The sequence below is a fragment of the Oncorhynchus masou genome, chromosome 31 (assembly GCF_036934945.1).
Source record: "Oncorhynchus masou masou isolate Uvic2021 chromosome 31, UVic_Omas_1.1, whole genome shotgun sequence".
Classification (NCBI taxonomy): domain Eukaryota; kingdom Metazoa; phylum Chordata; class Actinopteri; order Salmoniformes; family Salmonidae; genus Oncorhynchus; species Oncorhynchus masou.
The window spans coordinates 5800342-5944520 of NC_088242.1; the positions used below are offsets into that span (position 1 = coordinate 5800342).

At 46.5% G+C, this 144179-nt stretch overlaps 1 protein-coding gene and 1 pseudogene across 1 annotated transcript; both read left to right on the top strand.

Moving 5' to 3' along the window:
• The first annotated feature begins 13952 nt into the window (after positions 1 to 13952).
• LOC135523365 (CSC1-like protein 2) lies at positions 13953 to 107227 on the top strand. The gene is made up of 24 exons (XM_064949988.1): positions 13953 to 14235; positions 14948 to 15027; positions 18227 to 18265; positions 22895 to 22985; positions 25170 to 25207; positions 28949 to 29091; positions 31574 to 31625; positions 32818 to 32926; positions 33544 to 33614; positions 39924 to 40004; positions 40501 to 40624; positions 42900 to 43033; positions 44561 to 44698; positions 56060 to 56213; positions 56771 to 56877; positions 58016 to 58102; positions 60591 to 60656; positions 88947 to 89109; positions 91002 to 91107; positions 93906 to 94073; positions 100947 to 101062; positions 102739 to 102810; positions 105775 to 105907; positions 106143 to 107227. Exons 1-23 carry the CDS (start codon positions 13993 to 13995, stop codon positions 105892 to 105894), a joined length of 2502 nt encoding a protein of 833 aa, XP_064806060.1. The 5' UTR covers positions 13953 to 13992; the 3' UTR covers positions 105895 to 105907; positions 106143 to 107227.
• Positions 107228 to 134654: 27427 nt separating this feature from the next.
• The window catches only part of LOC135524877 (zinc transporter ZIP9-like), a 10444-nt pseudogene continuing 919 nt past the window's right edge, over positions 134655 to 144179 (top strand).

The following is a 144179-nucleotide window of genomic DNA, read 5'->3' on the forward strand; positions in this document are numbered from 1 at the left end:
TTTCTGAAGGCTGAGAGAGGCTGAGGCTGTTTCTGAAGGCTGAGAGAGAGGCTGAGGCTGTTTCTGAAGGCTGAGAGAGAGGCTGAGGCTGTTTCTGAAGGCTGAGAGAGAGGCTGAGGCTGTTTCTGAAGGCAGAGAGAGGCTGTTTCTGAAGAGAGGCTGAGGCTGTTTCTGAAGGAAGGCTGTTTCTGAGGGAGGGCTGAGAGAGGCTGAGGCTGTTTCTGAAGGCTGAGAGAGGCTGAGGCTGTTTCTGAAGGCAGGAGGCTGTTTCTGAAGGCAGGAGGCTGTTTCTGAAGGCTGAGAGAGAGGCTGAGGCTGTTTCTGAAGGCTGAGAGAGAGGCTGAGGCTGTTTCTGAAGGCTGAGAGAGAGGCTGAGGCTGTTTCTGAAGGCAGAGAGAGAGGCTGAGGCTGTTTCTGGAGGCAGGAGGCTGTTTCTGAAGGCTGAGAGAGAGGCTGAGGCTGTTTCTGAAGGCAGGAGGCTGTTTCTGAAGGCAGGAGGCTGTTTCTGAAGGCTGAGAGAGAGGCTGAGGCTGTTTCTGAAGGCTGAGAGAGAGGCTGAGGCTGTTTCTGAAGGCAGGAGGCTGTTTCTGAAGGCAGGAGGCTGTTTCTGAAGGCAGGAGGCTGTTTCTGAAGGCTGAGAGAGAGGCTGAGGCTGTTTCTGAAGGCTGAGAGAGAGGCTGAGGCTGTTTCTGAAGGCTGAGAGAGAGGCTGAGGCTGTTTCTGAAGGCTGAGAGAGAGGCTGAGGCTGTTTCTGAAGGCAGGAGGCTGTTTCTGAAGGTAGGAGGCTGTTTCTGAAGGCTGAGAGAGAGGCAGGAGGCTGTTTCTGAAGGCTGAGAGAGAGGCTGAGGCTGAAGGCAGGAGATTATGTGATGTTGCGTTATCATATTATGTATTTTATCTGTCGTTTTTGTTTCCTGTTTGGACCCCAGGAAGAGTAGTGGGGATCCCAATAAATACTGCTAATGTTACTGATCCTCAATACAACAAAAAAATACTTAAATGTGTCCATTTTAATTGAAATGCTGTAGAATCCCTATGGAGCACTGCTTCTTCTGATTAGTGCCAGTATGGTCGACCTGTGGCCTCTCATTGGCCAATACATAGCATCATCAACCCAGGGTTCTATACATCTCTGACTGCAGCTGGTACTGTCACGTAGTCAGTTGCCCCTGTGTTCATTTAGCAGCAGGGGGGGGGGGGGGTAAATTTAAACGACTAAAACGAGATATAAAGTATGGAAAAAAGACAATGGAGATCCTTTGGATAACTGGGTCCATGTGGAAGTTGTGCATCTGATACTGTAGTGTATGTTGCACAGTTGGCTGATACTGCTGTGTTTTCTCTCTGACTTAGACACAGGTTGTTTTGAGTGTTTTTTTTTACTGTTTTGCGTCAAGGTTACCACACACTAAACCCTATGCACTCAGTACGCTCTGTGTGTGGACTAGAGTGACAGCCGTCCATTTGATGAGTCGAAGCGCAGACCGAAGGTTTGTTTGTTCTAAGAAGTCCCCTCTCTCTCCTTTGCTGATTCTGCATATTAGAGTCAATGAAATATGTTGACGGGAATATGGGAACATCCTAACCAATCCCAAATGGGACCCTATGTCCTACATAGTGCATTACTTCTGACCAGAACCTTATGGGCCCTAGTGCACTATGTAGGGAATAGGGTGCCATTTTGGAACATCCTAGACTGATAATGACTCATCAGTTCTGATAAGCATGTGTAAGTATTCTTGTTTTTCTTCTTGTGAGTCATTGATTTATTAGGAAAGTATGCTGTTGCTTGCGTTCAGTTCTGTAGATGGGTCTGGACTTGCATAGTTCAACTGTTCTATAGTTCATGAGGAAGATGTAGGCTAGATGACGTGTCAAACTCAAGACTGGCCCGTGAGCCCGTTTAGACTGGCCCGTGAGCCCGTTTAGACTGGCCCGTGAGCCCGTTTAGACTGGCCCGTGAGCCCGTTTAGACTGGCCCGTGAGCCCGTTCAGTATGGCCCGCGGGTGGTTTGAGTTGGTTTAAAAAAAAAAAAACCTCATTCAACATTGAAATTATTAAAATTAAATCTAACCTGTGTAGAAATGATAATGACCCTGCATCTATAGTCGGTTCACCCTGTCCAGTCATCTATAGTCGGTTCACCCTGTCCAGTCATCTATAGTCTGTTCACCCTGTCCAGTCATCTATAGTCGGTTCACCCTGTCCAGTCATCTGTAGTCTGTTCACCCTGTCCAGTCATCTATAGTCGGTTCACCCTGTCCAGTCATCTATAGTCTGTTCACCCTGTCCAGTCATCTATAGTCTGTTCACCCTGTCCAGTCATCTGTAGTCTGTTCACCCTGTCCAGTCATCTATAGTCGGTTCACCCTGTCCAGTCATCTATAGTCGGTTCACCCTGTCCAGTCATCTATAGTCGGTTCACCCTGTCCAGTCATCTGTAGTCTGTTCACCCTGTCCAGTCATCTATAGTCGGTTCACCCTGTCCAGTCATCTATAGTCTGTTCACCCTGTCCAGTCATCTATAGTCTGTTCACCCTGTCCAGTCATCTGTAGTCGGTTCACCCTGTCCAGTCATCTATAGTCGGTTCACCCTGTCCAGTCATCTATAGTCGGTTCACCCTGTCCAGTCATCTATAGTCGGTTCACCCTGTCCAGTCATCTGTAGTCGGTTCACCCTGTCCAGTCATCTGTAGTCTGTTCACCCTGTCCAGTCATCTGTAGTCGGTTCACCCTGTCCAGTCGTCTATAGTCTGTTCACCCTGTCCAGTCATCTATAGTCTGTTCACCCTGTCCAGACGTCTACGTCACCTAGCATGTTGTTGTAGTTGAAGCAGTCTGTTGGTTGACGTCACTGAGCATGTTGTTGTAGTTAAAGCAGTCTGTTGGTTGGCGTCACTGAGCATGTTGTTGTAGTTAAAGCAGTCTGTTGGTCAACGTCACTGAGCATGTTGTTGTAGTTAAAGCAGTCTGTTGGTTGGCGTCACTGAGCATGTTGTTGTAGTTAAAGCAGTCTGTTGGTTGGCGTCACTGAGCATGTTGTTGTAGTTGAAGCAGTCTGTTGGTTGGCGTCACTGAGCATGTTGTTGTAGTTAAAGCAGTCTGTTGCTCAACGTCACTGAGCATGTTGTTGTAGTTAAAACAGTCTGTTGGTTGGCGTCACTGAGCATGTTGTTGTAGTTAAAGCAGTCTGTTGGTTGACGTCACTGAGCATGTTGTTGTAGTTAAAGCAGTCTGTTGGTTGGCATCACTGAGCATGTTGTTGTAGTTAAAGCAGTCTGTTGGTTGGCATCACTGAGCATGTTGTTGTAGTTAAAGCAGTCTGTTGGTTGGCGTCACTGAGCATGTTGTTGTAGTTAAAGCAGTCTGTTGGTTGGCGTCACTGAGCATGTTGTTGTAGTTAAAGCAGTCTGTTGGTTGGCGTCACTGAGCATGTTGTTGTAGTTAAAGCAGTCTGTTGGTCAACGTCACTGAGCATGTTGTTGTAGTTAAAGCAGTCTGTTGGTTGGCGTCACTGAGCATGTTGTTGTAGTTAAAGCAGTCTGTTGCTCAACGTCACTTAGCATGTTGTTGTAGTTAAAGCAGTCTGTTGGTTGGCGTCACTGAGCATGTTGTTGTAGTTAAAGCAGTCTGTTGGTTGGCGTCACTGAGCATGTTGTTGTAGTTAAAGCAGTCTGTTGGTTGGCGTCACTGAGCATGTTGTTGTAGTTAAAGCAGTCTGTTGGTTGGCGTCACTGAGCATGTTGTTGTAGTTAAAGCAGTCTGTTGGTTGGCGTCACTGTGCATGTTGTTGTAGTTAAAGCAGTCTGTTGGTTGACGTCACTGAGCATGTTGTTGAAGTTAAAGCAGTCTGTTGGTCAACGTCACTGAGCATGTTGTTGTAGTTAAGGCAGTCTGTTGGTTGGCGTCACTGAGCATGTTGTTGTAGTTAAAGCAGTCTGTTGGTTGGCGTCACTGAGCATGTTGTTGTAGTTAAAGCAGTCTGTTGGTTGACGTCACTGAGCATGTTGTTGTAGTTAAAGCAGTCTGTTGGTTGGCGTCACTGAGCATGTTGTTGTAGTTAAAGCAGTCTGTTGGTCAACGTCACTGAGCATGTTGTTGTAGTTAAAGCAGTCGGTTGGTTGACGTCACTGAGCATGGGAAAAAAGGCTCAGACATGAGCATGAGACCCTTACTGAAATCTCAGTTATATCAATGTTAGGGTTACGTGCTGACCCACACCGCTCACATCACAAAATACATTTACACATACATGTTATTCAGTCATCAGTGCACCCACACGGCTCACATTCGTCAACGAGCATCTGCGTCGCCAGGCGCTGAAATAGAACTTGGTTCTATTTGTGACGCTTGACAAGCTGCAAGCCCCGCCTCTCCCATCTCCTCATTGTTTTTTTAGGAGCATATACCCACGTGGGTGATTGAAAGATGAACTGTCCACACTCCAGTCCAGTTGGTGGTGGTAATGCACCTTTCAGTTGGTTGCCAACCACCATATAAAGTCCAACGAAGAAGAAGAAGCCTGAAGGAGGAGAGATTACTAGAAACTAACTCTGTTAACTTTTTTTATCTGTGGATAAATTGTCGGAGTAGAGGACCTTGTGTCTTTCAGGTAAAATAACAATCTAATGTTTATATCCCAAGACAAATTAGCTAGCAATGTTAACTTGTTTAAAGTTGAAATGGATTCAACTTTGAATAGTAGGTTATACTGACAAATGATTAATTGACTTAACCATCTTTTATTTGTCAAAGTAAATTTGGTATCAGTTAGGATATCATGAAATCTAAAGTTGATAAAGAGTTTTTGATAAAGTCCATGCAACTTTGAGTTTTGGGAAGATTTGAAAATAGGACACTGCCCCTTTTTTTTAAGACAAATGTGCCAAACGAGATATGGACACTGCTACAGTAGGCTAGCTAAGCTGAATCAGTTGTAGCCACCATATTGGTAGTATGTTCATTATTAAAGGCTTACTTTTGTAAATCACTTTGCCTTAAATAAATAAGCTCAGCGAGTAGAGTTGCTTTGCCTTAAATAAATAAGCTCAGCGAGTAGTGTTGCTTTGCCTTAAATAAATAAGCTCAGCGAGTAGAGTTGCTTTGCCTTAAATAAATAAGCTCAGCGAGTAGTGTTGCTTTGCCTTAAATAAATAAGCTCAGCGAGTAGTGTTGCTTTGCCTTAAATAAATAAGCTCAGCGAGTAGTGTTGCTTTGCCTTAAATAAATAAGCTCAGCGAGTAGTGTTGCTTTGCCTTAAATAAATAAGCTCAGCGAGTAGTGTTGCTTTGCCATAAATAAATAAGCTCAGCGAGTAGTGTTGCTTTGCCTTAAATAAATAAGCTCAGCGAGTAGTGTTGCTTTGCCTTAAATAAATAAGCTCAGCGAGTAAAGTTGCTTTGCCATAAATAAATAAGCTCAGCGAGTAGTGTTGCTTTGCCTTAAATAAATAAGCTCAGCGAGTAGTGTTGCTTTGCCTTAAATAAATAAGCTCAGCGAGTAGAGTTGCTTTGCCTTAAATAAATAAGCTCAGCGAGTAGTGTTGCTTTGCCTTAAATAAATAAGCTCAGCGAGTAGAGTTTCTTTGCCTTAAATAAATAAGCTCAGCAAGTAGAGTTGCTTTGCCTTAAATAAATAAGCTCAGCGAGTAGAGTTGCTTTGCCTTAAATAAATAAGCTCAGCGAGTAGAGTTGCTTTGCCTTAAATAAATAAGCTCAGCGAGTAGTGTTGCTTTGCCTTAAATAAATAAGCTCAGCGAGTAGAGTTGTGTTGCTCTGGACAGCGTGTGTTTTTACACCCCCCCCAGCGGCCATTGTTAATGTCTTACCCTGCACACAAAAGAAAATACAGATAACAAGAGGCTGTGGATATCGACTCATCGTTACCACATTATATGGGACATTAGATTCATGCTCTCGGCCTTGGTGTAGAAATTCGACTGCAACACACCCGGCAGACTGTCAAACCAGCAGTGTTTTCCTGTCATCGCTCACTTTGTGACTGACAGGTCGCCTGTCCTATCGATAGATGGCTAGAAGATGCATATCGTCCATTGTAGCGGGAGGACCGTTATTCTGACTAGCACATTTTAATTGTAGCGAGAGGACCTTTATTCTGACTAGCACATTTTAATTGTAGCGGGAGAGGACCTTTATTCTGACTAGCACATTTTAATTGTAGCGAGAGGACCTTTATTCTGACTAGCACATTTTAATTGTAGCGGGAGAGGACCTTTATTCTGACTAGCACATTTTAATTGTAGCGAGAGGACCTTTATTCTGACTAGCACATTTTAATTGTAGCGAGAGGACCTTTATTCTGACTAGCACATTTTAATTGTAGCGAGAGGACCTTTATTCTGACTAGCACATTTTAATTGTAGCGGGAGGACCTTTATTCTGACTAGCACATTTTAATTGTAGCGGGAGAGGACCGTTATTCTGACTAGCACATTTTAATTGTAGCGAGAGGACCTTTATTCTGACTAGCACATTTTAATTGTAGCGAGAGGACCTTTATTCTGACTAGCACATTTTAATTGTAGCGGGAGAGGACCGTTATTCTGACTAGCACATTTTAATTGTAGCGGGAGAGGACCGTTATTCTGACTAGCACATTTTAATTGTAGCGGGAGAGGACCGTTATTCTGACTAGCACATTTTAATTGTAGCGAGAGAGGACCGTTATTCTGACTAGCACATTTTAATAGCAGCGGGAGAGGACCGTTATTCTGACTAGCACATTTTAATAGCAGCCTGATGGATCTAAGTGGGAAAAGTCCCAGGCTGAAAGTGGACTGACCGGCTGTACAGCAGACAGCGGAAAACACTGAATAATAAGGGTTAGGGGTTAGGGGTTAGGGGTTAGATGGTTAGGGTTAGGGGTTAGGGGTTAGGGGTTAGGGTTAGGGTTAGATGGTTAGGGTTAGGGTTAGGGGTTAGGGTTGGGGTTAGGGGTTAGGGGTTAGGGTTAGGGGTTAGGGTTAGGGTTAGATGGTTAGGGTTAGGGTTAGGGGTTAGGGTTAGGGGTTAGGGGTTAGGGTTAGGGGTTGGGGTTAGGGTTGGGGTTAGGGTTAGGGTTAGGGTTAGGGGTTAGGGGTTAGGGTTAGGGGTTGGGGTTAGGGTTAGGGGTTAGGGTTGGGGTTAGGGTTAGGGGTTAGGGGTTAGGGTTAGGGGTTAGGGTTAGGGGTTAGGGTTAGGGTTAGATGGTTAGGGTTAGGGGTTAGGGGTTAGGGTTAGGGGTTAGGGTTAGGGTTGGGGTTAGGGTTAGGAAAACACTGTAAATAATAAGGGTTAGGGTTAGGGGTTAGGGTTAGGGGTTAGGGGTTAGGGTTAGGGTTAGGGTTAGGGTTAGGTTAGGGGTTAGGGTTAAGGGTTAGGGTTGGGGTTAGGGTTTGGGGTTAGGGGTTAGGGTTAGGGGTTAGGGTTAGGGTTAGATGGTTAGGGTTAGGGGTTAGGGTTAGGGGTTAGGGGTTAGGGTTAGGGGTTAGGGTTAGGGTTGGGGTTAGGGTTAGGAAAACACTGTAAATAATAAGGGTTAGGGTTAGGGGTTAGGGTTAGGGGTTAGGGTTAGGGGTTAGGGTTAGGGGTTAGGGTTAGGGGTTAGGGTTAAGGGTTAGGGTTAGGGGTTAGGGTTAGATGGTTAGGGTTAGGGGTTAGGGTTAGGGGTTAGGGTTAGGGGTTAGATGGTTAGGGGTTAGGGTTAGGGGTTAGATGGTTAGGGGTTAGGGTTAGGGGTTAGGGTTAAGGGTTAGGGGTTAGGGGTTAGGGTTAGATGGTTAGGGGTTAGGGTTAGGGGTTAGGGTTAGGGGTTAGAGGGTTAGGGTTAGGAAAACACTGACTGTCTGGAAATAATAAGGGTTAGGGTTAGGGGTTAGGGTTAGGGTTAGAGGCTAATGGGCTACGAGGCGTTTCTCAGTCTAGGCTAATGGGCTAAGAGGCGTTTCTCAGACTAGGCTAATGGGCTAAGAGGTGTTTCTCAGACTAGGCTAATGGGCTAAAAGGCGTTTCTCAGACTAGGCTAATGGGCTAAGAGGTGTTTCTCAGACTAGGCTAATGGGCTAAGAGGCTAACCAATAATCTGATGTGTATACTGCAAAAAAACCTGTTATTTTTCCCTGCCTCTTTGCCCTTTGACCTACTAACACCAACATTACCCCACACACACACATTACCAGCGCTGTTCTGCTCATCTGTCCCAACACTAACCCATTAATACTCCTCCTGGAATGCTGTGACATCACGCTGACAGAGAAAAAAGAGAGTGGCCGGGAGTTGAGAGAGCAAGGAACGGAGAGGGAGGGAGAGAGGTGATAGGTCAAGGAATGGCGAGAGGGACAGAGGACAGAGGGAGGCTGCGAGAGAACAATAGATTAATAGAGGGTATAGACCCCACAGTCTCAACCCGGAGAGGAGACGAGACCCCACAGTCTCAACCAGGAGAGGAGACAAGACACCACAGTCTCAACCAGGAGAGGAGACAAGACACCACAGTCTCAACCCGGAGAGGAGACAAGACACCACAGTCTCAACCAGGAGAGGAGACAAGACACCACAGTCTCAACCAGGAGAGGAGACAAGACACCACAGTCTCAACCAGGAGAGGAGACGAGACACCACAGTCTCAACCAGGAGAAGAGACGAGACACCACAGTCTCAACCCGGAGAGGAGACGAGACACCACAGTCTCAACCCGGAGAGGAGACGAGACACCACAGTCTCAACCAGGAGAGGAGACGAGACACCACAGTCTCAACCAGGAGAGGAGACGAGACACCACAGTCTCAACCAGGAGAGGAGACGAGACACCACAGTCTCAACCAGGAGAGGAGACGAGACACCACAGTCTCAACCAGGAGAGGAGACGAGACACCACAGTCTCAACCAGGAGAGGAGACGAGACACCACAGTCTCAACCCGGAGAGGAGACGAGACACCACAGTCTCAACCCGGAGAGGAGACGAGACACCACAGTCTCAACCAGGAGAGGAGACGAGACACCACAGTCTCAACCAGGAGAGGAGACGAGACACCACAGTCTCAACCAGGAGAGGAGACGAGACACCACAGTCTCAACAAGATCAATCGGACCTCCCGGTCGTGGCCGGTTACGACAGAGCCTGGGAGCGAACCGAGGGTCTCTGGTGGCACAGCTGGCGCTGCGGTACAGCGCCACCCGGGAGGCCCCGTAATGCACTAGTTTTGACCAGAGCCCTATGGGTAACGTAGTGCACTAGTTTTGACCAGAGCCCTATGGGTAACGTAGTGCACTAGTTTTGACCAGAGCCCTATGGGTAACGTAGTGCACTAGTTTTGACCAGAGCCCTATGGGTAACGTAGTGCACTAGTTTTGACCAGAGCCCTATGGGTAACGTAGTGCACTAGTTTTGACCAGAGCCCTATGGGTAACGTAGTGCACTAGTTTTGACCAGATCCCTATGGGTAACGTAGTGCACTGGTTTTGACCAGAGCCCTATGGGTAACGTAGTGCACTAGTTTTGACCAGAGCCCTATGGGTAACGTAGTGCACTAGTTTTGACCAGAGCCCTATGGGTAACGTAGTGCACTGGTTTTGACCAGAGCCCTATGGGTAACGAGTGCACTAGTTTTGACCAGAGCCCTATGGGTAACGTAGTGCACTAGTTTTGACCAGAGCCCTATGGGTAACGTAGTGCACTAGTTTAGACCAGAGCCCTATGGGTAACGTAGTGCACTAGTTTTGACCAGAGCCCTATGGGTAACGTAGTGCACTAGTTTTGACCAGAGCCCTATGGGTAACGTAGTGCACTAGTTTTGACCAGAGCCCTATGGGTAACGTAGTGCACTAGTTTTGACCAGAGCCCTATGGGTAACGTAGTGCACTAGTTTAGACCACCATTGCCGGAGCCTTTGACCCATTCACCATGTATAAACTCCCTCAAACACTCTGCAAGACAGCTTGTTCAGCTCCTGTCGTCTTCTCTCTCATCTTTTAGACCCCTTCCCCAACGATAATACAAAGCCTTTTGTTTTGAGACGACCTGACCTGACTGTTCAGATGAGAAGCGTGACGTAGACATCAAAACCATGCTATTAATAGAGTAATAACATCTGACTGTTCAGATGAGAAGCGTGACGTAGACATCAAAACCATGCTATTAATAGAGTAACAACATCTGACTGTTCAGATGAGAAGCGTGACGTAGACATCAAAACCATGCTATTAATAGAGTAATAACATCTGACTGTTCAGATGAGAAGCGTGACGTAGACATCAAAACTATGCTATTAATAGAGTAATAACATCTGACTGTTCAGATGAGAAGCGTGACGTAGACATCAAAACCATGCTATTAATAGAGTAATAACATCTGACTGTTCAGATGAGAAGCGTGACGTAGACATCAAAACCATGCTATTAATAGAGTAATAACATCTGACTGTTCAGATGAGAAGCGTGACGTAGACATCAAAACCATGCTATTAATAGAGTAATAACATCTGACTTTAATAACAGGACACAATTACAGTTTAGTTCATCGTGTTCTGTAACAGATTAGATTATTCATATTTTTTGTTTAGTATTCATTATGTTACAACAGTTGTGTCCTCTGTTAAGAGTAGTTGAAAACAATATCTGGCCTTAATGGATACATGTCGGTCTGTTGAGATGCCCGTATTACCGCCACTTCTGCAGCCAATAAGATTTACGGTAATCTAATTTTATGCACCCTGGACATGTGTTGGTAGTATCCAACTAGCAAACGACCATCCAAGTCCTAATGGCCTGGTTCTCAGGGCTCTATTGTCCCTCCATCAGGTCCTAATGGCCTGGTACTCAGGGCTCTATTGTCCCTCCATCAGGTCCTAATGGCCTGGTTCTCAGGGCTCTATTGTCCCTCCATCAGGTCCTAATGGCCTGGTACTCAGGGCTCTATTGTCCCTCCATCGCGTCCTAATGGCCTGGTACTTAGGGCTCTATTGTCCCTCCATCAGGTTCTAATGGCCTGGTACTCAGGGCTCTATTGTCCCTCCATCAGGTCCTAATGGCCAGGTACTCAGGGCTCTATTGTCCCTCCATCAGGTCCTAATGGCCTGGTTCTCAGGGCTCTATTGTCCCTCCATCAGGTCCTAATGGCCTGGTATTCAGGGCTCTATTGTCCCTCCATCAGGTCCTAATGGCCTGGTTCTCAGGGCTCTATTGTCCCTCCATCAGGTCCTAATGGCCTGGTTCTCAGGGCTCTATTGTCCCTCCATCAGGTCCTAATGGCCTGGTACTCAGGGCTCTATTGTCCCTCCATCAGGTCCTAATGGCCAGGTACTCAGGGCTCTATTGTCCCTCCATCAGGTCCTAATGGCCTGGTTCTCAGGGCTCTATTGTCCCTCCATCAGGTCCTAATGGCCTGGTACTCAGGGCTCTATTTGCCCCTCCATCAGGTCCTAATGGCCTGGTACTCAGGGCTCTATTGTCCCTCCATCAGGTCCTAATGGCCTGGTTCTCAGGGCTCTATTGTCCCTCCATCAGGTCCTAATGGCCTGGTTCTCAGGGCTCTATTGTCCCTCCATCAGGTCCTAATGGCCTGGTACTCAGGGCTCTATTGTCCCTCCATCAGGTCCTAATGGCCTGGTACTCAGGGCTCTATTGTCCCTCCATCAGGTCCTAATGGCCTGGTTCTCAGGGCTCTATTGTCCCTCCATCAGGTCCTAATGGCCTGGTTCTCAGGGCTCCATTGTCCCTCCATCAGGTCCTAATGGCCTGGTACATCAGGGCTCTATTGTCCCTCCATCAGGTCCTAATGGCCTGGTACTCAGGGCACTATTGTCCCTCCATCAGGTCCTAATGGCCTGGTTCTCAGGGCTCTATTGTCCCTCCATCAGGTCCTAATGGCCTGGTACTCAGAGCTCTACTGTCCCTCCATCAGGTCCTAATGGCCTGGTACTCAGGGCTCTATCGTCCCTCCATCAGGTCCTAATGGCCTGGTTCTCAGGACTCTATTGTCCCTCCATCAGGTCCTAATAGCCTGGTACACAGGGCTCTATTGTCCCTCCATCAGGTCCTAATGGCCTGGTTCTCAGGGCTCCATTGTCCCTCCATCAGGTCCTAATGGCCTGGTACATCAGGGCTCTATTGTCCCTCCATCAGGTTCTAATGGCCTGGTACTCAGGGCTCTATTGTCCCTCCATCAGGTTCTAATGGCCTGGTACTCAGGGCTCTATTGTCCCTCCATCAGGTCACTAATGGCCTGGTACTCAGGGCTCTATTGTCCCTCAATGGTAAATAAAATTGGGGGTGGGGTCATTGTTACTGATTTGGTAACAGAATGACACATTTGAATCACTGAAACCAAGTAGATATCAGTAAACTTCTGAAATGTCATTATCCTCCTCATGAGGGAGAGACATTTTGAAAATATCTTACAGATGTGGGTTTTTGGTAACGGAATGAGAAGACAATGTTTCTTAAACTTACAGAATTAAAATGATTACTGCCAAACTAAATGTTGATGTTAGTTGGAGGCGGTTCAACATCATTCTGTTCTTCTGTATTTCTGGTCCCTTTTCAGACATCTATTACATAGAGCCAATCACGTCTGTTTATTGACATAGAGCCAATCACGTCTGTTTATTGACATAGAGCCAATCACGTCTGTTTATTGACATAGAGCCAGTCACGTCTGTTTATTGACATAGAGCAAGTAACGTCTGTTTATTGACATAGAGCCAATCACGTCTGTTTATTGACATAGAGCCAATCACGTCTGTTTATTGACATAGAGCCAGTCACGTCTGTTTATTGACATAGAGCAAGTAACGTCTGTTTATTGACATAGAGCCAATCACGTCTGTTTATTGACATAGAGCCAATCACGTCTGTTTATTGACATAGAGCCAATCACGTCTGTTTATTGACATAGAGCCAATCACGTCTGTTTATTGACATAGAGCCAGTCACGTCTGTTTATTGACATAGAGCCAGTCACGTCTGTTTATTGACATAGAGCCAATCACGTCTGTTTATTGACATAGAGCCAGTCACGTCTGTTTATTGACATAGAGCCAATCACGTCTGTTTATTGACATAGAGCCAATCACGTCTGTTTATTGACATAGGTGCACAATGGGTAAAACGGGAGCTTCTTGAGGTCAGTCATTCCTGCAGCGCGACTTTAGTGAGGTGGCCAAGTATGACATTCACTAATGTTTGACAGCTATATATCTTAACTATTAAGTTAACTATCTAAGCTGTGGCTAATTACATTTTCTTTAGCTGGGTTTTTGCTAATGTTAGCGACGTGGCTTTGCAAGATCTAGCTCAAATCAAATCAAATTTTATTTGTCAGATACACATGGTTAGCAGATGTTAATGCGAGTGTAGCGAAATCCTTGTGCTTCCGACAATGCAGTTATAACCAACAAGTAATCTAACTAACAATTCCAAAACTACTGTCTTATACACTGTAAGGGGATAAAGAATATGTACATAAAGATATATGAATGAGTGATGGTACAGAGCAGCATAGGCAAGATACAGTAGATGGTATCGAGATGGTATTCTTGGTAACAGCAGCAGACAAAATCCCCGGTCAGATCCCTGCTGCCTAATGTGTTTTTTTTGCGTGCTGCAAACTGTGTTTTGAGTTACTTGCATGTCCTAGTAATATATAATTCTCATGTGCTCCTTAGCATTTACCTAGCATTTACTATGGGAATTTCTTAGTACTTGTTAGCATTTTGTTAGCATTCTGTTAAGTAAACGTAATAAAAAATAATTGTCCCTGGATGACACGGGTACGGTATGGAAGTCTAGATACCACCCAACCATTGTATAACCGGTATTTCTGATACCCTCCTTAGCAGAGGTGTCCAATTATAAAAAGGCACACCTGTACAAGTGTGAAATTGGACAAATATAATCACCTACCTCTGAATTGCCTAAATTCCCCGGTCTTCTCTCCTCCAGGTGTTTAAGATGCTGCAGTGAGTTCGGAGCTGAATCTTAACTGAAGCCTCAGCATGTCCATACTGCTGATGGTGGGTGTGGTGATGTGGGGGGCCCAAGGGGGGATCGGGGTCCATGGGGCCATGTGTCCCGGGGGGGTCCTTGGTAACTGCCCCACCCAGCAGAGCAATACCTCCGGTGGGGGTGAGACCTCCAGGGACTACTGCTACACCGCCCGTATCCGATCCACCGTGCTCCAGGGCCTGCCCTTCGGAGGGGTGCCCACCGTCCTCGCACTCGACTTCATGTGCTTCCTGGTGAGTCAAACGCAAGAGTTCAAAGGTCAGAGATGAGTATACAGTGTAATACAACTTTATTTTTCACCTGATAATCAGAAAGGTTTCTTCAGCCCCCCCCCCCCAAACACACGCACACACAAACCACACACACAAACCGAGAGTCAGGGTTGTACAGCTGATGTTGTGACATGTCTAGATATGTTTTCCTTTATATAGACGGAGCTGTGATTTAAATGGTTAGATCTGTTCTGACATAAAACAGCTCCTCAAGGAATTTCACTTCCCTAAAGTAACTTGCTTGGGAAGGCAGCCTGCTTGCCTATTGTATGGTGAGGCTACTACCCCCCCCTCTCTGTGTACATTGGGACCTCTCCCTCCCTATTGAAGACGAAGGATGACCTTTTGACAAGTGGTCAGTTCTGTTTATTTTAACCTGTGTGGCCTTCCTAGTTATCCTGTTTTAACGTGTGTGTGTGTGTGGCCTTCCTAGTTATCCTGTTTTAATGTGTGTGTGTGTGTGGCCTTCCTAGTTATCCTGTTTTAACGTGTGTGTGTGTGTGTGTGTGTGTGTGTGTGTGTGTGTGTGTGTGTGTGTGTGTGTGGCCTTCCGAGTTATCCTGTTTTAATGTGTGTGTGTGTGTGGCCTTCCTAGTTATCTTGTTTTAACGTGTGTGTGTGGCCTTCCTAGTTATCCTGTTTTGACGTGTGTGTGTGTGTGTGTGTTTCCTAGGTACTCCTGTTTGTGTTCTCCATCTTGAGGAAGGTAGCGTGGGACTACGGCCGCTTGGCGCTGGTCACTGATGCAGACAGGTAAACCACTGCACTGTCATCTTTACCATGTGATCCCTGCAGGAATTGAACCCAACACCTTGGCGTCGAGGAGTTGCCAGGTGGCGCCACAATCTCTTACCAACTGAGTCACACAGGCTGAGACACACCGGTTAAAGAACACAGACCTGTTTAGTATGTGATCCCTGCAGGAATTGAACCCACAGCTTTGATGCCACACAGTACTCTTAGCGCCACCTAGGCTAAGGAGAGGAGGAGTGGAGAGGGGGAGGAGTGGAGAGGGGGAGGAGTGGAGAGGGGGAGGAGTGGAGAGGGGGAGGAGTGGAGAGGGAGAGGGGGAGGAGTGGAGAGGGGGAGGAGGAGGGGAGGAGAGAGGGGGAGGAGTGGAGAGGGGGAGGAGGAGTGGAGAGGGGGAGGAGGGGAGAGGGGGAGGAGGGGGGGAGGAGTGGAGGGGAGGGGAGAGGGCTTCTCTTGTAACAGAAGGAGATCAACACTGACAGAAGGATTGACATACAACCACAGTTCAGTACAGCCTCTGGAACAGTAGACTACCACAGTAATACGTAGGGGTGACTGAACAGTAGACTACCACAGTAATACGTAGGGGTGACTGAACAGTAGACTACCACAGTACTACGTAGGGGTGACTGAACAGTAGACTACCACAGTACTACGTAGGGGTGACTGAACAGTAGACTACCACAGTAATACGTAGGGGTGACTGAACAGTAGACTACCACAGTAATACGTAGGGGTGACTGAACAGTAGACTACCACAGTACTACGTAGGGGTGACTGAACAGTAGACTACCACAGTACTACGTAGGGGTGACTGAACAGTAGACTACCACAGTAATACGTAGGGGTGACTGAACAGTAGACTACCACAGTACTACGTAGGGGTGACTGAACAGTAGACTACCACAGTACTACGTAGGGGTGACTGAACAGTAGACTACCACAGTACTACGTAGGGGTGACTGAACAGTAGACTACCACAGTAATACGTAGGGGTGACTGAACAGTAGACTACCACAGTAATACGTAGGGGTGACTGAACAGTAGACTACCACAGTACTACGTAGGGGTGACTGAACAGTAGACTACCACAGTAATACGTAGGGGTGACTGAACAGTAGACTACCACAGTAATACGTAGGGGTGACTGAACAGTAGACCAGCCAGGGCATTACTGCTAGACCAGCCAGGGCATTACCTCTAGACCGGCCAGGGCATTACCGCTAGACCAGCCAGGGCATTACCTCTAGACCGGCCAGGGCATTACCGCTAGACCAGCCAGGGCATTACCGCTAGACCAGCCAGGGCATTACCGCTAGACCAGCCAGGGCATTACCACTAGACCAGCCAGGGCATTACCACTAGACCAGCCAGGGCATTACCGCTAGACCAGCCAGAGCATTACCGCTAGACCAACCAGGGCATTACCTCTAGACCAGCCAGGGCATTACCGCTAGACCAGCCAGGGCATTACCACTAGACCAGCCAGGGCATTACCTCTAGACCGGCCAGGGCATTACCGCTAGACCAGCCAGGGCATTACCGCTAGACCAGCCAGGGCATTACCGCTAGACCAGCCAGGGCATTACCGCTAGACCAGCCAGGGCATTACCGCTAGACCAGCCAGGGCATTACCTCTAGACCGGGCAGGGCATTACCGCTAGACCGGCCAGGGCATTACCGCTAGACCAGCCAGGGCATTACCGCTAGACCAGCCAGGGCATTACCGCTAGACCAGCCAGGGCATTACCGCTAGACCGGGCAGGGCATTACCGCTAGGACCGGGCAGGGCATTACCGCTAGACCGGGCAGGGCATTACCGCTAGACCGGGCAGGGCATTACCGCTAGACCGGCCAGGGCATTACCGCTAGACCGGCCAGGGCATTACCGCTAGACCAGCCAGGGCATTACCGCTAGACCAGCCAGGGCATTACCGCTAGACCAGCCAGGGCATTACCGCTAGACCAGCCAGGGCATTACCTCTAGACCGGGCAGGGCATTACCGCTAGACCGGCCAGGGCATTACCGCTAGACCGGCCAGGGCATTACCGCTAGACCAGCCAGGGCATTACCGCTAGACCAGCCAGGGCATTACCGCTAGACCGGCCAGGGCATTACCGCTAGACCGGCCAGGGCATTACCGCTAGACCAGCCAGGGCATTACCGCTAGACCAGCCAGGGCATTACCGCTAGACCAGCCAGGGCATTACCGCTAGACCAGCCAGGGCATTACAGCTAGACCGGCCAGGGCATTACAGCTAGACCGGCCAGGGCATTACCGCTAGACCGGCCAGGGCATTACCGCTAGACCGGCCAGGGCATTACAGCTAGACCAGCCAGGGCATTACCACTAGACCGGCCAGGGCATTACCGCTAGACCGGCCAGGGCATTACCGCTAGACCAGCCAGGGCATTACCGCTAGACCAGCCAGGGCATTACCACTCGACCAGCCAGGGCATTACCATTACCATTAGTCTACGGAAGGTGGCGAGAAGCACGAGCCTCCTTAGTTTTGTATTGAAGTCAATGTACCCAGAGGAGGATGGAAGCTATCTGTCCTCCGGCTAAACCATGGTGCTACCCTACAGAGTACTGTTGAGGCTACTGTAGAGCTTCTTTGCAAGACAGGTGTGTTTTTTTGTCAGGTGTTGTTTTGACGTGAATATATTTATAATAGTTTTATCTAAAAAATTATTACTTTTTATTTTTCTGGAATTGATTGAGTAGGATGGTCCTCCCCTTTTTCCTCTGAGGAGCCTCCACTGGTAGATGTAGTAGCTAAGATAACTGTTCTGTATTGAGTGGTGAGGACACAGCCAGGGTGATGGTCCATAGATAGCCACATTGTTTTCCCCTGCTGCATGCCTGCAATACTTGTAAGTCATCTCATATCCAGCTAGTGAATCACCTTTGACTTAACATCTAGGTCTACTGTATATCTGTGTTTGATGCTTTTTTAAATGCGTGTATGAGTTGAGTGGCTTTGGTTAAAGGAATTTGCTAATGGCCTGTATATGAATCTGTTTGGAAATGTTTGTAATATAGCTATTAAAACCCCAGCAGAGGCCCTCTGTCACTGTAGAGACAACTGAGCTGTGATTGGCCCTGATTAACTGCATCGATCACTAGTTTCTCCTCCAGGACTCTACCAAGCTGACCCCCTGCCGTATTGTTTTTCTGTTTTTGTTTTCTCTCTGAAGACGGAGTCAGCGATACAGCCGTCTGGACGAACAGGAATAGTATGTAATGTTACCGCGCCACCCTGCTTCTCTTCCTCTTCCGTACCCCTCTTCTAGGAGTAACTCTCTTCCTCTTTCGTACCCCTCTTCTAGGAGTAACTCTTCCTCTTTCGTACCCCTCTTCTAGGAGTAACTCTCTTCCTTTCCTACCTAGGCTGGGTTGGGTTGGCCTCTCTCTCCCTCCCTCTCTCTCTCTCTCTCGGTGTGGGTTGGCCTCTCTCTCTCTCTCTCTCTCGGTGTGGGTTGGCCTCTCTCTCTCTCTCTGTGTGGGTTGGCCTCTCTCTCTCTCTCTCTCTCTCTCTCTCTCTCTCTCTCTCTCTCTCTCTCTCTCTCTCTATCTCTCTGTGTGGGTTGGGCTCTCTCTCTCTCTCTCTCTCTCTCTCTCTCTCTCTCTCTGTGTGGGTTGGCCTCTCTCTCTCTCTCTCTCTCTCTTGGTGTGGGTTTTCTCTTTCCTTCTCTCCCTCCAGGCTTTCTTCTTCTCCTGTTCTCTCCACCTTTTTTCTTTCTCATCATTCCTCTGTTTTTTAAAACTTTGCTGCTGAGTCTCTCTGTCTGTTTCAACCCTGCTGTTGGATGTCCTCTCTCTCCCTAACTAATCAGCTCTGTATGCTAATCTGTTTCGTTGTTAAACTCTCTGACAAGCAGCATGCCTTTCCTGTCCTCCTGTATGAGCGCAGCCCATGAGGCGCCCAGCAGGCAGGATGTTTACAGGGTGGAGAGGTACGGTAACTAGTAACTACACACCTCACCTGACTGGTTATCCCTACCTACAGCTCCTGTATGTATCAGTCTGTGGTGGTCCTGTACTACCCACTAGCCACCTCTTCCTACCAATCAGCTGTGTGTCTGTGGTGGTTCTGTACTACCTACCTCTTCCTACCAATCAGCTGTGTGTCTGTGGTGGTTCTGTACTACCTACCTCTTCCTACCAATCAGCTGTGTGTCTGTGGTGGTCCTGTACTACCTACCTCTTCCTACCAATCAGCTGTGTGTCTGTGGTGGTTCTGTACTACCTACCTCTTCCTACCAATCAGCTGTGTGTCTGTGGTGGTCCTGTACTACCTACCTCTTCCTACCAATCAGCTGTGTGTCTGTGGTGGTTCTGTACTACCTACCTCTTCCTACAATCAATCAGCAATCAGTGTGTCTGTGGTGGTTCTGTACTACCTACCTCTTCCTACCAATCAGCTGTGTGTCTGTGGTGGTCCTGTACTACCTACCTCTTCCTACCAATCAGCTGTGTGTCTGTGGTGGTCCTGTATTCCTGTACTAGATATGACTCCCCCCCCCCCCCCCCCTGGAGTCCCTCTGGGTGAATTCATCCTTTAATGTTGTTGTACGCTTGGTGGCTGACATTTAGCAGAGCAGAGGTTACCCATTTCTTCCAGTACTCTAAATCATTAAAGGAGATAGCCTGGTCTCAGATCTGTTTGTGCGGACTTGTTTAACGCTTACGGTCTTTGGCAAGACTGTACAACCAGTTCTGTGACCAGGCTGTAATTGAGATGATTGATCCCAGTAGTAATTGAGATCCCAATGTTCATTGTGATCTGAAAGGCGAAACGTCATCCTGCGTTAACATCCCTCTGTCAGGGATTCTCTCAATCCCGGTCGTTGGGTCATTTTTGATTAGTTGCATCAGCTGGGGTTAGGGGTCAGGGGTCAGAAATAAAAAGGGACATCCCTTTGGGTGCCCAGGACCAGGATTGAAAAACACTGCTCTCAGTCTGTGTATTAATGAATACACCCCCCGGTGTTATGTTGTCTCTGTGAATACCCTTGTCTGTGAATAACCTTCTCTCTCTAGCTAGCATCTGTCATCTTAAAGGCCCATTTCAGTCAAAAATGAGATTTTCCTGTGTTTTCTATACATTTCCACACTGATGTTGGAATAATACTGTGAAATGGTGAACATTTTGACAATGTCCTTTTTAGTGTAAGAGCTGTTTGAAAAGACCGGGTGAAATTTCTGCCTGTCTTGGTGGGATGTTGTTCGGGCCTTCCATGGTGACATCACCATGCAGTCATTAAAAAATAGACCAGTAAGAAAGATGATTCCAAACCACTCTGCGGAACATTTTCACTTTTCCCCACCCCACTCTGACCACTCCCACGTCTGCATGGTATGTTTAAACTGGACTAAACATACCACGACTAAATACACCACGACTAAATACACCACGACTAAACTGGACTAAATATACCACGACTAAATACACCACGACTAAACATTCCACGGCTAAACAGGTCTAAACATTCCACGACTAAACATTCCACGACTAAACATACCACGACTAAACATACCACGACTAAATACACCACGACTAAATACACCACGACTAAACTGGACTAAATATATCACGACTAAATATACCACGACTAAACATTCCATGGCTAAACTGGACTAAACATTCCACGACTAAACATACCACGACTAAACATTCCACGGCTAAACTGGACTAAACATACCACGACTAAACATACCACGACTAAATACACCACGACTAAATACACCACGACTAAACTGGACTAAATATACCACGACTAAATACACCACGACTAAACATTCCACGGCTAAACTGGACTAAACATACCACGACTAAACATACCACGACTAAACATACCACAACTAAATATACCACGACTAAACATACCACGACTAAATACAACACGACTAAACTGGACTAAATATACCACGACTAAACATACCACGACTAAACATACCACGACTAAATATACCACGACTAAATATACCACGACTAAACATACCACGACTAAATACACCACGACTAAACTGGACTAAATATACCACGACTAAATATACCACGACGAAACATACCACGACTAAACATACCACGACTAAATATACCACGACTAAACATACCACGACTAAACATACCACGACTAAACATACCACGACTAAACATACCACGACTAAATACAACACGACTAAACATACCACGACTAAACTGGACTAAATATACCACGACTAAACATACCACGACTAAATACACCATGACTAAACTGGACTAAATACACCACGACTAAATACACCACAACTAAACTGGACTAAATATACCACGACTAAACATACCACGACTAAATATACCACGACTAAATATACCACGACTAAACATACCACGACTAAATACACCACGACTAAACTGGACTAAACATACCACGACTAAACATACCACGACTAAACATACCACGACTAAATATACCACGACTAAATACACCACGACTAAACTGGACTAAATATACCACGACTAAACTGGACTAAATACACCACGACTAAATACACCATGACTAAACTGGACTAAATATACCACGACTAAATACACCATGACTAAACTGGACTAAACGTACCACGACTAAACGTACCACGACTAAACGTACCACGACTAAACGTACCACGACTAAACGTACCACGACTAAACGTACCACGACTAAACGTACCACGACTAAACGTACCACGACTAAACTGGACTAAATATACCACGACTAAACATACCACGACTAAACATTCCACGACTAAACATACCACGACTAAACATACCACGACTAAATATACCACGACTAAATATACCACGACTAAACATACCACGACTAAATATACCACGACTAAATATACCACGACTAAATATACCACGACTAAACATTCCACGACTAAACATACCACGACTAAACATACCACGACTAAACATACCACGACTAAACATACCACGACTAAATATACCACGGTTAAACATACCACGACTAAATATACCAAAACATACCATTCTAAACATACCACGACTAAACATACCTGGACGACTAAACATACCACGACTAAATATACCACGACTAAACATTCCACGACTAAACATTCCACGACTAAACTACACTAAACATTCCACGACTAAACATACCACGACTAAACATACCAGGTGACTAAACATACCACGACTAAATATACCACGACTAAATACACCACGACTAAACGGGACTAAATACAAAAACCTGGGCAACAAAATACCAGCCAACCTTATGCAGCCGCCAGCATAGAACATAAATGACAAACACGCACACCAACATGGGGGAAACAGAGGGTTAAATAATGAACATGTAATTGGGGAATAGAAAACAAAAAGACTTACTTAAAAGAATACTTTTTGCACGCCCAATTTTTCAGTTTTTGATTTGTTAAAAAGTTTGAAATATCCAATAAATGTTGTTCCACTTCATGATTGTGTCCCACTTGTTGTTGATTCTTCACAAAAAAATACAGTTTTATATCTTTATGTTTGAAGCCTGAAATGTGGGAAAAGGTCGTAAAGTTCAAGGGGGCCGAATACTTTCGCAAGGCACTGTAAGTGGTACAACCGTGTGAACACAGTCCAGGACCAGCCTCTGCAGACCATTTCAGAGCCTAGTACATGTGTGGCCAGTGAACTAACTACTCTGTAAATAAATACACAATTGATACTGTACTACAATGGTGATATCAAAGCCTAACTTTTGGGTGTTGTGCTATGCTAATGCTTGGCTAAAGCGATCTCCATCAGGTTTGTTTTTGGGGAGCGCTAGGCTAATGCTAAGCTAATACTAATTGTATCCTTTTAACATTGTGTGTGTGTGTGTGCGCAGTGTGGCGTCTGCCATAACGTCAGAGCTTCCCCGATCGCTACGAACGCTGACCTCTGTCTCCAGCTCAGTGGACTTTGAGCAGAGAGACAACGTAAGTACCACTTCCTGTTTTTACTGGGGTCATGGGGTGTGGATCGTCTACGCTAGAGCATCGGTTTCCAACCTTGTCGGTTCCGGAGACCACCAAATCACTGTTAAAAGCTCTTGAGGAACACCATCGAAGAGTCACAAACCATTTGCATTGTGAAAAGTAACGTGACATTTCTTGTACCAGTAATACTGCCAACTGTTGATATTTTTTTTTAAGAAGAAAAAAGACATAATTTGAACGTAAATTTGTGGACCACCTGCAGTAGACAACCCCCCGCGAACCACATGTTGAAAACCACTGCACTTGGACTAAATTACAACACAAAAACATGTTTGAGAAAGAGCTTGTAATAAATGACTTCATATTGTCAGTAGAGCTAGTACAATTACCGTGTTAGGGATGGAGACTGTCATGAAAATTAAATAACCGTCATATATATAGTCAAACGAACAGCTGACTGATTGACCACAATGCGGCAGCTGCACACACAGAAATATAATGACTAGAACAGGCTTGGAAACCTCTAACCCTGGAAATTTAACTGGTAAACTCATGGGTACACTCGCAATGGCCGTATTGTGATGCAATAATTGCCATGGCAATGTAGAATGTTCATTCAAATTACATTAACGGATGTGGCTCACGCAATGGAATGTTGAGTTTAATCAACCAATCACAGCACGTGTTTTACTTAGATCTTTGCTCCTATAGGTTCACTTGCCATGGTGGCCAGTCCACCCATTATACCATCATTGACTTGAATGGGGACGCCTGTTCTATTCGTTCTATTTCTATGGCAGCACATGCAGTCAGGAGCAGAGGAGAATGTGTGTAAATGTGCATTTACATTTTTGTTTGTTTCACTATCTGGTATTTTATGAGGATCCTCATTAGTCGTTGCAGAAGTAGCGACTCCTCCTAGGGTCCACGTTATTCCAACGGTTGCTGTCATCCAAAATTCTATGACCGTCACAGCCCTAATCGTCAGCATAAACAAAAAATGACTTTGACTTTGAATTGCTGACCAAGTGTATTTTACCTCAGAACAAGATAGGATCTAGATCTAGAAACGCTCAAGGTTGGGTTGTGATTGGAGTTGTTTGCTGAGTCCACTACTGTCACCTGGCAGAAGAATTTCCCAGAGTGTATAACAAAGTCTATCTTTTAAAAATATATTTATTTCTTTATTTAACTAGGCAAGTCTGTTAAGGACAAATTCTTATTTTCAATGACAGGCCTAGGAACAGTGGGTTAACTACGATGTTCAGGGGCAGAACAAAATATTTTGACCTTGTCAGCTCGGGGATTTGAACTTGCAACCTTTTCGGTTGTTAATCCAACACTCTAACCACTAGGCTACCTGACTCCCCAGACCTACCCTAACCTACGGCAGATCTAACCTAACCTTCTGCAGATCTAACCTAACATACAGCAGATCTACTCTAACCTACGGCAGATCTAACCTAACCTTCTGCAGATCTAACCTAACCTTCTGCAGAGGAATACCTATGTAAGAATGCTGTTCATTGACATTGAAATTATGTAATACATGTATCACTAGACACTTTAAACAATGCCACATTTATATGTTTATACATATGAGATGAGTAATGTAGGATATGTATACTGTACTCTATACCATCTACTGCATCTTGCCTATGCCGTTCGGCCATCACTCGTTCATATATCTTTATGTACATATTCTTTCATTCCTTTACACTTGTGTGTATGAGGTAGTAGTTGTGGAATTGTTAGGTTAGATTACTTGTTGGTTATTACTGCATTGTCGGAACTAGAAGCACAAGCATTTCGCTACACTCGCATTAACATCTGCTAACCACGTGTATGTGACAAATACAATTGGATTTGATCTGATCCTAACCTACGATAGACCTGGTCTAACCTACGGCAGATCTAACCTAACCTTCTGCATATCTAACCTAACATACAGCAGATCTACTCTAACCTACGGCAGATCTAACCTAACCTTCTGCAGATCTAACCTAACATACGGCAGATCTACTCTAACCTAACCTACGGCAGATCTAACCTAACCTACAGCAGATCTAACCTAACCTACAGCAGATCTAACCTAACCTATGGCAGATTTAATAAATCTAATCTATGACACATCTAACCTCATCTAATCTACAGCAGGTCTAACCTAATCTCTTCTCTCTCTAGGGCTTCTGCTCCTGGTTAACAGCCATCTTCCGCATAAAGTGAGTCTCCCATACAGTGGGTTGTGTGTGAGTGTGTGTTAGAGAGAGAACGACTGATAATCAGCTGAGCCAATATATCGGGCTGATATTGGCCATCAGCCTTTGATAGTCCCTTTACTTAGCAAAACTGCTGCTCTGCCAGCCACCACTCACTGAAGAATGTCAAGCTGGGAAAATCCGCAGCAAACTAGCTCATTCTCCAACCCGAAAGATGCACTATTGAGAAACAGATTAATTGACACAGTGATCAAAATCGATCTCTTGTTGCAAATATTAGTTTAGTGTAATTAATTCACTACTAACACGGCTTGTTGTGGACGTGCTAAACAGACAGCTATGTGACCTGTTAGCAAAGATTACCATAACAAACTCTTTCATCTGTGATGTTAGGTAGCTAGCCATATTATCTACGATGCTAGCTAGCTGGCTAGATAAACATATCAGTTAGGAGCTAATGGCCAATGTAGCTAGCCATATTATCTACTATGCTAGTTAGCTGGCTAGATAAACATATCGGTTAGGAGCTAATGGCCAATGTAGCTAGCCATATTATCTACTATGCTAGCTAGCTGGCTAGATAAACATATCGGTTAGGAGCTAATGGCCAAAGTAACTAGCCATATTATCTACTATGCTAGTTAGCTGGCTAGATAAACATATCGGTTAGGAGCTAATGGCCAATGTAGCTAGCCATATTATCTACTATGCTAGTTAGCTGGCTAGATAAACATATCGGTTAGGAGCTAATGGCCAATGTAGCTAGCCATATTATCTACTATGCTAGCTAGCTGGCTAGATAAACATATCGGTTAGGAGCTAATGGCCAAAGTAACTAGCCATATTATCTACTATGCTAGTTAGCTGGCTAGATAAACATATCGGTTAGGAGCTAATGGCCAATGTAGCTAGCCATATTATCTACTATGCTAGTTAGCTGGCTAGATAAACATATCAGTTAGGAGCTAAGTGCCAATGTAGCTAGCTAACGTTAGCAGGTCATTATTTTGAACATGCCTGAGCCATCTGATTTGCGTGTTGTAACGTTAACTATTTACTGTTGTGCTGATCTGACCAGCCACAATCAAATCCGAAAAATTAACCGTTGATAGTCAGGTTAGACGATAGGTGAAATAGGGAGCGTTTTAAAAACGCAATAGGTTTAGCTACCTAAGATGAACCCAAGTAAGCTGTAGATCAGTGTGAGTATCACACTTCTTAAAACGCCTGAAAGATTTGAGTCATTCAGATGTTTAAAATTATTTCCTATCCTCACTCTCCATGTTCGATATTATTATGCACATTTAAAGATTGGTAGCAAATGTCTTTGCCATTTGAGCTAGTTATCATAGTAGCAGTAAACAGTAGCAAGTGATATGAGCGAAGTTGCAGCCTCGCACGATCCAATCGCAGTAGTAGGATACAAGTTACAACCCTCCCATTTCTTGACAGATAGCTGAACTAGCCAATTGAGTTGTTTGGAATTTCATCCTGACAGCGGAGTTGTTTAGAGATGCGTCCTGACAGCTGAACAGTTTTTTTTTTTCTCCCATCACGGAAAATGACATAATATACTGAACAAAAATATAATCACAACATGCAACAATTTGAAAAGATTTTAAGAGTTACAGTTAATCAATTAGGTCCTAATCTATGGATTACACATGACTGGGAATACAGATATACATCTATTGGTCACAGATACCTTTAATAAAAAGGTAGGGCCGTGGATCAGAAAACCAGTCAGTATCTGGTGTGACCACCATTTGCCTCATGCAGCACGACACATCTCTTTCGCATAGAATTGATCAGGCTGTTGATTGTGGTCTGTGCGAAGTTGCTGGTTATTGGCGGGAACTGGAACACGGTGTCGTGCACATCGATCCAGAGCATCCCAAACATGCTTAATGAGTGACATGTCTGGTGAGTATGGAGGCCATGGAAGAACTGGGACATGTTCAGCTTCCAGGAATTGTGTATAGATCCTTGCGACATGGTGCCGTGCATTATCATGCTGAAACATGAGGTGATGGTGGCGGATGAATGGCACGACAATGGGCCTCAGGATCTCGTAATTGTCTCTGCATTCAAATTTCCATTGCTAAAATCAATTGTGTTTATTGTCCGATACCTGCCCAAACCATACATAACCCCACCTCCACCATGGGGCCCTCTGTTTACAACTTTGACATCAGCAAACACCATACCATAACCCCACCTCCACCATGGGGCCCTCTGTTTACAACTTTGACATCAGCAAATCGCTCACCCACGCAACGCAATACACGTGGTCTGCTGTTGTGAGGCCGGTTGGACGTACAGCCAATTTATCTAATACAACCTTGGAGGTGGCTTATGGTAGAGAAATTAACATGTAATTCTCTGGCAACAGCTCTGGTGGACCTTCCTGCAGTCAGCATACCAATTGCTGCTCCCTCAACTTGAAACATCTGTGGTGTTGTTTGACAAAACTACACATTTTAGAGTGAGCTTTTATTGTCCCCAGGACAAGGTGCACCTGTGTAATGATCATGCTGTTTAATCAGCTTCTTGATATGCCACAACTGTTAGGTGGATGGATTATCTTGGCAAAGGTGAAATGCTCACTAACTGTGATGTAAACAAAGTTGTGCATCAAATTTGAGAGAAATCAGCTTTTTGTGCGTATGGAACATTTCTGGGATCTTTTATTTCAACTCATGAAACATGGGACCAACACTTTACATGTTGCGTTGTATATTTTGTTCAGTTTTGTTCCCTTGATCACTAAATCATGACGTTACGTTGAACCTATTTGCATTAAATAGATGTTATTTTATATTCTCTATATTCTCTTTACATATTGAATGATATTGAATATCGGCCTAAAATATCACCCATCGATCGGCCTCCTTGACCCCCAAAAATCATTATCGGCATCGGCCCTAAACAAATCCATATCAGTCGTTCTCAAGGTTGTGTGTGTGTGTGGTGTGGTGTGTGTGGTGTGTGGTGTGTGGTGTCTGGTGTGGGGGGGGCCAGCAAGAGTTAAAATGTGGTTGTAATTAGCCTTGTGAGTTTAACTGTCAGTGACTGTGTTCAGAGCTCTGCACGGCTGGACCCTGGTTAGTATCTCTCTGACTGTGTTCTTGTATAAAATACTCTGTCTCAGTGACTGGTTAAATAAAGATTCAATTTAAAAAAAATACATGCTCTGTCTGTCTGTCTGTCTCTCTCTCTCTCTCTCTCTGTCTCTCTCTGTCTCTGTCTTTCTCTGTCTTTCTCTGTCTGTCTCTCTCTGTCTCTCTGTCTCTCTCTGTCTCTCTCTGTCTCTCTCTGTCTCTCTCTGTCTCTCTCTTGTCTCTCTCTTGTCTCTCTCTTGTCTCTCTCTGTCTCTCTCTGTCTCTCTCTGTCTCTCTCTCTCTGTCTGTCTGTCTGTCTGTCTCTGTCTTTCTCTGTCTCTCTCTGTCTCTGTCTGTCTGTCTCTCTGTCTCTCTCTGTCTCTCTCTTGTCTCTCTCTTGTCTCTCTCTGTCTCTCTCTGTCTCTCTCTGTCTCTCTCTCTCTGTCTGTCTGTCTGTCTGTCTCTCTCTGTCTGTCTGTCTCTCTCTGTCTCTGTCTCTCTCTGTCTCTCTGTCTCTCTGTCTCTCTCTCTCTATCTGTCTGTCTGTCTGTCTGTCTGTCTGTCTGTCTGTCTGTCTGTCTGTCTGTCTGTCTGTCTGTCTGTCTGTCTCTCTCTCTCTCTCTCTCTCTGTCTCTCTCGCTAGGGATGAGGAGATCAGGGAGAAGTGTGGGGAGGATGCTGTGCACTACCTCTCCTTCCAGAGGCACATCATTGGTCTGCTGGTGGTGGTGGGCGTGCTCTCAGTGGCCATCGTCCTGCCCGTCAACTTCTCAGGAAACCTATTGGGTGAGCGGGGTTTAGGGGACGGGACTTCAGGAAACACCTGAGAGACAAACACTGGGATGGTGGCCATGACGACATCATAAATGGCGCCCCCCCCCCTCCCCACTCCCCTTCCATGTAGTGCACTTGTTTTGATCAGGGCCCTGTCGGTCTTGCCTCGTTAAATAAAATAAAACTTCAGAAGTTGTTTAGTTCAGATCTGTTGGGTGTATAGGACCTTTGAGGTTGTAGTTATAGTTTGAATTGCGCCTATTTTAACTTCGGTGGCTCGAGGGGTTATATCGTTGTATTTTCCATCTACAAGCGTTCCGCTGCACTCGCATTAACATCTGCTAACAGTGTGTATGTGACCAATAAAATTAGATTTGATTTGATCTCATCAAAGTGGAGGCTCAGACTCCTGTCCTGTGGGCTCATACATCTCCTGTTTCTGATGTACCAGGACACCCCCTGGACAGGACACTAGTCTATCTCCTGTTACTGTAGTGAGACAGCTTGATGTACCAGTACACCCCCTGGACAGGACACTAGTCTATCTCCTGTTTCTGTAGGGAGACAGCTTGATGTACCAGGACACCCCCTGGACAGGACGCTAGTCTATCTTAGGGCCGTACCCCCAATCCATCTCCTTTCATGCCAAGCAGAGGAGCATCGGGTCCCATTTTTCTTTTTTTTAGTCTTTGTTATGACTTGACCGGGGATTGAACCCCCAACCTTCCAATCTCAGGATGGACACTAACCACAAGGCCCTTGTGTTAATAAGATAAAGACCTAGAGGTAATTCTAGAAGTGGTGTTATTAGATTACAGACAAACCACCATTAATTACTATCAATGTTTTCCTGTGTAGAAAAAGCTGTGGTCATGCAGGGTGGATTGGACTGAAGCCATTTTAAATATATTCTGTGTATCACATGAATTGAATCAGCTCCTTGTGGATTCATTTCCTCACTTTCATATAAAAACCAGAAACCACCACAACCTCATCTGAAGACAAAGATGCTGAAACCCACCCATAGATATATAATGTTCTAGAACGTACAGTACATTCACATTCAATAACCCACCCATAGAAATATAATGAACTAGAATGTACAGTACATTCAATAACCCACCCATAGAAATATAATGAACTAGAACGTACAGTACATTCCCATTAAATAACCCACCCATAGAAATATAATGAACTAGAACGTACAGTACATTCACATTCAATAACCCACCCATAGAAATATAATGAACTAGAACGTACATTCGCATTCAATAACCCACCCATAGAAATATAATGAACTAGAACGTACAGTACATTCACATTCAATAACCCACCCATAGAAATATAATGAACTAGAACGTACAGTACATTCAATAACCCACCCATAGAAATATAATGAACTAGAATGTACAGTACATTCACATTCAATAACCCACCCATGGAAATATAATGAACTAGAACGTACAGTACATTCAATAACCCACCCATAGAAATATAATGAACTAGAACGTACAGTACATTCACATTCAATAACCCACCCATAGAAATATAATGAACTAGAACGTACAGTACATTCAATAACCCACCCATAGAAATATAATGAACTAGAATGTACAGTACATTCACATTCAATAACCCACCCATAGAAATATAATGAACTAGAACGTACATTCGCATTCAATAACCCACCCATAGAAATATAATGAACTAGAACGTACAGTACATTCACATTCAATAACCCACCCATAGAAATATAATGAACTAGAACGTACAGTACATTCAATAACCCACCCATAGAAATATAATGAACTAGAATGTACAGTACATTCACATTCAATAACCCACCCATGGAAATATAATGAACTAGAACGTACAGTACATTCAATAACCCACCCATAGAAATATAATGAACTAGAACGTACAGTACATTCACATTCAATAACCCACCCATAGAAATATAATGAACTAGAACATACAGTACATTCAATAACCCACCCATAGAAATATAATGAACTAGAATGTACAGTACATTCACATTCAATAACCCACCCATAGAAATATAATGAACTAGAACGTACAGTACATTCACATTCAATAACCCACCCATGGAAATATAATGAACTAAAATGTACATTCCCATTTAATAACCCACCCATAGAAATATAATGAACTAGAACGTACATTCCCATTCAATAACCCACCCATAGAAATATAATGAACTAGAACGTACATTCCCATTTAATAACCCACCCATAGAAATATATTGAACTAGAACGTACATTCCCATTAAATAACCCACCCATATAAATATAATGAACTAGAACGTACATTCCCATTTAATAACCCACCCATAGAAATATAATGAACTAGAACGTACATTCCCATTCAATAACACACCCATAGAAATATAATGAACTAGAACGTGCATTCAACAGCGTAATGTCCCGTTATTCTCCTGTTTCTATCCTCTGACCTAACCATTTTTCCCACACAGAAAATGATGCCTACAGTTTTGGACGCACCACTTTAGCCAATCTGGATGCCAAGTGAGTGATTCTACATTAGTGCTTTATTTAGGTTTCAATTACAGAAGGAATGGTTGGTGTCTGCCTGTCTGTCTGACTGCCTGTCTGTCTAACTGTCTGTCTGACTAACTGTCTAACTGTCTGTCTGACTAACTGTCTAACTGTCTGTCTGACTAACTGTCTGTCTGTCTGACTAACTGTCTGTCTGACTAACTGTCTGTCTGTCTGACTAACTGTCTGTCTGTCTGACTAACTGTCTGTCTGTCTGTCTGTCTGACTAACTGTCTGTCTGTCTGTCTGTCTGTCTGTCTGTCTGTCTGTCTGTCTGTCTGTCTGACTAACTGTCTGTCTGTCTGTCTGTCTGTCTGACTAACTGTCTTGTCTGTCTGACTAACTGTCTGTCTGTCTGTCTGACTAACTGTATGTCTGTCTGTCTGACTAACTGTCTAACTGTCTGTCTCTCTAACTGTCTGTCTGTCTGACTAACTGTCTAACTGTCTGACTAACTAACTCTGTTTGCCTGTCTGTCTAACTGTCTGTCTGACTAACTGTCTAACTGTCTGTCTGACTAACTGTCTAACTGTCTGTCTGACTAACTGTCTGTCTGACTAACTGTCTGTCTGTCTGACTAACTGTCTGTCTGACTAACTGTCTGTCTGTCTGTCTGTCTGTCTGTCTGACTAACTGTCTGTCTGTCTGACTAACTGTATGTCTGTCTGTCTGACTAACTGTCTAACTGTCTGTCTCTCTAACTGTCTGTCTGTCTGACTAACTGTCTAACTGTCTGACTAACTAACTCTGTTTGCCTGTCTGACTAACTGCCTGTCTGACTGACTGTCTAACTGTCTGCCTGTCTGACTGTCTGTCTTGTCTTTCTGCCTGCCTGTCTGACTAATTGCCTGTATGTCTGCCTGTCTTTCTGCCTGCCTGTCTTTCTGCCTGCCTGTCTGTCTGACTAACTGTCTGCCTGTCTGACTAACTGTCTATCTGTCTAATTGTCTGTCTTGTCTTTCTGCCTGCCTGTCTGACTAATTGCCTGTATGCCTGCCTGTCTTTCTGCCTGCCTGTCTGTCTGACTAACTGTCTGCCTGTCTGACTAACTGTCTATCTGTCTAATTGTCTGTCTTGTCTTTCTGCCTGCCTGTCTGTCTGTCTGCTTGCCTGTCTGTCTGACTAACTGTCTGTGTGTCTGTTTCTGCCCCCCCCCTCTCAGTAACATGTTGCTGTGGCTCCACACCACCTTTGCGTTCCTCTACCTGTTGCTGACCGTGTACAGCATGAGACGGCACACCTCCAAGATGCACTACAGAGAGGACGATCTGGTGGGTGGTATGAACACACACACACACACACACACACCTCCAAGATGCACTACAGAGAGGACGATCTGGTGGGTGGTATGAACACACACACACACACACACACACACACACACACACACACACACACACACACACACACACACACACACACACACACACACACACACACACACACACACACACACCTCCAAGATGCACTACAGAGAGGACGATCTGGTGGGTGGTATGAACACACACACACACACACACACACACACACACACACACACACACACCTCCAAGATGCACTACAGAGAGGACGATCCGGTGGGTGGTATGAGCACACACACACACACACACACACACACACACACACCTCCAAGATGCACTACAGAGAGGACGATCTGGTGGGTGGTATGAACACACACACACACACACACACACACACACACACACACACACACACACACACCTCCAAGATGCACTACAGAGAGGACGATCTGGTGGGTGGTATGAACACACACACACCACCCATGTCCTAAATGTCCCTCCACTACCTGGAGGCAGGCTGTAGATATACCAGGTCAATGTGAAAACGACACTGTATCTTCATCTTTTTGCTCTTTGTTTATTCTTAGGTGAAGCGCACTTTATTTGTCAACGGGATCTCCAAGTATGCAGAGGAGAAGCACATCAAGCAACACTTTGAGTAAGTCCTGTCTGTTCCCTGTATCTGGCAACACTGAGTAAGTCCTGTCTGTTCCCTGTATCTGGCAACACTGAGTAAGTCCTGTCTGTTTCCTGTATCTGGCAACACTGAGTAAGTCCTGTCTGTTCCCTGTATCTGGCAACACTGAGTAAGTCCTGTCTGTTCCCTGTATCTGGCAACACTGATTCACGTCACAAGTGTCAATGGTTTCTTTCAGAATTTATCCCTTGGGGAAAAAACTATACTAATCACATTAATGGAGTCTCTCTACAGGGTTACATTAATGGAGTCTCTCTGAGAGTAGTCTCTCTACAGGGTTACATTAATGGAGTCTCTCTACAGGGTTACATTAATGGAGTCTCTACAGGGTTACATTAATGGAGTCTCTCTACAGGGTTACATTAATGGAGTCTCTCTACAGGGTTACATTAATGGAGTCTCTCTACAGGGTTACATTAATGGAGTCTCTCTACAGGGTTACATTAATGGAGTCTCTCTACAGGGTTACATTAATGGAGTCTCTCTGAGAGTAGTCTCTCTACAGGGTTACATTAATGGAGTCTCTACAGGGTTACATTAATGGAGTCTCTCTACAGGGTTATATTAATGTAGTCTCTACAGGGTTACATTAATGGAGTCTCTCTACAGGGTTACATTAATGGGGTCTCTACAGGGTTACATTAATGGAGTCTCTCTACAGGGTTACATTAATGGAGTCTCTCTATAGGGTTACATTAATGGAGTCTCTACAGGGTTACATTAATGGAGTCTCTCTACAGGGTTACATTAATGGAGTCTCTCTACAGGGTTACATTAATGGAGTCTCTCTACAGGGTTACATTAATGTAGTCTCTACAGGGTTACATTAATGTAGTCTCTACTGGGTGACATTAATGGAGTCTCTCTACAGGGTTACATTAACGGAGTCTCTCTACAGGGTTACATTAATGGAGTCTCTCTACAGGGTTACATTAATGGATTCTCTCTACAGGGTTACATTAATGGAGTCTCTCTACAGGGTTACATTAATGGAGTCTCTCTGAGAGTAGTCTCTACAGGGTTACATTAATGGAGTCTCTCTACAGGGTTACATTAATGTAGTCTACTGGGTGACATTAATGGAGTCTCTCTACAGGGTTACATTAACGGAGTCTCTCTACAGGGTTACATTAATGGAGTCTCTCTACAGGGTTACATTAATGGAGTCTCTCTACAGGGTTACATTAATGGAGTCTCTCTGAGAGTAGTCTCTCTACAGGGTTACATTAATGGAGTCTCTCTGAGAGTAGTCTCTCTACAGGGTTACATTAATGTAGTCTCTCTACAGGGTTACATTAATGGAGTCTCTCTCAGAGTAGTCTGTCAACAGGGCTATATTGACACCCATTCCCTCGTCAGTTGGGTAAGGCTTTACTTGTCCTGACCCTACCCCTGGTGTGTGTGTCTTTGTGTCCGTGAGTCCCGGCACTATACAGACAATAGCAGGCCTATCTGTGTGATTGCTCCTAACAAAAAAAGCCTATGAGCTGAATCATGTGAGTCGTGTGTTAGGCTGTAGGAGGGGCGGGGGGACACACACTGGGAGGGACCGGGTCGTGTCTAGATCACCAAATAGTATTACACTAAATCTAATGTTGTTCACCACCACACTTCCTGTGTTCCAGAAATACCTCTTTCTCCTGTCGCCTCGTCTGTCTCTTCACATGTAAAGGAGTGAAGACCCATACTTGTGAGACAGAGAAATGTCAGAGAGAGACGGACTTCAGCCAGTGCGAGAGAGAGAGAGAGAGACTTCAGCCAGTGCGAGAGAGAGAGAGAGAGACTTCAGCCAGTGGGAGAGAGAGAGAGAGAGAGAGAGAGACTTCAGCCAGTGGGAGAGAGAGAGAGAGACTTCAGCCAGTGGGAGAGAGAGAGAGAGAGACTTCAGCCAGTGGGAGAGAGAGAGAGAGAGAGAGAGAGACAGACTTCAGCCAGTGGGAGAGAGAGTGAGGGAGACTTCAGCCAGTGGGAGAGAGAGAGAGAGACTTCAGCCAGTGGGAGAGAGAGAGACAGACTTCAGCCAGTGGGAGAGAGAGAGACAGACTTCAGTCAGTGGGAGAGAGAGAGACAGACTTCAGCCAGTGGGAGAGAGAGTGAGGGAGACTTCAGCCAGTGGGAGAGAGAGAGAGACTTCAGCCAGTGGGAGAGAGATGGAGAGACTTCAGCCAGTGGGAGAGAGAGAGAGAGAGACAGACTCCAGCCAGTGGGAGAGAGCGACTCCAGCCAGTGGGAGAGAGCGACTCCAGCCAGTGGGAGAGAGCGACTTCGGCCAGTGGGAGAGAGAGTGAGGGAGACTTCAGCCAGTGGGAGAGAGAGAGAGAGACTTCAGCCAGTGGGAGAGAGATGGAGAGACTTCAGCCAGTGGGAGAGAGAGAGAGAGACTTCAGCCAGTGGGAGAGAGAGAGAGACAGACTCCAGCCAGTGGGAGAGAGAGAGAGAGACTTCAGCCAGTGGGAGAGAGAGAGACAGACTTCAGCCAGTGGGAGAGAGAGAGAGAGACTTCAGCCAGTGGGGAGAGAGAGAGAGACTTCAGCCAGTGGGAGAGAGAGAGAGAGACTTCAGCCAGTGGGAGAGAGAGAGAGAGAGAGACAGACTCCAGCCAGTGGGAGAGAGAGAGATAGACTCCAGCCAGTGGGAGAGAGAGAGAGAGAGACTCCAGCCAGTGGGAGAGATAGAGAGAGACTTCAGCCAGTGGGAGAGAGAGAGACAGACTTCAGCCAGTGGGAGAGAGAGAGAGAGACTTCAGCCAGTGGGAGAGAGAGAGAGAGACTTCAGCCAGTGGGAGAGAGAGAGAGAGAGAGAGACAGACTCCAGCCAGTGGGAGAGAGAGAGAGAGACTCCAGCCAGTGGGAGAGAGAGAGAGAGAGACTCCAGCCAGTGGGAGAGATAGAGAGAGACTCCAGCCAGTGGGAGAGAGAGAGAGAGACAGACTCCAGCCAGTGGGAGAGAGAGAGAGAGAGACAGACTACAGCCAGTGGGAGAGAGAGAGAGAGAGACTCCAGCCAGTGGGAGAGAGAGAGAGAGAGAGAGACAGACTCCAGCCAGTGGGAGAGAGCGACTCCAGCCAGTGGGAGAGAGAGAGACAGACTTCAGCCAGTGGGAGAGAGAGAGAGACAGACTTCAGCCAGTGGGAGAGAGAGAGAGACAGACTTCAGCCAGTGGGAGAGAGAGAGAGACAGACTTCAGCCAGTGGGAGAGAGAGACAGACTCCAGCCAGTGGGAGAGAGAGAGACAGACTTCAGCCAGTGGGAGAGAGAGAGAGACAGACTTCAGCCAGTGGGAGAGAGAGAGAGACAGACTTCAGCCAGTGGGAGAGAGAGAGAGACAGACTTCAGTCAGTGGGAGAGAGAGAGACAGACTTCAGTCAGTGGGAGAGAGAGAGACAGACTTCAGTCAGTGGGAGAGAGAGAGAGACTTCAGTCAGTGGGAGAGAGAGAGACAGACTTCAGCCAGTGGGAGAGAGAGTGAGGGAGACTTCAGCCAGTGGGAGAGAGAGAGAGAGACTTCAGCCAGTGGGAGAGAGAGAGACAGACTTCAGCCAGTGGGAGAGAGAGAGAGACAGACTTCAGTCAGTGGGAGAGAGAGAGACAGACTTCAGCCAGTGGGAGAGAGAGTGAGGGAGACTTCAGCCAGTGGGAGAGAGAGAGAGAGACTTCAGCCAGTGGGAGAGAGATGGAGAGACTTCAGCCAGTGGGAGAGAGAGAGAGAGAGACAGACTCCAGCCAGTGGGAGAGAGCGACTCCAGCCAGTGGGAGAGAGCGACTTCGGCCAGTGGGAGAGAGAGTGAGGGAGACTTCAGCCAGTGGGAGAGAGAGAGAGAGACTTCAGCCAGTGGGAGAGAGATGGAGAGACTTCAGCCAGTGGGAGAGAGAGAGAGAGACTTCAGCCAGTGGGAGAGAGAGAGAGAGACCCACGTGAGATTTGGCCGGTAGCCTAGAGAGAGACCCACGTGAGGTTTGGCCAGTAGCCTCAGAGAGAGACCCACGTGAGGTTTGGCCAGTAGCCTAGAGAGAGACCCACGTGAGGTTTGGCCAGTAGCCTAGAGAGAGACCCACGTGAGGTTTGACCGGTAGCCTAGAGAGAGAGACCCACGTGAGGTTTGGCCAGTAGCCTAGAGAGAGACCCACGTGAGGTTTGGCCAGTAGCCTAGAGAGAGACCCACGTGAGGTTTGGCCAGTAGCCTAGAGAGAGACCCACGTGAGGTTTGGCCAGTAGCCTAGAGAGAGACCCACGTGAGTTTTGGCCAGTAGCCTAGAGAGAGAGAGACCCACGTGAGGTTTGGCCAGTAGCCTAGAGAGAGACCCACGTGAGGTTTGGCCAGTAGCCTCAGAGAGAGACCCACGTGAGGTTTGGCCAGTAGCTGAGAGAGAGACCCACGTGAGGTTTGGCCAGTAGCCTAGAGAGAGAGACCCACGTGAGGTTTGGCCAGTAGCCTAGAGAGAGACCTACGTGAGGTTTGGCCAGTAGCCTAGAGAGAGACCCATGTGAGGTTTGGCCAGTAGCCTAGAGAGAGACCCACATGAGTTTTGGCCAGTAGCCTAGAGAGAGAGAGACCCACGTGAGGTTTGGCCAGTAGCCTAGAGAGAGACCCACGTGAGGTTTGGCCAGTAGCCTCAGAGAGAGACCCACGTGAGGTTTGGCCAGTAGCTGAGAGAGAGACCCACGTGAGGTTTGGCCAGTAGCCTAGAGAGAGAGACCCACGTGAGGTTTGGCCAGTAGCCTAGAGAGAGAGAGAGACCCACGTGAGGTTTGGCCAGTAGCCTAGAGAGAGACCCACGTGAGGTTTGGCCAGTAGCCTAGAGAGAGAGACCCACGTGAGGTTTGGCCAGTAGCCTAGAGAGAGAGAGAGACCCACGTGAGGTTTGGCCAGTAGCCTCAGAGAGAGACCCACGTGAGGTTTGGCCAGTAGCCTAGAGAGAGACCCACGTGAGGTTTGGCCAGTAGCCTCAGAGAGAGACCCACGTGAGGTTCGGCCAGTAGCCTCAGAGAGAGACAGAGAGCCATGTGTGACACCTTAGGACAGGAAACCAATGTAATTCATCCTATTGAATGTTTTTGATGTAATAAAATGTCATTGGATTACAGTCCTGTCCTGTAATAAAATGTCATTAGATCACTAGAATGAGGAAGCTGCATCATGTCCTCAATTTGACAGGCTTTTGTATGTGAATCTAATCCACTTCTCTGTCATCGTGTTGTCGTCCTGTACAGTTTAGTGGCTGTGGTCACTGTGACCATAGAAACAGAATGACTAGAACAGACATCGCCTTTCACATTAAAGGGCAACTCCACCACTTCTCAACCTCCTGTTCATTATCTCAGCACCAAACCAGAGTCTATATATGAAAACAGCATCTCTCTGTTCATTATCTCAGCACCAAACCAGAGTCTATATATGAAAACAGCATCTCTCTGTTCATTATCTCAGCACCAAACCAGAGTCTATATATGCTTCTCTGTGACATCACAGGGTGGGGTTAAAAATAAAAAATAAACTGATTTTTCAAAAGCAGCAATGGATTTCTAGTCCAATTGAGGGTATTTCCTGTCTCCACAGTACTGCCAATCTCATGGTGTGTTTAACTACTAGTCCAAGGGAGGGTATTTCCTGTCTCCACAGTACTGCCAATCTCATGGTGTGTTTAACTTCTAGTCCAAGGGAGGGTATTTCCTGTCTCCAAAGTACTGCCAATCTCATGGTGTGTTTAACTTGTTGCCGATGTCATCAGGTAGAGATTTTGAACTTCATTTTTTTTTCCTACAAAACATATAAATGTTCTGTTTTTGTTGACGCTGTTGGAGATAATGAGGTTGGAAAGTGGTGGAGTTTAACCTTTAACCTCCCGTGCTGGGCGGCCCTGTGTCCGAGTTGAGTGTACCTATGCGCGTACTCTCTAAATTCAGTGGTCTGAGACCTCTGGGTTATGGGCTAGGGGTTGGACACCTCCCCCATTCTAGTCATTCTATTTCTACGTCTGTGATACATGTCGGTAGAGCATGGTGCTTGGAAACGTCAAGGGTCGCGGGTTCAATTCCCGCAGGCTCAAACCACATGGGGGGGGGGATTATTGACGTGTGATTAAGTTGTTTTGGGTAAAAGCGTCTGTTCAATAGCAATATATTATAGTACCGAGACATCAGAGAGACTTTCGCCAGCGAAGGGTTCGAAAGACCTGAGGGAGACTTCGACATACAGATTTCTCTGTTTCTATAACTTTAATCTTTCCCATCTCGTCTGTGTCTCTTCCACCTGTCTGTCTCTCCGTACAGACAGGCCTATGAAAACTGCTGTGTTCTCGAGGCTCGTATCTGCTACGATGTGGCGAAGCTGATGTCGCTCAACTCAGAAAGGTACGTCGTTTCTCTGCTTGACTGTGTCACTGTCTGTAGCAATACCATAGGACTCAACTAGGATATAACCTGTTTTTTTTTTTGCATGGACATTGCCATTTGAGGGATTCCACCATTTTAAAGTAGTCAACTTGGTGGGGATTCCTATAGGTTGGGAGCGGTCAGCCAATGATCAGCCAATGTTTTTCAAATTGGGTACTAGGGTTTGTAAATGGCTTTAAGCTATATCGCTGCCATCTAGTGGCCACAATATATAAATTACACAATATTTGTTTCAGCACTTCAGCACTGCAAGTGGCGGTAAATCATCAATATTAACGTTACACTTTTATCAACCAAAGAACAATACAAAAATGGACTATTTTAAAATGGAGATGGCCTAAACGTCGCTGCCCGTGCTGTGTCACAGATTCAAAGACGAGACCTCTTGTGTATTTGGTCATGTGATATGATCATGCGTGCTGTCATGTGACATGGTCATGTGTTCTGTAAACAGGAAGAAGACCGCGCGTAGCAAGAAGTTCTTTACAGACCTACAGTCCAAGGAGCACATCCCCACCATGATCAACCCCAAACCCTGTGGTCATCTCTGCTGTTGCATCATCAAGGGCTGTGAGCAGGTGGGACGTCTCAAATTATATCAGAGACATACCCCCGAGATCTGAGAGTCTATGATATGTGTCCAACCCCTAGCCCATACCCCCGAGATCTGAGAGTCTATGATGTGTCCAACCCCTAGCCCATAACCCAGAGATCTGAGAGTCTATGATGTGTCCAACCCCTAGCCCATAACCCAGAGATCTGAGAGTCTATGATATGTGTCCAACCCCTAGCCCATAACCCAGAGATCTGAGAGTCTATGATATGTCCAACCCCTAGCCCATAACCCAGAGATCTGAGAGTCTATGATATGTGTCCAACCCCTAGCCCATAACCCAGAGATCTGAGAGTCTATGATATGTCCAACCCCTAGCCCATAACCCAGAGATCTGAGAGTCTATGATATGTGTCCAACCCCTAGCCCATAACCCAGAGATCTGAGTCTATGATATGTGTCCAACCCCTAGCCCATACCCCCGAGATCTGAGAGTCTATGATATGTTTCCAACCCTTAGCCCATAACCCAGAGGTCGAGGTGTCCCACCCCTAGCCCATAACCCAGAGGTCGAGGTGTCCCACCCCTAGCCCATAACCCAGAGGTCGAGGTGTCCCACCCCTAGCCCATAACCCAGAGGTCGAGGTGTCCAACCCCTAGCCCATAACCCAGAGGTCGAGGTGTCCAACCCTAGCCCATAACCCAGAGGTCGAGGTGTCCCACCCCTAGCCCATAACCCAGAGGTCGAGGTGTCCCACCCCTAGCCCATAACCCAGAGGTCGAGGTGTCCCACCCCTAGCCCATAACCCAGAGGTCGAGGTGTCCCACCCCTAGCCCATAACCCAGAGGTCGAGGTGTCCCACCCCTAGCCCATAACCCAGAGGTCGAGGTGTCCCACCCCTAGCCCATAACCCAGAGGTCGAGGTGTCCCACCCCTAGCCCATAACCCAGAGGTCGAGGTGTCCAACCCCTAGCCCATAACCCAGAGGTCGAGGTGTCCAACCCCTAGCCCATAACCCAGAGGTCTAGGCTAGGTGTCCAACCCCTAGCCCATAACCCAGAGGTTTAGGCTAGGTGTCCAACCCCTAGCCCATAACCCAGAGGTCTAGGCTAGGTGTCCAACCCCTAGCCCATAACCCAGAAGTCTAGGCTAGGTGTCCAACCCCTAGCCCATAACCCAGAGGTCTAGGTGTCCAAGCCCTAGCCCATAACCCAGAGGTCTAGGCTAGGTGTCCAACCCCTAGCCCATAACCCAGAGGTCTAGGCTAGGTGTCCAACCCCTAGCCCATAACCCAAAGGTCTAGGCTAGGTGTCCAACCCCTAGCCCATAACCCAGAGGTCTAGGCTAGGTGTCCAACCCCTAGCCCATAACCCAAAGGTCTAGGTGTCCAACCCCTAGCCCATAACCCAAAGGTCTAGGTGTCCAACCCCTAGCCCATAACCCAAAGGTCTAGGTGTCCAACCCCTAGCCCATAACCCAGAGGTCGAGGTGTCCAACCCCTAGCCCATAACCCAGAGGTCGAGGTGTCCAACCCCTAGCCCATAACCCAGAGGTCGAGGTGTCCAACCCCTAGCCCATAACCCAGAGGTCGAGGTGTCCAACCCTAGCCCATAACCCAGAGGTCGAGGTGTCCAACCCCTAGCCCATAACCCAGAGGTCGAGGTGTCCAACCCCTAGCCCATAACCCAGAGGTCGAGGTGTCCAACCCCTAGCCCATAACCCAGAGGTCGAGGTGTCCAACCCCTAGCCCATAACCCAGAGGTCGAGGTGTCCAACCCCTAGCCCATAACCCAGAGGTCGAGGTGTCCAACCCCTAGCCCATAACCCAGAGGTCGAGGTGTCCAACCCCTAGCCCATAACCCAGAGGTCGAGGTGTCCAACCCCTAGCCCATAACCCAGAGGTCGAGGTGTCCAACCCCTAGCCCATAACCCAGAGGTCGAGGTGTCCAACCCCTAGCCCATAACCCAGAGGTCGAGGTGTCCAACCCCTAGCCCATAACCCAGAGGTCTAGGCTAGGTGTCCAACCCCTAGCCCATAACCCAAAGGTCTAGGTGTCCAACCCCTAGCCCATAACCCAGAGGTCTAGGCTAGGTGTCCAACCCCTAGCCCATAACCCAGAGGTCTAGGCTAGGTGTCCAACCCCTAGCCCATAACCCAAAGGTCTAGGTGTCCAACCCCTAGCCCATAACCCAAAGGTCTAGGTGTCCAACCCCTAGTCCATAACCCAGAGGTCTAGGCTAGGTGTCCAACCCCTACACCAAACTAGAAGCCACCTAACTAACCATCTCTATTCTACAGGAGGAGGCAGTTAGTTATTACACCAAGCTGGAGTCCAAGCTGAAGGAGGAGTACAGGAAGGAGAAAGAGAAGGTCAACAGTAAACCACTGGGAATGGCCTTCGTTACCTTCCAGAACGAAGCCATGACCGCTATGTAAGACAGAGTGTCTTTGTATCAGTGAGAGAGTGAGACAGTATATGTGTGGATTTGTGACGGAAATACAAGGAATGAGATGTTAAGTGGGAATGTTATTGGGAATGGTGGTGTTAGTGGGAATGGTGGTGTTATTGGGAATGGTGGTGTTAGTGGGAATGGTGGTGTTAGTGGGAATGGTGGTGTTAGTGGGAATGGTGGTGTTAGTGGGAATGGCGGTGGGAATGGTGGTAGTGTTAGTGGGAATGGTAGTGTTAGTGGGAATGGTAGTGTTAGTGGGAATGGTGGTGTTAGTGGGAATGGCGGTGTTAGTGGGAATGGCGGTGTTAGTGGGAATGGCGGTGTTAGTGGGAATGGCGGTGTTAGTGGGAATGGCGGTGTTAGTGGGAATGGCGGTGTTAGTGGGAATGGCGGTGTTAGTGGGAATGGTGGTGGGAATGGTGGTGGTAGTGTTAGTGGGAATGGTAGTGTTAGTGGTAATGGTAGTGGGAATGGTAGTGGGAATGGTGGTGGTAGTGGGAATGGTAGTGGGAATGGTGGTGGTAGTGGGAATGGTAGTGTTAGTGGGAATGGTGGTGTTAGTGGGAATGGTAGTGTTAGTGGGAATGGTGGTGGTAGTGGGAATGGTAGTGGGAATGGTGGTGGTAGTGGGAATGGTGGTGGTAGTGGGAATGGTAGTGTTAGTGGGAATGGTGGTGTTAGTGGGAATGGTGGTGGTAGTGGGAATGGTGGGGGTAGTGGGAATGGTAGTGTTAGTGGGAATGGTGGTGTTAGTGGGAATGGTAGTGGGAATGGTGGTGTTAGTGGGAATGGTAGTGTTAGTGGGAATGGTAGTGGGAATGGTGGTGGTAGTGGGAATGGTGGTGGTAGTGGGAATGGTAGTGTTAGTGGGAATGGTAGTGTTAGTGGGAATGGTGGTGTTAGTGGGAATGGTAGTGTTAGTGGGAATGGTAGTGGGAATGGTGGTGTTAGTGGGAATGGTAGTGTTAGTGGGAATGGTAGTGTTAGTGGGAATGGTAGTGTTAGTGGGAATGGTAGTGGGAATGGTAGTGTTAGTGGGAATGGTAGTGTTAGTGGGAATGGTAGTGGGAATGGTGGTGTTAGTGGGAATGGTAGTGTTAGTGGGAATGGTAGTGTTAGTGGGAATGGTAGTGTTAGTGGGAATGGTAGTGTTAGTGGGAATGGTAGTGGGAATGGTAGTGTTAGTGGGAATGGTAGTGTTAGTGGGAATGGTAGTGGGAATGGTGGTGTTAGTGGGAATGGTAGTGTTAGTGGGAATGGTAGTGGGAATGGTAGTGTTAGTGGGAATGGTGGTGGTAGTGGGAATGGTAGTGGGAATGGTGGTGGTAGTGGGAATGGTAGTGGGAATGGGTTGTTAGTTGGAATGTTAGGTGGGAATGGTTATATATTTGTAGTCCCTAATTCCCATTCTTCCAAGTCGCGTTCATCACTCTGCTATTGGAATTGTCTTGTTGTGCGTGTTGTAGCCATTAATCAAGGCATCTTTGTACATGTTCCCCTGTTCAGTATCCTGAAGGACTACAATGCGTGTAAGTGTCAGGGCTGCCACTGTCGGAGGGAACCCAGGTCTTCTTCCTTCAGCCAGCACCTTCACACCTATTCCTGGACGGTCGGCTACGCACCAGATCCACAGAACGTCTACTGGTGAGAACACACACACACACACACACACACAGAGGATGGGATCCTCCCGAATCCTTTGGGTTCCTGGATCCTTTCACAGCATTATAAGGCTGCGTTGAGACAATGACTTATCAATGACCCAGGTCCAGCTCAGTTAATCCCTACCGTCATCTTAATGCTTCAGTACATCTACATTATCCCAGGGGCGTTGGTAGACACAATGTAAGTAACCTAATTTATGGCCCTGATTGCCTCTGCTGATCCGACAGCTATTGTATGCAGTAATCATGTGCCTATAAACCAGAGTTATACTGTTAGCACTGAGGGGGTGTGTCCTAGTCGGAAGACCACTAGGGGGTGTGTCCTAGTAGGAAGACCACTGAGGGGGTGTGTCCTAGTAGGAAGACCACTGAGGGGGTGTGTCCTAGTAGGAAGACCACTGAGGGGGTGTGTCCTAGTCGGAAGACCACTGAGGGGGTGTGTCCTAGTCGGAAGACCACTGAGGGGGTGTGTCCTAGTCGGAAGACCACTGAGGGGGTGTGTCCTAGTAGGAAGACCACTGAGGTGGTGTGTCCTAGTCGGAAGACCACTGAGGGGGTGTGTCCTAGTCGGAAGACCACTGAGGGGGTGTGTCCTAGTCGGAAGACCACTGTGTGCAGCTCACCCTGCACTAACATAAACAACATGAGCATGTCTACCAATGAAAACAATCAAGCATCCCAGAAAAGTGCTAAAATTGGCCCACGTTAACATATGTAGCTTAAACAAGGTTCATGAAATCAATAACTCAATAACTTCAATAACAGATGACATTCATATCTGAAACTCACTGAGATAATTCCTTTGATACAGTGGGAGCAATACAAGGTTATAAAATCTACAAAAAAGACAGAAATGTCAAAGGTGGAGGTGTTGCCATTTATATTCCTGTGAAGCTTAGAGACGAACGCTCTAACCACTAGGCTACCTGCTGGTTACTAGTCCAACGCTCTAACCACTAGGCTACCTGCTGGTTACTAGTCCAACGCTCTTACCACTAGGCTACCTGCTGGTTACTAGTCCAACGCTCTAACCACTAGGCTACCTGCTGGTTACTAGTCCAACGCTCTAACCACTAGGCTACCTGCTGGTTACTAGTCCAACGCTCTAACCACTAGGCTACCTGCTGGTTACTAGTCCAACACTCTAACCACTAGGCTACCTGCTGGTTACTAGTCCAACGCTCTAACCACTAGGCTACCTGCTGGTTACTAGTCCAACGCTCTAACCACTAGGCTACCTGCTGGTTACTAGTCCAACGCTCTAACCACTAGGCTCCCTGCTGGTTACTAGTCCAACGCTCTAACCACTAGGCTACCTGCTGGTTACTGGTCCAACGCTCTAACCACTAGGCTACCTGCTGGTTACTAGTCCAACACTCTACCCACTAGGCTACCTGCTGGTTACTAGTCCAACGCTCTAACCACTAGGCTACCTACCCCCTCTACGCTCTAACCACTAGGCTGCCCTGCCCCTTCTACGCTCTAACCACTAGGCTCCCCTTCCCCCTCTACGCTCTAACCACTAGGCTGCCCTTCCCCCTCTACGCTCTAACCACTAGGCTGCCCTGCCACCTCTACACTCTAACCACTAGGCTACCTGCCGCCTCTACACTCTAACCACTAGGCTACCCTGCCACCTCTACACTCTAACCACTAGGCTACCCTGCCACCTCTACACTCTAACCACTAGGCTGCCCTGCCCCTTCTACGCTCTAACCACTAGGCTCCCCTTCCCCCTCTACGCTCTAACCACTAGGCTGCCCTTCCCCCTCTACGCTCGAACCACTAGGCTGCCCTGCCACCTCTACACTCTAACCACTAGGCTACCTGCCGCCTCTACACTCTACGCACTAGGCTACCTGCTGGTTACTAGTCCAACGCTCTAACCACTAGGCTACCTACCCCCTCTACGCTCTAACCACTAGGCTGCCCTGCCCCTTCTACGCTCTAACCACTAGGCTCCCCTTCCCCTCTACGCTCTAACCACTAGGCTGCCCTTCCCCCTCTACGCTCTAACCACTAGGCTGCCCTGCCACCTCTACACTCTAACCACTAGGCTACCTGCCGCCTCTACACTCTAACCACTAGGCTACCCTGCCACCTCTACACTCTAACCACTAGGCTACCCTGCCACCTCTACTCTCTAACCACTAGGCTACCCTGCCACCTCTACACTCTAACCACTAGGCTACCTGCCGCCTCTACACTCTAACCACTAGGCTACCCTGCCACCTCTACACTCTAACCACTAGGCTACCCTGCCACCTCTACACTCTAACCACTAGGCTACCCTGCCACCTCTACACTCTAACCACTAGGCTACCTGCCGCCTCTACACTCTAACCACTAGGCTACCCTGCCACCTCTACACTCTAACCACTAGGCTACCCTGCCACCTCTACACTCTAACCACTAGGCTACCTGCCGCCTCTACACTCTAACCACTAGGCTACCTGCCGCCTCTACACTCTAACCACTAGGCTACCCTGCCACCTCTACACTCTAACCACTAGGCTACCTGCCGCCTCTACACTCTAACCACTAGGCTACCCTGCCACCTCTACACTCTAACCACTAGGCTACCCTGCCACCTCTACACTCTAACCACTAGGCTACCTGCCACCTCTACACTCTAACCACTAGGCTACCCTGCCACCTCTACACTCTAACCACTAGACTACCCTGCCACCTCTACACTCTAACCACTAGACTACCCTGCCACCTCTAAACTCTAACCACTAGGCTACCCTGCCACCTCTACACTCTAACCACTAGGCTACCCTGCCACCTCTACACTCTAACCACTAGGCTACCCTGCCACCTCTACACTCTAACCACTAGGCTACCCTGCCACCTCTACACTCTAACCACTAGGCTACCCTGCCACCTCTACACTCTAACCACTAGGCTACCCCACTGCCCCAAATGGGTAATATATGTGGTGTCAACAGAAAGGCATATTTTCTGGGTGATTGAATTATTCATCAAGCTGCCCACTCAAGAGAAGCTTCAAACTGCAACCAGTGCCTGTAACCTGGTTCAGGTTATCAGTCAACCTACCAGGGTATTTACAAACAACACAGGAATGAAGTCATCAACATGTATTGATCACATCTTTACCAATGCTGCAGAAATGTGCTCTAAAGCAGTATCCAGATCCATCAGATGTAGTGATCACAATATAGTAGCCATGTCTAGGAAAACCACAGTTCCAAAGGCTGGGCCTCATATAGTGTATAAGAGGTCAGGCTGGGCCTAATGTAATGTATAGGAGGTCAGGCTGGGCCTAATATAGTGTATAAGAGGTCAGGCTGGGCCTAATATAGTGTATAAGAGGTCAGGCTGGGCCTAATATAGTGTATAAGAGGACAGGCTGGGCCTAATATAGTGTATGAGGTCAGGCTGGGCCTAATATAGTGTATAAGAGGTCAGGCTGGGCCTAATATAGTGTATAAGAGGTCAGGCTGGGCCTAATATAGTGTATAAGAGGTCAGGCTGGGCCTAATATAGTGTATAAGAGGACAGGCTGGGCCTAATATAGTGTATGAGGTCAGGCTGGGCCTAATATAGTGTATAAGAGGTCAGGCTGGGCCTAATATAGTGTATAAGAGGTCAGGCTGGGCCTCATATAGTGTATAAGAGGTCAGGCTGGGCCTCATATAGTGTATAAGAGGTCAGGCTGGGCCTCATATAGTGTATAAGAGGTCAGGCTGGGCCTAATATAGTGTATAAGAGGACAGGCTGGGCCTAATATAGTGTATAAGAGGTCAGGCTGGGCCTCATATAGTGTATAAGAGGTCAGGCTGGGCCTAATATAGTGTATAAGAGGTCAGGCTGGGCCTAATATAGTGTATGAGGTCAGGCTGGGCCTAATATAGTGTATAAGAGGTCAGGCTGGGCCTCATATAGTGTATAAGAGGTCAGGCTGGGCCTCATATAGTGTATAAGAGGTCAGGCTGGGCCTCATATAGTGTATAAGAGGTCAGGCTGGGCCTCATATAGTGTATAAGAGGTCAGGCTGGGCCTAATATAGTGTATAAGAGGTCATACAAGAAGTTTAGTAGTGATTCATATGTTGATGATGTAAAGAATATCTGCTGGTCTGTGGTGTGTAATGAGGAGCAACCAGACACTGCTGGTCTGTGGTGTTTAATGAGGAGCAACCAGACGCTGCTGGTCTGTGGTGTGTAATGAGGAGCAACCAGACACTGCTGGTCTGTGGTGTGTAACGAGGAGCAACCAGACGCTGCTGGTCTGTGGTATGTAATGAGGAGCAACCAGACGCTGCTGGTCTGTGGTGTTTAATGAGGAGCAACCAGACGCTGCTGGTCTGTGGTGTGTAATGAGGAGCAACCAGACGCTGCTGGTCTGTGGTGTGTAATGAGGAGCAACCAGGCGCTGCTGGTCTGTGGTGTTTAATGAGGAGCAACCAGACGCTGCTGGTCTGTGGTGTGTAACGAGGAGCAACCAGGCGCTGCTGGTCTGTGGTGTGTAACGAGGAGCAACCAGACCCTGCTGGTCTGTGGTGTGTAATGAGGAGCAACCAGACGCTGCTGGTCTGGTGTGTGTAATGAGGAGCAACCAGACGCTGCACTTCACACATTTATGAAACTACTTATTCCAGTTACTAATAAGCACCCATTAATAAAATGACTGTAATAACTGTTAAATCCCCTTGAGGAATTAAAACATGGTATGGTTGAAGGGATGAGACAGAAGGACTGGAAAAAAAGTCTGGCTGCACAACCGATTGGCAAACGTACTGCAAACTGAGAAATCATGTGACTAAACTGAATAAAAAGAAGAAACTAAACTATGAAACAAAGATAAAATACATAAAGAATGATAGTAAAAAGCTTTGGAGCACCTTAAATGACATTTTGGGCAAAAGGGCAAACTCAGCGCCATCATTCATTGAATCAGATGGCTCATTTACCACAAAACCTACTGATATTGGAAACGATTTAATTATTTTTTAATTGGCGAGATTAGCAAAGTTAGGTATCACATGATAGCAACGAACGCTGACACAACACATCCAAGTATATCTGACCAAATTATAAAAGACAAGCATTGTAATTTTGAATTCCGTAAAAGTAAGTGTAGAAGAGGTTGTCTATCGTTAATGACAAGCCACCGGGGTCTGACAATCTGGATGGAAAATTACTGAGGATCATATTGGACGATATTCCCACTCCTATTTGCCACATCTTCAATTTAAGCCTACTAGAGAGTGTGTGCCCTCAGGCCTGGAGGAAAGTTAAAGTCATTCCGCTACCCAAGAATAGTAAAGCCCCCTTTACTGGCTCAAATAGCCGACCAATCAGCCTGCTACCAATTCTTAATTAATAAAAATGAAAAAAATGGTGTTTGACCAGATATGTTTATTTTACAGTAAACACATTGACAACAGACTTTCAGCTTATAGGGAAGGACATTCAACAAGCACAGCACTTACACAAATGACCGATGATTGGCTGAGAGAAATGTATGAGAGAAATATTTTCACGCCTACTTTATTAGACTTCAATGTGGCTTTAGACATTATCGCTTATAGTCTGCTGCTGGAAAAATGTATGTGTTATGGCTTTACACCCCCTGCTATAATGTGGATAAAGAGTTACCTGTCTAACAGAACACAGAGGGTGTTCTTTAATGGAAGCCTCTCCAACATAATCCAGTTAGAATCAGGAATTCCCCAGGGCAGCTGTCTAGGCCCCTTACTTTTTTCAATCTTTACTAACGACATGCTACTGGCTTTGAGTAAAGCCAGTGTGTCTATGCATGAGGATGACTCAACACTATACACGTCAGCTACTACAGCGACTGAAATGACTGCAACACTTAACAAAGAGCTGCAGTTGGTTTCATAATGGGTAGCAAGGAATAAGTTAGTCCTAAATATTTAAAAAGCTTTTTTGGGACAAATCATTAACTAAACCCTAAACCGCAACAAATGTTGTAATGAATAATGTGCAAGTTGAGGTGACTAAACTGCTTGGAGTAACCCTGGATTGTAAACTGTCATGGTCAAAACATATTGATACAACAGTAGCTAAGATGGGGAGAAGTCTGTCCATAATAAAGCGCTGCTCTGGCTTCTTAACAGTACTATCAACACGGCAGGTTCGACAGGTCCTAGTTTTGTTGCACCTGGACTACTGTTCAGTCGTGTGGTCAGGTGCCACAGAGGGACTTAGGAAAATTGCAATAGGCTCAGAACAGGGCAGCACGGTTGGCCCTTGGATGTACACAGGTCCCATGACTGGAACTCAGGCACGCAGTAAAATTTGATTCAAAAAACAGATAAAAATACACCCTATTGAACACCGGGGACTGTGTAGAGACACAAACACAGGCACAGATGCATGCATACACACACACGATACCATACACACTATAGACACACGTACACATGGATTCTGTATTGTAGGTCAGTGTTGGAGTGGCCTGTATTGTAATGTTTTAAAATTCTATAACTGCCTTCATTTTGCTGCACCCCAGGAAGAGTAGCTGCTGCCTTGGCAGGAACTAATGGGGATCCACAATAAACCCCAGGAAGAGTAGCTGCTGCCTTGGCAGGAACTAATGGGGATCCATAATAAACCCCAGGAAGAGTAGCTGCTGCCTTGGCAGGAACTAATGGGGATCCATAATAAACCCCAGGAAGAGTAGCTGCTGCCTTGGCAGGAACTAATGGGGATCCATAATAAACCCCAGGAAGAGTAGCTGCTGCCTTGGCAGGAACTAATGGGGATCCACAATAAACCCCAGGAAGAGTAGCTGCTGCCTTGGCAGGAACTAATGGGGATCCATAAAAAAAAAAGCAGGAAGAGTAGCTGCTGCCTTGACAGGAACTAATTGAGATCCATAATAAACCCCAGGAAGAGTAGCTGCTGCCTTGGCAGGAACTAATGGGGATCCTTAATAAACCCCAGGAAGAGTAGCTGCTGCCTTGGCAGGAACTAATGGGGATCCATAATAAACCCCAGGAAGAGTAGCTGCTGCCTTGGCAGGAACTAATGGGGATCCATAATAAACCCCAGGAAGAGTAGCTGCTGCCTTGGCAGGAACTAATGGGGATCCATAATAAACCCCAGGAAGAGTAGCTGCTGCCTTGGCAGGAACTACTGGGGATCCATAATAAACCCCAGGAAGAGTAGCTGCTGCCTTGGCAGGAACTACTGGGGATCCATAATAAACCCCAGGAAGAGTAGCTGCTGCCTTGGCAGGAACTATAGGGGATCCATAATAAACCCCAGGAAGAGTAGCTGCTGTCTTGGCAGGAACTAATGAGGATCCATAATAAACCCCAGGAAGAGTAGCTGCTGCCTTGGCAGGAACTACTGGGGATCCATAATAAACCCCAGGAAGAGTAGCTGCTGCCTTGGCAGGAACTAATGGGGATCCATAATAAACCCCAGGAAGAGTAGCTGCTGCCTTGGCAGGAACTACTGGGGATCCATAATAAACCCCAGGAAGAGTAGCTGCTGCCTTGGCAGGAACTATAGGGGATCCATAATAAACCCCAGGAAGAGTAGCTGCTGTCTTGGCAGGAACTAATGGGGATCCATAACAAATACAGATCACAGCATAGATTAATGTACTCAGTTTCCTCTCTGGGGAGTTCAGTGGGTTATGATGTCACCACCAGACTGTGGACTGTGTAATGATGTCACCACCAGACTGTGGACTGTGTAATGATGTCACCACCAGACTGTGGACTGTGTAATGATGTCACCACCAGACAGTGGACTGTGTAATGATGTCACCACCAGACTGTGGACTGTGTAATGATGTCACCACCAGACTGTGGACTGTGTAATGATGTCACCACCAGACAGTGGACTGTGTAATGATGTCACCACCAGACTGTGGACTGTGTAATGATGTCACCACCAGACTGTGGACTGTGTAATGATGTCACCACCAGACTGTGGACTGTGTAATGATGTCACCACCAGACTGTGGACTGTGTAATGATGTCACCACCAGACTGTGGACTGTGTAATGATGTCACCACCAGACTGTGGACTGTGTAATGATGTCACCACCAGACTGTGGACTGTGTAATGATGTCACCGCCAGACTGTGGACTGTGTAATGATGTCACCGCCAGACTGTGGACTGTGTAATGATGTCACCGCCAGACTGTGGACTGTGTAATGATGTCACCACCAGACTGTGGACTGTGTAATGATGTCACCACCAGACTGTGGACTGTGTTCTAAGTATCTAAGAGCTACGGGGTAATTCAATTTCCATCCACTTTAGAGCAACCGTCTCTCTCTCCCCTCTAGATGATTATCCAACTGCTGAGTGCCAGTATCAAATGACCTCACAGGCTGAGGCGGTAATCTGGCACCATCACTAGGTGTCAGTTGCAATCCTGTATGTATGTGAATTATTGTTGGGCGATATATCAAATTTAATAGGATTTTCCAAAGGCCTTTATTGCAAGAATGGTTGTAGTTTTTTTTTTAGGTTTTTATGTCCGTTTGTTCTCATGTTGTCGTTTTGGTCTCGTCTCCTTTTGTCTTTATGTGCTGTGTGCATCTTCCCATTTACACCAGAGATCTGTTTATTACAGCGCATTCAGAGGGTATTCAGACCCCTTGATTCTTTCCACATTTTGTTACGTTATACAGCCTTATTCTAAGATTTATTAAATAAAAGCAATTTCTCGTCAATCTACACACAATATCCCTTAATGTCAAAGGGAAAACAGGTTTAGACATTTTTGCAAATGTATACAAAAATTCAATACAGATATACATTATTTACATAAGTATTCAGACTCTTTGCAATGAGACTCGATATTGAGGTCAGGTGTTTTCATTGATCATCCTTGAGATGTTTCTACAACTTGATTAGAGTCCACCCGTGGTCAATTCAATTGATTGGACATGATTTGGAAAGGCACACACCTGTCTGTATAAGGTCCCACAGTTGACAGTGCATGTCAGAGCAAAAACCAAGTCATGAATTCGAAGGAATTGTCCATAGAGCTCAGAGACAGGATTGTGTCGAGGCATATTTCTGCAGCATTGAAGGTCCCCAAGAACACCGTGGCTTCCATCATTTTTAAATGTAAGAAGTTTAGAACCACCAAGACTCTTCCTCGTGCTGGCCAGCCTGCCAAACTGAGCAATCGGGGGAGAAGGGCCTTGGTCAGAGAGGTGACCAAGAACCCGATGGTCACTCTGACAGAGCTGCAGAATTCCTCTGTGGAGATAGACGAACCCTCCAGAAGGAAACTCCACCAATCAGGCCTTCATGGTAGAGTGGCCACTCCTCAGTAAAAGGCGCATGACAACCCAATATAACGTCTCTGGAGAGACCTGAAAATGACTGTGCAGCAACGATTCCCATCCAACCTGACAGAGGATCTGCAGAGAAGAATGGGAGAAACTCCCCAAATACAGGTGTGCCAAACTTGTAGCGTCATACCCAACAAGACTCGAGGCTCTAATCGCTGCCAAAGGCGCGTCAACAAAGTACAGAGTAAAGGTTCTGAATACTTATGTAAAATGTGATTTTTTTTTTTTTAATATAACTTTGCAGCATACCTATATAACTTGTTATGTGTTGATTGATGAGAAAAAAAACGATATAATACAATTTAGAATAAGGCTGTAACGTAACAAAATGTGGAAAAAGTCAAGTGGTCTGAATAGTTTCCGAAATGCACTGTATGACGAGATGCTCATGTGTCCGCCATGGGAGTTGTTGGAAAACCATTCCAGGTGACTACGTCACGAAGCTGGTTGGGAGAATGCCAAGAGTGTGCAAAGCTGTCATCAAGGCAAAGGGTGGCTACTTTGAAGAATCTCAAATATAAAATATTTGTTTTTTACATGTATTTCTATCGTGAAATGAAAATAGCTACTTTGTTTTGTTCGGAGATAAACTACATTTTCGTAGATAAAATGCCTATTATTCCCATATAATGTTGATAAAAGACCATGAATAAGTTAAAGGTTTATGTTGATAATGTCCCCGGCTAATAATTTGATGCATTAGGCTGAAGCGTCTGTTGATGAGCGTAAGTGTTGGCAAACATTTTAATTTTAAGTTGGTCCACATGGTTGGGAATTTATTTGAGACTAATTGGATAATTCAGTTAGATGGGCAACTGGAGGCCTTGCAGCCCCTCCTTTTGTAGACCTGTGGTCCAATCACAGCTGGAGGCCCCTCCTTTTGTAGACCTGGGGACCAATCACAGCTGGAGGCCTGCAGCCCCTCCTTTTGTAGACCTGGGGACCAATTACATGATAATAGTGATTATGCATCAGCAATCACTCATCGGTTATCTTATTAAAAACAGCAAACATTTCCCTCAAATCAATCAAATCAAATCACTCTATGGTAAAATGTGTATAATTGCAGGAAATGAACATCATTTTTTAAATCTTTGCTGTCATGACGGAGGACACTTAAATGTTTTCTCGCTGGGGGGGTAATGGATGTGGTTAGGTGATCATGGTATTAATTGACAGAAGGTGCTGAGAAGGTGCTTTTTCAGTCTCTTGAGGTCGAATGATGGAAATGCAGGGTAGCAAAACCAACCAAAACACCTGGCCCAACCAAAACACCTTGCCCAACCAAAACACCTTGCCCAACCAAAACACCTTGCCCAACCAAACACCTTGCCCAACCAAAACACCTTGCCCAACCAAAACACCTTGCCCAACCAAAACACCTTGCCCAACCAAAACATCTGGCCCAACCAAAACACCTGGCCCAACCAAACCCCCTGGCCCAACCAAAACACCTGGCCCAACCAAAACGCCTGGCCCAACCAAACCCAACCAAAACACCTGGCCCAACCAAGCCCAACCAAAACATCTGGCCCAACAAAACCCAACCAAATCCCTGGCCCAACCAAACCCAACCAAAACGCCTGGCCCAACCAAACCTAACCAAAACATCTGGCCCAACAAAACCCAACCAAATTACCTGGCCCAACCAAACACCTGGCCCAACCAAACCCAACCAAAACACCTGGCCCAACCAAACCCAACCAAAACACCTGGCCCAACCAAACCCAACCAAAACACCTGGCCCAACCAAACCCAACCAAAACACCTGGCCCAACCAAACCCAAACAAAACACATGGCCCAACCAAACCCAACCAAAACACCTGGCCCAACCAAACCCAAACAAAACACCTGGCCCAACCAAACCCAAACAAAACACCTGGCCCAACATACAGACAGCAATGTTCTATTCTATTCTTGAATTGATTGATTGACCTGTCCTCTTCATGTTTCTCCCAGGGAGCATCTGGGTTCCCCTGGTGATTGATTGATTGACCTGTCCTCTCCTGTTTTCTCCCAGGGAGCATCTGTCAGTAGGAGGGTTCCCCTGGTGGCTGAGATGCTTCATCATCAACTGTATCCTCTTCCTCCTCCTCTTCTTCCTCACAACCCCCGCCATCATCATCTCCACCATGGACAAGTTCAATGTCACCAAGCCTGTCGAGTACCTCAACGTGAGTCACCTTTGACCTCTCTTAGTGAAGCTCAGGAGGTCGCCCATAAGACGGCGTTCCAAATGGCACCCTATTCCCTATTATGGCACCCTATTCCCTATGATGGCACCCTATTCCCTATGATGGCACCCTATTCCCTATGATGGCACCCTATTCCCTATGATGGCACCCTATTCCCTATTATGCACCCTATTCCCTATTATGGCGCCCTATTCCCTATGATGGCACCCTATTCCCGATTTAGTGCACTATATAAAGAAATAATGTCCTATTTGGGAGGCAGCCTCAGTTTGACCCTTTTCAAGCCAAGCTGCACTGCACTGGACTGGTTACACAACCACTGTGCTGGAACTATCAGAGCCAGCAGAGTACGGTTTGGTTGACACTATAGTGGGAAAAGGGCATTCATCTGTGTACTATTCCTAACCTTAACCTCACCTTGATCTGCAAATTTTCCCTTCTACCTCTCCTTCTCTTCTCATCCTCCTCCTCCTCTTACTTCCTCTCCATCTTCTTCCTCCTCCCTCTTCCTCCTCCCTCTTCCTCTCCTCCTCCAGAACCCCATCGTGACTCAGTTCTTCCCCACCCTGCTGCTGTGGGCCTTCTCCGCCCTGCTACCGACCATCGTGTACTACTCTGCCTTCTTCGAGGCCCACTGGACACGGTACCACTCACACTCACACTGGACACGGTGCCACTCACACTGGACACGGTACCACTCACACTGGACACGGTACCACTCACACTGGACACGGTACCACTCACACACACACTGGACACGGTACCACTCACACTCACACTGGACACGGTACCACTCACACTCACACTGGACACGGTACCACTCACACACACACTGGACACGGTACCACTCACACACACACTGGACACGGTACCACTCACACACATACTGGACACGGTACCACTCACACTGGACACGGTACCACTCACACTGAACACGGTACCACTCACACACACACTGGACACGGTACCACTCACACTGGACACGGTACCACTCACACTCACACTGGACACGGTACCACTCACACTGGACACGGTACCACTCACACTGGACACGGTACCACTCACACACACTGGACACGGTACCACTCACACTGGACACGGTACCACTCACACTGGACACGGTACCACTCACACTCACACTGGACACGGTACCACTCACACTGGACACAGTACCACTCACACTGGACACGGTACCACTCACACTGGACACGGTACCACTCACACTGCACCACTCACACTCACACTGGACACGGTACCACTCACACTCACACTGGACACGGTACCACTCACACTGGACACGGTACCACTCACACTGGACACGGTACCACTCACACTGGACACGGTACCACTCACACACACACTGGACACGGTACCACTCACACACATACTGGACACGGTACCACTCACACTGGACACGGTACCACTCACACTGGACACGGTACCACTCACACACATACTGGACATGGTACCACTCACACTGGACACGGTACCACTCACACACACACTGGACACGGTACCACTCACACACACACTGGACACGGTACCACTCACACTCACACTGGACACGGTACCACTCACACACACACAGTAAATGTTGATCTTTTCTACTGTGTATCTAACACGTCTGGTCCCAGATCTGTTTGTCACTATGTAGGAGATGGCAAAACCAGCACAAACTGATCTGGGACCTGGCTAACCTACTTACACCGGATAGCTCTTGTATTCTGTATTTGTCAATGTGTAATGCTGATCATTTTGATTTGTCCGTGTATTCTAATTAGGTCTGGAGAGAACAGGACCACCATGCATAAATGTTACACCTTCCTCATCTTCATGGTCTTACTGCTGCCCTCTCTAGGACTCAGCAGGTACTACACGTCTTCAACATGTTTCAATTGGGAATCAATTTGATTTGAGATTACACAACACACTCCCCCGCATCTCGTCATGATCCAGCCGTTACCGAGAACCACTATAACGGATTTTTGGACAGGGTCGTTGGCATTAGGTTTGTCAGACGAAGTTGTTTGCCCTAACCGTGCTTAAGTTCTAGACGTCGTATTAAAACGAGGCTGCAGAGTCCGTAACGTGACATTGAGATCTATTTGGACGGAATAAGTTTGTAGGTGCAACAGGTTTTATTAAGTGTATAATCAATCATCACAGACACATTTCCCTCCATTAAGTACCAATCCTGTGCTACCTTTTTATACTGTATGTACAGTGGGGCAAAACAAGTATTTAGTCAGCCACCAATTGTGCAAGTTCTCCCACTTAAAAAGATGAGAGGCCTGTTATTTTCATCATAGGTACACTTCAACTATGACAGAAAAATGAGAAAAATAATCCAGATTTTCAATGAATTTATTTGCCAATTATGGTGGAAAATAAGTATTTGGTCAATAACAAAAGTTTATCTCAATACTTTGTTATATACCCTTTGCTGGCAATGACAGAGGTCAAATGTTTTCTGTAAGTCTTCACAAGGTTTTCACACACTGTTGCTGGTATTTTGGCCCATTCCTCCATGCAGATCTCCTCTAGAGCAGTGATGCTTTGGGGCTGTTGCAGGGCAACACGGACTTTCAACTCCCTCCAAAGATTTCCTATGGGGTTGAGATCTGGAGACTGGCCAGGCCACTCCAGGACCTTGAAATGCTTCTTACGAAGCCACTCCTTCGTTGCCCGGGCGGTGTGTTTGGGATCAGTGTCATGCTGAAAGACCCAGCGACGTTTCATCTTCAATGCCCTTGCTGATGGAAGGAGGTTTTCACTCAAAATCTCACGATACATGGCCCCATTCATTCTTTCCTTTACACGGTCCCTTTGCAGACAAACAGCCCCAAAGCATGATGTTTCCACCCCCATGCTTCACAGTAGGTATGGTGTTCTTTGGATGCAACTCAGCATTCTTTGTCCTTTGGCGAGTTGAGTTTTTACCAAAAAGTTCTATTTTGTTCTATTTTGGTTTCATCTGACCATATGGCATTCTCCCAATCTTCTTCTGGATCATCCAAATGCTCTCTAGCAAACCTCAGACGGGCCTGGACATGTACTGGCTTAAGCAGGGGGACACGTCTGGCACTGCAGGATTTGAGTCTCTGGTGGCGTAGTGTGTTACAGATGGTAGGCTTTTGTTACTTTGGTACCAGCTCTCTGCAGGTCATTCACTAGGTCCCCCAGTGTGGTTCTGGGATTTTTGCTCACCGTTCTTGTGATCATTTTGACCCCATGGGGTGAGATCTTGCGTGGAGCCCCAGATCGAGGGAGATTATCAGTGGTCTTGTATGTCTTCCATTTCCAAATAATTGCTCCCACAGTTGATTTGTTCAAACTAAGCTGCTTACCTATTGCAGATTCAGTCTTCCCAGCCTGGTGCATGTCTACAATTTTGTTTCTGGTGTCCTTTGACAGCTATTTGGTCTTGGCCATAGTGGAGTTTGGAGTGTGAATGTTTGAGGTTGTGTCTTTTATACTGATAACAAGTTCAAACAGGTGCCATTAATACAGGTAACGAGTGGAGGACAGAGGAGCCTCTTAAAGAAGAAGTTACAGGTCTGTGAGAGCCAGAAATCTTGCTTGTTTGTAGGTGACCAAATACTTATTTTCCACCATAATTTGCAAATAAATTCATTAAAAATCCTACAATGTGATTTTCTGGATTTTTTAAAACTTATTTGGCTAAGGTGTATGTAAACTTCTGACTTCAACTGTATACATATATTTTTAAATTGTCTTTGGTATGACTCTGCCAGGGATCGAACTCCCAACCTTCCATTCTGAGGGCGGACACCCCACTGAATGCAGACACTCTCAATGGAGCACATCACTAGCCTTAATCTGAGTTCACTAGCCTTAGTCTGGGTTCACTAGCCTTAATCTGGGTACACTAGCCTTAATCTGGGTTCACTCGCCTTAATCTGGGTTCACTCGCCTTAATCTGGGTTCACTCGCCTTAATCTGGGTTCACTCACCTTAATCTGGGTTCACTAGCCTTAAAATGGGTTCACTAGCCTTAATCTGGGTTCACTGGGTGGTTAGAGCGTTGGACTAGTAACCGGAAGGTTGCAAATTCAAACCCCCGAGCCGACAAGGTACAAATCTGTCATTCTGCCCCTGAACAGGCAGTTAACCCACTGTTCCTAGGCCGTCATTGAAAATAAGAATTTGTTCTTAACTGACTTGCCTGGTTAAATAAAGGTCAATTAATTAACTAGCCTTAATCTGGGTTCACTCGCCTTAATCTGGGTGCAGGAAACTGTCCCTTTATGATCCTATTCTCAGTCATGGAGTCTCTAATCCAATCGTCAACCACCTCTTCTATCACTCTGAGAACTGTTTCCTCCTTCCTTCCAGTCTGGACGTTTTCTTCCGATGGCTGTTTGACAAGCGTTTCCTGGCTGACGCTGCCGTGAGGTTTGAGTAAGTAGCAGTTCCTAGTTCCTCACCAAATTTCCTGGCGTGTAGAGAGTTTTTTTTTTTATACCTAGCCACCATACCCTCTACATCTGCATTGTTTGCTGTTTGGCATTTTAGGCTGTCTGTCTGTACAAGCACATTGTGACATCGTCTGATGTGTATTTAAAAAAGGACCTTAAATACAAATACAGTTGATGGATTTGCCCACACTGTCAGTCACAAGACATTACTTTGGATGAAATTACCTATCAGCATTAGAATGATATTTTCAAAATCGTATGTAATTGTTGTTGAACTACAATTACAATTGAACAGCAGCAGTAACTCTTTATGGTACGTCTGGTTGTCTGCTCTCAACCATAGAACCTTTCCTTTGTGCGCCGTGGTCTCTGCTGGCCTTGTGTCTGGCCCATGATGTGAACGTTGTCAGTCATATCTTAGTGCTGCTTTGTAACAATGATCTGTCTTTCAATTTACGTACAATCTGAACAGCTTCCATATTCTCTGATGTGTCCCTAGGAAGGGCTGACCCCCTAGCAGCCTAGCCAGGGGTATGTTAATCTGTTTAGTGTCGTCTTTAGGAAGGGCTGACCCCCTAGCAGTCTAGCCAGGGGTATTTTAATCTGTTAGTTTAGTGTCGTCTTTAGGAAGGGCTGACCCCCTAGCAGCCTGGCCAGGGGTATTTTAATCTGTTAGTTTAGTGTCGTCTTTAGGAAGGGCTGACCCCCTAGCAGCCTAGCCAGGGGTATTTTAATCTGTTAGTTTAGTGTCGTCTTTAGGAAGGGCTGACCCCCTAGCAGCCTAGCCAGGGGTATGTTAATCTGTTTAGTGTCGTCTTTAGGAAGGGCTGACCCCCTAGCAGTCTAGCCAGGGGTATTTTAATCTGTTAGTTTAGTGTCGTCTTTAGGAAGGGCTGACCCCCTAGCAGCCTAGCCAGGGGTATTTTAATCTGTTTAGTGTCGTCTTTAGGAAGGGCTGACCCCCTAGCAGCCTAGCCAGGGGTATTTTAATCTGTTAGTTTAGTGTCGTCTTTAGGAAGGGCTGACCCCCTAGCAGCCTAGCCAGGGGTATTTTAATCTGTTTAGTGTCGTCTTTAGGAAGGGCTGACCCCTAGCAGCCTAGCCAGGGGTATTTTAATCTGTTAGTTTAGTGTCGTCTTTAGGAAGGGCTGACCCCCTAGCAGCCTAGCCAGGGGTATTTTAATCTGTTTAGTGTCGTCTTTAGGAAGGGCTGACCCCCTAGCAGCCTAGCCAGGGGTATTTTAATCTGTTTAGTGTCGTCTTTAGGAAGGGCTGACCCCCTAGCAGCCTAGCCAGGGGTATTTTAATCTGTTTAGTGTCGTCTTTAGGAAGGGCTGACCCCCTAGCAGCCTAGCCAGGGGTATTTTAATCTGTTTAGTGTCGTCTTTAGGAAGGGCTGACCCCCTAGCAGCCTAGCCAGGGGTATTTTAATCTGTTTAGTGTCGTCTTTAGGAAGGGCTGACCCCTAGCAGTCTAGCCAGGGGTATTTTAATCTGTTTAGTGTCGTCTTTAGGAAGGGCTGACCCCTAGCAGCCTAGCCAGGGGTATTTTAATCTGTTAGTGTCGTCTTTAGGAAGGGCTGACCCCCTAGCAGTCTAGCCAGGGGTATTTTAATCTGTTAGTTTAGTGTCGTCTTTAGGAAGGGCTGACCCCCTAGCAGCCTAGCCAGGGGTATTTTAATCTGTTTAGTGTCATCTTTTAGGAAGGGCTGACCCCCTAGCAGCCTAGCCAGGGGTATTTTAATCTGTTTAGTGTCGTCTTTAGGAAGGGCTGACCCCCTAGCAGCCTAGCCAGGGGTATGTTAATCTGTTAGTTTAGTGTCGTCTTTAGGAAGGGCTGACCCCCTAGCAGCCTAGCCAGGGGTATTTTAATCTGTTTAGTGTCGTCTTTAGGAAGGGCTGACCCCCTAGCAGTCTAGCCAGGGGTATTTTAATCTGTTTAGTGTCGTCTTTAGGAAGGGCTGACCCCCTAGCAGCCTAGCCAGGGGTATTTTAATCTGTTTAGTGTCGTCTTTAGGAAGGGCTGACCCCCTAGCAGCCTAGCCAGGGGTATGTTAATCTGTTAGTTTAGTGTCGTCTTTAGGAAGGGCTGACCCCCTAGCAGCCTAGCCAGGGGTATTTTAATCTGTTTAGTGTCGTCTTTAGGAAGGGCTGACCCCCTAGCAGTCTAGCCATGGGGATTTTAATCTGTTTAGTGTCGTCTTTAGGAAGGGCTGACCCCCTAGCAGCCTAGCCAGGGGTATTTTAATCTGTTAGTTTAGTGTCGTCTTTAGGAAGGGCTGACCCCCTAGCAGCCTAGCCAGGGGTATTTTAATCTGTTAGTTTAGTGTCGTCTTTAGGAAGGGCTGACCCCCTAGCAGCCTAGCCAGGGGTATTTTAATCTGTTAGTTTAGTGTCGTCTTTAGGAAGGGCTGACCCCCTAGCAGCCTAGCCAGGGGTATTTTAATCTGTTAGTTTAGTGTCGTCTTTAGGAAGGGCTGACCCCCTAGCAGCCTAGCCAGGGGTATGTTAATCTGTTAGTTTAGTGTCGTCTTTAGGAAGGGCTGACCCCCTAGCAGCCTAGCCAGGGGTATGTTAATCTGTTTAGTGTCGTCTTTAGGAAGGGCTGACCCCCTAGCAGCCTAGCCAGGGGTATGTTAATCTGTTTAGTGTCGTCTTTAGGAAGGGCTGACCCCTAGCAGCCTAGCCAGGGGTATTTTAATCTGTTTAGTGTCGTCTTTAGGAAGGGCTGACCCCCTAGCAACCTAGCCAGGGGTATTTTAATCTGTTTAGTGTCGTCTTTAGGAAGGGCTGACCCCCTAGCAGCCTAGCCAGGGGTATTTTAATCTGTTTAGTGTCGTCTTTAGGAAGGGCTGACCCCCTAGCAGCCTAGCCAGGGGTATGTTAATCTGTTAGTTTAGTGTCGTCTTTAGGAAGGGCTGACCCCCTAGCAGCCTAGCCAGGGGTATTTTAATCTGTTTAGTGTCGTCTTTAGGAAGGGCTGACCCCCTAGCAGTCTAGCCAGGGGTATTTTAATCTGTTTAGTGTCGTCTTTAGGAAGGGCTGACCCCCTAGCAGCCTAGCCAGGGGTATTTTAATCTGTTAGTTTAGTGTCGTCTTTAGGAAGGGCTGACCCCCTAGCAGCCTAGCCAGGGGTATGTTAATCTGTTTGTTTAGTGTCGTCTTTAGGAAGGGCTGACCCCTAGCAGCCTAGCCAGGGGTATTTTAATCTGTTTAGTGTCGTCTTTAGGAAGGGCTGACCCCCTAGCAGCCTAGCCAGGGGTATTTTAATCTGTTAGTTTAGTGTCGTCTTTAGGAAGGGCTGACCCCTAGCAGCCTAGCCAGGGGTATTTTAATCTGTTTAGTGTCATCTTTAGGAAGGGCTGACCCCCTAGCAGTCTAGCCAGGGGTATTTTAATCTGTTAGTTTAGTGTCATCTTTAGGAAGGGCTGACCCCCTAGCAGCCCAGTCAGGGGTATTTTAATCTGTTAGTTTAGTGTCGTCTTTAGGAAGGGCTGACCCCCTAGCAGCCTAGCCAGGGGTATGTTAATCTGTTTAGTGTCGTCTTTAGGAAGGGCTGACCCCCCAGCAGCCTAGCCAGGGGTATGTTAATCTGTTTAGTGTCGTCTTTAGGAAGGGCTGACCCCCCAGCAGCCTAGCCAGGGGTATTTTAATCTGTTTAGTGTCGTCTTTAGGAAGGGCTGACCCCTAGCAGCCTAGCCAGGGGTATTTTAATCTGTTTAGTGTCGTCTTTAGGAAGGGCTGACCCCCTAGCAGTCTAGCCAGGGGTATTTTAATCTGTTAGTTTAGTGTCGTCTTTAGGAAGGGCTGACCCCCTAGCAGCCTAGCCAGGGGTATTTTAATCTGTTTAGTGTCGTCTTTAGGAAGGGCTGACCCCTAGCAGTCTAGCCAGGGGTATTTTAATCTGTTAGTTTAGTGTCGTCTTTAGGAAGGGCTGACCCCCTAGCAGCCTAGCCAGGGTATTTTAATCTGTTAGTTTAGTGTCGTCTTTAGGAAGGGCTGACCCCTAGCAGCCTAGCCAGGGGTATGTTAATCTGTTAGTTTAGTGTCGTCTTTAGGAAGGGCTGACCCCCTAGCAGCCTGGCCAGGGGTATTTTAATCTGTTTAGTGTCGTCTTTAGGAAGGGCTGACCCCCTAGCAGCCTAGCCAGGGGTATTTTAATCTGTTTAGTGTCGTCTTTAGGAAGGGCTGACCCCCTAGCAGCCTGGCCAGGGGTATTTTAATCTGTTTAGTGTCGTCTTTAGGAAGGGCTGACCCCCTAGCAGCCTAGCCAGGGGTATTTTAATCTGTTTAGTGTCGTCTTTAGGAAGGGCTGACCCCCTAGCAGCCTAGCCAGGGGTATTTTAATCTGTTAGTTTAGTGTCGTCTTTAGGAAGGGCTGACCCCCTAGCAGCCTAGCCAGGGGTATTTTAATCTGTTAGTTTAGTGTCGTCTTTAGAAGGGCTGACCCCCTAGCAGCCTAGCCAGGGGTATTTTAATCTGTTTAGTGTCGTCTTTAGGAAGGGCTGACCCCCTAGCAGCCTAGTCAGGGGTATGTTAATCTGTTTAGTGTCGTCTTTAGGAAGGGCTGACCCCCTAGCAGCCTGGCCAGGGGTATTTTAATCTGTTAGTTTAGTGTCGTCTTTAGGAAGGGCTGACCCCCTAGCAGCCTAGCCAGGGGTATTTTAATCTGTTTAGTGTCGTCTTTAGGAAGGGCTGACCCCCTAGCAGCCTAGCCAGGGGTATTTTAATCTGTTAGTTTAGTGTCGTCTTTAGGAAGGGCTGACCCCTAGCAGCCTAGCCAGGGGTATGTTAATCTGTTAGTTTAGTGTCGTCTTTAGGAAGGGCTGACCCCCTAGCAGCCTAGCCAGGGGTATTTTAATCTGTTTAGTGTCGTCTTTAGGAAGGGCTGACCCCCTAGCAGCCTAGCCAGGGGTATTTTAATCTGTTTAGTGTCGTCTTTAGGAAGGGCTGACCCCCTAGCAGTCTAGCCAGGGGTATTTTAATCTGTTTAGTGTCGTCTTTAGGAAGGGCTGACCCCTAGCAGCCTAGCCAGGGGTATTTTAATCTGTTAGTTTAGTGTCGTCTTTAGGAAGGGCTGACCCCCTAGCAGCCTAGCCAGGGGTATTTTAATCTGTTTAGTGTCGTCTTTAGGAAGGGCTGACCCCCTAGCAGGCTAGCCAGGGGTATTTTAATCTGTTTAGTGTCGTCTTTTAGGAAGGGCTGACCCCCTAGCAGCCTAGCCAGGGGTATTTTAATCTGTTAGTTTAGTGTCGTCTTTAGGAAGGGCTGACCCCCTAGCAGCCTAGCCAGGGGTATTTTAATCTGTTTAGTGTCGTCTTTAGGAAGGGCTGACCCCCTAGCAGCCTAGCCAGGGGTATTTTAATCTGTTAGTTTAGTGTCGTCTTTAGGAAGGGCTGACCCCCTAGCAGTCTAGCCAGGGGTATTTTAATCTGTTAGTTTAGTGTCGTCTTTAGGAAGGGCTGACCCCCTAGCAGCCTAGCTAGGGGTATTTTAATCTGTTTAGTGTCGTCTTTAGGAAGGGCTGACCCCCTAGCAGCCTAGCCAGGGGTATTTTAATCTGTTTAGTGTCGTCTTTAGGAAGGGCTGACCCCCTAGCAGCCTAGCCAGGGGTATTTTAATCTGTTAGTTTAGTGTCGTCTTTAGGAAGGGCTGACCCCCTAGCAGCCTAGCCAGGGTATGTTAATCTGTTAGTTTAGTGTCGTCTTTAGGAAGGGCTGACCCCCTAGCAGCCTAGCCAGGGGTATGTTAATCTGTTAGTTTAGTGTCGTCTTTAGGAAGGGCTGACCCCCTAGCAGCCTAGCCAGGGGTATTTTAATCTGTTAGTTTAGTGTCGTCTTTAGGAAGGGCTGACCCCCTAGCAGCCTAGCCAGGGGTATTTTAATCTGTTTAGTGTCGTCTTTAGGAAGGGCTGACCCCCTAGCAGCCTAGCCAGGGGTATTTTAATCTGTTAGTTTAGTGTCGTCTTTAGGAAGGGCTGACCCCCTAGCAGCCTAGCCAGGGGTATGTTAATCTGTTAGTTTAGTGTCGTCTTTAGGAAGGGCTGACCCCCTAGCAGCCTAGCCAGGGGTATTTTAATCTGTTTAGTGTCGTCTTTAGGAAGGGCTGACCCCCTAGCAGCCTAGCCAGGGGTATTTTAATCTGTTAGTTTAGTGTCGTCTTTAGGAAGGGCTGACCCCCTAGCAGCCTAGCCAGGGGTATTTTAATCTGTTAGTTTAGTGTCGTCTTTAGGAAGGGCTGACCCCCTAGCAGCCTAGCCAGGGGTATGTTAATCTGTTAGTTTAGTGTCGTCTTTAGGAAGGGCTGACCCCCTAGCAGCCTAGCCAGGGGTATTTTAATCTGTTAGTTTAGTGTCGTCTTTAGGAAGGGCTGACCCCCTAGCAGTCTAGCCAGGGGTATTTTAATCTGTTAGTTTAGTGTCGTCTTTAGGAAGGGCTGACCCCCTAGCAGCCTAGCCAGGGGTATTTTAATCTGTTTAGTGTCGTCTTTAGGAAGGGCTGACCCCCTAGCAGCCTAGCCAGGGGTATTTTAATCTGTTAGTTTAGTGTCGTCTTTAGGAAGGGCTGACCCCTAGCAGCCTAGCCAGGGGTATTTTAATCTGTTTAGTGTCGTCTTTAGGAAGGGCTGACCCCTAGCAGCCTAGCCAGGGGTATTTTAATCTGTTAGTTTAGTGTCATCTTTAGGAAGGGCTGACCCCCTAGCAGTCTAGCCAGGGGTATTTTAATCTGTTAGTTTAGTGTCGTCTTTAGGAAGGGCTGACCCCCTAGCAGCCTAGCCAGGGGTATTTTAATCTGTTAGTTTAGTGTCGTCTTTAGGAAGGGCTGACCCCCTAGCAGCCTAGCCAGGGGTATGTTAATCTGTTAGTTTAGTGTCATCTTTAGGAAGGGCTGACCCCCTAGCAGGCTAGCCAGGGGTATTTTAATCTGTTTAGTGTCGTCTTTAGGAAGGGCTGACCCCCTAGCAGCCTAGCCAGGGGTATTTTAATCTGTTTAGTGTCGTCTTTAGGAAGGGCTGACCCCCTAGCAGCCTAGCCAGGGGTATGTTAATCTGTTAGTTTAGTGTCGTCTTTAGGAAGGGCTGACCCCTAGCAGCCTAGCCAGGGGTATGTTAATCTGTTAGTTTAGTGTCGTCTTTAGGAAGGGCTGACCCCCTAGCAGCCTAGCCAGGGGTATTTTAATCTGTTAGTTTAGTGTCGTCTTTAGGAAGGGCTGACCCCCTAGCAGCCTAGCCAGGGGTATTTTAATCTGTTTAGTGTCGTCTTTAGGAAGGGCTGACCCCCTAGCAGCCTAGCCAGGGGTATTTTAATCTGTTAGTTTAGTGTCGTCTTTAGGAAGGGCTGACCCCCTAGCAGCCTAGCCAGGGGTATGTTAATCTGTTAGTTTAGTGTCGTCTTTAGGAAGGGCTGACCCCCTAGCAGCCTAGCCAGGGGTATTTTAATCTGTTTAGTGTCGTCTTTAGGAAGGGCTGACCCCCTAGCAGCCTAGCCAGGGGTATTTTAATCTGTTAGTTTAGTGTCGTCTTTAGGAAGGGCTGACCCCTAGCAGCCTAGCCAGGGGTATTTTAATCTGTTAGTTTAGTGTCGTCTTTAGGAAGGGCTGACCCCCTAGCAGCCTAGCCAGGGGGTATGTTAATCTGTTAGTTTAGTGTCGTCTTTAGGAAGGGCTGACCCCCTAGCAGCCTAGCCAGGGGTATTTTAATCTGTTAGTTTAGTGTCGTCTTTAGGAAGGGCTGACCCCCTAGCAGTCTAGCCAGGGGTATTTTAATCTGTTAGTTTAGTGTCGTCTTTAGGAAGGGCTGACCCCCTAGCAGCCTAGCCAGGGGTATTTTAATCTGTTTAGTGTCGTCTTTAGGAAGGGCTGACCCCCTAGCAGCCTAGCCAGGGGTATTTTAATCTGTTAGTTTAGTGTCGTCTTTAGGAAGGGCTGACCCCCTAGCAGCCTAGCCAGGGGTATTTTAATCTGTTTAGTGTCGTCTTTAGGAAGGGCTGACCCCCTAGCAGCCTAGCCAGGGGTATTTTAATCTGTTAGTTTAGTGTCATCTTTAGGAAGGGCTGACCCCTAGCAGTCTAGCCAGGGGTATTTTAATCTGTTAGTTTAGTGTCGTCTTTAGGAAGGGCTGACCCCCTAGCAGCCTAGCCAGGGGTATTTTAATCTGTTAGTTTAGTGTCGTCTTTAGGAAGGGCTGACCCCCTAGCAGCCTAGCCAGGGGTATGTTAATCTGTTAGTTTAGTGTCATCTTTAGGAAGGGCTGACCCCCTAGCAGGCTAGCCAGGGGTATTTTAATCTGTTTAGTGTCGTCTTTAGGAAGGGCTGACCCCCTAGCAGCCTAGCCAGGGGTATTTTAATCTGTTTAGTGTCGTCTTTAGGAAGGGCTGACCCCCTAGCAGCCTAGCCAGGGGTATTTTAATCTGTTAGTTTAGTGTCGTCTTTAGGAAGGGCTGACCCCCTAGCAGCCTAGCCAGGGGTATTTTAATCTGTTTAGTGTCGTCTTTAGGAAGGGCTGACCCCCTAGCAGCCTAGCCAGGGGTATGTTAATCTGTTTAGTGTCGTCTTTAGGAAGGGCTGACCCCCTAGCAGCCTAGCCAGGGGTATTTTAATCTGTTAGTTTAGTGTCGTCTTTAGGAAGGGCTGACCCCTAGCAGCCTAGCCAGGGGTATGTTAATCTGTTAGTTTAGTGTCGTCTTTAGGAAGGGCTGACCCCCTAGCAGCCTAGCCAGGGGTATTTTAATCTGTTTAGTGTCGTCTTTAGGAAGGGCTGACCCCCTAGCAGCCTAGCCAGGGGTATTTTAATCTGTTTAGTGTCGTCTTTAGGAAGGGCTGACCCCCTAGCAGTCTAGCCAGGGGTATTTTAATCTGTTTAGTGTCGTCTTTAGGAAGGGCTGACCCCCTAGCAGCCTAGCCAGGGTATTTTAATCTGTTAGTTTAGTGTCGTCTTTAGGAAGGGCTGACCCCCTAGCAGCCTAGCCAGGGGTATTTTAATCTGTTTAGTGTCGTCTTTAGGAAGGGCTGACCCTAGCAGGCTAGCCAGGGGTATTTTAATCTGTTTAGTGTCGTCTTTTAGGAAGGGCTGACCCCCTAGCAGCCTAGCCAGGGGTATTTTAATCTGTTAGTTTAGTGTCGTCTTTAGGAAGGGCTGACCCCTAGCAGCCTAGCCAGGGGTATTTTAATCTGTTTAGTGTCGTCTTTAGGAAGGGCTGACCCCCTAGCAGCCTAGCCAGGGGTATTTTAATCTGTTAGTTTAGTGTCGTCTTTAGGAAGGGCTGACCCCCTAGCAGTCTAGCCAGGGGTATTTTAATCTGTTAGTTTAGTGTCGTCTTTAGGAAGGGCTGACCCCCTAGCAGCCTAGCTAGGGGTATTTTAATCTGTTTAGTGTCGTCTTTAGGAAGGGCTGACCCCCTAGCAGCCTAGCCAGGGGTATTTTAATCTGTTTAGTGTCGTCTTTAGGAAGGGCTGACCCCTAGCAGCCTAGCCAGGGGTATTTTAATCTGTTAGTTTAGTGTCGTCTTTAGGAAGGGCTGACCCCCTAGCAGCCTAGCCAGGGGTATGTTAATCTGTTAGTTTAGTGTCGTCTTTAGGAAGGGCTGACCCCCTAGCAGCCTAGCCAGGGGTATTTTAATCTGTTTAGTGTCGTCTTTAGGAAGGGCTGACCCCCTAGCAGCCTAGCCAGGGGTATTTTAATCTGTTAGTTTAGTGTCGTCTTTAGGAAGGGCTGACCCCTAGCAGCCTAGCCAGGGGTATGTTAATCTGTTAGTTTAGTGTCGTCTTTAGGAAGGGCTGACCCCCTAGCAGCCTAGCCAGGGGTATTTTAATCTGTTTAGTGTCGTCTTTAGGAAGGGCTGACCCCCTAGCAGCCTAGCCAGGGGTATTTTAATCTGTTAGTTTAGTGTCGTCTTTAGGAAGGGCTGACCCCTAGCAGCCTAGCCAGGGGTATTTTAATCTGTTAGTTTAGTGTCGTCTTTAGGAAGGGCTGACCCCCTAGCAGCCTAGCCAGGGGTATGTTAATCTGTTAGTTTAGTGTCGTCTTTAGGAAGGGCTGACCCCCTAGCAGCCTAGCCAGGGGTATTTTAATCTGTTAGTTTAGTGTCGTCTTTAGGAAGGGCTGACCCCTAGCAGTCTAGCCAGGGGTATTTTAATCTGTTAGTTTAGTGTCGTCTTTAGGAAGGGCTGACCCCTAGCAGCCTAGCCAGGGGTATTTTAATCTGTTTAGTGTCGTCTTTAGGAAGGGCTGACCCCCTAGCAGCCTAGCCAGGGGTATTTTAATCTGTTAGTTTAGTGTCGTCTTTAGGAAGGGCTGACCCCCTAGCAGCCTAGCCAGGGTATTTTAATCTGTTTAGTGTCGTCTTTAGGAAGGGCTGACCCCTAGCAGCCTAGCCAGGGGTATTTTAATCTGTTAGTTTAGTGTCATCTTTAGGAAGGGCTGACCCCTAGCAGTCTAGCCAGGGGTATTTTAATCTGTTAGTTTAGTGTCGTCTTTAGGAAGGGCTGACCCCCTAGCAGCCTAGCCAGGGGTATTTTAATCTGTTAGTTTAGTGTCGTCTTTAGGAAGGGCTGACCCCCTAGCAGCCTAGCCAGGGGTATGTTAATCTGTTAGTTTAGTGTCATCTTTAGGAAGGGCTGACCCCTAGCAGGCTAGCCAGGGGTATTTTAATCTGTTTAGTGTCGTCTTTAGGAAGGGCTGACCCCCTAGCAGCCTAGCCAGGGGTATTTTTAATCTGTTTAGTGTCGTCTTTAGGAAGGGCTGACCCCTAGCAGCCTAGCCAGGGGTATGTTAATCTGTTAGTTTAGTGTCGTCTTTAGGAAGGGCTGACCCCCTAGCAGCCTAGCCAGGGGTATGTTAATCTGTTAGTTTAGTGTCGTCTTTAGGAAGGGCTGACCCCTAGCAGCCTAGCCAGGGTATTTTAATCTGTTAGTTTAGTGTCGTCTTTAGGAAGGGCTGACCCCTAGCAGCCTAGCCAGGGGTATTTTAATCTGTTTAGTGTCGTCTTTAGGAAGGGCTGACCCCCTAGCAGCCTAGCCAGGGGTATTTTAATCTGTTAGTTTAGTGTCGTCTTTAGGAAGGGCTGACCCCCTAGCAGCCTAGCCAGGGGTATGTTAATCTGTTAGTTTAGTGTCGTCTTTAGGAAGGGCTGACCCCCTAGCAGCCTAGCCAGGGGTATTTTAATCTGTTTAGTGTCGTCTTTAGGAAGGGCTGACCCCTAGCAGCCTAGCCAGGGGTATTTTAATCTGTTAGTTTAGTGTCGTCTTTAGGAAGGGCTGACCCCTAGCAGCCTAGCCAGGGGTATTTTAATCTGTTAGTTTAGTGTCGTCTTTAGGAAGGGCTGACCCCCTAGCAGCCTAGCCAGGGGTATGTTAATCTGTTAGTTTAGTGTCGTCTTTAGGAAGGGCTGACCCCCTAGCAGCCTAGCCAGGGGTATTTTAATCTGTTAGTTTAGTGTCGTCTTTAGGAAGGGCTGACCCCCTAGCAGTCTAGCCAGGGGTATTTTAATCTGTTAGTTTAGTGTCGTCTTTAGGAAGGGCTGACCCCCTAGCAGCCTAGCCAGGGGTATTTTAATCTGTTTAGTGTCGTCTTTAGGAAGGGCTGACCCCCTAGCAGCCTAGCCAGGGGTATTTTAATCTGTTAGTTTAGTGTCGTCTTTAGGAAGGGCTGACCCCCTAGCAGCCTAGCCAGGGGTATTTTAATCTGTTTAGTGTCGTCTTTAGGAAGGGCTGACCCCCTAGCAGCCTAGCCAGGGGTATTTTAATCTGTTAGTTTAGTGTCATCTTTAGGAAGGGCTGACCCCCTAGCAGTCTAGCCAGGGGTATTTTAATCTGTTAGTTTAGTGTCGTCTTTAGGAAGGGCTGACCCCCTAGCAGCCTAGCCAGGGGTATTTTAATCTGTTAGTTTAGTGTCGTCTTTAGGAAGGGCTGACCCCCTAGCAGCCTAGCCAGGGGTATGTTAATCTGTTAGTTTAGTGTCATCTTTAGGAAGGGCTGACCCCTAGCAGGCTAGCCAGGGGTATTTTAATCTGTTTAGTGTCGTCTTTAGGAAGGGCTGACCCCCTAGCAGCCTAGCCAGGGGTATTTTAATCTGTTTAGTGTCGTCTTTAGGAAGGGCTGACCCCCTAGCAGCCTAGCCAGGGGTATTTTAATCTGTTAGTTTAGTGTCGTCTTTAGGAAGGGCTGACCCCTAGCAGCCTAGCCAGGGGTATTTTAATCTGTTTAGTGTCGTCTTTAGGAAGGGCTGACCCCCTAGCAGCCTAGCCAGGGGTATGTTAATCTGTTTAGTGTCGTCTTTAGGAAAGGCTGACCCCCTAGCAGCCTAGCCAGGGGTATTTTAATCTGTTAGTTTAGTGTCGTCTTTAGGAAGGGCTGACCCCCTAGCAGCCTAGCCAGGGGTATTTTAATCTGTTTAGTGTCGTCTTTAGGAAGGGCTGACCCCCTAGCAGCCTAGCCAGGGGTATTTTAATCTGTTTAGTGTCGTCTTTAGGAAGGGCTGACCCCCTAGCAGCCTAGCCAGGGGTATTTTAATCTGTTTAGTGTCGTCTTTAGGAAGGGCTGACCCCCTAGCAGTCTAGCCAGGGGTATTTTAATCTGTTAGTTTAGTGTCGTCTTTAGGAAGGGCTGACCCCTAGCAGCCTAGCCAGGGGTATGTTAATCTGTTTAGTGTCGTCTTTAGGCAGGGCTGACCCCCTAGCAGCCTAGCCAGGGGTATGTTAATCTGTTTAGTGTCGTCTTTAGGAAGGGCTGACCCCTAGCAGCCTAGCCAGGGGTATTTTAATCTGTTAGTTTAGTGTCGTCTTTAGGAAGGGCTGACCCCCTAGCAGCCTAGCCAGGGGTATTTTAATCTGTTAGTTTAGTGTCGTCTTTAGGAAGGGCTGACCCCCTAGCAGCCTAGCCAGGGGTATTTTAATCTGTTAGTTTAGTGTCGTCTTTAGGAAGGGCTGACCCCTAGCAGCCTAGCCAGGGGTATTTTAATCTGTTTAGTGTCGTCTTTAGGAAGGGCTGACCCCCTAGCAGTCTAGCCAGGGGTATGTTAATCTGTTTAGTGTCGTCTTTAGGAAGGGCTGACCCCCTAGCAGCCTAGCCAGGGGTATTTTAATCTGTTTAGTGTCGTCTTTAGGAAGGGCTGACCCCCTAGCAGCCTAGCCAGGGGTATGTTAATCTGTTAGTTTAGTGTCGTCTTTAGGAAGGGCTGACCCCCTAGCAGCCTAGCCAGGGGTATTTTAATCTGTTAGTTTAGTGTCATCTTTAGGAAGGGCTGACCCCCTAGCAGCCTAGCTAGGGGTATTTTAATCTGTTAGTTTAGTGTCGTCTTTAGGAAGGGCTGACCCCTAGCAGCCTAGCCAGGGGTATTTTAATCTGTTAGTTTAGTGTCGTCTTTAGGAAGGGCTGACCCCCTAGCAGTCTAGCCAGGGGTATTTTAATCTGTTTAGTGTCGTCTTTAGGAAGGGCTGACCCCCTAGCAGCCTAGCCAGGGGTATTTTAATCTGTTAGTTTAGTGTCGTCTTTAGGAAGGGCTGACCCCTAGCAGTCTAGCCAGGGGTATTTTAATCTGTTAGTTTAGTGTCGTCTTTAGGAAGGGCTGACCCCTAGCAGCCTAGCCAGGGGTATTTTAATCTGTTAGTTTAGTGTCGTCTTTAGGAAGGGCTGACCCCCTAGCAGCCTAGCCAGGGGTATTTTAATCTGTTAGTTTAGTGTCGTCTTTAGGAAGGGCTGACCCCCTAGCAGCCTAGCCAGGGGTATTTTAATCTGTTTAGTGTCGTCTTTAGGAAGGGCTGACCCCTAGCAGCCTAGCCAGGGGTATTTTAATCTGTTAGTTTAGTGTCATCTTTAGGAAGGGCTGACCCCCTAGCAGCCTAGCCAGGGGTATTTTAATCTGTTTAGTGTCGTCTTTAGGAAGGGCTGACCCCCTAGCAGCCTGGCCAGGGGTATTTTAATCTGTTTAGTGTCGTCTTTAGGAAGGGCTGACCCCCTAGCAGCCTGGCCAGGGGTATTTTAATCTGTTAGTTTAGTGTCGTCTTTTAGGAAGGGCTGACCCCCTAGCAGCCTAGCCAGGGGTATTTTAATCTGTTTAGTGTCGTCTTTAGGAAGGGCTGACCCCTAGCAGCCTAGCCAGGGGTATTTTAATCTGTTTAGTGTCGTCTTTAGGAAGGGCTGACCCCTAGCAGCCTAGCCAGGGGTATTTTAATCTGTTTAGTGTCGTCTTTAGGAAGGGCTGACCCCTAGCAGGCTAGCCAGGGGTATTTTAATCTGTTTAGTGTCGTCTTTAGGAAGGGCTGACCCCCTAGCAGCCTAGCCAGGGGTATGTTAATCTGTTTAGTGTCGTCTTTAGGAAGGGCTGACCCCCTAGCAGCCTAGCCAGGGGTATTTTAATCTGTTTAGTGTCGTCTTTTAGGAAGGGCTGACCCCTAGCAGCCTAGCCAGGGGTATTTTAATCTGTTTAGTGTCGTCTTTAGGAAGGGCTGACCCCCTAGCAGCCTAGCCAGGGGTATTTTAATCTGTTTAGTGTCGTCTTTAGGAAGGGCTGACCCCTAGCAGCCTGGCCAGGGGTATTTTAATCTGTTAGTTTAGTGTCGTCTTTAGGAAGGGCTGACCCCCTAGCAGCCTAGCCAGGGGTATTTTAATCTGTTAGTTTAGTGTCATCTTTAGGAAGGGCTGACCCCCTAGCAGCCTAGCTAGGGGTATTTTAATCTGTTAGTTTAGTGTCGTCTTTAGGAAGGGCTGACCCCCTAGCAGCCTAGCCAGGGGTATTTTAATCTGTTAGTTTAGTGTCGTCTTTAGGAAGGGCTGACCCCCTAGCAGCCTAGCCAGGGTATTTTAATCTGTTAGTTTAGTGTCGTCTTTAGGAAGGGCTGACCCCCTAGCAGCCTAGCCAGGGGTATTTTAATCTGTTAGTTTAGTGTCGTCTTTAGGAAGGGCTGACCCCCTAGCAGCCTAGCCAGGGGTATTTTAATCTGTTTAGTGTCGTCTTTAGGAAGGGCTGACCCCCTAGCAGCCTAGCCAGGGGTATTTTAATCTGTTTAGTGTCGTCTTTAGGAAGGGCTGACCCCCTAGCAGCCTAGCCAGGGTATTTTAATCTGTTTAGTGTCGTCTTTAGGAAGGGCTGACCCCTAGCAGCCTAGCCAGGGGTATTTTAATCTGTTTAGTGTCGTCTTTAGGAAGGGCTGACCCCCTAGCAGCCTAGCCAGGGGTATTTTAATCTGTTAGTTTAGTGTCGTCTTTAGGAAGGGCTGACCCCTAGCAGCCTAGCCAGGGGTATTTTAATCTGTTTAGTGTCGTCTTTAGGAAGGGCTGACCCCCTAGCAGCCTAGCCAGGGGTATGTTAATCTGTTAGTTTAGTGTCGTCTTTAGGAAGGGCTGACCCCCTAGCAGCCTAGCCAGGGGTATGTTAATCTGTTTAGTATCGTCTTTAGGAAGGGCTGACCCCCTAGCAGCCTAGCCAGGGGTATTTTAATCTGTTTAGTGTCGTCTTTAGGAAGGGCTGACCCCCTAGCAGCCTAGCCAGGGGTATTTTAATCTGTTTAGTGTCGTTTTAGGAAGGGCTGACCCCCTAGCAGCCTAGCCAGGGGTATATTAATCTGTTTAGTGTCGTCTTTAGGAAGGGCTGACCCCCTAGCAGCCTAGCCAGGGGTATTTTAATCTGTTAGTTTAGTGTCGTCTTTAGGAAGGGCTGACCCCCTAGCAGCCTAGCCAGGGGTATTTTAATCTGTTAGTTTAGTGTCATCTTTAGGAAGGGCTGACCCCCTAGCAGCCTAGCCAGGGGTATTTTAATCTGTTAGTTTAGTGTCGTCTTTAGGAAGGGCTGACCCCCTAGCAGCCTAGCCAGGGGTATTTTAATCTGTTTAGTGTCGTCTTTAGGAAGGGCTGACCCCCTAGCAGCCTAGCCAGGGGTATGTTAATCTGTTAGTTTAGTGTCGTCTTTAGGAAGGGCTGACCCCCTAGCAGCCTAGCCAGGGGTATTTTAATCTGTTAGTTTAGTGTCGTCTTTAGGAAGGGCTGACCCCCTAGCAGCCTAGCCAGGGGTATTTTAATCTGTTAGTTTAGTGTCGTCTTTAGGAAGGGCTGACCCCCTAGCAGCCTAGCCAGGGGTATTTTAATCTGTTAGTTTAGTGTCGTCTTTAGGAAGGGCTGACCCCTAGCAGCCTAGCCAGGGGTATTTTAATCTGTTAGTTTAGTGTCGTCTTTAGGAAGGGCTGACCCCTAGCAGCCTAGCCAGGGGTATTTTAATCTGTTAGTTTAGTGTCGTCTTTAGGAAGGGCTGACCCCTAGCAGCCTAGCCAGGGGTATTTTAATCTGTTTAGTGTCGTCTTTAGGAAGGGCTGACCCCCTAGCAGCCTAGCCAGGGGTATGTTAATCTGTTTAGTGTCGTCTTTAGGAAGGGCTGACCCCCTAGCAGTCTAGCCAGGGTATTTTAATCTGTTTAGTGTCGTCTTTAGGAAGGGCTGACCCCCTAGCAGCCTAGCCAGGGGTATTTTAATCTGTTAGTTTAGTGTCGTCTTTAGGAAGGGCTGACCCCCTAGCAGCCTAGCCAGGGGTATTTTAATCTGTTTAGTGTCGTCTTTAGGAAGGGCTGACCCCCTAGCAGCCTAGCCAGGGGTATTTTAATTTGTTAGTTTAGTGTCGTCTTTAGGAAGGGCTGACCCCTAGCAGCCTAGCCAGGGGTATGTTAATCTGTTAGTTTAGTGTCGTCTTTAGGAAGGGCTGACCCCTAGCAGCCTAGCCAGGGGTATGTTAATCTGTTAGTTTAGTGTCGTCTTTAGGAAGGGCTGACCCCCTAGCAGCCTAGCCAGGGGTATGTTAATCTGTTAGTTTAGTGTCGTCTTTAGGAAGGGCTGACCCCCTAGCAGCCTAGCCAGGGTATTTTAATCTGTTTAGTGTCATCTATTAGGAAGGGCTGACCCCCTAGCAGCCTAGCCAGGGGTATTTTAATCTGTTAGTTTAGTGTCGTCTTTTAGGAAGGGCTGACCCCCTAGCAGCCTAGCCAGGGGTATTTTAATCTGTTTAGTGTCGTCTTTAGGAAGGGCTGACCCCCTAGCAACCTAGCCAGGGGTATTTTAATCTGTTTAGTGTCGTCTTTAGGAAGGGCTGACCCCTAGCAGCCTAGCCAGGGGTATTTTAATCTGTTTAGTGTCGTCTTTAGGAAGGGCTGACCCCCTAGCAGCCTAGCCAGGGGTATTTTAATCTGTTAGTTTAGTGTCGTCTTTAGGAAGGGCTGACCCCCTAGCAGCCTAGCCAGGGGTATTTTAATCTGTTAGTTTAGTGTCGTCTTTAGGAAGGGCTGACCCCCTAGCAGCCTAGCCAGGGGTATTTTAATCTGTTTAGTGTCGTCTTTAGGAAGGGCTGACCCCCTAGCAGCCTAGCCAGGGGTATTTTAATCTGTTAGTTTAGTGTCGTCTTTAGGAAGGGCTGACCCCCTAGCAGCCTAGCCAGGGGTATTTTAATCTGTTAGTTTAGTGTCGTCTTTAGGAAGGGCTGACCCCCTAGCAGCCTAGCCAGGGGTATTTTAATCTGTTTAGTGTCGTCTTTAGGAAGGGCTGACCCCTAGCAGCCTAGCCAGGGGTATTTTAATCTGTTTAGTGTCGTCTTTAGGGGCTGACCCCCTAGCAGCCTAGCCAGGGGTATTTTAATCTGTTAGTTTAGTGTCGTCTTTAGGAAGGGCTGACCCCTAGCAGCCTAGCCAGGGGTATTTTAATCTGTTTAGTGTTTAGAAGGGCTGACCCCCTAGCAGCCTAGCCAGGGGTATTTTAATCTGTTAGTTTAGGAAGGAAGGGCTGACCCCCTAGCAGCCTAGCCAGGGGTATTTTAATCTGTTAGTTTAGTGTCGTCTTTAGGAAGGGCTGACCCCTAGCAGCCTAGCCAGGGGTATTTTAATCTGTTAGTTTAGTGTCGTCTTTAGGAAGGGCTTAGCAGCCTAGGGGTATTTTAATCTGTTAGTTTAGTGTCGTCTTTAGGAAGGGCTGACCCCCTAGCAGCCTAGCCAGGGGTATTTTAATCTGTTGTTTAGTGTCGTCTTTAGGAAGGGCTGACCCCCTAGCAGCCTAGCCAGGGGTATTTTAATCTGTTAGTTTAGTGTCTTTAGGAAGGGCTCTTTAGGGGTATTTTAATCTGTTAGTTTAGGCGTCTTTGAGGGCCCCCTAGCAGCCTAGCCAGGGGTATTTTAATCTGTTAGTTTAGTGTCGTCTTTAGGAAGGGCTGACCCCCTAGCAGCCTAGCCAGGGGTATTTTAATCTGTTAGTTTAGTGTCGTCTTTAGGAAGGGCTGACCCCCTAGCAGCCTAGCCAGGGGTATTTTAATCTGTTAGTTTAGTGTCGTCTTTAGGAAGGGCTGACCCCCTAGCAGCCTAGCCAGGGGTATTTTAATCTGTTAGTTTAGTGTCGTCTTTAGGAAGGGCTGACCCCCTAGCAGCCTAGCCAGGGGTATTTTAATCTGTTAGTTTAGTGTCGTCTTTAGGAAGGGCTGACCCCCTAGCAGCCTAGCCAGGGGTATGTTAATCTGTTTAGTGTCGTCTTTTAGGAAGGGCTGACCCCCTAGCAACCTAGCCAGGGGTATTTTAATCTGTTTAGTGTCGTCTTTAGGAAGGGCTGACCCCCTAGCAGCCTAGCCAGGGGTATTTTAATCTGTTTAGTGTCGTCTTTAGGAAGGGCTGACCCCTAGCAGCCTAGCCAGGGGTATTTTAATCTGTTTAGTGTCGTCTTTAGGAAGGGCTGACCCCTAGCAGCCTAGTCAGGGGTATGTTAATCTGTTTAGTGTGTCTTTAGGAAGGGCTGACCCCTAGCAGCCTAGCCAGGGGTATTTTAATCTGTTTAGTGTCGTCTTTAGGAAGGGCTGACCCCTAGCAGTCTAGCCAGGGGTATTTTAATCTGTTAGTTTAGTGTCGTCTTTAGGAAGGGCTGACCCCTAGCAGCCTAGCCAGGGGTATTTTAATCTGTTAGTTTAGTGTCGTCTTTAGGAAGGGCTGACCCCCTAGCAGCCTAGCCAGGGGTATTTTAATCTGTTAGTTTAGTGTCATCTTTAGGAAGGGCTGACCCCCTAGCAGCCTAGCCAGGGGTATTTTAATCTGTTAGTTTAGTGTCGTCTTTAGGAAGGGCTGACCCCCTAGCAGCCTAGCCAGGGGTATTTTAATCTGTTTAGTGTCGTCTTTAGGAAGGGCTGACCCCTAGCAGCCTAGCCAGGGGTATTTTAATCTGTTTAGTGTCGTCTTTAGGAAGGGCTGACCCCCTAGCAGCCTAGTCAGGGGTATGTTAATCTGTTTAGTGTCGTCTTTAGGAAGGGCTGACCCCCTAGCAGCCTAGCCAGGGGTATTTTAATCTGTTTAGTGTCGTCTTTAGGAAGGGCTGACCCCCTAGCAGTCTAGCCAGGGGTATTTTAATCTGTTAGTTTAGTGTCGTCTTTAGGAAGGGCTGACCCCCTAGCAGCCTAGCCAGGGGTATTTTAATCTGTTAGTTTAGTGTCGTCTTTAGGAAGGGCTGACCCCCTAGCAGCCTAGCCAGGGGTATTTTAATCTGTTAGTTTAGTGTCATCTTTAGGAAGGGCTGACCCCCTAGCAGCCTAGCCAGGGGTATTTTAATCTGTTAGTTTAGTGTCGTCTTTAGGAAGGGCTGACCCCCTAGCAGCCTAGCCAGGGGTATTTTAATCTGTTTAGTGTCGTCTTTAGGAAGGGCTGACCCCCTAGCAGCCTAGCCAGGGGTATTTTAATCTGTTTAGTGTCGTCTTTAGGAAGGGCTGACCCCTAGCAGCCTAGCCAGGGGTATTTTAATCTGTTAGTTTAGTGTCGTCTTTAGGAAGGGCTGACCCCCTAGCAGGCTAGCCAGGGGTATTTTAATCTGTTTAGTGTCGTCTTTAGGAAGGGCTGACCCCCTAGCAGCCTAGCCAGGGGTATTTTAATCTGTTTAGTGTCGTCTTTAGGAAGGGCTGACCCCCTAGCAGCCTAGCCAGGGGTATTTTAATCTGTTAGTTTAGTGTCGTCTTTAGGAAGGGCTGACCCCCTAGCAGCCTAGCCAGGGGTATTTTAATCTGTTAGTTTAGTGTCGTCTTTAGGAAGGGCTGACCCCTAGCAGCCTAGCCAGGGGTATTTTAATCTGTTAGTTTAGTGTCGTCTTTAGGAAGGGCTGACCCCCTAGCAGCCTAGCCAGGGGTATTTTAATCTGTTAGTTTAGTGTCGTCTTTAGGAAGGGCTGACCCCCTAGCAGCCTAGCCAGGGGGTATTTTAATCTGTTAGTTTAGTGTCGTCTTTAGGAAGGGCTGACCCCCTAGCAGCCTAGCCAGGGGTATTTTAATCTGTTTAGTGTCGTCTTTAGGAAGGGCTGACCCCCTAGCAGCCTAGCCAGGGGTATTTTAATCTGTTTAGTGTCGTCTTTAGGAAGGGCTGACCCCCTAGCAGCCTAGCCAGGGGTATTTTAATCTGTTAGTTTAGTGTCGTCTTTAGGAAGGGCTGACCCCCTAGCAGTCTAGCCAGGGTATTTTAATCTGTTTAGTGTCGTCTTTAGGAAGGGCTGACCCCCTAGCAGCCTAGCCAGGGGTATTTTAATCTGTTAGTTTAGTGTCGTCTTTAGGAAGGGCTGACCCCCTAGCAGCCTAGCCAGGGGTATTTTAATCTGTTTAGTGTCGTCTTTAGGAAGGGCTGACCCCCTAGCAGCCTAGCCAGGGTATTTTAATCTGTTAGTTTAGTGTCGTCTTTAGGAAGGGCTGACCCCCTAGCAGCCTAGCCAGGGGTATGTTAATCTGTTAGTTTAGTGTCGTCTTTAGGAAGGGCTGACCCCCTAGCAGCCTAGCCAGGGGTATTTTAATCTGTTAGTTTAGTGTCGTCTTTAGGAAGGGCTGACCCCCTAGCAGCCTAGCCAGGGGTATTTTAATCTGTTTAGTGTCGTCTTTAGGAAGGGCTGACCCCCTAGCAGCCTAGCCAGGGGTATGTTAATCTGTTTAGTGTCGTCTTTAGGAAGGGCTGACCCCCTAGCAGCCTAGCCAGGGGTATGTTAATCTGTTAGTTTAGTGTCGTCTTTAGGAAGGGCTGACCCCCTAGCAGCCTAGCCAGGGGTATTTTAATCTGTTAGTTTAGTGTCGTCTTTAGGAAGGGCTGACCCCTAGCAGCCTAGCCAGGGGTATGTTAATCTGTTAGTTTAGTGTCGTCTTTAGGAAGGGCTGACCCCCTAGCAGCCTAGCCAGGGGTATTTTAATCTGTTTAGTGTCGTCTTTAGGAAGGGCTGACCCCCAGCAGCCTAGCCAGGGGTATTTTAATCTGTTTAGTGTCGTCTTTAGGAAGGGCTGACCCCTAGCAGTCTAGCCAGGGGTATGTTAATCTGTTAGTTTAGTGTCGTCTTTAGGAAGGGCTGACCCCTAGCAGCCTAGCCAGGGGTATGTTAATCTGTTAGTTTAGTGTCGTCTTTAGGAAGGGCTGACCCCCTAGCAGCCTAGCCAGGGGTATTTTAATCTGTTTAGTGTCGTCTTTAGGAAGGGCTGACCCCCCAGCAGCCTAGCCAGGGGTATTTTAATCTGTTTAGTGTCGTCTTTAGGAAGGGCTGACCCCCTAGCAGCCTAGCCAGGGGTATTTTAATCTGTTAGTTTAGTGTCGTCTTTAGGAAGGGCTGACCCCCTAGCAGTCTAGCCAGGGGTATTTTAATCTGTTTAGTGTCGTCTTTAGGAAGGGCTGACCCCTAGCAGCCTAGCCAGGGGTATTTTAATCTGTTTAGTGTCGTCTTTAGGAAGGGCTGACCCCTAGCAGCCTAGCCAGGGGTATGTTAATCTGTTTAGTGTCGTCTTTAGGAAGGGCTGACCCCCTAGCAGCCTAGCCAGGGTATTTTAATCTGTTTAGTGTCGTCTTTAGGAAGGGCTGACCCCTAGCAGCCTAGCCAGGGGTATTTTAATCTGTTTAGTGTCGTCTTTAGGAAGGGCTGACCCCCTAGCAGCCTAGCCAGGGGTATTTTAATCTGTTAGTTTAGTGTCATCTTTAGGAAGGGCTGACCCCCTAGCAGTCTAGCCAGGGGTATGTTAATCTGTTAGTTTAGTGTCGTCTTTAGGAAGGGCTGACCCCCTAGCAGCCTAGCCAGGGGTATTTTAATCTGTTTAGTGTCGTCTTTAGGAAGGGCTGACCCCCTAGCAGGCTAGCCAGGGGTATGTTAATCTGTTTAGTGTCGTCTTTAGGAAGGGCTGACCCCCTAGCAGCCTAGCCAGGGTATTTTAATCTGTTTAGTGTCGTCTTTAGGAAGGGCTGACCCCCAGCAGCCTAGCCAGGGGTATTTTAATCTGTTTAGTGTCGTCTTTAGGAAGGGCTGACGCCCCTAGCAGCCTAGCCAGGGGTATTTTAATCTGTTTAGTGTCGTCTTTAGGAAGGGCTGACCCCCTAGCAGTCTAGCCAGGGGTATTTTAATCTGTTAGTTTAGTGTCGTCTTTTAGGAAGGGCTGACCCCCTAGCAGCCTAGCCAGGGGTATGTTAATCTGTTTAGTGTCGTCTTTAGGAAGGGCTGACCCCCTAGCAGCCTAGCCAGGGGTATTTTAATCTGTTTAGTGTCGTCTTTAGGAAGGGCTGACCCCCTAGCAGCCTAGCCAGGGGTATTTTAATCTGTTAGTTTAGTGTCGTCTTTAGGAAGGGCTGACCCCCTAGCAGCCTAGCCAGGGGTATTTTAATCTGTTAGTTTAGTGTCGTCTTTAGGAAGGGCTGACCCCTAGCAGTCTAGCCAGGGGTATTTTAATCTGTTTAGTGTCGTCTTTAGGAAGGGCTGACCCCTAGCAGCCTAGCCAGGGGTATTTTAATCTGTTAGTTTAGTGTCGTCTTTAGGAAGGGCTGACCCCCTAGCAGCCTAGCCAGGGGTATTTTAATCTGTTAGTTTAGTGTCGTCTTTAGGAAGGGCTGACCCCCTAGCAGCCTAGCCAGGGGTATTTTAATCTGTTTAGTGTCGTCTTTAGGAAGGGCTGACCCCTAGCAGCCTAGCCAGGGGTATGTTAATCTGTTTAGTGTCGTCTTTAGGAAGGGCTGACCCCCTAGCAGCCTAGCCAGGGGTATTTTAATCTGTTAGTTTAGTGTCGTCTTTAGGAAGGGCTGACCCCCTAGCAGCCTAGCCAGGGGTATTTTAATCTGTTTAGTGTCGTCTTTAGGAAGGGCTGACCCCTAGCAGCCTAGCCAGGGATATTTTAATCTGTTATTTTAGTGTCGTCTTTAGGAAGGGCTGACCCCCTAGCAGCCTAGCCAGGGGTATTTTAATCTGTTTAGTGTCGTCTTTAGGAAGGGCTGACCCCTAGCAGCCTAGCCAGGGGTATTTTAATCTGTTAGTTTAGTGTCGTCTTTAGGAAGGGCTGACCCCCTAGCAGCTAGCCAGGGGTATTTTAATCTGTTTAGTGTCGTCTTTAGGAAGGGCTGACCCCTAGCAGCCTAGCCAGGGGTATTTTAATCTGTTTAGTGTCGTCTTTAGGAAGGGCTGACCCCCTAGCAGCCTAGCCAGGGGTATTTTGATCTGTTAGTTTAGTGTCGTCTTTAGGAAGGGCTGACCCCTAGCAGCCTAGCCAGGGGTATTTTAATCTGTTAGTTTAGTGTCGTCTTTAGGAAGGGGCTGACCCCCTAGCAGGCTAGCCAGGGGTATTTTAATCTGTTAGTTTAGTGTCGTCTTTAGGAAGGGCTGACCCCTAGCAGGCTAGCCAGGGGTATTTTAATCTGTTAGTTTAGTGTCGTCTTTAGGAAGGGCTGACCCCCTAGCAGCCTAGCCAGGGGTATTTTAATCTGTTTAGTGTCGTCTTTAGGAAGGGCTGACCCCTAGCAGCCTAGCCAGGGGTATTTTAATCTGTTTAGTGTCGTCTTTAGGAAGGGCTGACCCCCTAGCAGCCTAGCCAGGGGTATTTTAATCTGTTTAGTGTCGTCTTTAGGAAGGGCTGACCCCCTAGCAGCCTAGCCAGGGGTATTTTAATCTGTTTAGTGTCGTCTTTAGGAAGGGCTGACCCCCTAGCAGCCTAGCCAGGGGTATTTTAATCTGTTAGTTTAGTGTCGTCTTTAGGAAGGGCTGACCCCCTAGCAGCCTAGCCAGGGGTATTTTAATCTGTTAGTTTAGTGTCGTCTTTAGGAAGGGCTGACCCCCTAGCAGCCTAGCCAGGGGTATTTTAATCTGTTAGTTTAGTGTCGTCTTTAGGAAGGGCTGACCCCCTAGCAGCCTAGCCAGGGGTATTTTAATCTGTTAGTTTAGTGTCGTCTTTAGGAAGGGCTGACCCCTAGCAGCCTAGCCAGGGGGTATTTTAATCTGTTAGTTTAGTGTCGTCTTTAGGAAGGGCTGACCCCCTAGCAGCCTAGCCAGGGGTATTTTAATCTGTTTAGTGTCGTCTTTAGGAAGGGCTGACCCCCTAGCAGCCTAGCCAGGGGTATTTTAATCTGTTTAGTGTCGTCTTTAGGAAGGGCTGACCCCCTAGCAGCCTAGCCAGGGGTATTTTAATCTGTTTAGTGTCGTCTTTAGGAAGGGCTGACCCCCTAGCAGCCTAGCCAGGGGTATGTTAATCTGTTAGTTTAGTGTCGTCTTTAGGAAGGGCTGACCCCCTAGCAGCCTAGCCAGGGGTATTTTAATCTGTTTAGTGTCGTCTTTAGGAAGGGCTGACCCCCTAGCAGCCTAGCCAGGGGTATTTTAATCTGTTAGTTTAGTGTCGTCTTTAGGAAGGGCTGACCCCCTAGCAGTCTAGCCAGGGGTATTTTAATCTGTTTAGTGTCGTCTTTAGGAAGGGCTGACCCCCTAGCAGCCTAGCCAGGGGTATTTTAATCTGTTAGTTTAGTGTCGTCTTTAGGAAGGGCTGACCCCTAGCAGTCTAGCCAGGGGTATTTTAATCTGTTTAGTGTCATCTTTAGGAAGGGCTGACCCCCTAACAGTCTAGCCAGGGTATTTTAATCTGTTTAGTGTCGTCTTTAGGAAGGGCTGACCCCCTAGCAGCCTAGCCAGGGTATTTTAATCTGTTTAGTGTCGTCTTTAGGAAGGGCTGACCCCCTATCAGCCTAGCCAGGGGTATTTTAATCTGTTAGTTTAGTGTCATCTTTAGGAAGGGCTGACCCCCTAGCAGTCTAGCCAGGGGTATGTTAATCTGTTAGTTTAGTGTCGTCTTTAGGAAGGGCTGACCCCTAGCAGCCTAGCCAGGGGTATTTTAATCTGTTTAGTGTCGTCTTTAGGAAGGGCTGACCCCTAGCAGTCTAGCCAGGGGTATTTTAATCTGTTTAGTGTCGTCTTTAGGAAGGGCTGACCCCCAGCAGCCTAGCCAGGGGTATTTTAATCTGTTTAGTGTCGTCTTTAGGAAGGGCTGACCCCCTAGCAGCCTAGCCAGGGGTATTTTAATCTGTTTAGTGTCGTCTTTAGGAAGGGCTGACCCCCTAGCAGTCTAGCCAGGGGTATTTTAATCTGTTAGTTTAGTGTCGTCTTTTAGGAAGGGCTGACCCCCTAGCAGCCTAGCCAGGGGTATGTTAATCTGTTTAGTGTCGTCTTTAGGAAGGGCTGACCCCCTAGCAGCCTAGCCAGGGGTATTTTAATCTGTTTAGTGTCGTCTTTAGGAAGGGCTGACCCCCTAGCAGCCTAGCCAGGGGTATTTTAATCTGTTAGTTTAGTGTCGTCTTTAGGAAGGGCTGACCCCCTAGCAGCCTAGCCAGGGGTATTTTAATCTGTTAGTTTAGTGTCGTCTTTAGGAAGGGCTGACCCCCTAGCAGCCTAGCCAGGGGTATTTTAATCTGTTAGTTTAGTGTCGTCTTTAGGAAGGGCTGACCCCCTAGCAGCCTAGCCAGGGGTATGTTAATCTGTTAGTTTAGTGTCGTCTTTAGGAAGGGCTGACCCCTAGCAGCCTAGCCAGGGGTATTTTAAACTGTTAGTTTAGTGTCGTCTTTAGGAAGGGCTGACCCCTAGCAGCCTAGCCAGGGTATGTTAATCTGTTTAGTGTCGTCTTTAGGAAGGGCTGACCCCCTAGCAGCCTAGCCAGGGGTATTTTAATCTGTTAGTTTAGTGTCGTCTTTAGGAAGGGCTGACCCCCTAGCAGCCTAGCCAGGGGTATTTTAATCTGTTAGTTTAGTGTCGTCTTTAGGAAGGGCTGACCCCCTAGCAGCCTAGCCAGGGGTATGTTAATCTGTTAGTTTAGTGTCGTCTTTAGGAAGGGCTGACCCCCTAGCAGCCTAGCCAGGGGTATTTTAATCTGTTTAGTGTCGTCTTTAGGAAGGGCTGACCCCTAGCAGCCTAGCCAGGGGTATTTTAATCTGTTTAGTGTCGTCTTTAGGAAGGGCTGACCCCCTAGCAACCTAGCCAGGGGTATTTTAATCTGTTTAGTGTCGTCTTTAGGAAGGGCTGACCCCCTAGCAGCCTAGCCAGGGATATTTTAATCTGTTATTTTAGTGTCGTCTTTAGGAAGGGCTGACCCCCTAGCAGCCTAGCCAGGGGTATTTTAATCTGTTTAGTGTCGTCTTTAGGAAGGGCTGACCCCCTAGCAGCCTAGCCAGGGGTATTTTAATCTGTTTAGTGTCGTCTTTAGGAAGGGCTGACCCCCTAGCAACCTAGCCAGGGGTATGTTAATCTGTTTAGTGTCGTCTTTAGAAGGGCTGACCCCCTAGCAGCCTAGCCAGGGGTATTTTAATCTGTTAGTTTAGTGTCGTCTTTAGGAAGGGCTGACCCCTAGCAGCCTAGCCAGGGGTATTTTAATCTGTTAGTTTAGTGTCGTCTTTAGGAAGGGCTGACCCCCTAGCAGGCTAGCCAGGGGTATTTTAATCTGTTAGTTTAGTGTCGTCTTTAGGAAGGGCTGACCCCTAGCAGGCTAGCCAGGGGTATTTTAATCTGTTAGTTTAGTGTCGTCTTTAGGAAGGGCTGACCCCCTAGCAGCCTAGCCAGGGGTATGTTAATCTGTTTAGTGTCATCTTTAGGAAGGGCTGACCCCCTAGCAGCCTAGCCAGGGGTATTTTAATCTGTTTAGTGTCGTCTTTAGGAAGGGCTGACCCCCTAGCAGCCTAGCCAGGGGTATTTTAATCTGTTTAGTGTCGTCTTTAGGAAGGGCTGACCCCCTAGCAGCCTAGCCAGGGGTATGTTAATCTGTTTAGTGTCGTCTTTAGGAAGGGCTGACCCCCTAGCAGCCTAGCCAGGGGTATTTTAATCTGTTAGTTTAGTGTCGTCTTTAGGAAGGGCTGACCCCCTAGCAGCCTAGCCAGGGGTATTTTAATCTGTTAGTTTAGTGTCGTCTTTAGGAAGGGCTGACCCCCTAGCAGGCTAGCCAGGGGTATTTTAATCTGTTAGTTTAGTGTCGTCTTTAGGAAGGGCTGACCCCCTAGCAGGCTAGCCAGGGGTATTTTAATCTGTTAGTTTAGTGTCGTCTTTAGGAAGGGCTGACCCCCTAGCAGCCTAGCCAGGGGTATTTTAATCTGTTTAGTGTCGTCTTTAGGAAGGGCTGACCCCCTAGCAGCCTAGCCAGGGGTATTTTAATCTGTTTAGTGTCGTCTTTAGGAAGGGCTGACCCCCTAGCAGCCTAGCCAGGGGTATTTTAATCTGTTAGTTTAGTGTCGTCTTTAGGAAGGGCTGACCCCCTAGCAGCCTAGCCAGGGGTATTTTAATCTGTTAGTTTAGTGTCGTCTTTAGGAAGGGCTGACCCCCTAGCAGCCTAGCCAGGGGTATTTTAATCTGTTTAGTGTCGTCTTTAGGAAGGGCTGACCCCCTAGCAGTCTAGCCAGGGTATTTTAATCTGTTAGTTTAGTGTCGTCTTTAGGAAGGGGCTGACCCCCTAGCAGCCTAGCCAGGGGTATTTTAATCTGTTTAGTGTCGTCTTTAGGAAGGGCTGACCCCCTAGCAGCCTAGCCAGGGGTATTTTAATCTGTTAGTTTAGTGTCGTCTTTAGGAAGGGCTGACCCCCTAGCAGGCTAGCCAGGGGTATTTTAATCTGTTTAGTGTCGTCTTTAGGAAGGGCTGACCCCCTAGCAGCCTAGCCAGGGGTATTTTAATCTGTTAGTTTAGTGTCGTCTTTTAGGAAGATCTGACCCCCTAGCAGCCTAGCCAGGGGTATTTTAATCTTTTCTTAGTCCTACCTTGTCAGGTAACAATGATCTCCTCTGGACCAATCAGAACAGCTTCCTTGTTCTCTCATCATATTGTGTCCTTATGGAACTGGCTGTTTGATTTGATGTTAGGATAATCATTTAGGAGGGAGTAAGTCTGTCATATCCCCCTTTCACACTGTTGTCCCGACCCGTACTGGGCCGGGCCTGGTTACGTGTCCCACGTCGCTTCCGAAACCACGCTGCAATGAGAACAGAACAAATCCAGCGTAGTGTGGAAAAGGTATGTTATTGTTGCGATGTCATTTCCTGCCCCCCCCCCCCCCCAGGTGTGTGTTCCTGCCTGACAACGGGGCGTTCTTTGTGAACTATGTCATCGCGTCGGCGTTCATCGGTAACGCCATGGATCTGCTGAGGATCCCTGGTCTGCTCATGTATATGACCCGGCTGTGTCTGGCTCGCTCTGCTGCCGAGAGACGCAACGTCAAGAGGGTGAGTAGAGGAGCGCCACCTGGTGGTGAGGAAGACCTCAGTTATTCAATCTCATAAACTACATCACTTGTTGGATGAAAATAGTTATATCAAAGATTATCTATGGACTGACAAGATAGTCAACTGACCGCTCTAATATTGGGAATAAATGTCCGGCATAAAACACAAAATATTTTTGGTCAAAGTTGCCAGAATGCCACATTCGTCCACTTAAATCAGTACATTCGTAACAACCTAAACATCACACAACTTCTATTCGATCAAATAAGCCTCATGTTGCAAATTATCAATTACATTTTATGTTGACCAAATACGACACTCCATACATAAAATCCCCACTTCTACTGTTTAACGCTGTATTTTCATGTGGACAGATTTTGGGGCGGAGTCAATTCTCTCACTTCGCCTCTTCCTCTCTGGTTATATATTACTGCAGTGTTCCCCAACCCTGGTCCTCTGGGTTGTACTGTTGGGTCTCCTGGAGAACCAGGGTTGGGAACCACTGTGCTACTGGGTCAGGGTCGAATACATTTAAAACCAGTCAATTCAGGAAGAAAACGGAAATTTCAATGAGGAAATTTCCATTTCAATTTACTTCCTGAATTGACTGTGTTGAAATGGAATGAACCCCAGCCCAGACAAGCTATGCTTTTGTTGAACTTAAGCTTCCCTAAGGACATATAATAATATCCTCCTGTTAATGTGAGTTCCAGGTCTATAACTCTATTTCTATGCTCTGCAGCACCAGGCGTATGAGTTCCAGTTCTATAACTCTATTTCTATGCTCTGCAGCACCAGGCGTATCAGTTCCAGTTCTATAACTCTATTTCTATGCTCTGCAGCACCAGGCGTATCAGTTCCAGTTCTATAACTCTTTTTCTATGTTCTGCAGCACCAGGCGTATGAGTTCCAGTTCTATAACTCTATTTCTATGCTCTGCAGCACCAGGCGTATCAGTTCCAGTTCTATAACTCTATTTCTATGCTCTGCAGCACCAGGCGTATCAGTTCCAGTTCTATAACTCTTTTTCTATGTTCTGCAGCACCAGGCGTATGAGTTCCAGTTCTATAACTCTTTTTCTATGTTCTGCAGCACCAGGCGTATGAGTTCCAGTTCTATAACTCTATTTCTATGCTCTGCAGCACCAGGCGTATGAGTTCCAGTTCTATAACTCTTTTTCTATGTTCTGCAGCACCAGGCGTATGAGTTCCAGGTCTATAACTATATTTCTATGCTCTGCAGCACCAGGCGTATGAGTTCCAGTTCTATAACTCTATTTCTATGCTCTGCAGCACCAGGCGTATGACTTCCAGTTCTATAACTCTATTTCTATGCTCTGCAGCACCAGGCGTATGAGTTCCAGTTCTATAACTCTATTTCTATGCTCTGCAGCACCAGGCGTATGAGTTCCTGTTCTATAACTCTATTTCTATGTTCTGCAGCACCAGGCGTATGAGTTCCAGGTCTATAACTCTATTTCTATGCTCTGCAGCACCAGGCGTATGAGTTCCAGTTCTATAACTCTTTTTCTATGTTCTGCAGCACCAGGCGTATGAGTTCCAGGTCTATAACTCTATTTCTATGCTCTGCAGCACCAGGCGTATGAGTTCCAGTTCTATAACTCTATTTCTATGCTCTGCAGCACCAGGTGTATGAGTTCCAGTTCTATAACTCTATTTCTATGCTCTGCAGCACCAGGCGTATGAGTTCCAGTTCTATAACTCTATTTCTATGCTCTGCAGCACCAGGCGTATGAGTTCCAGTTCTATAACTCTATTTCTATGCTCTGCAGCACCAGGCGTATGAGTTCCAGTTCTATAACTCTATTTCTATGCTCTGCAGCACCAGGCGTATGAGTTCCAGTTCTATAACTCTATTTCTATGCTCTGCAGCACCAGGCGTATGAGTTCCAGTTCGGGGCGGCCTATGCCTGGATGATGTGTGTCTTCACTGTGGTCATGACATACAGCATCACCTGTCCAATCATCGTCCCCTTCGGTGAGCTGAGATTCACGGTTACTAACTGCACACTGCACACAGAGGGTTTAAATCAACCGGGAAGAAAATATCATGGATTTTTTTACCTTTATTTAACCATGCAAGTCAGTTAAGAACAAATTCTTATTTTCAATGACGGCCTAGGAACAGTGAGTTAACTGACTGTTCAGGGGCAGAACGACAGATTTGTACCTTGTCTGCTCGGGGGTTTGAACTTGCAACCTTTCGGTTACTAGTCCAACGCTCTAACCACTAGGCTACGCTGCCGCCCCGACTTTGCACAAAGTCATCAACTATTGTTTTGAAGATGAAATTTCAACCACGCGGTTAAGTCATCTTGTTCATCCATTTTCAACATAGACAAACCTTGTATAAAATATGTTGAATTTGTACCTTTGAAACAATATCAGATCTTCACCTTAATATCCACTATAAGAAGAACAAAACTCTAGGTTGTTCCCAATGTGCTATGTTGAGAATAATTGTTGAGGAATCTCCACTTAACATATTCACTGTTGCTATCAAAGTTATTCCTAAGGGTAGGTTCAACAGAGCACATTAAGTATACCCATACCTTATCAATTATATCATCAATAATGCTAATTAGGCCTATATATGCATTTTGGGAGTCATAAACAGCTGTTGTTAAAATTGGACCCAGGACTGATCTGAAATACACCATACATAAAGAATATGACTCAATCAAATCAAAATGGATTCAAACTGGATTTAAAGTTTGATTGAATTGAGTCCTATTCTTTAACTTGAAATGGCGAAGTGGATCCAACATATCAATTATTAATTTGTAGACAGACGTGAATTCAAGCCAGACTCAGTGGCACAGATGGAACTAGCCAATCAGTAGATGGGATCTCCTTTAAATGTTGATGTTTGGTTGCGTTGTCAATCAAACACTATTCAATATAACTTTTGTAACACAGCAGAGAGCCTAAACGTTAAGACTCTCTTACAAACTAATGTAACATTCAACCTTAGAATGTTGAGGTGACAATACATGTTCTCTTATGACATCACAGAGAGCGTACGTGATCAAAGGTCTCTTGTCTGTGGGGATCTTCTCCATTGATTTAATAATCTGTGCAGAATCTTGATCTTCACTTGCGCTTTAATTAAATCTCAGTTGCAATCCAGGTCATTGGGTTGTGCTATGAGAGGAAGCACAGTGATAACACATTACATTTCGTTGTATAAATATCTGACAATCCCATTTGATCTTGGTTATGCCCGTTTTAAACGGTTCAAAGCACAGTGATAACATATTTAGGTGACAACTAAACCACAAATCAGACATTCTTTTCCCCTTGGAATACATAGTAAACATAGTGGTAAGACATTGGGATATCTACCAACCTTTGGCTGTCTTTTTGAATGTTTGATAATAGGTTGTAATCTCATTCATCAATGTATCAACCAAATAAAACCCAATTATCCACATTGAAATGACAGTGTGCCCACTGGGTGGCTTTATGCTTTGGGCTGGCTTTCCCAAGGCTTTGGGAGCTAAAATATGTGTGTGTGTCCCGGGAATATTTCTTGCCATCACCTGGCTGTGGTAGGTTATTTATCACCTGACTAGTAGGTTATTTATCACCTGGCTAGTAGGTTATTTATCACCTGACTGGTAGGTTATTTATCACCTGACTAGTAGGTTATTTATCACCTGGCTAGTAGGTTATTTATCACCTAACTAGTAGGTTATTTATCACCTGGCTAGTAGGTTATTTATCACCTGACTAGCAGGTTATTTATCACCTGACTAGTAGGTTATTTATCACCTGACTAGTAGGTTATTTATCACCTGACTGGTAGGTTATTTATCACCTGACTGGTAGGTTATTTATCACCTGACTAGCAGGTTATTTATCACCTGACTAGTAGGTTATTTATCACCTGGCTAGTAGGTTATTTATCACCTAACTAGTAGGTTATTTATCACCTGGCTAGTAGGTTATTTATCACCTGACTAGCAGGTTATTTATCACCTGACTGGAGCAGGTTATTTATCACCTGACTAGTAGGTTATTTATCACCTGACTAGTAGGTTATTTATCACCTGACTAGCAGGTTATTTATCACCTGACTAGCAGGTTATTTATCACCTGGCTAGTAGGTTATTTATCACCTGACTAGTAGGTTATTTATCACCTGACTAGTAGGTTATTTATCACCTGACTAGTAGGTTATTTATCACCTGACTAGTAGGTTATTTATCACCTGACTAGTAGGTTATTTATCACCTGACTAGTAGGTTATTTATCACCTGACTAGCAGGTTATTTATCACCTGACTGGTAGGTTATTTATCACCTGACTAGCAGGTTATTTATCACCTGACTAGCAGGTTATTTATCACCTGACTAGTAGGTTATTTATCACCTGACTAGTAGGTTATTTATCACCTGACTAGTAGGTTATTTATCACCTGACTAGTAGGTTATTTATCACCTGACTAGTAGGTTATTTATCACCTGACTAGTAGGTTATTTATCACCTGACTAGTAGGTTATTTTTCACATAACAGAATAACTATGAGAAAGTAACAATGATAAGTCAATGTTTGACAGTCAATATTCCCGGGACACGTTTCATTTCTAAAATGAAGAGGGGAAGTGACCCCTGTAGTGGGGTTTAGGGACAAGCTAGTTTTTAGGCCCACTGACTGTCCCCCCTCCCTCCCTCTCTCCGCTCCCCCCTCCCTCCCTCTCTCCGCTCCCCCCTCCCTCCCTCTCTCCGCTCCCCCTCCCTCCTCTCCTCCGCTCCCCCCCTCACTCTCTCCAGGTCTGATGTACATGCTGTTGAAGCACCTGGCAGATCGCTACAACATGTACTATGCCTACCTTCCCTCCAAGCTGGACAAGAAGATCCACTCTGGGGCCGTCAACCAGGTGGTGGCAGCACCTATCCTCTGTCTCTTCTGGCTCCTGTTCTTCTCCACTCTCCGCACAGGTACGAGGTCGCCATCTAGTGGCCGTTCTGGGCCATAACAGTCTCATATACAGGGCCTTCAGAATGTGTTCACACCTTGACTTTATCCAACATTTTATTGTTACAACCTGAATTGAAAATGGATCAAATTTAGATTATTATTTTTTTGTAACTGGCCTACACACAATACCCCATAATGTCAATGTAGAAATATGTTTTTATTTTTACAAATGAATTAAAACATTAAAATCTGACATCTCCACTGTTAGCAACAAGGCACTAAAGTAATACTGCAAAAAAAATGGAGAAACCAGTTAACATGTTGCCCTGAATGCTGTTGGATTGGAGAAACCAGTTAACATGTTGCCTTGAATGCTGTTGGATTGGAGAAACCAGTTAACATGTTGCCTTGAATGCTGTTGGATTGGAGAAACCAGTTAACATGTTGCCCTGAATGCTGTTGGATTGGAGAAACCAGTTAACATGTTGCCTTGAATGCTGTTGGATTGGAGAAACCAGTTAACATGTTGCCCTGAATGCTGTTGGATTGGAGAAACCAGTTAACATGTTGCCCAGAATGCTGTTGGATTGGAGAAACCAGTTAACATGTTGCCCTGAATGCTGTTGGATTGGAGAAACCAGTTAACATGTTGCCCTGAATGCTGTTGGATTGGAGAAACCAGTTAACATGTTGCCTTGAATGCTGTTGGATTGGAGAAACCAGTTAACATGTTGCCCTGAATGCTGTTGGATTGGAGAAACCAGTTAACATGTTTCCTTGAATGCTGTTGGATTGGAGAAACCAGTTAACATGTTGCCCTGAATGCTGTTGGATTGGAGAAACCAGTTAACATGTTGCCCAGAATGCTGTTGGATTGGAGAAACCAGTTAACATGTTGCCCTGAATGCTGTTGGATTGGAGAAACCAGTTAACATGTTGCCCAGAATGCTGTTGGATTGGAGAAACCAGTTAACATGTTGCCTTGAATGCTGTTGGATTGGAGAAACCAGTTAACATGTTGCCTTGAATGCTGTTGGATTGGAGAAACCAGTTAACCTTTTGCCCAGAATGCTGTTGGATTGGAGAAACCAGTTAACATGTTGCCCAGAATGCTGTTGGATTGGAGGTTAAACTTGGAACATTGTTATACTCAGAAGTGTAGACACTTTAGTTACAAAAAGAGACATAATGAAGCTTGGGAAGGGCTGAGTGCAAAGAAAACACATGACAGTACTGATGAGGGGAAAGCTTGATCCCAAGAATGATACCATGTTTAGAGCGACGGAGGAGACCCCCCCACAGTGGGGTACGAATACCACCTAGGGGGACGCCATGTCAGTGTCTGAGTTACAGCCGTATCAGCCCTGTGGGTCTGAATACCACCTAGGGGGACGCCATGTCAGTGTCTGAGTTACAGCCGTATCGGCCCTGTGGGTCTGAATACCACCTCGGGGGACGCCATGTCAGTGTCTGAGTTACAGCTGTATCAGCCCTGTGGGTCTGAATACCACCTCGGGGGACGCCATGTCAGTGTCTGAGTTACAGCTGTATCGGCCCTGTGGGTCTGAATACCACCTCGGGGGACGCCATGTCAGTGTCTGAGTTACAGCTGTATCGGCCCTGTGGGTCTGAATACCACCTCGGGGGACGCCATGTCAGTGTCTGAGTTACAGCTGTATCGGCCCTGTGGGTCTGAAAACCACCTCGGGGGACGCCATGTCAGTGTCTGAGTTACAGCTGTATCGGCCCTGTGGGTCTGAATACCACCTAGGGGGACGCCATGTCAGTGTCTGAGTTACAGCCGTATCGGCCCTGTGGGTCTGAATACCACCTAGGGGGACGCCATATCAGTGTCTGAGTTACAGCTGTATCGGCCCTGTGGGTCTGAATACCACCTAGGGGGACGCCATGTCAGTGTCTGAGTTACAGCTGTATCGGCCCTGTGGGTACGAATACCACCTCGGGGGACGCCATGTCAGTGTCTGAGTTACAGCTGTATCGGCCCTGTGGGTCTGAATACCACCTCGGGGGACGCCATGTCAGTGTCTGAGTTACAGCTGTATCGGCCCTGTGGGTACGAATACCACCTCGGGGGACGCCATGTCAGTGTCTGAGTTACAGCTGTATCGGCCCTGTGGGTCTGAATACCACCTAGGGGGACGCCATGTCAGTGTCTTAGTTACAGCTGTATCGGCCCTGTGGGTCTGAATACCACCTCGGGGGACGCCATGTCAGTGTCTGAGTTACAGCTGTATCGGCCCTGTGGGTCTGAATACCACCTAGGGGGACGCCATGTCAGTGTCTAAGTTACAGCTGTATCGGCCCTGTGGGAACAATTCAACTTGATTAAGGTTCTCTAGCGTCCGTGAGTTATTTACTCAAAATTAGAGCCTAACCATACAAAATGTTATGTTTGGGGCAAATCCAATAGAATTGAGTACCACTCTCCATATTTTCAAGCATACAGTGCATTCAGAGAGTATTGAAACCCCTTCCCCTTTTCCACATTTTGTTACTTTACAGCCTTATTCTAACATGGATTAAATTACTTTTTTTGTTTTCCATCAGTCGACACACACCATAATGACAAGGCATTTTTGCAAATGTATGTAGTTGTGTAGTTTGTCAAAAGAAAAAAAAAACAGGCCGTGAGGTCGAAGGAATTATCCGTAGAGCTCCGAGACAGGATTGTGTCGAGTCACAGATCTGGGGAAGGGAACCAAAACAATTCTACAGCATTGAAGGTCCCCAGTAACACCGTGGCCTCCATCATTCTTAATTCAAAAGGCACATGACAGACCGCTTGGAGTTTGCCAAAAAAGCACCGAAGACTCTGACCATGAAAAACAGGATTCTCTGGTCTGATGAAACCAAGATTGATTTCTTTGGCCTAAATTCCAAGTGTCTGGAGGAAACCTGGCACCGTCCCTACGGTGAAGCATGGTGGTGGCACCATCCCTACGGTGAAGCATGGTGGTGGCAGTATCAGGCTGTGGGGATGTTTTTCAGCTGCAGGGAGACTAGTCAGGATCGAGGGAAAGATGAACAGAGCCAAGTACAGATGAAAACCTGCACCAGAGCGCTCAGGACCTCAGACTGGGGTGAAGGTTCACCTTCCAACAGGACAACTACCCTAAGCACACAACCAAGACAACGCAGGAGTGGCTTTGGGAAAAATCTCTGAATGTCCTTGAGTGGGCCAGCCAGAGCCCGGACTTGAACCCGATTGAACATCTCTGGAGAGACCTGAAAATAGCTGTACAGCAATGCTCCCCATCCAACCTGACAGAGCTTGAGAGGATCTGCAGAGAAGAATGGGAGAAACTCCCCAAATACAGGTGTACCAGGCTTTTCGTGTCATACCCAAGACTGAAGGCTGTAATCGCTGCCAAAGGTGCTTCAACAAAGTACTGAGTAAAGGGTCTGAATACTTAAGTAAATATGATGTTACCGGTTTTTATTTGTAATAAATAAACATGTAAAAACTGTTTTTGCTTTGTCCTTATGGGGTATTGTGTGTAGATTGAAGAGGGACATGTGTTTTCTTTCGAGTGTAATGTAACAAAAAGTAGGAAAAGTCGAGGGGTCTGAATACTTTACGAATGCGTTTAACCCTGAGTAAGGGTTTCAAATTTGGGGAAATTACAACTCTAATTGTTTTTTTAGTTTTTTTAAACATTTTGTCAGTTAATGCAGCTCCGTCTCAGGTTCTGCTGTGGTGCAGTGGTTGTACAGCCTTTCCTCTACAGGGAGCCAGGTTCTGCTGTGGTGCAGTGGTTACACAGCCTTTCCTCTACAGGGAGCCAGGTTCTGCTGTGGTGCAGTGGTTGTACAGCCTTTCCTCTACAGGGAGCCAGGTTCTGCTGTGGTGCAGTGGTTGCACAGCCTCTCCTCTACAGGGAGCCAGGTTCTGCTGTGGTGCAGTGGTTGTACAGCCTTTCCTCTACAGGGAGCCAGGTTCTGCTGTTGTACAGTGGTTGTACAGCCTTTCCTCTACAGGGAGCCAGGTTCCTCTGTGGTGTAGTGGTGCAGTGGTTACACAGCCTTTCCTCTACAGGGAGCCAGGTTCTGCTGTGGTGCAGTGGTTACACAGCCTTTCCTCTACAGGGAGCCAGGTTCTGCTGTGGTGCAGTGGTTGCACAGCCTTTCCTCTACAGGGAGCCAGGTTCTGCTGTGGTGCAGTGGTTGCACAGCCTGTCCTCTACAGGGAGCCAGGTTCTGCTGTGGTGCAGTGGTTGCACAGCCTTTCCTCTACAGGGAGCCAGGTTCTGCTGTGGTGCAGTGGTTGCACAGCCTGTCCTCTACAGGGAGCCAGGTTCTGCTGTGGTGCAGTGGTTGCACAGCCTCTCCTCTTTAGGGAGCCAGGTTTTCCTGTGTCTACCCTTCTCAATGGCAAGGCTGTGCTCACTGAGCCTGTACTTTGTCAAGGTTTTGACACACTCCTACTGGCTCTATAGCCACTCCTACTGACTCTATAGCCACTCCTACTGACTCTATAGCCACTCCTACTGGCTCTATAGCCACTCCTACTGACTCTATAGCCACTCCTACTGACTCTATAGCCACTCCTACTGACTCTATAGCCACTCCTACTGACTCTACTCCTAGCCACTCCTACTGACTCTATAGCCTCTCCTACTGACTCTATAGCCTCTCCTACTGACTCTATAGCCACTCCTACTGACTCTATAGCCACTCCTACTGACTCTATAGCCACTCCTACTGACTCTATAGCCACTCCTACTGACTCTATAGCCACTCCTACTGACTCTATAGCCACTCCTACTGACTCTATAGCCACTCCTACTGACTTATAGCCTCTCCTACTGACTCTATAGCCTCTCCTACTGACTCTATAGCCACTCCTACTGACTCTATAGCCACTCCTACTGACTCTATAGCCTCTCCTACTGACTCTATAGCCTCTCCTACTGACTCTATAGCCTCTCCTACTGACTCTATAGCCTCTCCTACTGACTCTATAGCCACTCCTACTGACTCTATAGCCACTCCTACTGACTCTATAGCCACTCCTACAGGTTCTGCTGTGGTGCAGTGGTTGCACAGCCTTTCCTCTACAGGGAGCCAGGTTTTCCTGTGTCTACCCTCGCTCTCAATTTAAGGGCTTTATTGGCATGGGAAACACATGTTAACATGAATTTAATTTAATTTGTCAAAGCAAATCAAATGGATAATGAATAGAAGTGAAATAAACAATAAAATGTAACAGTAAACATTACACATACAGAACAATAAAGACATTACAAATATCATATATATATATATATATATATATATATATATATATATATAATATTCACTCACAGAAATTCCAAAAGGATAGACATTTCTTATGTCATATTATGTCTATATAGTGTTTTAACGATGTGCAAATAGTTAAAGTACAAAAAATAAGCATAAATATGGGTTGTATTTACAATGGTGTGTGTTCTTCACTGGTTGCCCTTTTCTCGTGGCAACAGGTCACAAATCTTGCTGCTGTGATGCACACTGTGGAATTCCACCCAGTTGATATGGGAGTTTATCGAAATTGGGTTTGTTTTCAAATTATTTTGTGGGTCTGTGTAATCTGAGGGAAATATGTCTCTCTAATATGGTCATACATTGGGCAGGAGGTTAGGAAGTGCAGCTCAGTTTCCACCTCATTTTGTGGGCAGTGAGCACATAGCCTGTCTTCTCTTGAGAGCCATGTCTGCCTACGGCGGCCTTTCTCAATAGCAAGACTATGCTCGCTGAGTCTGTACATAGTCAAAGCTCTCCTTAAGTTTGGGTCAGTCACAGTGGTCAGGTATTCTGCCGCTGTGTACTCTCTGTGTAGGGCCAAATAGCATTCTAGTTTGCTCTGTGTTTTTGTTAATTCTTTCCAATGTATCAAGTAATTCTCTTTTTGTTTTCTCATGAATTTGTTGGGTCTAGTTGTGTTGCTGTCCTGGGGCTCTGTGGGGTGTGTTTGTGTTGCTGTCCTGGGGCTCTGTGGGGTGTGTTTGTGTTTGTGTTGCTGTCCTGGGGCTCTGTGGGGTGTGTTTGTGTTGCTGTCCAGGGGCTCTGTGGGGTGTGTTTGTGTTGCTGTCCTGGGGCTCTGTGGGGTCTAGTTGTGTTGCTGTCCTGGGGCTCTGTGGGGTCTAGTTGTGTTGCTGTCCTGGGGCTCTGTGGGGTCTAGTTGTGTTGCTGTCCTGGGGCTCTGTGGGGTCTAGTTGTGTTGCTGTCCTGGGGCTCTGTGGGGTGTGTTTGTGTTGCTGTCCTGGGGCTCTGTGGGGTGTGTTTGTGTTGCTGTCCTGGGGCTCTGTGGGGTATGTTTGTGTTGCTGTCCTGGGGCTCTGTGGGGTCTAGTTGTGTTGCTGTCCTGGGGCTCTGTGGGGGTGTGTTTGTGTTGCTGTCCTGGGGCTCTGTGGGGTGTGTTTGTGTTGCTGTGCTGGGGCTCTGTGGGGTGTGTTTGTGTTGCTGTCCTGGGGCTCTGTGGGGTGTGTTTGTGTTGCTGTCCTGGGGCTCTGTGGGGTGTGTTTGTGTTGCTGTCCTGGGGCTCTGTGGGGTGTGTTTGTGTTGCTGTCCTGGGGCTCTGTGGGGTGTGTTTGTGTTGCTGTGCTGGGGCTCTGTGGGGTGTGTTTGTGTTTGTGAACAGAGCCCCAGGACCAGCTTGCTTAGGGACTCTTCTCCAGGTGCATCTCTATGGAGTTGATGTTTTGGGAATCACTTCCTTTTTTGTGTTTGTAGAATTTAAATGTTATTTTCTGGATTTTGATAATTTGTGGGTTTCGCCTAATTCTGCTCTTTTGCTCTCCTCTCCTCTCCTGTCTCTCTCTCCTCTCCTGTCTCTCTCTCCTCTCCTGTCTCTCTCTCGCGGTCTCTCTCTTTCTCTTCTCTCATTCTCTCAGGTTTCTCAGCCCCTACCTCTATGTTTACCTTCAGCGTCCTGATCATCACCATCATCGTCTGCTTGTCCCATGTCTGCTTTGGACACTTCAAATATCTCAGCGCTCACAACTACAAGGTACAAAACAAACACACCCGCCAGAGAAACCTCTTATTTATAATGTTGAAGTGTTCAGTGGATTTAATTTAATTCTGTCTTTATTTAACCAGGAAAATCATTGAGAACACTATCTTGTGCCAAATCGATCCTGTATGCAATATGAGACACGTTAAGCAATAAGGCCTGAGTTGGTGTGGTATATGGCCAATATACCACGGCTAAGGGCTGTTCTTAGGCACGACGCAACGCGGAGTACATCGGCCATATACCACAAACTCCCGAGGTGCCTTATTGTTGTTATAAACTGGATACCAACGTAAAATTAGTGGAGTAAAAATGGGTGTTTTGTCGGGTCTGACATACCACGGCGGTCAGCCAATCAGCATTCAGGGCTCGAACCACCCAGTTTCTAATATACCATTTATAAACACGTCTACATTATTATCATCTTAGAGCAGTAGTACATCTCACGTGGAAAACTCTTAGGATGATATATCAGAAGTATTCAACTCTTACACAGCTAAGTCCTGAGCCCATAGGTTTTCTGTTAATTAACCTGAGAATTAATTGCACCCACCTGGTGTCCCAGGTCTAAACCAGTCCCTGATTAGAGGAGAATCACCCACCTGGTGTCCCAGGTCTAAACCAGTCCCTGATTAGAGGGGAATCACCCACCTGGTGTCCCAGGTCTAAACCAGTCCCTGATTAGAGGGGAATCACCCACCTGGTGTCCCAGGTCTAAACCAGTCCCTGATTAGAGGAGAATCACCCACCTGGTGTCCCAGGTCTAAATCAGTCCCTGATTAGAGGAGAATCACCCACCTGGTGTCCCAGGTCTAAATCAGTCCCTGATTAGAGGGGAATCACCCACCTGGTGTCCCAGGTCTAAATCAGTCCCTGATTAGAGGGGAGTCGCCCACCTGGTGTCCCAGGTCTAAACCAGTCCCTGATTAGAGGAGAATCACCCACCTGGTGTCCCAGGTCTAAATCAGTCCCTGATTAGAGGAGAATCACCCACCTGGTGTCCCAGGTCTAAATCAGTCCCTGATTAGAGGGGAATCACCCACCTGGTGTCCCAGGTCTAAACCAGTCCCTGATTAGAGGAGAATCACCCACCTGGTGTCCCAGGTCTAAATCAGTCCCTGATTAGAGGAGAATCACCCACCTGGTGTCCCAGGTCTAAATCAGTCCCTGATTAGAGAGGAATCACCCACCTGGTGTCCCAGGTCTAAATCAGTCCCTGATTAGAGGGGAATCACCCACCTGATATCCCAGGTCTAAATCAGTCCCTGATTAGAGGAGAATCACCCACCTGGTGTCCCAGGTCTAAATCAGTCCCTGATTAGAGGGGAATCACCCACCTGGTGTCCCAGGTCTAAACCAGTCCCTGATTAGAGAGGAATCACCCACCTGGTGTCCCAGGTCTAAATCAGTCCCTGATTAGAGGGAAATCACCCACCTGGTGTCCCAGGTCTAAATCAGTCCCTGATTAGAGGAGAATCACCCACCTGGTGTCCCAGGTCTAAATCAGACCCTGATTAGAATGGGACAAATAAAACAAGCAGTGGAACTGGCTTGGAGGTCCAGAGTTGAGTTTGAGGGTGATATAGTATAAAAGTCATCACTGTGAATTATGTGTTATATTGTTATTATTATTATGAGAATATTTTCTCCCATCTCTTTACCCCCCCCAGATTGACGTGGAGAATGTGGATGGGGTGGAGAACGGTCATCCAGCACGAACCTCTCCCTCCAATAAGTCAGCAGTAAGTACCACTGATCCGTTCCTATATTATCACCACATTTTGTGACGTTCTTATTCTTTTTGGACTTCGGTGAGGGTCTTTTCGGACACACAACATTTATTTTTCTCTGAACTGAAGTTTCGGAGCCTATGTCTGTGTCCCTTCGCCGGTGATTGGTCAACAGTTGGGATACCTGTAGTCATTCAACGAGTGACGACTTGTTTTCATGCACATTTTTTTCATTGTAAAATACTGCACCAAACATCTTAGTTAGATGTGAAATTCTGTGACTCTCTTTGGCAACAACTTTTAAATTAATGACAGTTATCTTACATTATTTCGGACTATTTTGAGGAAGTGGATACTGGCCATTGCGTCTCAAAATGGACAAACATTAGTATTGCTGCTTTTTTTCTCGTTTTTCAAGCCAAGGTCTTTTAACTTCTTGCGTCGAGCAATCCCTGATCCGGGATCCTATTTATAGCCTCAAGCTCATTAGCATAACGCAACGTTAACTATTCATGAAAATCGCAAATGAAATTAAATAAATATATTTGCTCTCAAGCTTAGACTTTTGTTAACAACACTGTCATCTCAGATTTTCAAAATATGCTTTTCAAGAGTATTCAAGAGTATTGATAGCTAGCATAGCTATAAGCCTAGAATTTAGCCAGCAACATTTTCACAAAAACAAGAAAATCATTCAAATAAAATAATTTACCTTTGAAGAACTTCAGATGTTTTCAATGAGGAGACTCAGTTAGATAGCAAATGTTCAGTTTTTCAAAAAATATTATTTGTGTCGGACAAATCGCTCCGTTTTGTTCACGTTTGGCGATGAAAAAAAACCTGTATCCAGTTATAGCCTCAAGCTCATTACATTACGTAACGTTAACTATTTATGAAAATCGCAAATGAAATGAAATAAATATGCTATCTCTCAAGCTTAGCCTTTTCTTAACAAAACTGTTATCTCAGATTTTCAAAATATGCTTTTCAACCATAGCAAACCAAGCATTTGTTGTAAGAGTATTGATAGCTAGTGTAGCATTTAGCGTAGCATTTAGCGGGCAACATTTTCACAAAAAACAGAAAAGCATTCAAATAAAATCATTTACCTTTGAAGAACTTCGGATGTTTTCAATGAGGAGACTCTCCAGTTACATAGCAAATGTTCAGTTTTTCCTGAAAGATTCTTTGTGTAGGAGAAATCGCTCCGTTTTGTACATCGCGTTTGGGTACCAAAAAAACCCGAAAATTCAGTCATCAAAATGGCAAACTTTTTTCCAAATTAACTCCATAATATCGACCGAAACATGGCAAACGTTGTTTGGAATCAATCCTCAAGGTGTTTTTTCACATATCTCGTCATTGATATATCGTTCGTGGAAGCCTGCTTTCTTCTCTGAATCCCATGGAAAAATACTTGCAGCTGAGGTTTGCGCACCAATTTCGGCGCAGAACACCGGGCGGACACCTGGTAAATGTGGTCTCTTATGGTCAATCTTCCAATGATAGGCCTACAAATACGTCACAATGCTGCAGACACCTTGGGGAAACGATAGATTGGGCAGGCTCATTCCTTGCGCATTTACAGCCATATAAGGAGACAATGAAAAACAGAGCCTCAAAAATCCTACTCATTTCCTGTTTGAAGTTTCATCTTGGTTTCGCCTGTAGCATCAGTTCTGGGGAACTCACAGAGAATATCTTTGCAGTTTTGGAAACTGGCAGAGTGTTTTCTTTCCAAAGCTGTCAATTATATGCATAGTCAAGCATCTTTTGTGACAAAATATTGCGCCTCCATTAAAACAGGCACGTTTTTTATCCAATAATGAAATACTCAGCCAGCCTCCATGCTACCTATAGATTCAAGAGGGGAGTATGCCAGCCTCCATTCTACCATTTACTCAGTGTTTAGTTAGCCAGCTGGGCGGCAGCCGAACTGAAGCATGCTGACACCTTTACTAGCCTCCATGCTACCATTTACTCAGCCAGCCTCCAATAAGTCAGCAGAAACTACCATTTACTCAGCCAGCCTCCATGCTACCATTTACTCAGCCAGCCTCCATGCTACCATTTACTTTATGCTGCCATTTCTGCCAGCCTCCATGCTACCATTTACTCAGCCAGCCTCCATGCTCCATTTATGCCTCCTACCATTTACTCAGCCAGCCTCCATGCTACCATTTACTCAGCCAGCCTCCATGCTACCATTTACTCCCCAGCATGTTACAATATCCACACTAGCACACCCAGTATGGATGTTAAAGTAGCTGTCCACTCATACCCAAATAATGCTGTTGGCTCGTATTTGTGGCCAAAGCATAAATGAAAGAAAAACGCTTCACTTTAATCTCAGACAGTTTCTAAAATGTTTGCTATTTCCATATCACACACTGACCTGTTTCCTTCTTCCATTCTTCTCTCCTCCACTCCTCCCTCATGTCGTCCCCTCTCTCCTCTCTACTCCTTCCTCATGTCGTCCCCTCTCTCCTCTCTCCTCCCTCATGTCGCCCCCTCTCTACTCTACTCCTCCCTCATGTCGTCTCCTCTCTACTCCTCCCTCATGTCGTCCCTCTCTCCTCTCTACTCCTCCCTCATGTCGTCCCCTCTCTCCTCTACTCCTCCCTCATGTCGTCCCTCTCTCCTCTACTCCTCCCTCATGTCGTCCCTCTCTCCTCTACTCCTCCCTCATGTCGTCCCCTCTCTCCTCTCTACTCCTCCCTCATGTCGTCCCTCTCTCCTCTACTCCTCCCTCATGTCGTCCCCTCTCTCCTCTACTCCTCCCTCATGTCGTCTCCTCTCTACTCCTCCTCATGTCGTCCCTCTCTCCTCTACTCCTCCCTCATGTCGTCCCTCTCTCCTCTACTCCTCCCTCATGTCGTCCCTCCTCTCTACTCCTCCCTCATGTCGTCCCCTCTCTCCTCTCTACTCCTCCCTCATGTCATCCCCTCTCATGTCTCTCTTCTTTCTCATCAACAGCAGATGTACATTGCCTCTGTGCTCCAGGATCCCAGCTTAGACGAGCTGGGTTCGGCTGGCAGCGGGGTCAGCGAGGGCTCGCAGGACGAGGAGATCATCCAAGGGGAACAGCCTCAATGAGGCCGACTTCCAGGTAGCCTAGTGGTTTTAAGAAGCGGGCCAGCAACTGGAGGGTTGCTGGTTCCGAATCCCAGCTCTGACTGGAAAAATCTGGTGCGGAGTGAGCCATGGGGCGATTGTAGTATAGATGCAGTAGCATTGCCTGCCGTTGTGCTCTTGAGTCCTGCAGCTTCTAACTCCTCGGTGTGTGTGTGTCCTCGAGCAGTTCTCTGCAAGTTAATGTATTCTGCTCCCTTTTGTCCGTCCAGAGTGGTGAGGACAGTCTTCTCGCTAACGAGGTGCGGCACTGACGTGAGGGGATGCCGGAGACCGAGGACGGGGAGAGAGAAGAAGAGACTAAGGTGTAATGTGACTGACGTGATGGATGCGCTGGTCTAGTGAATGAAGCTATGGAGCTGAAACGGACTGACAGACGGCTCTAGAAGACATGGAGAGAGACCACTAAACCTTAAACACCTTGAGTCAAGAGAGAGGGACTATTTCTCTGTCTACACTAACGAACAAAGCAACACAAATACCTTTCTCATGCCTTTCACTCCTCTTCAGCTTAGGCCATGGACCACAGTTCTCCAGCACATCTTTTCCCCCCCAGAGAGACTACACTAACACCAACATGCAAAGACGAGAGAGAGAGAGCGGTGGACTAGTCTACATTAACTAACAAAGGAAGACTACTTACTAAAGACCTCTATCAACAACTGCTTCTCTAGGATTCTCTTGCTAGGATGCTACTCTGACACTCAGACTCTACTGTAGGACTCTACCCCGGCGCTAGGACTCTACTGTAGGACTCTAGTCTGGCGCTAGGACTCTACTGTAGGACTCTAGTCTGGCGCTAGGACTCTACTGCAGGACTCTACCCTGGCGCTAGGACTCTACTGTAGGACTCTACCCTGGCGCTAGGACTCTACTGTAGGACTCTAGTCTGGCGCTAGGACTCTACTGCAGGACTCTACTCTGGCGCTACGACTTTACTGTAGGACTCTACCCTGACGCTAGGACTCTACTGTAGGACTCTACCCTGGCGCTACAACTCTACTGTAGGACTCTACCCTGGCGCTAGGACTCTACTGTAAAACTCTGGCGCTAGGACTTTACTGTAGGACTCTACCCTGGCGCTAGACTCTACTGTAGGACTCTACCCTGGCGTTAGGACTCTACTGCAAAACTCTGGCGCTAGGACTCTACTGTAGGACTCTACCCTGGCGCTAGGACTCTACTGTAGGACTCTACCCTGGCGCTAGGACTCTAGTCTGGCGCTAGGACTCTACTGTAGGACTCTAGTCTGACGCTAGGACTACTGTAGGACTCTAGTCTGGCGCTAGGACTCTACTGTAGGACTCCTAGTCTGGCGCTAGGACTCTACTGTAGGACTCTACTCTGCGCTAGGACTCTACTGTAGGACTCTAGTCTGGCGCTAGGACTCTATTGTAGGACTCTAGTCTGGCGCTAGGACTCTACTGTAGGACTCTACCCTGGCGCTAGGACTCTACTGGAACTCTACCCTGGCGCTAGGACTCTACTGTAGGACTCTACCCTGGCGCTAGGACTCTACTGTAGGACTCTAGTCTGGCGCTAGGACTCTGCTGTAGGAGTCTGGCGCTAGGACTAGCTAGGACTCTAATATAGGACTCTACTATAGGACTTTAGTGGCGCTAGGACTCTACTGTAGGACTCTACCCCGGCGCTAGGACTCTATTGTAGGACTCTACCCCGGCGCTAGGACTCTAGGACTCTACCCCGGCGCTAGGACTCTACTGTAGGACTCTGGCTAGGACTTTACTGTAGGACTACCCCGGCGCTAGGACTCTAATATAGGACTCTACTAGGACTCTAGTCTGGCGCTAGGACTTTACTTAGGTCCGGCACTAGGACTCTACTGTAGGACTCTACCCCGGCGCTAGGACTAGCTAGGACTCTACCCCCGGCGCTAGGAATAGCTAGGACTCTACCCCGGCGCTAGGACTACCCCGGCGCTAGGACTAGCTAGGACTCTACCCCGGCGCTAGGACTAGCTAGGACTCTACCCCGGCGCTAGGACTAGCTAGGACTCTACTGTAGGACTCTACCCCGGCGCTAGGACTAGCTAGGACTCTACCCTGGCGCTAGGACTAGCTAGACTCTACCCCGGCGCTAGGACTAGCTAGGACTCTACTCTCTCTGATATCTTCCTTCATGACGAATCTATCTTTTCTGATGGCAAAGTCACGCAGGGACACTTAGCAGTAGTTAACTCCCTCTTCCAACTGTTGATCTGAACTGAGGCTCGGGACTGTGAAGTGAGGACAGCCACTCTCTAAGAAAAACTGCACTGGGAGCCCCGCACACTCACAACTGAGATGGGAAGAAGATTCCTTTTTTTGGCCTTGTCATGCAGGGGGGACTAGCTTTCTGTCTAGATTTCCTTAAAACTACGACTATTGCACTTGAAAGAGAAGGATAGGTGTGTGTCTGTGCCCTACACTGGCTTGGCTTAGTGGGGTGATGTGGCTTTGGCTCGCATGTGTTTTCCTCCTCACAGAACCTTGAGTCTGGTTTTCTAGAGGTCTAGAACAGCCACTCGGGCCTCGGACTTTAGAGAGGGTTGGAGGGGTCTTTATTTCCCCTAATCCTTTGCCTGTTCTGCCTGCATCCTTAATAGTCTCTGCACGAGAGGCTGCTTCACAACAAGCAGCTTTATATGAAAAGACGGAGACGACATGTCTGTCAGCGTCACAATGTTAGCCTGCTCTGGTCTCCCCCTACTCTGTCCCGACCGTCTCCGGGAGTCTCTGGGTGGTTCCAGCCCTGTGTAAAAAGGAAGGTGGTCGCTATGACGATGACCACTCTGTAACAAACTGAACTAACACTCCCTCATTGCTGTTTACTTTTATGTTTAGCTTTTTTCGATGTTGTTCAGCAACAAAAACTCGGGATTTGTAAAATAGCCTCTTTTTATTTTATTTTGTATTTATTTTTTAGGCATGGTTATTTTAAGTTGGTCTGAGAACTTTAATTACTTAACTGCTGTTTCGACGTTAAAACGCCGTAACTGGATGAATGGATCATGTAACATGGATACTGTACCTCGTAAACAACACGGTTGCTCTGACTCCTGGCCGGTTCTGCCCAGAGAAGTGGGACTGCGGCTCAGACTGAGCCCTAATGGAGCCCTGACAGAACTGAAGGAGGAAGACAGCGGGGAACCCCCAGATGATGCCCCCGGGAAGCACATATGAAGTGGATATGACAGCCCACCCTGTACCCTGTTTTGTGTCCCACAACTATGGTTGCAAAATTCACAAAATTGTCCCAGAGTTCCTAGGTTTTTCACAACTTGGTTAGAAGTTTCTTGGAATAAGGGATTTCTGGAAAAACTGAGGAACTTTGAAAGTTTCCGTAATTTTGCAACCTCAGCCAGTCCTCCTCTCCCAGCCAGGACTCTGTGGGACAACGTTCCTCTGTAGAGGGAGAACTCGACCCTTGAACTCTTGGTCTGTGACCTGTACATGTAGTTCCCACAGGACTCCCTGGGGTCGCTTTCAGCAGGGGTCGGGGCACAACGTGGTTGAACGTTCAGATATATGTTATGTTGAACAAAATATGCCTCTGAAATGTACAATAAGGAAACATGGCAACTCTATTCATGACAATTCTATCTGCAACGTTCCACAACGTGTGCTTGAATGTGACCCTGACCTTTTGACTGGTCTGTGTTCACTAGTTCTATCTATCTCATCGAACTGCTCTCATATCATACAAGTTCCTATACAAGACAAGCCTCTTTATTTTGGTGTTTATGTCACTGTACTAAAGATTTATTTCAATGTTGGTTTGAACATTTTGTTTTTTTTGTGTGTGGGGGGGGGTAACGAGCTTTTAAAAGATAGTCTACCGAGTTCTGCCGACTCTAGATGGGCTCTGATTGGTTTAAGGATGCCTAGCGTCAACCAATGACAACATGAATTGTGACATCAGCGAGATACTCTTATCATGTTGTGGTCTATATTGTACAATAAAAAAAGTTAAAATGATCATTGAGCATTGATTGAAATGACAATGTCCCCAACTGCCATCGCTCAGCTACAGTGCTGTATCGTACGCGGTGTTGTTAATATGTAACGTTTTATAGAAAACATGGACAGGACTGACAGGCGCTATGAGGGACGCAGACAATGGGTCTTAATGCAGGAAGACCAGCGGGTTTTAGATGCCTGGTGTTTTGTTTATGTTGTTTCACTTCAACATCCCGATTTATCAGCGGAAAAACAAAATGGATGACACCAACTTTGTTGTTTTTATATTTTTCCTTCTCTGTACTCTGACCTTTTATCTTTCAAGTAATTCGGCCGCCATAACTCACGATGTCTCTCTTCAAGTCGTTACAATATTCCACTGACCGGCTTAGTTTTCCTTCCAAAGTGTTGCCTTGTGGCAGATCCTGGTTGAACCTCAGGGGTCTATCATAACCAAGCAGAATCAATGACTTAGCCAACTATTAGATATAATAATGATTTGATTGTTCTGAGGTAATTTAAGAAAGCTAAACTCAGAGATGTGCGTTTTGGTTGTTGAGTCATCGAGAACATTCCCATTTCAAGCTCATCTTTCTAAACGAAAAACAAAAAAGTTATTTCAGAATATTTAAGGCAAATTAGCTGGCTAACTCATTGATCTTGCTTTGTGGTATACCCTTCTGAGCATTGTCTGGTTTAGCCTGGCTATGTGCATATCTCCTATATAACTGTCATTTCTGAAACATTTCACCTGTCCTGTTTAAAGTCTTGGTTCCACATTGTGGAAACGCATCAATAAATATGAAACAAATGTCCTTTTGAAATGTTTTCGTAGCACTAATTTGAACAGTCAGTCAGTCAGTGGGCTGAACCATACATGCTGAGCAGCTTTTCTATTATATGCATAAACCAAGTAACAAATCTAGTGTCTAGTACACATTTAATGTACTCTGTAGTACCTCTATATAACTGGTCCAATGTCGTGTCTGATTCTGTACAGTAAAATGATGCACTCAGGATTTATCAAACGTGTTATTTTTTTAAGTGTAAGGTTTATCAGTTGGTCTCTGAGAAATAGTGTCATTATAAACTCAGCAAAAAATAAAAATAAACGTCCCTTTCTCAGGACCCTGTCTTTTCAAAGATAATTGAAAATAAATCCAAATAACTTCACAGATCTTCATTGTAAAGGGTTTAAACACTGTTTCCCCATGCTTGTTCAATGAACCATTAACAATTAATGAACATGCACCTGTGGAACTGTTTACAGACGGTAGGTCAATTAAGGTCACAGTAATGAAAACGTAGGACACTAAAGAGGCCTTTCTACTGACTCTGAAAAACACCAAAAGAAAGATGCCCTGGGTCCCTGTTCATCTGCGTGAACGTGCCTTAGACATGCTGCAAGGAGACATGAGGACTGTAGATGTGGCCAGGGCAATACATTGCAATGTCCGTACTGTGAGACGCCTAAGACAGCGCTACAGGGAGACAGGATGGACAGCTGATCATCCTCGCAGTGGCAGACCACGTGTAACAGCACCTGCACAGGATCGGTACATCCGAACATCAAATATGCGGGACAGGTACAGGATGGCATCAACAACTGTCCGAGTTACACCAGAAACGCACAATCCCTCCAGCAGTGCTCAGACTGTCTGCAATAGGCTGAGAGAGGCTAGACTGAGGGCTTGTAGGCCTGTTGTAGGTCCTCACCAGACATCACCGGCAACAACGTCGCCTATGGGCACAAACAAACCGTTGCTGGACCAGAGAGGACTGGCAAAAAGTGCTCTTCACTGATGAGTTGCAGTTTTGTCTCACCAGGGGTGATGGTCGGATTCACGTTTATCGTCGAAGGAATGAGCGTTACACCGAGGCCTGTACTCTGGAGCGAGATCGATTTGGAGGTGGATGGTCTGGGCGGGGTCCGCATCATCGGACTGAGCTTGTTGTCATTGCAGGCAATCTCAATGCTGCAGGGAAGACATCCTCCTCCTCATGTGGTACCCTTCCTGCAGGTGACATGACCCTCCAGCATGACAATGCCACCAGCCATACTGCTCATCCTGACCTGACCCTCCAGCTACAATGCCACCAGCCATACTGCTCATCCTGACCTGACCCTTGTTACAATGCCACCAGCCATACTGCTCATCCCACCTGATCCAGCGCAATGCCACCAGCCATACTGCTCAACCTGACCTGACCCTCCAGTTACAATGCCACCAGCCATACTGCTCATCCTGACCTGACCCTCCATGTTACAATGCCACCAGCCATACTGCTCATCCTGACCTGACCCTCCAGCGTTACAATGCCACCAGCCATACTGCTCATCCTGACCTGACCCTCCAGTTACAATGCCACCAGCCATACTGCTCATCCTGACCTGACCCTCCAGCGTTACAATGCCACCAGCCATACTGCTCATCCTGACCTGACCCTCCAGCGTTACAATGCCACCAGCCATACTGCTCGTTCTGTGAGTGATTTCCTGCAGACAGGAATGTCTGGGCCCTGTTGGATCGGAGGGTGAGGGCTAGGGCCATTCCCCCCAGAAATGTCCGGGACCTGTTGGATCGGAGGGTGAGGGCTAGGGCCATTCCCCCCAGAAATGTCCGGGACCTGTTGGATCGGAGGGTGAGGGCTAGGGCCATTCCCCCCAGAAATGTCCGGGGACCTGTTGATCGGAGGGTGAGGGCTAGGGCCATTCCCCCAGAAATGTCCGGGACCTGTTGGATCGGAGGGTGAGGGCTAGGGCCATTCCCCCCAGAAATGTCCGGGAACTTGCAAGTGCCTTGGTGGAAGAGTGGAGTAACATCGCACATCAAGAACTGTCAAATCTGGTGCAGTCCATGAGGAGGAGATGCACTGCAGTACTTAATGCAGCTGGTGGCTAGATATTCACTGTTACTTTTGATTTTGACCCCCCCTTTGTTCAGGGACACATTATTCCATTTCTGTTAGTCACGTCTGTGGAGCTTGTTCAGTTTATGTCTCAATTGTTGAATCTTGCTATTATGTTCATACAAATATTTCTACATGTTAAGTTTACTGAAAATAAACGCAGTTGACAGTGAGAGGATGTTTCTTTCTTTTGCTGAGTTTATAAACAATAAATGGAATATATTATCTTTTTGGCACAGACAGCCCTGTGACTACAATCAGACAGCCCTGTGACTACTAGAGCCATGTGACTACAATCAGACAGCCCTGTGACTACAATCAGACAGCCCTGTGACTACTAGAGCCCTGTGACTACAATCAGACAGCCCTGTGACTACTAGAGCCCTGTGACTACTAGAGCCCTGTGACTACAATCAGACAGCCCTGTGACTACTAGAGCCCATGTGACTACAATCAGACAGCCCTGTGACTACTAGAGCCCATGTGACTACAATCAGACAGCCCTGTGACTACTAGAGCCCATGTGACTACAATCAGACAGCCCTGTGACTACTAGAGCCCATGTGACTACAATCAGACAGCCCTGTGACTACTAGAGCCCATGTGACTACAATCAGACAGCCCTGTGACTACAATCAGACAGCCCTGTGACTACAATCAGACAGCCCTGTGACTACAATCAGACAGCCCTGTTACTAGGGCCCATGTGAACACAATCAGACAGCCCTGTGACTAGGGCCCATGTGAACACAATCACAGACATCCATATTGCAACACCATCAAGTACAATAATTTATATTTTCATTTGAGTCATTTAGCAGCTGCTCTCACCCAGAGCTACTTTCCCCTAGTGAGTGCATACATGTTCTACGTTCCAGTTATAACAGTCTATTGTATGAACATTTAGAATAACGATACATAATGTGAAGGATCAGTTTTTAAGCTGCTCTGAAAACCGTTGTGGGATATCCAGGTAACTGCCATAGTACACACTAACATAAAGTGTTTTAATAGGGCGTTGGGCAACCAATCAGAACAGCTTCAATGCACCTTGGCATGGATTCTACGCCAAGGTGTCCGGAACTCTATTGGAGGGATGCGACAATGTTCTTTTGCGAGAAATTACATAATTTGGTGTTTTGTTGATGGTGGTGGAAAACGCTGTCTCAGGCGCCGATCCAGAATGAGTGTTCAATGTGGTTGAGATCTGGAGACTGAGAGGCCATGGTATATTGGGTTGAGATCTGGAGATTGAGACAACCATGGTATATTGGGTTAAGATCTGGAGACTGAGACAACCATGGTATATTGGGTCGTGATCTGATGACTGAGACAACCATGGTATATTGGGTTGTGATCTGGTGACTGAGACAACCATGGTATATTGGGTTAAGATCTGGAGACTGAGAGGCCATGGTATATTGGGTCGTGATCTGATGACTGAGACAACCATGGTATATTGGGTTGTGATCTGGAGACTGAGACAACCATGGTATATTGGGTCGTGATCTGATGACTGAGACAACCATGGTATATTGGGTTGTGATCTGGTGACTGAGACAACCATGGTATATTGGGTTGAGATCTGGAGACTGAGACAACCATGGTATATTGGGTTGAGATCTGGTGACTGAGACAACCATGGTATATTGGGTTGAGATCTGGAGACTGAGACAACCATGGTATATTGGGTTGAGATCTGGAGACTGAGACAACCATGGTATATTGGGTTGAGATCTGGAGACTGAGACAACCATGGTATATTGGGTTGAGATCTGGAGACTGAGACAACCATGGTATATTGGGTTGAGATCTGGAGACTGAGAGGCCATGGTATATTGGGTTGAGATCTGGAGACTGGAGACAACCATGATATATTGGATCGTGATCTGGAGACTGAGACAACCATGGTATATTGGGTTGTGATCTGGAGACTGAGAGGCCATGGTATATTGGGTTGAGATCTGGAGACTGAGACAACCATGGTATATTGGGTGGTGATCTGGAGACTGAGACAACCATGATATATTGGGTCATGATCTGGAGACTGAGACAACCATGGTATATTGGGTCTAGATCTGGAGACTGAGACAACCATGGTATATTGGGTCGTGATCTGGAGACTGAGACAACCATGGTATATCGGGTCGTGATCTGGAGACTGAGACAACCATGGTATATTGGGTTGAGATCTGGAGACTGAGACAACCATGGTATATTGGGTCTAGATCTGGAGACTGAGACAACCATGGTATATTGGGTCGTGATCTGGAGACTGAGACAACCATGCTATATTGGGTTGAGATCTGGAGACTGAGACAACCATGGCATATTGGGTCGTGATCTGGTGACTGAGACAACCATGGCATATTGGGTCGTGATCTGATGACTGAGACAACCATGGTATATTGGGTCGTGATCTGATGACTGAGACAACCATGGTATATTGGGTCGTGATCTGATGACTGAGACAACCATGGTATATTGGGTTGAGATCTGGAGACTGAGACAACCATGGTATATTGGGTTGAGATCTGGAGACTGAGAGGCCATGGTATATTGGGTGAGATCTGGAGACTGAGACAACCATGGTATATTGGGTTGAGATCTGGAGACTGAGACAACCATGGTATATTGGGTTGAGATCTGGAGACTGAGAGGCCATGGTATATTGGGTTGAGATCTGAGACTGAGACAACCATGGCATATTGGGTCGTGATCTGGTGACTGAGACAACCATGGCATATTGGGTCGTGATCTGATGACTGAGACAACCATGGTATATTGGGTTGAGATCTGGAGACTGAGACAACCATGGTATATTGGGTTGAGATCTGGAGACTGAGACAACCATGGTATATTGGGTTGAGATCTGGAGACTGAGAGGCCATGGTATATTGGGTTGAGATCTGGAGACTGAGACAACCATGATATATTGGATCGTGATCTGAGACTGAGACAACCATGGTATATTGGGTTGTGATCTGGAGACTGAGAGGCCATGGTATATTGGGTTGAGATCTGGAGACTGAGACAACCATGGTATATTGGGTGGTGATCTGGAGACTGAGACAACCATGATATATTGGGTCATGATCTGGAGACTGAGACAACCATGGTATATTGGGTCTAGATCTGGAGACTGAGACAACCATGGTATATTGGGTCGTGATCTGGAGACTGAGACAACCATGGTATATCGGGTCGTGATCTGGAGACTGAGACAACCATGGTATATTGGGTTGAGATCTGGAGACTGAGACAACCATGGTATATTGGGTCTAGATCTGGAGACTGAGACACCCATGGTATATTGGGTCGTGATCTGGAGACTGAGACAACCATGCTATATTGGGTTGAGATCTGGAGACTGAGACAACCATGGTATATTGGGTCGTGATCTGGAGACTGAGACAACCATGGTATATTGGGTCTAGATCTGGAGACTGAGACACCCATGGTATATTGGGTCGTGATCTGGAGACTGAGACAACCATGCTATATTGGGTTGAGATCTGGAGACTGAGACAACCATGGTATATTGGGTTGAGATCTGATGACTGAGACAACCATGGTATATTGGGTTGAGATCTGGAGACTGAGACAACCATGGTATATTGGGTTGAGATCTGGAGACTGAGACAACCATGGTATATTGGGTTGAGATCTGGAGACTGAGACAACCATGCTATATTGGGTTGAGATCTGGAGACTGAGACAACCATGGTATATTGGGTCGTGATCTGGAGACTGAGACAACCATGCTATATTGGGTTGAGATCTGGAGACTGAGACAACCATGGTATATTGGGTTGAGATCTGATGACTGAGACAACCATGGTATATTGGGTTGAGATCTGGAGACTGAGACAACCATGGTATATTGGGTTGAGATCTGGAGACTGAGAGGCCATGGTATATTGGGTTGAGATCTGGAGACTGAGACAACCATGGCATATTGGGTCGGATTGGTGACTGAGACAACCATGGCATATTGGGTCGTGATCTGATGACTGAGACAACCATGGTATATTGGGTTGAGATCTGGAGACTGAGACAACCATGGTATATTGGGTTGAGATCTGGAGACTGAGACAACCATGGTATATTGGGTTGAGATCTGGAGACTGAGAGGCCATGGTATATTGGGTTGAGATCTGGAGACTGAGACAACCATGATATATTGGATCGTGATCTGAGACTGAGACAACCATGGTATATTGGGTTGTGATCTGGAGACTGAGAGGCCATGGTATATTGGGTTGAGATCTGGAGACTGAGACAACCATGGTATATTGGGTGGTGATCTGGAGACTGAGACAACCATGATATATTGGGTCATGATCTGGAGACTGAGACAACCATGGTATATTGGGTCTAGATCTGGAGACTGAGACAACCATGGTATATTGGGTCGTGATCTGGAGACTGAGACAACCATGGTATATCGGGTCGTGATCTGGAGACTGAGACAACCATGGTATATTGGGTTGAGATCTGGAGACTGAGACAACCATGGTATATTAGGTCTAGATCTGGAGACTGGAGACACCCATGGTATATTGGTCGTGGATCTGGAGACTGAGACAACCATGCTATATTGGGTTGAGATCTGGAGACTGAGACAACCATGGTATATTGGGTCGTGATCTGGAGACTGAGACAACCATGGTATATTGGGTCTAGATCTGGAGACTGGAGACACCCATGGTATATTGGGTCGTGATCTGGAGACTGAGACAACCATGCTATATTGGGTTGAGATCTGGAGACTGAGACAACCATGGTATATTGGGTTGAGATCTGATGACTGAGACAACCATGGTATATTGGGTTGAGATCTGGAGACTGAGACAACCATGGTATATTGGGTTGAGATCTGGAGACTGAGACAACCATGGTATATTGGGTTGAGATCTGGAGACTGAGACAACCATGGTATATTGGGTTGAGATCTGGTGACTGAGACAACCATGGTATATTGGGTTGAGATCTGGAGACTGAGACAACCATGGTATATTGGGTTGAGATCTGGAGACTGAGACAACCATGGTATATTGGGTTGAGATCTGGAGACTGAGACAACCATGGTATATTGGGTTGAGATCTGGAGACTGAGACAACCATGGTATATTGGGTTGAGATCTGGAGACTGAGAGGCCATGGTATATTGGGTTGAGATCTGGAGACTGAGACAACCATGATATATTGGATCGTGATCTGGAGACTGAGACAACCATGGTATATTGGGTTGTGATCTGGAGACTGAGAGGCCATGGTATATTGGGTTGAGATCTGGAGACTGAGACAACCATGGTATATTGGGTGGTGATCTGGAGACTGAGACAACCATGATATATTGGGTCATGATCTGGAGACTGAGACAACCATGGTATATTGGGTCTAGATCTGGAGACTGAGACAACCATGGTATATTGGGTCGTGATCTGGAGACTGAGACAACCATGGTATATCGGGTCGTGGATCTGGAGACTGAGACAACCATGGTATATTGGGTTGAGATCTGGAGACTGGAGACAACCATGGTATATTGGGTCTAGATCTGGAGACTGGAGACACCCATGGTATATTGGGTCGTGATCTGGAGACTGAGACAACCATGCTATATTGGGTTGAGATCTGAGACTGAGACAACCATGGCATATTGGGTCGTGATCTGGTGACTGAGACAACCATGGCATATTGGGTCGTGATCTGATGACTGAGACAACCATGGTATATTGGGTCGTGATCTGATGACTGAGACAACCATGGTATATTGGGTCGTGATCTGATGACTGAGACAACCATGGTATATTGGGTTGAGATCTGGAGACTGAGACAACCATGGTATATTGGGTTGAGATCTGGAGACTGAGAGGCCATGGTATATTGGGTCGAGATCTGGAGACTGAGACAACCATGGTATATTGGGTTGAGATCTGGAGACTGAGACAACCATGGTATATTGGGTTGAGATCTGGAGACTGAGAGGCCATGGTATATTGGGTTGAGATCTGGAGACTGAGACAACCATGGCATATTGGGTCGTGATCTGGTGACTGAGACAACCATGGCATATTGGGTCGTGATCTGATGACTGAGACAACCATGGTATATTGGGTTGAGATCTGGAGACTGAGACAACCATGGTATATTGGGTTGAGATCTGGAGACTGAGACAACCATGGTATATTGGGTTGAGATCTGGAGACTGAGAGGCCATGGTATATTGGGTTGAGATCTGGAGACTGAGACAACCATGATATATTGGATCGTGATCTGGAGACTGAGACAACCATGGTATATTGGGTTGTGATCTGGAGACTGAGAGGCCATGGTATATTGGGTTGAGATCTGGAGACTGAGACAACCATGGTATATTGGGTGGTGATCTGGAGACTGAGACAACCATGATATATTGGGTCATGATCTGGAGACTGAGACAACCATGGTATATTGGGTCTAGATCTGGAGACTGAGACAACCATGGTATATTGGGTCGTGATCTGGAGACTGAGACAACCATGGTATATCGGGTCGTGATCTGGAGACTGAGACAACCATGGTATATTGGGTTGAGATCTGGAGACTGAGACAACCATGGTATATTGGGTCTAGATCTGGAGACTGAGACACCCATGGTATATTGGGTCGTGATCTGGAGACTGAGACAACCATGCTATATTGGGTTGAGATCTGGAGACTGAGACAACCATGGTATATTGGGTCGTGATCTGGAGACTGAGACAACCATGGTATATTGGGTCTAGATCTGGAGACTGAGACACCCATGGTATATTGGGTCGTGATCTGGAGACTGAGACAACCATGCTATATTGGGTTGAGATCTGGAGACTGAGACAACCATGGTATATTGGGTTGAGATCTGATGACTGAGACAACCATGGTATATTGGGTTGAGATCTGGAGACTGAGACAACCATGGTATATTGGGTTGAGATCTGGAGACTGAGACAACCATGGTATATTGGGTTGAGATCTGGAGACTGAGACAACCATGCTATATTGGGTTGAGATCTGGAGACTGAGACAACCATGGTATATTGGGTCGTGATCTGGAGACTGAGACAACCATGCTATATTGGGTTGAGATCTGGAGACTGAGACAACCATGGTATATTGGGTTGAGATCTGATGACTGAGACAACCATGGTATATTGGGTTGAGATCTGGAGACTGAGACAACCATGGTATATTGGGTTGAGATCTGGAGACTGAGAGGCCATGGTATATTGGGTTGAGATCTGGAGACTGAGACAACCATGGCATATTGGGTCGTGATCTGGTGACTGAGACAACCATGGCATATTGGGTCGTGATCTGATGACTGAGACAACCATGGTATATTGGGTTGAGATCTGGAGACTGAGACAACCATGGTATATTGGGTTGAGATCTGGAGACTGAGACAACCATGGTATATTGGGTTGAGATCTGGAGACTGAGAGGCCATGGTATATTGGGTTGAGATCTGGAGACTGAGACAACCATGATATATTGGATCGTGATCTGAGACTGAGACAACCATGGTATATTGGGTTGTGATCTGGAGACTGAGAGGCCATGGTATATTGGGTTGAGATCTGGAGACTGAGACAACCATGGTATATTGGGTGGTGATCTGGAGACTGAGACAACCATGATATATTGGGTCATGATCTGGAGACTGAGACAACCATGGTATATTGGGTCTAGATCTGGAGACTGAGACAACCATGGTATATTGGGTCGTGATCTGGAGACTGAGACAACCATGGTATATCGGGTCGTGATCTGGAGACTGAGACAACCATGGTATATTGGGTTGAGATCTGGAGACTGAGACAACCATGGTATATTAGGTCTAGATCTGGAGACTGAGACACCCATGGTATATTGGGTCGTGATCTGGAGACTGAGACAACCATGCTATATTGGGTTGAGATCTGGAGACTGAGACAACCATGGTATATTGGGTCGTGATCTGGAGACTGAGACAACCATGGTATATTGGGTCTAGATCTGGAGACTGAGACACCCATGGTATATTGGGTCGTGATCTGGAGACTGAGACAACCATGCTATATTGGGTTGAGATCTGGAGACTGAGACAACCATGGTATATTGGGTTGAGATCTGATGACTGAGACAACCATGGTATATTGGGTTGAGATCTGGAGACTGAGACAACCATGGTATATTGGGTTGAGATCTGGAGACTGAGACAACCATGGTATATTGGGTTGAGATCTGGTGACTGAGACAACCATGGTATATTGGGTTGAGATCTGGAGACTGAGACAACCATGGTATATTGGGTTGAGATCTGGAGACTGAGACAACCATGGTATATTGGGTCTAGATCTGGAGACTGAGACACCCATGGTATATTGGGTCGTGATCTGGAGACTGAGACAACCATGCTATATTGGGTTGAGATCTGGAGACTGAGACAACCATGGTATATTGGGTTGAGATCTGATGACTGAGACAACCATGGTATATTGGGTTGAGATCTGGAGACTGAGACAACCATGGTATATTGGGTTGAGATCTGGAGACTGAGACAACCATGGTATATTGGGTTGAGATCTGGTGACTGAGACAACCATGGTATATTGGGTTGAGATCTGGAGACTGAGACAACCATGGTATATTGGGTTGAGATCTGGAGACTGAGAGGCCATGGTATATTGGGTTGAGATCTGGAGACTGAGACAACCATGGCATATTGGGTCGAGATCTGGAGACTGAGACAACCATGGTATATTGGGTTGAGATCTGGAGACTGAGACAACCATGGTATATTGGGTTGAGATCTGGAGACTGAGACAACCATGGTATATTGGGTTGAGATCTGGTGACTGAGACAACCATGGTATATTGGGTTGAGATCTGGAGACTGAGAGGCCATGGTATATTGGGTCGAGATCTGGAGACTGAGACAACCATGGTATATTGGGTTGAGATCTGGAGACTGAGACAACCATGGTATATTGGGTTGAGATCTGGAGACTGAGAGGCCATGGTATATTGGGTTGAGATCTGGAGACTGAGACAACCATGGCATATTGGGTTGAGATCTGGAGACTGAGACAACCATGGTATATTGGGTTGAGATCTGGAGACTGAGAGGCCATGGTATATTGGGTTGAGATCTGGAGACTGAGACAACCATGGCATATTGGGTTGAGATCTGGAGACTGAGACAACCATGGTATATTGGGTTGAGATCTGGAGACTGAGACAACCATGGTATATTGGGTTGAGATCTGGAGACTGAGACAACCATGGTATATTGGGTTGAGATCTGGTGACTGAGACAACCATGGTATATTGGGTTGAGATCTGGAGACTGAGAGGCCATGGTATATTGGGTCGAGATCTGGAGACTGAGACAACCATGGTATATTGGGTTGAGATCTGGAGACTGAGACAACCATGGTATATTGGGTTGAGATCTGGAGACTGAGACAACCATGGCATATTGGGTCGTGATCTGGTGACTGAGACAACCATGGCATATTGGGTCGTGATCTGATGACTGAGACAACCATGGTATATTGGGTCGTGATCTGGTGACTGAGACAACCATGGCATATTGGGTCGTGATCTGATGACTGAGACAACCATGGTATATTGGGTCGTGATCTGATGACTGAGACAACCATGGTATATTGGGTTGAGATCTGGAGACTGAGAGGCCATGGTATATTGGGTCGAGATCTGGAGACTGAGACAACCATGGTATATTGGGTTGAGATCTGGAGACTGAGACAACCATGGTATATTGGGTTGAGATCTGGAGACTGAGAGGCCATGGTATATTGGGTTGAGATCTGGAGACTGAGACAACCATGGCATATTGGGTCGTGATCTGGTGACTGAGACAACCATGGCATATTGGGTCGTGATCTGATGACTGAGACAACCATGGTATATTGGGTTGAGATCTGGAGACTGAGACAACCATGGTATATTGGGTTGAGATCTGGAGACTGAGACAACCATGGTATATTGGGTTGAGATCTGGAGACTGAGAGGCCATGGTATATTGGGTTGAGATCTGGAGACTGAGACAACCATGATATATTGGATCGTGATCTGGAGACTGAGACAACCATGGTATATTGGGTTGTGATCTGGAGACTGAGAGGCCATGGTATATTGGGTTGAGATCTGGAGACTGAGACAACCATGGTATATTGGGTGGTGATCTGGAGACTGAGACAACCATGATATATTGGGTCATGATCTGGAGACTGAGACAACCATGGTATATTGGGTCTAGATCTGGAGACTGAGACAACCATGGTATATTGGGTCGTGATCTGGAGACTGAGACAACCATGGTATATCGGGTCGTGATCTGGAGACTGAGACAACCATGGTATATTGGGTTGAGATCTGGAGACTGAGACAACCATGGTATATTGGGTCTAGATCTGGAGACTGAGACACCCATGGTATATTGGGTCGTGATCTGGAGACTGAGACAACCATGCTATATTGGGTTGAGATCTGGAGACTGAGACAACCATGGTATATTGGGTCGTGATCTGGAGACTGAGACAACCATGGTATATTGGGTCTAGATCTGGAGACTGAGACACCCATGGTATATTGGGTCGTGATCTGGAGACTGAGACAACCATGCTATATTGGGTTGAGATCTGGAGACTGAGACAACCATGGTATATTGGGTTGAGATCTGATGACTGAGACAACCATGGTATATTGGGTTGAGATCTGGAGACTGAGACAACCATGGTATATTGGGTTGAGATCTGGAGACTGAGACAACCATGGTATATTGGGTTGAGATCTGGAGACTGAGACAACCATGCTATATTGGGTTGAGATCTGGAGACTGAGACAACCATGGTATATTGGGTCGTGATCTGGAGACTGAGACAACCATGCTATATTGGGTTGAGATCTGAGACTGAGACAACCATGGTATATTGGGTTGAGATCTGATGACTGAGACAACCATGGTATATTGGGTTGAGATCTGGAGACTGGAGACAACCATGGTATATTGGGTTGAGATCTGGAGACTGAGAGGCCATGGTATATTGGGTTGAGATCTGGAGACTGAGACAACCATGGCATATTGGGTCGTGATCTGGTGACTGAGACAACCATGGCATATTGGGTCGTGATCTGATGACTGAGACAACCATGGTATATTGGGTTGAGATCTGGAGACTGAGACAACCATGGTATATTGGGTTGAGATCTGGAGACTGAGACAACCATGGTATATTGGGTTGAGATCTGGAGACTGAGAGGCCATGGTATATTGGGTTGAGATCTGGAGACTGAGACAACCATGATATATTGGATCGTGATCTGGAGACTGAGACAACCATGGTATATTGGGTTGTGATCTGGAGACTGAGAGGCCATGGTATATTGGGTTGAGATCTGGAGACTGAGACAACCATGGTATATTGGGTGGTGATCTGGAGACTGAGACAACCATGATATATTGGGTCATGATCTGGAGACTGAGACAACCATGGTATATTGGGTCTAGATCTGGAGACTGAGACAACCATGGTATATTGGGTCGTGATCTGGAGACTGAGACAACCATGGTATATCGGGTCGTGATCTGGAGACTGAGACAACCATGGTATATTGGGTTGAGATCTGGAGACTGAGACAACCATGGTATATTAGGTCTAGATCTGGAGACTGAGACACCCATGGTATATTGGGTCGTGATCTGGAGACTGAGACAACCATGCTATATTGGGTTGAGATCTGGAGACTGAGACAACCATGGTATATTGGGTCGTGATCTGGAGACTGAGACAACCATGGTATATTGGGTCTAGATCTGGAGACTGAGACACCCATGGTATATTGGGTCGTGATCTGGAGACTGAGACAACCATGCTATATTGGGTTGAGATCTGGAGACTGAGACAACCATGGTATATTGGGTTGAGATCTGATGACTGAGACAACCATGGTATATTGGGTTGAGATCTGGAGACTGAGACAACCATGGTATATTGGGTTGAGATCTGGAGACTGAGACAACCATGGTATATTGGGTTGAGATCTGGTGACTGAGACAACCATGGTATATTGGGTTGAGATCTGGAGACTGAGACAACCATGGTATATTGGGTTGAGATCTGGAGACTGAGAGGCCATGGTATATTGGGTTGAGATCTGGAGACTGAGACAACCATGGCATATTGGGTCGAGATCTGGAGACTGAGACAACCATGGTATATTGGGTTGAGATCTGGAGACTGAGACAACCATGGTATATTGGGTTGAGATCTGGAGACTGAGACAACCATGGTATATTGGGTTGAGATCTGGTGACTGAGACAACCATGGTATATTGGGTTGAGATCTGGAGACTGAGAGGCCATGGTATATTGGGTCGAGATCTGGAGACTGAGACAACCATGGTATATTGGGTTGAGATCTGGAGACTGAGACAACCATGGTATATTGGGTTGTGATCTGGTGACTGAGACAACCATGGTATGATCTGATGACTGAGACAACCATGGTATATTGGGTTGAGATCTGGAGACTGAGACAACCATGGTATATTGGGTTGAGATCTGGAGACTGAGACAACCATGGTATATTGGGTCTAGATCTGGAGACTGAGACACCCATGGTATATTGGGTCGTGATCTGGAGACTGAGACAACCATGCTATATTGGGTTGAGATCTGGAGACTGAGACAACCATGGTATATTGGGTCGTGATCTGGAGACTGAGACAACCATGGTATATTGGGTTGAGATCTGGAGACTGAGAGGCCATGGTATATTGGGTTGAGATCTGGAGACTGAGACAACCATGGCATATTGGGTTGAGATCTGGAGACTGAGACAACCATGGTATATTGGGTTGAGATCTGGAGACTGAGACAACCATGGCATATTGGGTCGTGATCTGGTGACTGAGACAACCATGGCATATTGGGTCGTGATCTGATGACTGAGACAACCATGGTATATTGGGTCGTGATCTGATGACTGAGACAACCATGGTATATTGGGTCGTGATCTGATGACTGAGACAACCATGGTATATTGGGTTGAGATCTGGAGACTGAGACAACCATGGTATATTGGGTTGAGATCTGGAGACTGAGAGGCCATGGTATATTGGGTCGAGATCTGGAGACTGAGACAACCATGGTATATTGGGTTGAGATCTGGAGACTGAGACAACCATGGTATATTGGGTTGAGATCTGGAGACTGAGAGGCCATGGTATATTGGGTTGAGATCTGGAGACTGAGACAACCATGGCATATTGGGTCGTGATCTGGTGACTGAGACAACCATGGCATATTGGGTCGTGATCTGATGACTGAGACAACCATGGTATATTGGGTTGAGATCTGGAGACTGAGACAACCATGGTATATTGGGTTGAGATCTGGAGACTGAGACAACCATGGTATATTGGGTTGAGATCTGGAGACTGAGAGGCCATGGTATATTGGGTTGAGATCTGGAGACTGAGACAACCATGATATATTGGATCGTGATCTGGAGACTGAGACAACCATGGTATATTGGGTTGTGATCTGGAGACTGAGAGGCCATGGTATATTGGGTTGAGATCTGGAGACTGAGACAACCATGGTATATTGGGTGGTGATCTGGAGACTGAGACAACCATGATATATTGGGTCATGATCTGGAGACTGAGACAACCATGGTATATTGGGTCTAGATCTGGAGACTGAGACAACCATGGTATATTGGGTCGTGATCTGGAGACTGAGACAACCATGGTATATCGGGTCGTGATCTGGAGACTGAGACAACCATGGTATATTGGGTTGAGATCTGGAGACTGAGACAACCATGGTATATTGGGTCTAGATCTGGAGACTGAGACACCCATGGTATATTGGGTCGTGATCTGGAGACTGAGACAACCATGCTATATTGGGTTGAGATCTGGAGACTGAGACAACCATGGTATATTGGGTCGTGATCTGAGACTGAGACAACCATGGTATATTGGGTCTAGATCTGGAGACTGAGACACCCATGGTATATTGGGTCGTGATCTGGAGACTGAGACAACCATGCTATATTGGGTTGAGATCTGGAGACTGAGACAACCATGGTATATTGGGTTGAGATCTGATGACTGAGACAACCATGGTATATTGGGTTGAGATCTGGAGACTGAGACAACCATGGTATATTGGGTTGAGATCTGGAGACTGAGACAACCATGGTATATTGGGTTGAGATCTGGAGACTGAGACAACCATGCTATATTGGGTTGAGATCTGGAGACTGAGACAACCATGGTATATTGGGTCGTGATCTGGAGACTGAGACAACCATGCTATATTGGGTTGAGATCTGGAGACTGAGACAACCATGGTATATTGGGTTGAGATCTGATGACTGAGACAACCATGGTATATTGGGTTGAGATCTGGAGACTGAGACAACCATGGTATATTGGGTTGAGATCTGGAGACTGAGAGGCCATGGTATATTGGGTTGAGATCTGGAGACTGAGACAACCATGGCATATTGGGTCGTGATCTGGTGACTGAGACAACCATGGCATATTGGGTCGTGATCTGATGACTGAGACAACCATGGTATATTGGGTTGAGATCTGGAGACTGAGACAACCATGGTATATTGGGTTGAGATCTGGAGACTGAGACAACCATGGTATATTGGGTTGAGATCTGGAGACTGAGAGGCCATGGTATATTGGGTTGAGATCTGGAGACTGAGACAACCATGATATATTGGATCGTGATCTGGAGACTGAGACAACCATGGTATATTGGGTTGTGATCTGGAGACTGAGAGGCCATGGTATATTGGGTTGAGATCTGGAGACTGAGACAACCATGGTATATTGGGTGGTGATCTGGAGACTGAGACAACCATGATATATTGGGTCATGATCTGGAGACTGAGACAACCATGGTATATTGGGTCTAGATCTGGAGACTGAGACAACCATGGTATATTGGGTCGTGATCTGGAGACTGAGACAACCATGGTATATCGGGTCGTGATCTGGAGACTGGAGACAACCATGGTATATTGGGTTGAGATCTGGAGACTGAGACAACCATGGTATATTAGGTCTAGATCTGGAGACTGAGACACCCATGGTATATTGGGTCGTGATCTGGAGACTGAGACAACCATGCTATATTGGGTTGAGATCTGAGACCGAGACAACCATGGTATATTGGGTCGTGATCTGGAGACTGAGACAACCATGGTATATTGGGTTGAGATCTGGAGACTGAGACAACCATGGTATATTGGGTTGAGATCTGGAGACTGAGACAACCATGGTATATTGGGTTGAGATCTGGAGACTGAGAGGCCATGGTATATTGGGTTGAGATCTGGAGACTGAGACAACCATGATATATTGGATCGTGATCTGGAGACTGAGACAACCATGGTATATTGGGTTGTGATCTGGAGACTGAGAGGCCATGGTATATTGGGTTGAGATCTGGAGACTGAGACAACCATGGTATATTGTGGTGATCTGGAGACTGAGACAACCATGATATATTGGGTCATGATCTGAGACTGAGACAACCATGGTATATTGGGTCTAGATCTGGAGACTGAGACAACCATGGTATATTGGGTCGTGATCTGGAGACTGAGACAACCATGGTATATCGGGTCGTGATCTGGAGACTGAGACAACCATGGTATATTGGGTTGAGATCTGGAGACTGAGACAACCATGGTATATTAGGTCTAGATCTGGAGACTGAGACACCCATGGTATATTGGGTCGTGATCTGGAGACTGGAGACAACCATGCTATATTGGGTTGAGATCTGGAGACCGAGACAACCATGGTATATTGGGTCGTGATCTGGAGACTGAGACAACCATGGTATATTGGGTCTAGATCTGGAGACTGAGACACCCATGGTATATTGGGTCGTGGATCTGGAGACTGAGACAACCATGCTATATTGGGTTGAGATCTGGAGACTGAGACAACCATGGTATATTGGGTTGAGATCTGATGACTGAGACAACCATGGTATATTGGGTTGAGATCTGGAGACTGAGACAACCATGGTATATTGGGTTGAGATCTGGAGACTGAGACAACCATGGTATATTGGGTTGAGATCTGGTGACTGAGACAACCATGGTATATTGGGTTGAGATCTGGAGACTGAGACAACCATGGTATATTGGGTTGAGATCTGGAGACTGAGAGGCCATGGTATATTGGGTTGAGATCTGGAGACTGAGACAACCATGGCATATTGGGTCGAGATCTGGAGACTGAGACAACCATGGTATATTGGGTTGAGATCTGGAGACTGAGACAACCATGGTATATTGGGTTGAGATCTGGAGACTGAGACAACCATGGTATATTGGGTTGAGATCTGGTGACTGAGACAACCATGGTATATTGGGTTGAGATCTGGAGACTGAGAGGCCATGGTATATTGGGTCGAGATCTGGAGACTGGAGACAACCATGGTATATTGGGTTGAGATCTGGAGACTGAGACAACCATGGTATATTGGGTTGAGATCTGGAGACTGAGAGGCCATGGTATATTGGGTTGAGATCTGGAGACTGAGACAACCATGGCATATTGGGTTGAGATCTGGAGACTGAGACAACCATGGTATATTGGGTTGAGATCTTTAGACTGAGACAACCATGGCATATTGGGTCGTGATCTGGTGACTGAGACAACCATGGCATATTGGGTCGTGATCTGATGACTGAGACAACCATGGTATATTGGGTCGTGATCTGATGACTGAGACAACCATGGTATATTGGGTCGTGATCTGATGACTGAGACAACCATGGTATATTGGGTTGAGATCTGGAGACTGAGACAACCATGGTATATTGGGTTGAGATCTGGAGACTGAGAGGCCATGGTATATTGGGTCGGATCTGGAGACTGAGACAACCATGGTATATTGGGTTGAGATCTGGAGACTGAGACAACCATGGTATATTGGGTTGAGATCTGGAGACTGAGAGGCCATGGTATATTGGGTTGAGATCTGGAGACTGAGACAACCATGGCATATTGGGTCGTGATCTGGTGACTGAGACAACCATGGCATATTGGGTCGTGATCTGATGACTGAGACAACCATGGTATATTGGGTCGTGATCTGATGACTGAGACAACCATGGTATATTGGGTCGTGATCTGGTGACTGAGACAACCATGGTATATTGGGTCGTGATCTGACGACTGAGACAACCATGGTATATTGGGTTGTGATCTGGAGACTGAGACAACCATGGTATATTGGGTTGAGATCTGGAGACTGAGACAACCATGGTATATTGGGTTGTGATCTGGTGACTGAGACAACCATGGTATATTGGGTTGTGATCTGATGACTGAGACAACCATGGTATATTGGGTCGTGATCTGGAGACTGAGACAACCATGGTATATTGGGTTGAGATCTGGAGACTGAGACAACCATGGTATATTGGGTCTAGATCTGGAGACTGAGACACCCATGGTATATTGGGTCGTGATCTGGAGACTGAGACAACCATGCTATATTGGGTTGAGATCTGGAGACTGAGACAACCATGGTATATTGGGTCGTGATCTGGAGACTGAGACAACCATGGCATATTGGGTCTAGATCTGGAGACTGAGACACCCATGGTATATTGGGTCGTGATCTGGAGACTGAGACAACCATGCTATATTGGGTTGAGATCTGGAGACTGAGACAACCATGGTATATTGGGTTGAGATCTGATGACTGAGACAACCATGGTATATTGGGTTGAGATCTGGAGACTGAGACAACCATGGTATATTGGGTTGAGATCTGAGACTGAGACAACCATGGTATATTGGGTTGAGATCTGGTGACTGAGACAACCATGGTATATTGGGTTGAGATCTGGAGACTGAGACAACCATGGTATATTGGGTTGAGATCTGGAGACTGAGAGGCCATGGTATATTGGGTTGAGATCTGGAGACTGAGACAACCATGGTATATTGGGTTGAGATCTGGAGACTGAGACAACCATGGTATATTGGGTTGAGATATGGTGACTGAGACAACCATGGTATATTGGGTTGAGATCTGGAGACTGAGAGGCCATGGTATATTGGGTCGAGATCTGGAGACTGAGACAACCATGGTATATTGGGTTGAGATCTGGAGACTGAGACAACCATGGTATATTGGGTTGAGATCTGGAGACTGAGAGGCCATGGTATATTGGGTTGAGATCTGGAGACTGAGACAACCATGGCATATTGGGTTGAGATCTGGAGACTGAGACAACCATGGTATATTGGGTTGAGATCTGGAGACTGAGACAACCATGGCATATTGGGTCGTGATCTGGTGACTGAGACAACCATGGCATATTGGGTCGTGATCTGATGACTGAGACAACCATGGTATATTGGGTCGTGATCTGATGACTGAGACAACCATGGTATATTGGGTCGTGATCTGATGACTGAGACAACCATGGTATATTGGGTTGAGATCTGGAGACTGAGACAACCATGGTATATTGGGTTGAGATCTGGAGACTGAGAGGCCATGGTATATTGGGTCGAGATCTGGAGACTGAGACAACCATGGTATATTGGGTTGAGATCTGGAGACTGAGACAACCATGGTATATTGGGTTGAGATCTGGAGACTGAGAGGCCATGGTATATTGGGTTGAGATCTGGAGACTGAGACAACCATGGCATATTGGGTCGTGATCTGGTGACTGAGACAACCATGGCATATTGGGTCGTGATCTGATGACTGAGACAACCATGGTATATTGGGTCGTGATCTGATGACTGAGACAACCATGGTATATTGGGTCGTGATCTGGTGACTGAGACAACCATGGTATATTGGGTCGTGATCTGATGACTGAGACAACCATGGTATATTGGGTTGTGATCTGAGACTGAGACAACCATGGTATATTGGGTTGAGATCTGGAGACTGAGACAACCATGGTATATTGGGTTGTGATCTGGTGACTGAGACAACCATGGTATATTGGGTTGTGATCTGATGACTGAGACAACCATGGTATATTGGGTCGTGATCTGGAGACTGAGACAACCATGGTATATTGGGTTGTGATCTGATGACTGAGACAAACATGGTATATTGGGTCGTGATCTGGTGACTGAGACAACCATGGTATATTGGGTTGTGATCTGATGACTGAGACAACCATGGTATATTGGGTTGTGATCTGATGACTGAGACAACCATGGTATATTGGGTTGTGATCTGATGACTGAGACAACCATGGTATATTGGGTTGAGATCTGGAGACTGAGACAACCATGGTATATTGGGTTGAGATCTGGAGACTGAGAGGCCATGGTATATTGGGTTACATGATTTTCATGCTCATCAAAACCATTCAGTGACCACTCGTGCCCTGTGGATGGGGACATTGTCATCCTATGGGGGCGTAGCCATGGTAACCAAGATAATGGACAAAATAACAGCCTGCATGATGGGATGTTAGTTGCTTAATTAACTCAGGAACCACACCTGCTTTCAGCTTTGTAGCCCTCATTTCAATGTTTTGCCAGTTACCTGTTCTAATCTTTTTGGGGTTATTACAATTTCAATAATGATGAGCCTGGGTATTAAAACACTGATATACAGTGACATTTTCCATATTTTGTTACGTTACAGCCTTAACCTAAAAATGGATTAAATACATTTATTTTAATATCAGCAATCTACAAACAATGCCCCATAATGACAAAAGCAAAAACGGGTTTTTAGACAAAAAATATCTTATTTACAATAAGTATTCAGACCCTTTGCTATGAGACTCGACATTGAGTTCAGGTGCATCCTGTTTCCATTGATCACCCTTGAGATATTTCTACAACTTGATTGGAGTTCACCTGTTTTTAATTCAATTGTATCAATTTTATAATAAGGCTGTAACGTAACAAAATGTGGAAAAGGTCAAGGGGTCTGAATACTTCCCGAATGCGTACTGGCTGTGAAAGAAACTTGGGTCATATTCATTAGGCACCAAACGTAAGATGTCTGACCGAAACGGGAAAGAACACGGGTGTATTCATTATGAATAAGAACCAAACGGAAGAAAACTGAATGAAACTGGGAGGGACCTACCTGAAGTTATCCAATAGAAACTCTCGTTTTGTTTGCAAATATTGCAAATATTTTCTGTTTGGAGTAAAACGGTTTCTGTTTCAAAAAACATTTTTCTACGGTGTACACTAATGAATACGACCCTGGTGATACTGAACTGGGGTCACCGCAACAATCTCATTGTTAGATTCTACATACTGTCCAAGCAAGGCATTGATTTCAAACGGATTGACGCACGCACGCACACACACACACACACACACACCATCCCCTAACGGTTTAACTCACACACCACACACACACACACCATCCCCTAGCGGTTTGACTCACACACCACACACACCATCCCCTAACAGTTTGACTCCATTGAGCCTTTGTTCTGTAAGTCATGGCTTTCCTCTTTCCTCTCATTGAGTGTATAGCTAATGCCTCTGAAATAAATGATGTCTTAAACTCTGAATGTTTCTGGGTAAGAGTAGTAACATTGCATTTCATACTGAAGGTCCATTCCTGAATAAAGTCAAATGTATGGTTTTTCAGATATTTAATTTTCAGAAATTAAATAGCATCAATGGATTAAATTTATATCAAAAAAACACACTGAGAAGGGGATCTCCCCCCCACACACACACACACACACTTTAGACCAGAGCCCTATTCCCTATATAGTGCACTACTTTAGACCAGAGCCCTATTCCCTATATAGTGCACTACTTTAGACCAGGGCCCTATTCCCTATATAGTGCACTACTTTAGATTAGGGCCCTATGGAACCCTATTCCCTATATAGTGCACTACTTTAGACCAGAGCCCTATTCCCTATATAGTACACTACTTTAGACCAGGGCCCTATTCCCTATATAGTGCACTACTTTAGACCAGAGCCCTATTCCCTATATAGTGCACTACTTTAGATCAGGGCCCTATTCCCTATATAGTGCACTACTTTAGACCAGGGCCCTATTCTCTGTATAGTGCACTACTTTAGACCAGGGCCCTATTCCCTATATAGTGCACTACTAGGGAATAGGCCTCTGGTCTAAAGTAGTGCACTTAATGTAATAGCATTTGGGAGGCATTATTTCTCTTTCTCCCCTATTCCTCAAAGGGCTGTCTGTCGAACAGATTGGTCTGTATATTTCTTCCAGTTCTTTGAACAATAAAATCCGTATTTAATCAGTCTGTCTTATTGTTGAGCTGTTGAATACAGTTGTTTTGTTCCTGTGAGTGATTCTAAATGTACATTCCTCCGAGTTTCACAATGAGCCGAAATGAATTCATAAAAACCTTTAACACATTGATATTCCAGAACTTTTATGAGGATTGGTCCTTGTGTTTTATTCAGTTCAATGTTCGTATTGCTATCCTTTTCAAGTCTATCGCGTGAAGAATCAAAGGCACCACATGACCGGCCCAGAAGGCCCTCAGCAGACATGTTGGGATGAGACCATTTAAATAGTTTTAGTGCTGTCTTATCTCTTTCTACACTGAAGTGAAGGGGGGAAAAACTCCCGAACAAGTAGCATATATTCCCAACGCATTATTCACATCAGTACAGATGAAGGTTCAGGAGGGGAAACTGGTTCATACAAATCACCCCGCGACGGTCACAAGTTCAGGGAGTCGAAGGTGGTTTTCGACTTGTTCTGCAGTTGGTGTTTTGTACCGCCAGGCGTTGTTTTGAGAAGGGCGGTTACGACTGAAACCGGGCGACGTGGAAGCGTGGAGAATGTCATGTACGCGCGTTTCGCTTGTGATCAGGGCTTTTTCCAATAGTTTTTAAAAAGGTTTTTCAGTACAGATAAAGGTGTATTTTAAATAGTAAAGAGGATAAAAAACAACTGACATTCTTAATATCGTGCATAAATTAAGATCTATAGCCATGGATGAGGCAATAGCGATTATTTTAATATCCGTTGCGATGTTTTTGGGATGTTTTCTATTAGGTTTGATTCCACTTCTGATGAAACTTTCCGAGGTAAGTCATTTAATTCTTAACCTTGTATTCCCTCCGTTCCCCTCCTGTCTGTAACTTGCGCCGTAACTTCCTTTATGGTCTCTTCTCCCGATGCCAGAGATGTCAATGTTTTTTCAGACCTGTCTCATACTGGTTCCTGCTATGGGATCCACTCCATACAATATTTTGTGAACATTCAATATATAGCTACTGTAGCCCCCCCCCTTCATTCAATATATAGCTACTGTACCCCCCCCCCCTTCATTCAATAAATAGCTACTGTACCCCCCCTCTTTCATTCAATAAATAGCTACTGTACCCCCCCCTCCCTCCTACATTCAATAAATAGCTACTGTACCCCCCCCCTCCTTCATTCAAAAAATAGCTACTGTACCCCTCCTTCATTCAATAAATAGCTACTGTACCCCCTCCTCCTTCATTCAAAAAATAGCTACTGTACCTCCCTCCTACATTCGATAAATAGCTACTGTACCCCTCCCCCCTCCTACATTCAATAAATAGCTACTGTACCCCCTCCTACATTCAATAAATAGCTACTGTACCCCCTCCTACATTCAATAAATAGCTACTGTACCCCCCTCTTCATTCAATAAATAGCTACTGTACCCCCCCCTCTTCATTCAATAAATAGCTACTGTACCCCCTCCTTCATTCAATGAATAGCTACTGTACCCCCTCCTTCATTCAATAAATAGCTACTGTACCCCCTCCCTCCTACATTCAATAAATAGCTACTGTACCCCCCCTCTTCATTCAATAAATAGCTACTGTACCCCCTCCTTCATTCAATAAATAGCTACTGTACCCCCCCCCCTCTTCATTCAATAAATAGCTACTGTACCCCCTCCCTCCTACATTCAATAAATAGCTACTGTACCCCCCTCCTACATTCAATAAATAGCTACTGTACCCCCCCTCCTACATTCAATAAATAGCTACTGTACCCCCTTCATTCAATAAATAGCTACTGTACCCCCCCCCCTCCATTCAATAAATAGCTACTGTACCCCCTCTCCATTCAATCAATAGCTAATGTACCCCCTTCATTCAATAAATAGCTACTGTACCCCCCCTTTATTAAATGAATAGCTACTGTACCCCCCTTCATTCAATAAATAGCTACTGTACCCCCCCTTTATTATATGAATAGCTACTGTACCCCCCTCCATTCAATCAATAGCTACTGTACCCCCCCTTCATTCAATAATAGCTACAAGTCCTGTGTGGCTCAGTCGGTAGAGCATGGCGCTTGCAACGCCAAGCGTCGTGGGTTCGATTCCACTGGGGCCACCCATATGTAAAAGTAGTGGCCCCAGCCGACTTGTAAGTCGCTTTGGACAAAAGCTGCCTGCTAAATGGGATATATTATTATTATTATTATTATTACTGTACCCCCCCTTTATTAAATGAATAGCTACTGTACCCCCCCCTCCATTCAATCAATAGCTACTGTACCCCCTCCATTCAATATATAGCTACTGTACCCCCCCCCCCCTCCATTCAATCAATAGCTACTGTACCCCCCCCCTCCATTCAATCAATAGCTACTGTACCCCCCCCTACATTCAATAAATAGCTACTGTACCCCCCCCTTTATTCAATAAATAGCTACTGTACCCCCCCCCTCCTACATTCAATAAATAGCTACTGTACCCCCCTTTATTAAATGAATAGCTACTGTACCCCCCTCCATTCAATCAATAGCTACTGTACCCCCCTTCATTCAATAAATAGCTACTGTACCCCCTCCTACATTCAATAAATAGCTACTGTACCCCCCCTACATTCAATAAATAGCTACTGTTCCCCCCCCTACATTCAATACATAGCTACTGTACCCCCCTCCTACATTCAATAAATAGCTACTGTACCCCTCCCCTACATTCAATAAATAGCTACTGTACCCCCCTACATTCAATAAATAGCTACTGTACCCCCCCCTACATTCAATAAATAGCTACTGTACCCCCCTACATTCAATAAATAGCTACTGTACCACCCCCTACATTCAATAAATAGCTACTGTACCCCCCTACATTCAATAAATAGCTACTGTACCACCCCCCTCCTACATTCAATAAATAGCTGCTGTACCCCCCCCCTCCATTCAATAAATAGCTACTGTACCCCCTCCATTCAATAAATAGCTACGGTACCCCCTTCATTCAATAAATAGCTACTGTACCCCCTCCATTCAATAAATAGCTACGGTACCCCCTTCATTCAATAAATAGCTACTGTACCCCCCTTCATTCAATAAATAGCTACTGTACCCCCTCCCTCCTACATTCAATAAATAGCTACTGTACCCCCCTTCATTCAATAAATAGCTACTGTACCCCCCTTCATTCAATAAATAGCTACTGTATCCCCCCTCCATTCAATAAATAGCTACTGTACCCCCTCCTACATTCAATAAATAGCTACTGTATCCCCCCTTCATTCAATAAATAGCTACTGTACCCCCTTCATTCAATAAATAGCTACTGTATCCCCCTCCATTCAATAAATAGCTACTGTACCCCCCTTCATTCAATAAATAGCTACTGTATCCCCCCTCCATTCAATAAATAGCTACTGTACCCCCTCCTACATTCAATAAATAGCTGCTGTACCCCCTTCATTCAATAAATAGCTGCTGTACCCCTCTCCATTCAATAAATAGCTACTGTATCCCCCCTCCATTCAATAAATAGCTACTGTACCCCCTCCTCCTACATTCAATAAATAGCTACTGTACCCCCCTTCATTCAATAAATAGCTACTGTACCCCCCTTCATTCAATAAATAGCTACTGTATCCCCCTCCATTCAATAAATAGCTACTGTACCCCCCTCCTACATTCAATAAATAGCTGCTGTACCCCCCTTCATTCAATAAATAGCTGCTGTACCCCCCTTCATTCAATAAATAGCTGCTGTACCCCCTCCCCCTCCTACATTCAATAAATAGCTACTGTATCCCCCTCCTACATTCAATAAATAGCTGCTGTACCCCCTCCATTCAATAAATAGCTGCTGTACCCCCCCTCCATTCAATAAATAGCTACTGTATCCCCCTCCTACATTCAATAAATAGCTGCTGTACCCCCCCTCCATTCAATAAATAGCTGCTGTACCCCCCTCCATTCAATAAATAGCTACGGTACCCCCTTCATTCAATAAATAGCTAATGTACCCCCTTCATTCAATAAATAGCTGCTGTACCCCCCCCCTCCATTCAATAAATAGCTACGGTACCCCCTTCATTCAATAAATAGCTACTGTACCCCCCCTCCATTCAATAAATAGCTACGGTACCCCCTTCATTCAATAAATAGCTACTGTACCCCCTCCTACATTCAATAAATAGCTGCTGTACCCCCCTTCATTCAATAAATAGCTGCTGTACCCCTCCATTCAATAAATAGCTACTGTATCCCCCCTCCTACATTCAATAAATAGCTGCTGTACCCCTCCATTCAATAAATAGCTACGGTACCCCCCCTTCATTCAATAAATAGCAACTGTACCCCCCTCCATTCAATAAATAGCTACTGTACCCCCCCCCCTCTAAGTGTATCACCATCAGAAGTTACAATGGGGCACTGAGGAAGGTTCGGTATTTGTCAAGGGTGTGATTGGTACATTTTGATCTCTTGTTGTTACCGTAACAGAGGAGAGGAAATTACCTTTGTAACCAGACAGACACGTTTCTTCTCTGTAACCAGTTTTGAATTCTTGACTTTGTAAAATAATAATAATAATGATATTGATAATGCATCATTTACCACTGTTATTATACCGTGACACGTGCATTACCCCTCTCCTTCCTAGAACAAAAAAACGTTGGTGTGTAGTTTATAATGATGTGTGTGTCCCTTTCTCTCCCAACAGAAAAGCCTGCAGTTTGTTAGTGTATTCGGGGCAGGCCTGCTCTGTGGTACAGCTCTGGCTATCGTCCTCCCAGAGGGGGTGGAACTACTGGAAGAGTCATGGAGAGGTGAGGGGTAGCAGACATGTAATGTAACAGGAGTAACAGCCCGGGGTTCCAACTTCTCTAAGACATCAATAAACCGATGGAGCAACAACTCACTGTAGGCTACATCGTTGTTGTTAAGTTTGTACGGGCAAAACAGGCCCTCGATTGCAGCTACATTGATGCTATAAGTAGTCTGTCGTCCTCTAAGGGTTATCTCACCGACTGTTTATCATTTCAGTGATGCGTCTTTTCAACTGTATCTATAATGGACCTTCAAGCCAAATGCTCCCTCAGCCTGCCCAGCCCTTTTAATGGATGTCTGGTTACACCCACTTCACCGTCAGACCAAGCCACAGAGCCTGGGGGTACTTCAGGATACATTGGCAATGAAGTGATCTCATTTAAATGAAAATCAACTTGGTGACCTAATTTAAGGGTCCTTGGTTATAGCTCTGCTTGGGCAGACAGGAAGCTGTACTGTTACGTCAGGGCGATGCCATGGTAACAGAATTACGCTTTGACTCAGATTTTTCACTTTCAAATGTACAAAAAAAAACAAAAACAAACATTGATTTCGACGTTTAACAAACCATACAACTCTATGCACAATAACTACTTTGAACAATTTACACTAAACATTTAATGAAGAACATGTACTGAAAGAACGGTGCGGTTCAGAATGACATTTAAATCTCCTTCAGCTTTTTACATGACCACTTTTCCCCAAATCTTTGTTAAACATCTGCTCTGAATGAGGATTCAGAAGATGTCTGCAGAAAGACTGGGGTGTCAGCGATGATATGACACCTTGACTTTGAAAACATCTCTTTTAGTTAATGAACTACAGTAAAGTGAAGTGGATGAACACCCAGTAACAGAATGACATCCTCTCTGTACGAGGCAGAAATGGATCATTGATAGCGTCATTCTCTTCATGGTGCTGTATCCTAAATAGATACACAAGAAGGTAGAAATATGTCACATCCTGCTTTCCACGTTTGGCTATTATTCTAAACACCGACTGTTATTCTAATGAGCTGCAAACAAGACCACATTTGGTTGGTCCAGACCAGACCAAATCTGAACCAATCATAGATGTAGATGTCTATGTTTCACAAATTTGGACAGCACAGTACAGTAGAGCTACAGTGAAGTAGATACAGTTGAAGTCGGAAGTTTATATACACCTCAGCCAAATACAATTAATCTCTGTTTTTCACAATTCCTAATATTTAATCCCAGTAAAAATTCCCTGTTTTAGGTCAGTTAGGTCCACTTTATTTTAAGAATGTGAAATGTCAGAGTAATAGTAGAGAGAATGATTTATTTCAGCTTTTATTTCTTTCATCACATTCCCAGTGGGTCAGAAGTTTACATACACTCAATTAGTATTTGGTAGCATTGCCTTTAAATTGTTTAACTAGGGTTAAACGTTTCAGTTGGCCTTCCACAAGCTTCCCACAATAAATTGGGTGAATTTTGGCCCATTCCTCCTGACAGACCTGGTGTAACCGAGTCAGGTTTGTCGGCCTCCTTGCTCGCACATGCTTTTTCAGTTCTGCCCACACATTTCCTATAGGATTGAGGTCGGGGCTTTGTGATGGCCACTCCAATACCTTGACTTTGTTGTCCTTCAGCCATTTTGCCACAACTTTGGAAGTGTGCTTGGGGTCATTGTCCATTTGGAAGACCCATTTGTGACCAAGCTTTAACTTCCTAACTTATGTCTTGAGATGTTGCTTCAATATATCCACGTAATTTTCCATCCTAATGATGCCATCTATTTTGTTGAAGTGCACCAGTCCCTCCTGCAGCAAAGCACCCCCACAACATGATGCTGCCACCCCCGTGCTTCACGGTTGGGATGGTGTTCTTCGGCTTGCAAGCCTCCCCCTTTTCCTCCTAACATAACGATGGTCATTATGGCCAAACAGTTCTATTTTGTTTCATCAGACCAGAGGACATTTCTCCAAAAAGTACAATCTGTGTCCCCATGTGCATTTTCAAACCGTAGTCTGGCTTTTTTAGACTGTTTTCAGACTGTTTCTAATAGATGTTTTCTGACTGTTTCTGATCTATGAATTGGTACTGTGGAATCTGGATACTGCACACAGGGATACACAACGTAAAAATGTTTTATTTGAGGATGTTGACTCCATATCTGTGTGCCTGTTGCTAAAAAGTCTGTGTTTGTTAAGAACACACACCTCTCGGTATTCTCTCCGCAGTCTCCTCCTGCTCTGTCGCCCCAGCAGCAGCCAATCAGAATGCCAGTGATGTTGGGGTCGGGCAGCAGCTCCAGGAGGAGGACGCCCCCTCTAAAGGTCTCCCAGCACGGTTCTTCATCGGGGTCTCCCTGGTCGTAGGGTTCATCCTCATGTTCCTGGTGGACCAGATCAGTAGCTACTGCTCCGTACACGGTCAGTGATGCTCCGAGGTGAAGACCTAGCTCCTCACTCTATTAGCATTAGCCTGTCCTATTGAAAACACACTGTGAAGATGCTAACTTCCCTAGCGTTCATTTGGGCTAGTATTGTAAGCCTTATCCCGACCCATTGAAAACCTGCTCTAGGATCAGTTTCCTCTCTCCCTCAATCATTACCTTCACCATTAGTGGGGAAATGCTAAACAGATTTTTTAAATAATCAGTGTCTGGGTTCAACTTCACCCTTCTCATATGAGTTACTACTTCATATAGCATCATACGCAACATTACCAAAAGTATGTGGACATCTGCTGGTCGAACATCTCATTCCAAAATCATGGGCGTTTTGTGCACGGGGGCGTTGTCATATTGTAACAGGAAAGGGCCTTCCCCAAACTGCCACAAAGTTGGAATTACAGAATCATCTAGAATGACATTGCATGCATTAGCGTTAAGTAACTAAGGTGCCGAGTTTGAACCATGAAAAACAGCCCCAGACCATTATTCCTCCTCCCCCAAACTTTACAGTTGGCACTATGCATTCAGGCAGGTAGCGTTCTCCTGGTTACCTCCAAACCCAGATTCGTCCATCAGACTGCCAGATGGTGAAGCGTGATTCATCACTTCAGAGAACCTGTTTCCACTGCTCCAGAGTCCAATGGTGGCGAGCTTTACACCACTCCAGCCGACACTTGACAATGCGCATGGTGATCTTAGGCTTGTGCGCGGCTGCTCGGCCATGGAAACCCATTTCATGAAGCTCCCGAACAGTTCTTGTGCTGAGCACGTTGCTTCCAGAGGCAGTTTGGAACTTTGATTTTTACGCACTACGCGCTTCAGCACTCGGTGGTCCCGTTCTGTGAGCTTGTGTGGCCTACCACTTCACAGCTGAGCCGTTGTTGCTCCTAGATGTTTCCACTTCATAATAACAGCACTTACAGTTGACCGGGAGCAGCTCGAGCAGGGAAGAAATTGTACAAACTGAATTGTTGGAAAGGTGGCATCCTATGACCTCTCCAAACCCCTTTTTCCAAACCCCTCTCCAAACCTCCTCTCCAAACCCCTTTCTCCAAACCCCCTTTCCAAACCCCTTCTCCAAACCCCCCTTTCCAAACCTCCTCTCCAAACCCCTTCCAACCCCCCTTTCCAAACCCCTTTCCAAACCCCCTTTCTCCAAACCTCCTCTCCAAACCCCCTCTCCAAACCTCTTTCTCCAAACCCCTTTCTCCAAAACCCCTCTCCAAACCGCTTTCTCCAAATCTCCTCTCCAAACCCCTTTCCAACCCCCTTTCCAAACCTCCTCTCCAAACCCCCTTTCCAAACCCCTTTCTCCAAACCTCCTTCTCCAAACCCCTTTCTCCAAACCTCCTCTCCAAACCTCCTCTCCAAACCCCTTTCTCCAAACCTCCTCTCCAAACCTCCTCTCCAAACCTCTTTCTCCAAACCTCTTTCTCCAAAACCCCTCTCCAAAACCCCTTTCTCCAAACCACCTCTCCAAACCCCTTTCTCCAAACCTCCTCTCCAAACCCCTTTCCAAACCCCTTTTTCCAAACCCCTCTCCAAACCTCCTCTCCAAACCCCTTTCTCCAAACCCCCTTTCCAAACCCCCTTCTCCAAACCTCCTCTCCAAACCCCCTTTCCAAACCCCTTTCCAAACCTCCTCTCCAAACCCTTTCCAACCCCCCTTTCCAAACCTTTCTCCAAACCCCTTCCAAACCCTTTCTCCAAACCTCCTCTCCAAACCCCTTTCTCCAAACCTTCTCTCCAAACCTCTTTCTCCAAACCTCTTTCTCCAAAACCCCTCTCCAAAACCCCTTTCTCCAAACCCCTTTCTCCAAACCCCTTTCTCCAAACCCCTTTCTCCAAACCTCCTCTCCAAACCCCTTTCTCCAAAACCCCTCTCCAAACCTCCTCTCCAAACCACTTCTCCAAACCCCTTTCTCCAAACCCCCTCTCCAAACCACTTCTTCAAACCCCCTCTCCAAACCTCCTCTCCAAACCTCTTATTCAAACCCCCTCTCCAAACTTTAGTCATTGTGGTACCGTTCATTATGTTCAGCTCATGTTGCTATCAGTCAGTTGATTGTGTTGTTCCAGATCCACGGACTGGGATGTCCAACAGGACCAGTATCACAGCTACACTGGGACTGGTTATCCATGCTGCTGGTAGGTACTATACACACTACACACACACACACACACTACACACACTACACACACACACACACACACTCTGTCTGTCTGTCTGCCTGCCTGCCTGCCGGTCTGCCTGTAGCTGACGGTGTGTCAGGGTGTTGTAATACCATTGTTCCTCTCTCCCCAGCTGACGGTGTAGCGTTGGGTACAGCCGTGGCTTCCTCCCAGGTCACAGTTCAAGTCGTGGTGTTCCTGGCTGTGATTCTGCACAAGGTGAGAGTCCACTGCATTAATCAGATCTACTATGGAGGTAATATCACAAGCAATTCAGGACATCAGGACAAACCAATCAATGGTTGATTGTTCTTGCAAACTCCTTAAGCCCTCTCTCAATTCAATGTACTTGAATTGATTTAACCCTCCCTCCCTCCCTCCCTCAATTCAATTCAAGGGCTTTATTGTCATGGGAAACATGTGTAAACATTGCCAAAGCAAGTGAGGTAGATAATATACAAAAAGTTAAATAAACGATACAAATTAACAGTAAACATTACACATACAGAAGTTTCAAAACAATAAAGACATTACAAATGTCATATTATGTCTATATAGAGTGTTGTAACGATGTACAAATGGTTAATGTACAAAAGGGAAAATTGTTGAAGGAATTCTAAATTCCTCTGTTTTAAGACCCTTATTTTATAAGAATGGACAGAGCCCCGGTCTTAAAG

Bases quoted from the DNA above. Each gene is read 5' to 3' on its own strand.
- LOC135523365 (XM_064949988.1), top strand. From the start codon at position 13,993: ATGTCCATACTGCTGATGGTGGGTGTGGTGATGTGGGGGGCCCAAGGG. The intron at 40,005-40,500 runs GTACGTCGTTTC...TTCTGTAAACAG, and splicing joins ATGTCGCTCAACTCAGAAAG to GAAGAAGACCGCGCGTAGCA. The intron at 56,878-58,015 runs GTACCACTCACA...TATTCTAATTAG, and splicing joins TTCGAGGCCCACTGGACACG to GTCTGGAGAGAACAGGACCA.